This window comes from Adelges cooleyi, unplaced genomic scaffold (genome assembly GCF_023614345.1).
Source record: "Adelges cooleyi isolate 19-005CV unplaced genomic scaffold, UGA_ACOO_1.1 ACOO_flye_CR_arks_rails_tigmint_CR_PRNA_376, whole genome shotgun sequence".
Taxonomy (NCBI): domain Eukaryota; kingdom Metazoa; phylum Arthropoda; class Insecta; order Hemiptera; family Adelgidae; genus Adelges; species Adelges cooleyi.
In genome coordinates this window covers 14,300,627-14,411,057 of record NW_026096053.1, presented here as the reverse complement: position 1 = coordinate 14,411,057, position 110,431 = coordinate 14,300,627, and the positions used below count along the sequence as shown (strand labels likewise).

At 31.9% G+C, this 110,431-nt stretch overlaps 8 protein-coding genes across 12 annotated transcripts; 4 read left to right on the top strand and 4 right to left on the bottom strand.

The window, feature by feature from the left end:
* Nucleotides 1-1,254: 1,254 nt before the first annotated feature.
* Nucleotides 1,255-3,074, bottom strand: LOC126840494 (poly(A) RNA polymerase, mitochondrial). The gene has a single exon (XM_050576272.1). It carries the CDS (start codon nucleotides 2,944-2,946, stop codon nucleotides 1,270-1,272), a length of 1,677 nt encoding a protein of 558 aa, XP_050432229.1. The 5' UTR covers nucleotides 2,947-3,074; the 3' UTR covers nucleotides 1,255-1,269.
* A 697-nt stretch (nucleotides 3,075-3,771) lies between these two features.
* LOC126840916 (programmed cell death 6-interacting protein) lies at nucleotides 3,772-9,907 on the top strand. The gene is made up of 16 exons (XM_050576930.1): nucleotides 3,772-4,198; nucleotides 4,290-4,414; nucleotides 4,489-4,616; nucleotides 5,036-5,189; nucleotides 5,639-5,763; nucleotides 5,828-5,929; nucleotides 6,000-6,219; nucleotides 6,882-7,005; nucleotides 7,088-7,265; nucleotides 7,326-7,487; nucleotides 7,542-7,697; nucleotides 7,764-7,979; nucleotides 8,075-8,221; nucleotides 8,343-8,478; nucleotides 8,772-8,957; nucleotides 9,688-9,907. Exons 1-16 carry the CDS (start codon nucleotides 3,984-3,986, stop codon nucleotides 9,783-9,785), a joined length of 2,472 nt encoding a protein of 823 aa, XP_050432887.1. The 5' UTR covers nucleotides 3,772-3,983; the 3' UTR covers nucleotides 9,786-9,907.
* A 2,552-nt stretch (nucleotides 9,908-12,459) lies between these two features.
* On the top strand, nucleotides 12,460-45,326 carry LOC126841073 (FERM, ARHGEF and pleckstrin domain-containing protein 1-like). The gene is made up of 23 exons (XM_050577322.1): nucleotides 12,460-12,729; nucleotides 29,815-30,200; nucleotides 30,809-30,910; nucleotides 30,990-31,212; nucleotides 31,280-31,403; nucleotides 31,474-31,561; nucleotides 31,626-31,781; nucleotides 31,862-32,022; nucleotides 32,126-32,200; nucleotides 32,926-33,014; nucleotides 34,231-34,407; nucleotides 40,810-40,963; nucleotides 41,033-41,129; nucleotides 41,196-41,282; nucleotides 41,349-41,540; nucleotides 41,608-41,794; nucleotides 42,046-42,155; nucleotides 42,239-42,382; nucleotides 43,332-43,471; nucleotides 43,562-43,701; nucleotides 43,786-43,949; nucleotides 44,019-44,278; nucleotides 44,876-45,326. Exons 2-23 carry the CDS (start codon nucleotides 30,006-30,008, stop codon nucleotides 44,976-44,978), a joined length of 3,168 nt encoding a protein of 1,055 aa, XP_050433279.1. The 5' UTR covers nucleotides 12,460-12,729; nucleotides 29,815-30,005; the 3' UTR covers nucleotides 44,979-45,326.
* Nucleotides 34,414-40,111, top strand: LOC126841072 (uncharacterized). The gene has a single exon (XM_050577321.1). It carries the CDS (start codon nucleotides 34,440-34,442, stop codon nucleotides 38,529-38,531), a length of 4,092 nt encoding a protein of 1,363 aa, XP_050433278.1. The 5' UTR covers nucleotides 34,414-34,439; the 3' UTR covers nucleotides 38,532-40,111.
* A 169-nt stretch (nucleotides 45,327-45,495) lies between the features above and the next one.
* LOC126841074 (uncharacterized) lies at nucleotides 45,496-55,563 on the bottom strand. Its single transcript, XM_050577324.1, has 8 exons — nucleotides 55,262-55,563; nucleotides 50,210-50,329; nucleotides 49,232-49,519; nucleotides 46,903-47,187; nucleotides 46,664-46,765; nucleotides 46,354-46,473; nucleotides 46,181-46,258; nucleotides 45,496-46,113 (listed from the first exon to the last, which is right to left on the bottom strand). The coding sequence occupies exons 2-8, from the start codon at nucleotides 50,318-50,320 to the stop codon at nucleotides 45,919-45,921; spliced, it is 1,179 nt and encodes a 392-aa protein (XP_050433281.1). The 5' UTR covers nucleotides 50,321-50,329; nucleotides 55,262-55,563; the 3' UTR covers nucleotides 45,496-45,918.
* A 13,295-nt stretch (nucleotides 55,564-68,858) lies between these two features.
* On the bottom strand, nucleotides 68,859-76,234 carry LOC126840381 (dynamin-1-like protein). Its single transcript, XM_050576065.1, has 3 exons — nucleotides 76,065-76,234; nucleotides 70,423-71,845; nucleotides 68,859-69,917 (listed from the first exon to the last, which is right to left on the bottom strand). Exons 2-3 carry the CDS (start codon nucleotides 71,809-71,811, stop codon nucleotides 69,327-69,329), a joined length of 1,980 nt encoding a protein of 659 aa, XP_050432022.1. The 5' UTR covers nucleotides 71,812-71,845; nucleotides 76,065-76,234; the 3' UTR covers nucleotides 68,859-69,326.
* Nucleotides 76,235-81,836: 5,602 nt separating this feature from the next.
* Nucleotides 81,837-104,279, bottom strand: LOC126840926 (serine/threonine-protein kinase NIM1-like). 3 transcript variants are annotated; one of them, XM_050576948.1, is made up of 9 exons: nucleotides 104,031-104,279; nucleotides 94,643-94,695; nucleotides 86,459-86,540; nucleotides 86,205-86,357; nucleotides 85,365-85,476; nucleotides 84,988-85,144; nucleotides 83,588-83,693; nucleotides 82,883-83,122; nucleotides 81,837-82,772 (listed from the first exon to the last, which is right to left on the bottom strand). In XM_050576948.1, exons 3-9 carry the CDS (start codon nucleotides 86,511-86,513, stop codon nucleotides 82,390-82,392), a joined length of 1,206 nt encoding a protein of 401 aa, XP_050432905.1. In that variant the 5' UTR covers nucleotides 86,514-86,540; nucleotides 94,643-94,695; nucleotides 104,031-104,279; the 3' UTR covers nucleotides 81,837-82,389. The 3 variants fall into 3 exon arrangements, with proteins under 3 accessions (XP_050432905.1, XP_050432903.1, XP_050432902.1); XM_050576946.1 differs by lacking the exon at nucleotides 94,643-94,695; XM_050576945.1 differs by lacking the exons at nucleotides 94,643-94,695; nucleotides 104,031-104,279 and adding an exon at nucleotides 90,981-91,251.
* Nucleotides 104,280-106,608: 2,329 nt separating this feature from the next.
* LOC126840468 (small integral membrane protein 29-like) lies at nucleotides 106,609-110,054 on the top strand. Of its 3 annotated transcripts, none has more exons than XM_050576226.1 (5): nucleotides 106,609-106,988; nucleotides 107,057-107,200; nucleotides 107,294-107,434; nucleotides 108,084-108,151; nucleotides 108,917-110,054. In XM_050576226.1, exons 2-5 carry the CDS (start codon nucleotides 107,057-107,059, stop codon nucleotides 108,936-108,938), a joined length of 375 nt encoding a protein of 124 aa, XP_050432183.1. In that variant the 5' UTR covers nucleotides 106,609-106,988; the 3' UTR covers nucleotides 108,939-110,054. The 3 variants fall into 3 exon arrangements, with proteins under 3 accessions (XP_050432183.1, XP_050432181.1, XP_050432182.1); XM_050576224.1 differs by having other exon boundaries at nucleotides 106,616-106,988; nucleotides 107,057-107,227; XM_050576225.1 differs by lacking the exon at nucleotides 108,084-108,151 and having other exon boundaries at nucleotides 106,622-106,988; nucleotides 107,057-107,227.
* The last annotated feature ends 377 nt before the right edge of the window (nucleotides 110,055-110,431 follow it).

The window sequence follows — 110,431 nt, the reverse complement described above, 5'->3', positions numbered from 1 at the left end:
TATGTTCGATTTATTTTTATCAATTTTAGACAAAAAAAAAAGTGTATATATGTATTTCTATATCAGTTTTATTTTTGTGCAATTTAACGCAGACATACAATTGATATATTTATATATGAGTATGTATTTATATATACTTTTTAATGCATTTAAAGAAAAAATAATTAAATTTAGATGAATGGTCGAACATTATGTAATTACTACGGCAATATATTATAATTGATTGTCTCTCTTTATTGATAAGTTAAAAGACTGTCCGTTTATAAAACAAAATTACACAATATCATATATGTATCAAAAACATATTTTACATTATTTTTCATTGTCAAAAATATGATTCAACAATTCTTTGTGTAATTTAATGTTTAGTGTAAATGTAAACGGATAAATGATCTTTATAAATCTTGCATTGATAATAAATTATATGAATGTAGTAATGTTTTTAAGCAGTGATTTTATAAATCTATTTTTTATTTTGATGTATTTTGCAGAAATAAAACAATAAATAAAAATAACATTACTACAAATTTGGAGGTTTGATGTTACTTTTGGTTTTTATTTGATGCTATAGACATACTTTTGGTACAGCAAATGGCTGTACTATTTTGTAGTGAGTCCTATCAAAAAATTTGGGGCACTATTCAAATAAAAGTTAAAAAGACTATTTAAAAAATAAAATTTGTGTGATATTTTAGTGATAGTTTAAATAAAATATTATACATATATTTTTATGAAATAACAAATTTTATACTGTCAAGTAGAGATGTAGTAAAAAAAATGTTTGAAACTAAGAATAATAAATAATTTATTTGAATGTATTTCAAATAACTACTTAATCATTACAAAATGTGGGAAAATTCTCACCAAGACTAGACAAAAGTTTTCTATTTTACAAATCAGGAATCTAATAGATTAACAGCTGTACTTAAATTGAACAGAAATAATCGTAATTACAACACTTCATGCCTAGCATCTAAAATATGCAAACCATTGCATATTTTTGTTTTTATCTTAAACGTTACAAACAATTGCATTTTGTACTTATAAGAGAACTTTTGTTTATAATATAAATTTCCAAGTTTACTCTTAAATGTATATAGTATTAGTTAAATGTTTTTTTTTATCTGGTCAGTTTAGTTACCACAACAAATACCAAGTTCACAATAAGGTATAAGTTTTAATTAATAATTAAAACATAAATCAGTTCATATTTTTGTAAATACAAAATTTATTTAACAAAATTAAATTACAAAGGTAAAATATACAAGTTTATATTTTTCTTTCTTTTGAGTTTTTTAACTGTGTATTCAGTCTCTTATTATGTTCGTCTTCTACAAATAAGTCTTTGACGGTTACTAATCTATTGGATGTATTTGTCTGGTATTCGTAATTAAAAATATTTTGTTTTTTTATATTCTTACTAATTTCAATACTTTTGAAAATGTCGAATAATTGCAACGTATTTTGGCTATGTATACTAGAATCGATCACCCATGCTGCATTTCTCAGTTCTATTCTAAACCTTTCTAATTCTTCAGGACTTACGTTTTTGCTTACATTAAAATGTACTTCGAGTGGATTAACAATATACAAAGCACTATATTCAGGTTTTGCTACAACGGTTCCAAAGTTTAATGATATAGCATTGGTATTAAAGTCATACGCTGCAAAATACTCGAAGAACCCCAGTAAAAGTTGTTCTAATGATTTACTGTTGGTTTGTTTGTGACTGTACTTTGTTATATCTCTAAGAAAAGTACAATTTACTCCATCGTCTGTGATATGAACGTCGTTGCTTCCAGCTAGCTTAACTAAAGTCTGAATAGGCGGAATAATATTTTCCTGTTGTAGATAAAATAAAACCAACAACGTTAAAGAAAAATTTGTAATCCATCGACCAGGGGTATCGTTTGTTATATTAACTTGTTGAGCCCACATTTTTATAGTAAAGACCAAAGGTCTGACCCTGTAGTCAAAGCATCCGAATATGTATAAAAGTTCTGACATACGTACAGCAGTTTCATTGGACACAGTCAGATCACATTCCACACCGACAAAGTCTTGCGAGTATTTAACGATCGGTACTTTAGCTTGAGAAATTCGTTTAACTTTTGAACATCCAGGTAAAAATAATTGCAACAAATCTCCTAACAGCTCAATGTGTCGCTGTGTTTGTGTACGGCTGTTGTTGGACATACATTTACCATGGTATATTAAACGACTAGATTTATTGATATTTGTTTTATCATTTGTTAAAACTAGATCGATATCTGATCCAATTTTACCAAAACTGTTGACAGAAGATCCAAACGGCAACACTTTTGATAAAGGAAATATTCCTTTGAGAGCATTTTCAATTTGTATCGCTGTCAGAAATCGTAATCTTGAGCCGATGTCATTTAACTGGATACTTTCTAATAATAACATCATCTGACTAGATAATGATTCAACTTTATTAAACTGAATTGTTTTAATATTTGGCTCGATCATAATTTCGTTAACTTTAAATGGCTGAACCATATCATTGTTCATTATTAATTTGGTTTTCTTACTAGAACTGGAACGAAACCAAAGAAAAGGTGACCTAACGGCAATCACATTTGAATCTTCTATGTGTGCACTATCATTGAGTAGTGCATCGACAGCGGTTTGGTCTTCAAATTCGGTTAGTACAAAATGATTGGTACCAGCAAGTTGGTAGTGGAACATATTTTTGATTCCACCGAACTCTGAACAATATTTATACAAATCCGAACACGAATTTTCAGAGCATACTTGAACTAAGACACTCCGCTTGGACTGCAACCGTCGTTTTTGCATCAATTGGTCGTAAACAATAAACTCTTGTTTGCAAGAATGATTGGATTTGTATCGAAGTACATGATATTTTAGGATATACTTTAAGTGTATGTTATAAACGCATCGAAGCGAATACATAGAATTCATAATTTAATTTTGATATACTTTGAATTCCTTTTTTTTTATTACATTATTAACTCCAAAAACTGGAGATCGGATTCGTTCCAGCGGAGGGAGACGTGTGGTCGGTGTGGAGTGGACTACAGAAAAGCTGAAAGATAAAATTAATGACGATAACTAGTGATAATAAGCAATAATAATAATAATATATCAGTTGATAAGCATTACTATTTTCTGATTATAAATATTGATAACTATTATCAAATAAGTGATAAGCGACTTGTGCAGTTCATCCTTTTTTGTGTTTAAAAATAAAAATACTAATTGTTTGAAATTTGTATATTTATACATTTGTATTACAATTTTCATAAGTACTAAGTACTACATGGCACAACCTGATTATAGAATTTTATTTTAACTTATGTTTTAAATATTGGTCAATAATAGGTATTTATTTCTAAAAACCAAAAAAAAATTTAAGATACCAAAAACACTAAAATACTAGGAGACCTGACGTTATCAGTTTGAATTCCGCCCACTGATAACTACTAGTCATAGATATTGGTAATTTATGCAATTTGGTAAGTGGTAGCCACAGATATGGATAATTTCTATATCTGTGGTGGCAAACCACTTAAAATACCAATTTTTGTTTAATTGGAATCATTCCATAGTTGAGTCATTATATATTTTTAATAAACTGTTAAATTGACCATATCTCATTTTATAATATATAAAACCTATGTTATAAATTATTTCTACAATTGTAGAAATAATTTATACCGATATGTATTATTCAGTAGTAGGGCAACACTGAAATATAAAATTGATAACAGCTTTACATTAGTTATTACACGAATAAGACAATTAACAAGTCTTGAGTCGAGAGGCGGTTATGTGAATAATACATTTGTGACTCATTCGTGTTTCGTTTATACATATGATATTTACCAAATTGTCATTTTAGGAAAATTTAAAATTGTTTGTTATTTGTGTTATCTTTATTAAGTATCTAATTTTTGGTGTCGCCAGATTACTTATTTTAAGTTCTTTTCGAAGACAACATGTCAACCAATACATATATGTTAGCCGTTCCAGTGAAACGTGCATCCGATGTTAATATAGTCAAACCTTTAAAAAATTTAATATCTTCTCATTATAATTCATCTGACAACCCTGAAGATTATACAGAAGCGATAAATGAATTGAGTAAACTTCGTAGTCAAGCTCTATGGAAAGTGTTGGATAAATACGACAATTCTCTTGAACTGATTTACAGGTACATAAGAGCTACTGTTGACTAATGTTTTATTTAGTTGTAAATAATTCCAGTTAACCCATTTTATAAACTTAAATTAATATTTGTTTAGCTATTATGATCAAATATCCGCTTTGGAAGCTAAAGTTCCACCTTCAGAAGTACAGATTCCATTTAAATGGAAAGATGCTTTCAATAAAATGACATCTTTCTTTGCTAATGGAAAAGTTAATCTAAGTATGTTTGTTCGTTTTCTTGTACTAATACTTTAATAAAAAAACCTTTTTAAAATTGTTTTATCATGTTTTCAGCTATGAGTTCTATTGCATATGAAAGGATTTGTGTGTTATTTAACATAGCTGCTCAACAAAGTGCTATTGCAGCTACTCAAAACTTTGAAAATGATGAAGGATTAAAGCTTGCTGCCAAATATCTCCAGGTACAATATTGTTTAATAATTTATAGTATCACAATAGATTAAGTAAGATATAGATCGACAACTATAGTAGATGGAGACTTCATTTATGGATTTCATAAAAGTTTTAGTATGATAAAATTTAGAAATATGAGTTTCTGATTGTTTCATTGCCATTGTCTAATTATTATCCATTTTTGATTAATATAATACATGTATTGTACACTGCAGTTTAATACACAGGCGTATGGCGTAACATTTAATACATTATGATAGTCTACTAAACTATTAAGTACATTTGGTATATTTTTATGTATGTACCAGGTGTTATATTTTCTAGGAGGTCAATTTTCAATATAAATCATTATTCAGTGAATCAATTAATAACTAATAAAATTAATAAGAAGTATGGTCAATATATAACTTAAATTTTTTTTTTTTAGCAAAGTGCTGGAATATTTAATTGTCTCAAAACAACAGTTATGAGCGTTATTCAACAAGACCCAACTCCTGATTTAAATCCAGATATGTTGGCCATGTTATCTGCTCTTATGTTGGCTCAGGCGCAAGAAATGTTCATACTTAAGGCAAATATAGGTATTCTTAATGTTTTATTCGTAATCAACATTTTTATTTTATCAATAAAACTATATGTAATTTTATATTAAAAATATTTTTACAAAATAATAATGCATTGTGCATTGTTATTGTTGGTTAATTCCATCTATTTTTATAATTATATTAAAAAAATAAAATCAACATTATAACTTACAAGATGAGGTCATATCATTGGGGATATCACTGAATTCAAAGATGAAAAACTTCAAAATATTTTTATATATTAAATAACTCAATTGAGTTACTTTTCTCTATTATAAACACCTTGTTGACAAACCGGGGTTTTATTTTAACTTAAGGTTAACTTGTCACAGTTTAATATAATTTGGTGACATCAAAGATATGGTCACTCCGTGTTGTGATATTTATTTCATACAACTGAATTGATAATTTATTTAAATAAATATTTTGGTTCTATTTACTAATAGATAAAATGAAAGACCAATCAATTGCCAAACTTTGTTCGCAATGTGAAGATTATTATGCAGAAGCTGTAAAATTAATGGATAAGGAACCAGTTTTGGAGTCGTTAGATAAAGAATGGACTTGCAGTGTTAGTGATATTTACAGCAATTATTTGTTGTTTTATTATAAGAATTTAATAATTCTAATTTTAGGTATTAGCAAAGCAAGCAATCTTTCATGGGTTAGCCCAATACCATCAGTCCATGGTGTGCAAAGGAAATAAATCTGTTGGTGAACAAATAGCAAGACTTAACGTACATATTAATATTTTATTAAACAAAATAATAATTTCCTTACAGTTACAATTGGTCTTTTTTTATTTAGGAAGCAATAACTTATTTAAAACTCGGGCAGAGTCGTTGTGGTCGTTCAATTTACCAAGGGCAATATAATAAAGCTCAACAAGAATTGATAGAAGCGAAAAAAGATAATGACTTCATTTATCATGAACGTATACCAGATGTGAAAAATTTAGAGCCTATTGCAAAAATTGCTATTGCCAAATCTATACCGGTTCCGGCAAAGTTATCTTCAAAGTTTAAAGGTAATTGCTTTATTTTGATGCACATAATAAAGTAATGGTTGTACAAGAATGAAAAAAAAAAATTATAAAACAAACTGAATATATTAGTTGTTTAATAAAAAATATATTCTTTTTATGGATAAGAACGAAAAAAAAGAGTTAATAAAACCAACATTAAAAAAAAACAAATATTTGTGATACTAGCTAATGCTTCCTTCTCTTTACTCTAACACAGCTCCTACTAAAATGTTCAAAACTGCATAGTATAATAAAATAATACAACTTCTAATATATTATAAGAATTATTAATATCTCAGCTACAAATTAATACTGTTTGTATTGATTTTCACTAGAACAATAGTTATTTCATTTGTTATATCTTTGTGGAACACCTGTATATAAATATACGATGGTCCTTTAATGGTTTTTTTTTTTTTAATTTAACAATAGCTATCTATCAATCCGCTTCAAATGTTAAAAAATATTTCCCTAATTTTTTCAGATTTTTATTCTAACCCTTTAATTGCTCTATTTGTACGTCAAATTCATAATTATATAGAAAAATATACAATTTTACACAAGTTACCAAATTAAGCTTGCTGCCAGTATAATGACTATAACCTGATGCAAAGAAAATACTTAATAATAAAAAATGCTCATAATACTTGCTTTTTATATTTTAGATTTGTTTGAAGACTTAGTGCCAATTTCTGTACAACAAGCACTTAGCACTTATGATGTGAGGAAAACTGAATTGGTAAATACTGAAATTGGAAAATTAAGAGAAGCCACACAAATTCTTAATGGGTAAACATTAATAAAATCCCTAAAATGTATGTTTAATTATTTAGCTTTGTAAACAGTTTTTTTTTCCTTCAAATTTGTTCAGGTGCCTTGCATCACTTAATTTACCAGCCGCATTAGAAGACGTAAAAGGTGTAGGAATACCACAATCGTTGATAGATAAGTCGAACAGCGTAAGAATGAATGGTGGTGTTCAAAAACTCGAATCAATGATCAGAGAATTGCCTGAGTTACTGAAACGAAATGAAGAAATAATTGTTGAAGTAATTTTTACACATTTTTTTTATCATATTTAAATTTTTATATAAAAAAAAATGTATTAGTCTGAACGGATGTTAAATGAAGAACAAGATTCTGATGACCAACTTCAAGCTCAATTTAAAGAAAAATGGAACCGAACAAAATCAAGCGCCCTTACTCAAGTTTTTAGATTAAATATTGCCAAATATCGTGAAATAGTTAAAAATGCTACAGCTGCTGATAAGGTACAGTGTTGAGTGTTTTGTGCAGAGTAGTAAATAATTATTGTTCTTTTTTAGATGATACATGAGAAATTTGATACTCATAAAAGAGCCATATATTTATTATCTGAAGGTCAAGAATCAATTCAAAATGTTTTACCAGCTTCTTCTAACTCTGGAGTAAACTTTGCCAATTCTACTGCTGCTGATAAATTAAGACATCTTATGGAAGAAGTAAAAAATGTTTATAAAATGAAATGACGCGAGAATTTGTTGTAAAATGTTTTTAACTTTTTTTAGGTGGAAGTCATGAAAAACGAAAGAGATGTAATTGAAACAGAGTTAAAATGTGCAACGGCTGACATGAAATCAAAATTTTTGAATGCATTAGCTGAAGAAGGGACTATAAATGAAGGAAATCTTTCAACAGAGAGTTTGGATCAATCTTATGGACATTTACAAGTGCAAGTTCGCAATAGTCTTGGTAGGCAAGAACAACTTTTATCACATATACAGGTAAATATGATTTTTTTTTTTATAATTTCCCAAGTTTTATAATTTTATGTTTTATAACTTTTATATACTATTATTTGTATGATAAATATTTTTAGGTGGTGAATTCAGAATTTTGCAAAGAGAAAAACAGTGGTGGCCAGAGAGAGGCTCTCTTTAAAGATTTAGCTGCTGGATATGATGTTTTTGTTGATTTACAAAACAATTTAATGGAAGGAACTAAATTTTATAATGATTTAACGGAGGTAATTTGTACACAACATTAAAAAATTGACACATAAAAACCTTTTATTAATCTTACTTTCAATAAACTATACAAGTGCGATATATTTAAGTCATATAATTAAAAAATAATTGTGGTTTTAGATTTTAATAACAGCCCAAAATAAAATATCCGACTTTTGTTTTGCACGAAAAGCAGAAAAAGAGGAACTACTTAAAAGTATTACTAAAAATTTGAGTCAAGAGAAACCAGTAACTGTGCCAAAACCAAGTCAACCTCGTAAGCTTAGTTTTGTATATAAGATTTTTCATTTGTTTTAGATTTTTCACATATTTTTATATTATTATTCACATTTTTCATATTGATAGATTGATCATTATTTTGGTTTTATTTATTTGGTAAATAACTCGATCATTTTTTATATGAGCAAATTATCATTTAATTCAAGTATTTCAGTGTAATTAATGGATCGAGTTCGCCACTGAATTTATGTTTTTAAAATGATCCAAAATATCTAAGAAAAATATATTATTTGTGTATTAAAATGATTTCCATGATATTTTGTTTTATAGATCAGGCAGATACGGCTCATATAAACACAGGCATAGCGATGGGTGGCCAACTACCTTATCCGGTTCAGCCACAAGGTATGCCATTACCGTATACACTTCCGAGGACGGGTCCATATCCTGGATATATGCCACCACCAATGCCAACAGCATACAACCCTTATGCAACACTCCATTATCCACAACAAGGTATGATGAAAAAATATTTATTTAAGCATATAAACAAATTATTTTTAAACTGTTGTGTTATGTTTTTTGTTTGACATATAATACTAAGTTTTTACACTTTATTTCAAGACAATTTTACATGAATTTCAAATCAAAATATGTGGTCTGGATCAAGTTATGTTGAATGCTCTCTTATAAATAGTGCCTTGTAGAGGGAGACCACTACATTTTAAAAACAACTTGACGGATTTCAATGAAATTTATACAGCATATTTTCTAGGCATCAAAAACAAGTGTATAATCTAGTTTTTTTATGTATTACAAATTAAGTAAAATGGCGGCCTTTGAAAGTTTATGTGTATATTTCAAGGAAAAATTCTTTTTTTATTTTTAATAATCAAAAAAAAATTAATCAAAATAAACAATTTTCTACTAGTTTTTCATGACTAAAATATGCTGTGTGAGTTTCATTAAATCCGTCAAGTGGTTTTTAAAATACAGCGGTCACTATCTATGAAAACATAGTTTTGAGGAAAATGCGTATACAATTTCATACTTGAAATTAAACATAAAATAAATACGATTACTTCAAGAAAAAACAAGCAATATTTTTGATAAATCTGAGTATCCCAACCACTTAATATTTAGTAGTACAGTAATTAAGATTAATTATTTTATCAGGTTATTTGATTATATTCATTAGGTTATGTTAACCACTAAATAAGTTTATAATTTATTATTTACTTTTTAGGTTATCAGAACTATACTCAAGGCCAACAACCACAATATCCTCAATATCCGCCACAATATCCACCACCAAATCCACAACAGCCTCCAGCACAATGGTGATATTGTTGTTTATTACTTAAATGTAATACAAGGAATGTTTATTGAACATAAAACTATAATTATTTTATCCATATTTATTATTATTAGAAATTATTGTTATCGGGCATAAATAAGTTATGATATCTATTGTATTTTTTGTATTATATAGAACAACCCAATTTTTTTACTATTTAATCAAATATTGTAGTTTTAATTTTTTTTTTTTAATTGTATCTACAAAAATATTATCGTTGAGATTTAGTAAATTTATGCATTGCAGATTTTCATGTAATTTTATAAAAATTATTATTTAAAAAAAAAAATTTATCTTTTTTTTATTTGTTAGAATAAAACAAAATTTTGATATATAACAGGCTATTTCCTTTTTTAACACCTAGATAGATATTTTATTTCATTCAACAATTTAATGATTAACTTGTGTTTTTGATGCTTAAAAAACTTCCTTTACTTAGTTTTTTTCAAAATGAGAAAACTTCATTAACATATGTGTTATTAGGACACTTACACAATGGTGCTGTCCGAAATTGAATATTATACTTATTTTTCAAGATATATGCATAAAATTCATTTTTTTTAACAAATTGTTATTTTTTTAAATTTAAGAGTTTTAGGAAACTAAGAACTTGCTTAGCGTGTTTATTTATCGAGTTATTACATATTAGTTATAATAAATAAAAATTGACTAAAAATTACTCGAGCGGTATGCCTTTTGTATTGAGAAGCATTTCTTTGGGAGTTGGAGCTACTCTTATAGCGGTTAACGGTGTAGTCGTAGTGTTTGCCATCTTTTAAAAACCTAACACTCTCCACTCTCTGGGGAACAATAGCTTATTCATATTAAATAGAAATTTATGTGGAATTTCATACCTAGGTAAATATGAAGTGATAAACGCGGTCGATTGTCAGTAATGATTTTCACAACTATGGTCGACTGCTTAGAGTTGAATGGCTTTTATCTTGGTCAATAACATTTGAAGTGTAATAAATATGTACGCGCGTTGAAAGTTACGGTACTAAACGGAAATGTTGTCTGGGTGCCAAAAATCTGGAGTAAGCGGTATTTTAAGCTTGGAAACTGGTCATAATATACCTACATACATTATCTCATATGTACTAAAATCATCATCAACATAGTGGCTGAGCGTTTAAAAATTAAACGTAACGCCTAATAAAAAATACACTATAGGGTTTAATACGCTAGAACTATAATTATAGTTAATCGAATAAAAACCAACCAAGACACGTATTTACTGAAAATTTATTAGGCAAAGTAGTGTAATAAAAATACACCCACTCAACGGTAGATGCCAAGATCTCCAAAAAAATAAACGCTTGATCTAATTAAAATTGTTTTCCACTTTTCTCTTGAACGCCTCCTCTCATAGCAGCATTACCAGGAAACAAGTAATGGAAATTGTAAACGAAAACGATACTTAAAAATTAGGTGTCCCCATTTGTTGTTGAGCATCATGTAAACAACTAGAATATTAATGATTCTTGTTGACTTTTGAAAAAACAATCGACGTTGCACTGAAGAAAAGAACTAATTATATTTTAAGTAGTAAATAATGACGGTGCATGTATTTTAGCAGATATGTAATGTTTATTATAAAAATGCAACAGATTGCCATGAAAGTTTTAACCTAACTAGTGTTTTTAATAATTATTATTACCAAATATACCGTCAGTAAATTAATAAATAGTAATATTTTTTAAAATGTGCGTAATAAAATGTCTATCATTAGCCTGGATTTTTTTTTACATAAGAGAATAAGAGAATCGTAATAAAATCTGAAAGCAGTAGTACAGCTATTATTAATCATCATTATAGATCATTAGCCCAAAACACTTCTGGCAAAATTGTTGGTACCTGGTGGCCAAACCTTACCAAATGTTAGCTAAATAAAGGAATCTCGTATTGTTATTTCATTACACAGTAAGTGTAGTCTGTATTAATATTTTTATACTCATATTAGGGAATAAAATATTAGTATAGAAGAGAATAAATTCTAAATAGTTTTTCAATGCTAATTAAAATTAGCTTGTGATGCAATTAAATAAAAATGTTAACCATCCAGTGCCGTATTTAGGAATTTGTCACCCCGGGGCAACAAAAAAAAAAAAAAAACGCCCTATTATAATATAATACAAATTTAAATGTGCAATGTAAAAAAATTTAGCCGCCCCCTCATAATCAGCCGCCCGGGGCAACAGCCCCTGTTGCCCCCCCCCCCCTAAGTACGGCCCTGTAACCATCCCCTCCACCCATAATCGCTGCGGCCATAAAGATTTCGGTTATTTACATCGTGGTGTGGCCAAAGACGTTCAATCTGATATTTAAATACAAACTTTATAGAGGAGCATTCGACACGTGTGTTTGTGTGGGGGGAATGAGGATTTCGTTTACCGCACGGTTCGTTGAAATATTAAATGGTGACGTCACGGTCGGTGGACGACCGGGCGTACCTTGTGGCGCGAAACGATCGTTGGCCGTCACCGAGTTGCGCCGCGTTCTACCGCATTACACATACACGTACACACACACACACACACACACACACACACACGCGTATCTTACTATATACCATCGCCACCGCCGAGCACCGAACCGTCGAAGAGGTAGGTATACCCCCGTACCAACAGCACTGGTCGACGGATGGCAGACTGGCGGGGCGACGGGCTCGCTACAGTGTACGCGGGCAAGGCAGGCAGGCCAGGCACACCGTTGTTGTCATTCTGAGCATTTGTTTGCTGCTCCTGGTGGGCGTGCGTGCGTCCGTTCGTTCGTCGTTTAACCCGCGATGTGTACGCGCGAATTAATCATCCGTCGTTTCAATTATCAACTGTCGTGAAGTGGCCATCACGCAGGCCGTCGTCTTGCAACATCACCGCCGCTGAGTCGATAACCGCCGGCCGCAGTTGTTTACGACCCGTCTTTTTAAAGGTAAGCGCCGCTCTGTGTAATAATACAACAATTAATACTGATAACGTTCCAAATTCCAATAGCAACGGCCAACGACGTTCACTTCCGTTCTCGAGTCGAAACTCAAACGATCGTGTTTGAGGTTTGTATGTACTCGAAACGCCGCGTATGCGTCCCTGTTGGTCGAAAACCACCGTCTTCGGCGTCGAAGCCTCGTCGCGCGTTCTTTCACGACGTTGTCGCTATAATGTCTTGTATGCGCTGTGACTGTATTATATAAGTCATAATACTAAAAATTTCAACATGCAGATTGCCGTTTGTTTATTGTTGTTTTTGTCGCCAACTCCAAATCGTAGCGCTACGGATAGGTATTATGCCTAGACGAAGGGTCGTCACAAAAACCTTGCAAGTCTGTTATCAATCCCCCGCGGTTGTAGGTCAAATCCAAGTATTTATGTTTCGATGAGTAGCTCTCAAATTTCTGAATTTTGGGTAAACAACCAAGTGAGGATTATTTCTTGCTGTAGTAAACGGTGCTGTGTGTATTAATTTTACGTAGGACAAACAACAATCGGCACAACTGTTGTTTAAATGCTTTTGGGATTGCCCTTTAGATACAAAATAATTTACGTCATGCTTGTGTATTTTCTATGTTTTTCTGCTGTTTAGAAAATTTAGTAAACTATTGTGTTATTCAGACTATAATTGTTTACATTTAATGAAATATATTATATCCTATACATTATTATATATGACTCAAATCAAATAATAATGAGAGTTTTTTTTTTATTTCATATATTTATTATTATTTTTCTTCAATTTTATTGTTTATTCAGCAGCGATTGCTATCGCTCATCTTTGATTTTTTATTATTTGTGCTACTGTTTCTTAAACAGTTCTGTGTATTCATCATTATAAAGTAACTTGTTTACAATATAAAAACCAATTGGCGAGTTAAGTTATGTACTAGTAAAATTATTATCATTTATATATGGTTCACTTCATTTGTATTTTGTGTAGGTGGTTTTAAATGCTTTAAAATGCTTAAATATTTATTTTGATTTATAACCACTGCATGTTTTCAGTTTTGGCATTTTGTTGATTGCATTGGTTTTGAATTTTTGATGTTTAATAGTCCCATTGTTATTAACCAGAATGGAATATCTAATTGAAAACTTAATTTTCTATATACATATTTCATGAAACCATTTTTTAAGGAAAGCAGCCTTGATAATTTTGTCCTAATCATTTTTTTTTCTATAATTTAACTTTTAATTAAATGTTTAACCCCACTGACCCAAATCTCTATAATCACTTAATTCTGTCCGTTATTTTCGATAACAGATTATTATTTACATTTATTCATCTTACCAGATTACTTTAATACATATTATATGAATTTTTTTTCTCATCATAGTAAATTAAATTATACAAACATATTTGTATTTACTTATTCCTTGTGAGATCCGTTAATTTAATGTGTACAATTTGCTTTTATATTTATATTAAAGCTAAGTTAACAAATAACATAATATGGATGTATTTGATTTAATCTGGGATAACATATTTATGAATCATGTCCATGTTTAGAATGATAAATATATTCCTAGTTGAAAAACATTAATATGTGAGTGTGTGACAATCATACTAATTTATAATAAATATTTATAATGTTTGTCCAAGTGTACTCTTAGCTTTTCTTTGTTTAATATGTTTCTTATAACTTCTCATTCCCCTCTTAATATTTCTAACTATAATAATCGTGTGTACTTTAAAAGCAAGGTTTTTATTTTAAACTTATTTGAATAACAAATGTATCATTTTATACCCACAAAAAATTATTTTATATAAAAATGTCAATATTATTTAATTAATCAAACAAATAGTAGTATGATAATTATAAATTATAGGTGAGCAATTCTTGTACAGTTTACTTTATAAAAAGGTCATTGCTTTCAAAAAAAAAACCGGCCACCCAATGTGGAGCACAACTTTACCAATGCCTAATTGTTTTTAATCAAATTTAGTCTATTCTGACTGTTTATAGTTAAGTAAATTAAATTATAAGCATAACACACGCAAGTGTAATATAAAGTTATCCTCTTTAGTTAATATTGACCGATGAGGGTCTTATATTTAGGTACACATATCTTGATTCTTAATCATAATAAAGAAGATGTAGATAATTATTTACAGAGACATGACTGTTGACACTTCATTGTTCTTCTGTACACAAATGCATTGAACTGAAGCCTCGTCCACACTAGCAAACCTATTACCAAACTGCAAAAAAAAAAATGTCAAGGCGTTAAACTTTATGTCGGTATTATGACAAATATTTGATGAGTACTTCGCTGCAAAATTTGTGTTGGAGTTTAGGGTTCGGCTCCCTATTGTTCATGATTCCCTAAAATCCCTAAATAAATTTGTAATTAATAAAATATATTTAGTAACATTACAAAACTTTCAAATAAATTAATTTTCAAATTATGATTAAAAAAGCTCAAATTTACATTATAGTATTAGACATAGATAGATAGTATGTTCAGTATTTGCCCCTGGATTCACAAACTTTTATTATAAATTAGTAATTACTTACCAATTATTCGGTACAAACTATTGAATTTTACTCAGTAACTCAGCTTAATTCATATTTGAACTAGATTCTACATGTATTTATGTTTTTATTAAGACACTTATTGGATAAATTTTAAATTCTGTTTTTTTTTTTAATTTGTGCAGTAGTATTCCTAGCTAGAATATTAGACTTTAGGAAAACTAAGTCCTTAGTAATTGTTGCTACAATACAGGTATAATTTTTTTAGTTGAAAAATACAAATCACTTCTATTCAGTTACCTTTATAGAATTATACTATAAAAAATAATAGTTGGCGGTTATAATTGCAATTTTTTTTACTATGAATTTGTTTGCAGTCAATTTTAGTCCATTTAAGGCCGTCACTGTCTTCTCCTTTGAAAAAGTTACCTAACGTATTCGCTTATTCTGAGATTGTTGTTAGTCAATAGCTGGAGAGGAAGAAGGCGCCTCTTCACTAGATAATTTTTACACTCATAAATGAGTGTTGGACCAGTGAATTGAATGCACAATAAAGATAGTTAAGGGGCCTGCATGAGATCTGATATTGTGAGTAAAATTATGCTTTATGGGATAAACCGAGTGCCCGTAACCGAGTATCGAACCGGCAACAGTGAGCGCTCAACACACTGTTGCCTTACCTACTCAGTCACTCCTCCTCACAAATTGTACCTATTGGTAATACAAATAATAATGCTAAAAATAAGTTGACATGATTTCAATAAAAACATTTCTCATATTTATTAGTTTGGGTCTATGCAATTTTTGCGACCAGAACCCTTATTTTAAATATTTTATATCAATGTGTGTGACTCATTGTTGTTTTTTCAGCTTTATCTTATAACAATGCTATAATTATTACAAGTTAAGCTATTTTTAAATTTTAAAAGTTTAACTGGTACAAACTGTTTTTAGAGGTGTCAATCTTAATCTTAGAAGTTATTGAATTTGCTACCATACACAGCGAAGCATAAAGGCGTGTCTTGAAAAAACACAGGCTTTGCACATTTAGGTAGGGAGTCATAAAAAATCCATAGGTGTAACTCTGGTTTTGTCCACACATAAAAAAAATGATGTAGGAATTAAAAATAAATTCTAGTAATATTTTTAATGGTTTACGAGTTTTTTACTTATTAGATATTATCATACTATATATTTTTACACATTGAGTATTTATTAATTATAACATATTTGACAACGTCAGGTGAAGTAACCTTCGCATGTAGTGACTTTCCATATTTTTATTTATGTAGTGTACTTGTTATTGAAAATTATAACGTTTTCTAATTAAAATTCGTTACATGCGTTCGACGTTCGTATTGCATTGTTTTAAATATTTCATATTTTAAATCGCTTGGTTCACTATGCATTCTAAACACTAAAATTTGAATTTATAATAAAGTAGATTTGGGTCTATTGAGTCTACATTTACAGTGTTATCGCGATATAGTTTAAACAAAGAATAGATAAAAGCAGAAGGGTAAAAGCATATTGAAGACCTATTTAGTGTTTCGTGTTACATCTATACACAACTAAAAACATTAATGTATAGATATAACATTATAAGGGTGTAGCCTTAAGAAGATGGCCGCTCATTATATAAGAAAATATAATAAATCAAGATATCACTTATAACTGCAATGATAAGGTCCTAATTCCCACAAAGATGGTGGAAAGTGGCAACTTCAATTTTCTCTATTGGCGGCATGTACAGTTGTTTACAGTGGTTATAACAAATTTTAAGTTAATTTGATAGCACAGAATCACAGATATAATATAATATGTATTATTTTTTACACACATAATATATCCCACAAAAATGGCCGACGTCGACTTCCATTCTTATCATTTGTTAGCAATCTAGTGTAATACGTATACGTATATCTGTGGTTCTAAAGTAATGACTAAAAAATGTATAATTAAGTAAAATTGTTTTTACCATTTTAAATTTATTGAGAAAACAATATTGTTAAATGATACCGTTATAAATATAGCGGTAATATAATAACAAAAACTGTATGTTTGGAGAATAATAACATTTCACTAAAAATGTCTTATCACACGCATTCACCGTACTGTACTGATTGCGCGGTTCCGAGAACCTAACCTGTACAAAACACATATTTGATTGTTGTTATTCTAACATAATAATTTAAATTCATTATGTTATGTTGTACTTGTTATCGATACAAGTTTATGGGCTAAAGATTGCCTATATATATAGGCAATTAAAACATTGCACTTAAAACATTTTTTCATTTAATTTTTAATTTTTTCGGTTAGACATATTTTTAACCACAAAGTAAAACGTTTTTTTAATAAATAAAAAAAAAAATTAAAGTATGCAATATTTATTTATTAATAAATTATAAAAAATATAATTAACTCCTCTTTTTGAAAAATAAAACAAATTATACAAACAGAATACTCGTAGGTAACTGACAACTTTTTTTTATTTTTATCTGACTAAAAAATATCAATTTTTGCTATATTAAAAAAAATATATCTTATATCAACGTCATCGTATTGATAAATTTAGACAAAGTAACTAAACAAAAGGCATTATATGTTGCAAATAACGAAAATATTAAAAACTATGCATTAATATAAAAAAACCTTGAAATTAAAATTTGTAGCTTATATAGGTATTTTTCAGACCATTTAATAAAAACAATGCATGAACTTCCGGCCCTAGTAGCTAACGACATAGCTTCTGTATTGATTGTTTGGCTATATAGTGCATTTGATGTGGTAGAAAAGGGAGGATATAGAAATTTGTATTATTGAGCGTATTATATTTTTTAATGGAAAACCGTGGAAATCAAGCGGAAATTGGTTAACCCACAGATTATAAAAGAAAAAAATTAATTCCCCTATAAAAACACTTTACAACAGCATCATCTCGTTCGATTGAGACAAAATACATTTTTTCTCTATGTCTCCGTTCGTATTTAATGTAATATGTTGTACATTTAACAGCGTTTTTTTCTCTGCATTTGTGAACAAAATCGAGTATATTATATTTTGTATAATTAAATTTTTTGTGTGTATGTGAGAAAATAAAAAAAGTCCTTTACAAAGGTTGCTAAATAGTAGTTTTCATAGAACATGACTTTTCGCATATTGAATGAAATTATTACCCTTATTGATTTACATAATAATACATGAGTTTTTTTAATACCATTGATTTTAAATAACCGAAGGCAATGTACATTCCTTTCGCTAGGGAATATGTTTATGATTAATAAAAAACTAAAAATACTAATTATTTTCTAAAAGGATGACCCATTAATACATAGGTCAGTCAGGAAACATATCAATTAACCGTTTAGGTATTTTTTTTATCACATACAATTAGCTCAACATTTTTTAAACTTAATTTTGATTTATATTTGAATGTTAAAATTAAAAAAAACAGAGATACTTCGACGACCTACATCAAACGACTAGATCCGTGTGAAAAAATCTCCGGATAATTAAAAAAAAATTAAATTAAATTAAATTTTTTTATGGTCGTAGTCAAGAACCTACTTTATATTTAACTTTTAGTAGAAATTTGCTACTACGGTATTTGAATAATTTGACTCGCGCATGAAAACACGTTTTACACTGACCGAATAGCCTCAACAGCTAATTAGTAACCTTAATGACCTTAATGAATGCTCGTATATATTATTATTAAACCGTGCAGAAGGGTCTTAATACTATTTAGTCTTATAAAATAAATAGTCGAAAAAAAATGTCTAGCCTAATTCTTTTATGGTAATTAGATGTATGACGCTTGGTGTGCTAGGTTTACTTTTGTACAGGGAAAATGGGTGTTGACGTAGTTTCCTTAATAAACGTAATGTCCTTGAGATAAATATTTTATCGCTTTAAAGTTATAAGTGTTTATATAGTATTTTATTATCTTTAATGACTTGAAATAAGTATACCCTGGTTGAACGGTCGAAAAAAAGCTTTAATGAGGATGAAATACTTGCAGGCGTTTTGAGAAAATCGCTGTTTCGAGTGCGTTGTGAAATGCATGTCAAGGGATTTTAGTCGGTATACTTTTAACGATTACCTTGCAATGGTTTAAATCACCTCAAGTGATTAACATTCTACACGAACGTGTATCAAATCGAATTGTGTGTGTGTTTTTAGCAAACTTTAATGACATAATTTAATAAAAAAAACGTTATTGTAAAGCCAAGAGTTTTGCTTGGCTAAGCGCGTTTTAAAATTCTATTACCAACGTAAGCATCATAGTCGGTACCGATAAGTAGTCGTTGATTTTTTTTGTAGTCATCTTAAAATGGCTATTGAGGGAGAATGAGAGCTTCAAACGTTTATCGAGTACCTCTCCTTGGCCGCGATAAAATTAAACGAGTTTCCGTGTATTTTATTACTGCCAGGCGTACCAGCTACGGATCGTGAGCGACAAGTATTTTTTTTTAATTTTAATTTTGCTCTTACGATGTACATTTACACGTTTTGGCTGTACATATAGGAAATCCGTCGCGCTAGAAGGTTAATGTTGTCGACACACGTGTTAGGAATACTACCGATAAATATGAAATAGACGGTGCTCTTAAATTTTCTGTTATATTTCTGTCTCTCGACGTATTTTAATTAGGGGAAATCTAACATTATAAAAATGCAGTTCTAGCGTGCTCCCTTGTATAACGTCTCAACGATTTATTCATCGTTCGATAATATTTTATTTAATTCTCGTTTAAAACCCGCAGACATTATATTTTTTCAAAATACAACAACTTAAAATATGTCTATTGTTTCGCGTGGAAATATTGCAGTAATGCGGTTACTCACAATACCTAATGAAATCGTTCGTTTGAATATTCCACTTGTTGGATAATATCATAGTATCGCGGCATGTCTAGGCAATCAGTTAATCCAATAATAATGCAACATATAATCGATGTGGCAGTCGACTCAAAATGCACACATCGAGAATAATAGCCTTGTCGTATCGAAAAATCTCTGCTCTTGGCTTCGCTAGACAGCGGTCGGTGTCTTATTCTTGGATGACTTTCCTCGCTTTTCTCCACTGAACTTGTCAGCGTTGATTAGCTTAAATTTATTTGTATATCATTTTATAAATAATATAAAAAACATTTGAACGATAAGGATTTAGGGAAAATGTTTATTTTGGAAATGGAATTTGCACAGTAGTACTATATTTTTCAGCTATGTTATCTATGTTCATCTATGTTATCTAAACTAACTTCAATATAATACATAATATATAAAAGATATCTATGTATAGACAAAAACGCTGAACACTAACTAACTAACTTTTGGAGCACCTCCTACGGAACTATTTAAAACATACCCTGCATGTGAGTTCACTGCAGGTCTGTTAAGATAAAAAGAATGTTCTTAATTTTTTTATCTCGATTATTTTGGTTATTATCGTATGCCATTATCTTTGGCCATCAAAATAATATATACTCAATCAGTTTCTTATGTAAAATAATCTCAGCTTTCTGAAAAAAAAAACATTTTTTTCGACAAATAAGAAAGTCATTAAATTTGAGTTTATAATCTAAAAAGTTAATTTTTTCGTGTTGCCTAAAATTTGAGAATTTTTATAATTCTTTTTCGGAAAGCTGAGAAAATTTAACATAAAATGTGTACATTTCAAAATGGTTTCTTGATAAAACCGCTTAGAAAAATTAAAAGGGGTCTAAATAATAGAAAAAAACTGGATAAAAGGATCATAGAGATCAAAATAGTTGAAATAGATATGTGTAAAAATAAGATGATTTTCCGTTTTTTCGACTTTTCTATTTCCATTTTATTTAAAGCTCTATGTACTTACTTTCATACACATTGGTGTTCACTTAATAGTTTTTATAATTTTTCTTTAACTCTAAATTTTACCTTATTGTCACGCGTTACAATTGAGACAACATCACTGCCTAAAAAAACCCATCCAACCTGCTCAAACAATGCCCTCAATGCCTCCATTCATTACTTTATTTAAAATCATAAAACATCTGTACCATTATCCACTGTTAATGGATTGAACTGTAAATATGAGATTGAAGAATTCAACAAATATATCATCCAGTGTCTTATGTGTTACATTCTTTGCTGTATTATACCATATCGATTATCATGTTTCTAATAATATATTAGACACATTCTGTGTAAAGGTCGTATTTGCACAATAACTATACAATAGTTGTTTGTTAACGTACACAACTTCGGCCGCGGCTGTCAATTGAACTATTTACCGGTGTACAATACATTTTAGTTTGTATTTTAATTTTTTTACCTTGCGTGTTCAGGCTACATGTCTTAATTTTTTATGCTTGTTAGCGGGTTTGTTTTTTTTTATTGGGTCTATTTGCAAAGTAGCTACCTGTTGACATAACGCATGATTGTATTATATTTTAATAATTACCGCAATCACCTATTATAGAATTTTTTTTCAAATGAATATTTGACCCATTCAATTTTTTACAGCTCGTTTTCGGCCGGGACGGTTGTTTGTCTTGACGTAACGATTGTCTTGCCACCGTAATACGATTATATTGTTACATATACTAATGTATAGAATCGTTAGAACAAGCGGTTATAATATAGTTGTTGCGGCTGCGCAAACATACGGCGTAGTTCGATTCGTCTAACCGTTAGACTTTTGACTTTTCTGGGTGTTTTTTTATACTTTCCCGGTAACGGCCGAATTATACCTGTCAGTGGGCGTCCAAATGTTTTGGATATAGAGAGGGGAAATGCCGGTTGTACTCGAGTACTTTATATGACCGGTGTGTGGGTCTACTGCATCGGGCGCGTGTGGGCTGACGAACATATTATTATATTAGTTTAATAATAATAGATATAACAGCTGCGTTTACTGCTTTTTTCTCCAATATCGTTATATAATCGATTAGTAATTATGACCATATGGGATGCCGGATATATGTCGGTCGGTCGTATGCTTTGAAAAAGTTCATTTGAAACCCATAAAATTCATCTACAACTTTTATCTACCTACTAAAATATCGCCGTTGTGTACCACAAAGTGTCGGTGCGGTTCCGTTTTGTACGTAAGTCACTGTCTGCATTTTATCCGATACTATGTGTGTATTAAATATTATTATTATACTTAAATGCTTGGTACATTAATTATACTACGTTTATAATGATAATAGTATGACTGACTGCGTTAAACGATTTCACCGATGTAGTAGATGTTCCGTTTCCTCTGGACCTCCAGGTCGGATGGCATGTGTATACGATTTGTATGATTGCGCTATAGTGACTAGAGGAACACACATACCGACTATTATAATATGTCCTTTCCGCGCCACAAAACAACGGGACACATTCTTCGGCTTGTAATCACACACACACACACACTTATTAGGTATATAACATTATATTTATGTTGTGTATACGTTGTTTGTTGGGTTGTGCCGGTTGTGACTGAGGGTATTGGCTGTGGTCCCCTCTGCTCGACGAGGACAACTACCGGCATAAACCGCCACCACCTCGGCCCACCCCTCCATCGAGCCCGAGAAGAATTAACTGAGCATGTGCGTTGACTACAGGCGACGGGACGAAAACGGTCATGACCGATGATGTTCGGATGATGATGATGGTGATGGACTGTACTATATTATTCTTTTACTCGGTCGAGTACGTACAAGTATATATACACACACACACACACACACACACACATACACTGGACGTTCCCTTTTACGGGCAATATCCATTTACCGTGGTGTGCCATACCAGATGTCCGGAGGACGAACAGTAGAAGTAAGGGGCGGTCGAAAGAAGGGGAAATAAAAAATTACACACAAACCGAATGGAATTCCACACCCAAATCTGGAATATATAGAATTTTCCCTGTGGCGTGTTTAGTATTCGTATTGGCATGCCGGATTTTGTCCTAATAAAGGCTAATAACCGCAGGTCGCCTCTGCTAAGAAGCGGTTACATGTTTTCTATAATTCGCGGCAGGTGCTGCGGATCAAGGATTTTTAATCGGAAAAAGGCTATGCTCTAATGGAGGCTGTCTACAGTAGTCCTTTGGGTCAAAAAGGGTCAAACTCAATTTTAAACCGATACGAATAGGAATACTTATTGACTATTGTACCTATGCATTTTTGTTAGAAAAATTATAAAAAATTATAACTTTATTTATTAAAACAGCAAACTCTATCATGCGACTTTATTAAAGTCTTTACGAAAGCGCTAAGTTTTGAGATTTAGTTTTTCTTGACTTGCGGGAGGGGTGTGATTTTATTATAAATAATTTACGGTGAAGAACTGTTTGTATGTTAAAACTATGTGAACCATATACGTATGAAAAATATTTATTGTATTGTTTACTGGTATGTCTTATGGTATGTTAAAAAAGATTTATAAGGACTGTTCCTATTGCCTACTTAAAATCCGCCACTGGTTGGTGCTGATGTAGTACACACCTATGTTTATTTTATGTAGAGTAATAATTTACGCTTCAATAACATTTTTTTTATCATTATAATTTCTATTACATTATTTTCCAATATTTAATGCATCATTATGAAATAACTAATAAGGAAAGACATCGCTCTCGCACCCGTCATACCGATGGGTGATTTGTGATAATTACATTTTTCCTCTTCGAAAAATCAACGGCGTGTAAATATGTTATTGTTTTGTATTTTCCTATTATTGTTGTTATTTTAATGGCAAAGGAAACGTCTAAACGCGCCCGTCCGGCAGTTAATTAAGTTCATCGACCAACACCGTTTGTAATACATGTTTGATAGCGTTTCGACAATATTAATATAATAATATTATTATAATAGTTTAGAATCGATTTTGACGTCGGTGCGGCAATGCGTATTATCACTGGACTCATGTGTGTATTGATCGTTTATTTTTCCACAAACCGTTTGAGCTTAAGCATGTTGTTACTCTATCCTTAATTGAGCACAAATGGTGTTCAGCATGGATTTTTGTTATGTTGGTACGGTACGACCTAGTTGTTACGATTCTAACGAATATATACATTAATTATAATTTAAATAATAATGGTAATAATGACTTGATAACAATAGAGAATGATTTTACCTATTGTTTCCAAAAATACTTTCCCACATATGATGACTCCCTGGATTTTTTTGTTGTTGTTAGGGTGGGGGTTGTAAAAGGAGTTTTGATTGTCTCAAACCTGCGTACCTTATTTGTGTTAATGGCAATTATAAAATCTTTTTTATTATAAGTTAACGTAATCCGACTAATTCGTGTAACTCAATCTGAAGGTACTAGTTGCAATTGTTCGACTTTACCGGAAAATTGAATACACACTACGCGGTTTCTTATTATGTTTAGGAAATCACAATTTTCCTCCGCAACCGCAAGGCAATTATTACTGCTGGTTGGACGCACTATTAGGACATTCGCTACCTTTTGGGACAGTCGTACCTTAACTTATTACTATTAAAAAAACGTGACCAAACCAAATTCTTCGGGATCAATGCCGTGCGTTTACCTCAGGTGTAGCATACCTCTGCTGCAGCTGCCCACGCCGGTAACGTTGGAATCTATTTCTGCTCGTACCATAGTCGTTTACGACGACCACGTGGGACTGTTGTTCTTCTTAAAAACGTTATTCGTATGTTTAAACGTGCCTTTTTTTTTTTCTATAGATTTATCATTGTTTAATGCGATTAGGTTAAACACATACGCCGCGGCGGCTCCGACGATAATAATTATACGACACACTCGTTGTTTGTTCGGTGTAAATCGCATTAGCCAACAACCGCCGCATGAATACGACTCGGAGCACACCTAAGCAAACAATTTTTAATTTTTTTAATTGTTATCAAGGATCGCTTTCGAGGATTATTGGTGTTTAACCAGTAGCGGTAACAATAAAAAAAAAACGCTCCAGCCCATGACGGCAACGACAACACGTGTGTTGAGTAGGTATGTGTGTAGTGATACAATAATCGTTGTCGTTAAACTCGTTTATTATTATTATTTTTTTTTTTTTACACACATTCCGCGACTCGCCGCGGAAATAGGTTCGAACGTTACCGAGAATTTTTTTTCTCGTTGTCGGAGGCTAATGAAATAAAATAATAAATCGTATAAGCCGTTGATAAAGTCTCTCGCCAGACGATCGATTTGAAAGCAGCGGGGTCACAGATTCCGCCGACAACACCTGACCTTTTTATTTCCCGTAAAAAAAAAATCCATCAAAACTTGGGATTCGAAATTTGGAATATTACTTTTTATTATTGAAATAATAATAGCTGCTCTATTTTATCAATTTACATAACCGGTTTAATCGATAGATTCAGAGCGCTCTACAATATTGGATACCTACACGAAGAATAAAATAATCATTGTCATCATCGGAATCTGAGAACCTTTGTTATGCGATAAACGGTTTTTTATTCATGGTTCATAAGTCAATTGTAGTGTCATCAGGACATTATTTAGTTGTACAATTTGTATTTAAATTATCCCGTCATGTTAGGTCTATTCACAAGTTGTAGGTTGTGTCATTATTAGTAGAATTAAAATAATTTAAAAACTCATTTGGTGCTCGTATTATACAAAACAACTAGTGCCTAGTGTCCAGTGGACATGAATTTCGCGGCTTCTGTGTACTGCAAAAATATTTTTTCCTCCGTGACAGCTCTTTGTAGGCGAATCTGTGTTTTTATTGGAAACTCGTTACAACGACAACATTTTTTTCGAAAAACCCGGTTGTCTGAACACTTACAGTCGGTAGTTAAAAAATAATATATTTTACATTTTGCGCGCTGTAAAAACACTGATACATGTCAGGGATAGGTTAGGTCTTTCAGCAAGAAATGTTTTAAATTGGCATATTTGCACAAGCAGATTTTTACGACCGGAGTTATTGTTATGTAGTGTATTGAATATTATATTGATGTATATTAAGGTAAGGAAAGGCGAGTTAAATTCCGACAGCATCATTGGTTTATCGTTTCAACGACGACGAAAGCAATTATTACAAGCACCGTCGTCTCTCAGTTTGGCTGGCTTTGTAGTATTTCTGTTTTGTGCTCTCAAGAACATAAACAACGTTCTCGAGAGATACTTTCGTTAAGTAAACTCTATTACACCGAGTCGTCTTTATCTTTATACTAGACGCTTAAGCCATCGTTTTGTCAGAGGGTTAGGATTTTAAAATATATTTTTTGTCGTCAGATCTATCCTTTCTTGCGCGTAAAACAAAATAAAAACGTTCCGTCCCGTCTGTCAACTTGAACACATTTTTTTATTACTAGTAGTTATTTTTAGTGGTGTTTATTATTATTATTTTTTTTGAAACAAACTTCACGAGCTATCTTTCTGTATGAGTAATAAAAAAACTAAATTGTGTCGATTTGTAACTAAGCCAAGTGAATAAACGAAGCAGCACCGCACGTGCGTCTTGTCGACTTCAACAAAAGATATCAAATCGGTCTGTGTACTTGAAGGGTTTCCGTTGTTGGGAATATGGTAAATTATAAATCGATAAATTAATCAAAATGATTACATTCCAATGGCGATGGTCAGAAAATAAAATGTATAGGTTTAATTTTTGTGACAGTGTTTTTTTTTTTTTGCGCTTTGGTAGGTGTTGTTTTTATTTTGTAAATTAACAAATGAAGTTGTGATACGCACAGCGGTCGAGTTTATCTGTCCTCATCCAATTATTTGCCGGCAGGCTTTTAAGCCTGTCGGTTAGATCTTTTATCGAGGTAAATCCGTGATAATAATTAATGCTGTACAAATATTAAACGGCCATATATTATGTGTAAAAAAAAGACAAATTCTGCTTCGCGATAAGATTATAATAGTAAATATACTATAATAATTCAAATCACGCGTGAACTAATTGCGTTTGTTTATTTATAAATATGATAAAATCATAAATTATTCGCTTGAACACACGCAAGGACGTTGACATTATATATTATAATTTTTCACACTCGTTATTTACGTAATTCGATAAGTTTTACAAGACTGAGCAAAAAAAAATCCATTGTAATCGGGTCGATTGCGGGGCTGATGACATAATTGAACGGTGTGTGTGTATAAATTAATAGTGGTCGTTGTGCCGCAATACGCCACAGCCGTCGCCGCCGATGTAACACGGAAGACGTACATAATAATGAATATGCAAAGCCGTTTTGAGTTTAGCTTGTACTCGCATTACACTTGTATCGCACACACACACACACACACACGACATGTATAAATTGAAGAAACATTAATTTAGACAATTTAGCGTCGTTGCATAGCGGTCCATTGAGTGTGTTCGCCGCCGCTCCCTCCACCGACTTGTGTGAGACCTTTTCTATTTAATATCTTAAGACACGAACAGGACGACGGTGGCGTCTGCTCGTTTAAGATCACCGCCTAGCTGCGTGCTCCGTATATTTGTACTCATATACAATACAGAAAGTTCAACCGCGTTATTGCCAGTCAATTTTATTTTATCGATCAATAAAGTATAATTAAAAAATAGTATTTTCCAAATAACCGTGGTATTCAAGGGCCACCTTTAGAAGATTTTGTATATATTTTTTTGGATTGCTTAATCTAGAAAATATTTTATTTAAAAATCTGAGGCAATCAAATGAAATTGCCAGTTTTTTTTAATTTTAATAGTTAAATAATAAATTGTTTTTTTGTAAAGTATTCACGCCGTTATGAATATTTAACAATGAACCAAAACTATTTTATAATCAACAATTAATTAATAGGTAACACCTATTTGACCAGTCACCAGATACACATATACCTATTACTTTTAGTATCTAAATTTTCCGGAGAGTAACAAGAATTTGCAAGCATTTCTGCGTCAAAAATGACGTTAATATTATGCAATTAAAAATTCATTTTTTATTTTAAAAATATTCTAGTGAAAACATTGTTACTTTAATAAAACAATACTTAATTATAAATAATAGAAATAAAATTTAAAAAAAGTTTTCAAAAATAATTGCCAACTTTCTTTTTTTACCTATTGATGTTTTATTTTAAATTATACAGATAAGCGGTGCTATGTTAATACGGACGATCGGATGGTAAAATATCGCGAGGTTATCCCGCTTGAAATTGGATGCTGTTCTGGTATATTGCACCGCTTATCTGTACATTTTAAAATCAATTGTCTTTTTGATTATTGTACTCCATGCTACGAGAGAACGCACCCCTCTCGGGCATCTAAAATCCAAATGACTGCTCACGCTCCGCTTTCTTGAGGGCCAATTTCTCCCACCGTGCGAAACCGTACATACAACTGTCAATGTCCACTGAAACCCGAAGCGCTACGACGGCGTGGCGACCGAGCACGGCGTGTTTTGGTGGGAGCCGCTTGAGCAGTTTCTGCAGTTTTGCTCAATGCGCTTCGGCTTTGGCATCTGGATGCGTTCTCTCGTGGTACGAAGCGTAGGTAGGTTATTAGTGTTAATATGTCTTTACCTGTGATGCCAATTTGCATAGGTATTAGGTAGTCATTTAGTTACCAGATAGCAAAACACTTCAGTCAATGAAACGTATTACAATTAGAGACACAGCTTAAATGAAATTTTATTCGTTCCATTTAATAAGTGGTTGCAACAGTTGTTTAATCAAAATGGGTATTTTTTCAGTTAGCATAAAAATTGAAACCAAAAAATAAACACTAATGAATTTTTTTAACCCAATAATATCCTATATAGGTTTATTGGGTTTAAGTTTACCCAAAAACCCCTTAACAGTCAAGGATTTGTATAAAACCGGGGTTTTGACGAATCGATTTTTTCATAGATTAAAATGTTATGTTATCATACTTTAACACATACATATTGGCTGGATTATGTGGTTATTGATTATCTTATTTTTATTTAACAACAATTTTAACAATGATAAAAATACGAGTTTTATTTTTATTTAGATTTTAAATAGTTAAAAAAAAAAATAAGTATGGACGTTTGATAATATGATACCTCTAATGGAGTTTAAAAAACTGTTATTAGATGCAAAGTTTTTGACCGGTAGGGACCCTTGTACCCACTCACACACAACTCATTTTGTATACTCGGCGCATTTTCTCTCTCTCTTCTGTTACACAATAATAGTAATATTATTATGTTTTTTTCGTTGACTAAATTAAAAAAACTGAGATAGTAATTTTATTTAAGCACGTTGTAAATTATCTTATGTCGCCAGAGTGCTTACTCCTATAAAATAACATTGCGACATTTAAATAATTCTCCGCCCGCGACCTGTCTTTTTGAAAAGTCCTTTATTTAAAAATAGAAACACATAAATAAATTATAATTTCATTTAAGTAGCGAAGAGAATGTGTAAGGATCGTTGACCGCCGGCGCGTTCATTCCTACCGAAGCGATTTTATATCCGGTCCACACATCCTTGGCCGAAAGTACTGAAATATTAAGACTCCCTAATTTATGTATATAATAATAGTAACAACTTGGGAGTTAAAAACATTATTTATAACAACATTTGTTTTCTTGTTCGTGTTACAGATGGAATGTCAAAGGCATCACGACGGTAAAAACGATTCTGTGGATCGCACCGAGCTAATGGAAATCGTCCATAGGAAAACATGATTTTCGTCGTCCGTTTTATAGTAGAAAATATATTTTTATGTTTCTCGAGTTATTTTAATTTTTGTTACTTGTAAAAAAAAAAAGAATCAAACTTAATACTAGTAAAAATGTCTCCGGTGGAAAAAGACCAAACGCTCACGTCGAGCTCGTTGGGAAGTTCCATGAATAAAATACCACATTCGCAATCCACACCCGGCGTATCCGGTTCGAAGACTCCACCGGCGACGCCTCGAAGAGGCGGGAAAATGCTCAACGTGCGCATACAAATGCTCGACGATTCTGTCACCCTCTTCCAAGTGCAGGTTTGCGTTTAAGGACTATAATTTTAACAATAAATATGTTTTTTTTTTGGCTGGAGGTAAAACAATAATTTGTCTACACGAAACCATAGACCTACAGAGAAATGCATTATGGACTGGTAGTAGAGTGAGAGAATCTAGGGTCGACATTGTTAGAAAAATGTAGAGACAAAGTGTATCGATACATCTTGGATAGAGAATCTATTTTTCTTGAGAATCTCATAGGTGAAAAAGTTAAATAAATCAAGGAATAATACTCTAACATTATCAACACAGTTTAATGAAATACTGGCGAATCTGTGGTTATTATCTTTGACGAGGTATGATAATGAAGTTACACATTTGAACCAATTTTTATTTTTAGTTTCGGTACATTGTTTATTATTGTGTTACAAATAACTAATATTATTACCTATTACTTATATTTTATACTGAAACACCCTGTATAATTGTTTCTCTAATAAGATTCTTAACTTTTCTCTATCTTTTTATAACAATGATACTCGGATCTCTCTGTCTGTCTCTACTATCAGTTTATAGATGTGTGATTTTAACTACTAAATCATTTTTTTTTTCCATATTTTTACATCCTGTTAATTCGTTGTTTTCAGTCCAAAGCTGACGGGTCGGTGCTATTTGAACAAGTTTGCAAGCAGTTGAATCTCCTTGAAGCAGATTACTTTGGTCTGGAATATCAAGAAGGTTCAACTAAAGTAAGCGCATTGCATAAATCATTTAATTGTATTTGTTTTTATTATTAAATGTCCGTTGTTAATTTCTTTCTGTTTACAGCATTGGCTTGACTTGGAAAAACCTTTAAACAAACAAATAGGACTGTCGCTGGTGGAACCCTTGATGAGGTTTTGCGTCAAGTTCTACACGCCTGACCCTGCTCAATTGGAAGAGGAGTACACCAGATATTTGTTTTGCTTACAAGTGAAACGAGACTTGTCTCACGGGCACATGCAATGTAACGATAATACGGCCGCTCTAATGGCATCTTATATAGTGCAAGGTACAGAAACGGTTTGTTGTATTATATAATTATGTTTATCTATATTCAGTCATTTTTTTTTTTTTAGCTGAATGTGGTGATTATTCTGCGGACGATTATCCAGACCACACTTACTTATCATCACACAAGTTTGTTCCTCATCAAGATAGAGAAATGGAAATTAGAATAATGGAAAGTCATAAAAGACATATGTAAGTCATGTTTGTCTATTGGTTCAATGTTTAATGTTATAATGATAAATTATTTAATATTCTTTTTAAGAGGACAATCTCCAGCAGAAGCAGATTTGAATTTATTAGAAACTGCTCGTAGATGTGAACTTTACGGTGTCAAAATGCATCCTGCAAAGGTTATTGTTTTTATTAAATATTAATGAAGACCAATCAGTTTTAAAATAAGTATGACGATTTCAGGATCCCGAAGGCGTGCCTTTAAATCTTTCAGTTGCTCATATGGGCGTCCTAGTGTTTCAAAATTATACAAAAATTAACACGTTTTCTTGGGCGAAAATTAGAAAATTAAGCTTTAAGAGGAAAAAATTTCTCATTAAATTGCATCCTGAAGGATATGTAAGTCTTTCGTTTCATAACTTTAGGTTATATTGTATGTAAACGGTAATTGTATTTCTCTTTTGTATGTAAAATAACAGGGCTACTTCAAGGACATTGTTGAATTCATTTTCGAAACAAGAAATGACTGTAAAAGTTTTTGGAAGAAATGTGTTGAAAATCATGGATTCTTCAGATGTTTCACCGTCAAACGTTTGCCTCGGCAAAGAACCAAAGTACTCAGTAGGGGGTCTTCATTTAGGTAAATATTTTTTGTTAAATAAAAAATAAACAAATTTTGTTTTTAAAAAATTTTATTATTATTTAATTTAAAAAAAACGAATTTGAATTCTTTATCCTAATAGATACAGTGGTAAAACTCAAAAACAAATGGTAGAATTTGTGAGGGAAAACTTTGTTAAGCGTCAAACATTCCAAAGGTCAGTTTATATGTATTTGTTAAGAAAAATTACATTTGTTATTGTATTTAAACATATATTTGAAAAACACTCATTAAACTTAATTATTAAATTATTTTTTATTTTGTAGTAAGCGACACAAACATTCAAGATTAGCTTGGTTGTGTTTTATTTATAGCATGCAATGCAATTTAGTGATTGGGAATGGAGTTTTGTTTTTACACTTTGTTTTTTTTTTTCAATGAAAGTGGCTCCAAAAACACATCAGAAACAAAACGTTATGTAGTTAACTAAAAAAAAAAAACCGAGACTTGATTAAATTGTTTGAGCTTATTTTGATTAGTTTTATTTTTTACACTTAAAATTAGTTTGGTGAATTAACATTTCATTATATAGCCGAATAAAAAATGTACTGCTATTCTTTAAACTAATGTTTAAACCGTTTTTACTGTAATAATGTATTAATTATCAAAAGCCTTCTTAATAAAAGTTAGACAGCTACTTATTTTCTCTCACTAACTCTCCGAAATAAGTTTTTTTCTGTTGTAATAATTTTTTTTTTACAACCAATTTAAATTTCCATTTAACCTATTACACGTATACTGAAATACTAATAATTATGTAAGTAACATAATGTAGGTTTATTTTTTTAAAAGTTTCTGATGATGTAGAGTTGGGTAGTAAAGGGGTCACTTTCATTGAAAAAATAGTGTTTTTCTACACCTTTGCCCTGTTTCTGCCAACAGGTCTCAATCATTTCGGCATACTGGATTGTCACATTCTACTATATCCAATGTTGGTTCCAGTATTTCAGCACATCCTTTATTACCCCTCGGTATGTTTTTGCTATTTAAATTTTTAGTTAAAGAACTAAAGTACTTAATTTATATAATAAGTATAATAATTTCTACTTGGTTGGAGCCACTTTATAATATGTCGATAACCTCATTACAACTAAACTACAATTAAGACTTACATGAATTGAAATATTAACTTACATCATTTTCAGATTCATGTCTTTGTTAATGTGCTGACGTTTCAACTGGTGACTTTCGCTCTGAGTATGGACTCTGCAATGGGTCAGAAACGTCAGCACATAATTAAATACATAAATACATCCGAAAATTATCAAGTTCATATATGTATGTATGTATTATTATACAATATACATATGTATTATTGATGCTTTTTTCCCCTATCAATTTTTATGGATATCATATTACTGTGTATTTTATACAATTATTTTGAGTATTTTATCTAAAGTGGGCAGTGGCAATCTAATTTTTACAGCAAACGTATACTATTGTAGTGAAAGTAATTTTGTGATATTATATTTTGACGTAAATTATTGTAGGTACATTTTTCATATGCCTTAACTTTAAAAATAAAACAAATGTTTCATTAAAAATCTAAAATGCACATCAGACGTGATATTGAAACATTTATGTTTTTATACATTCTACAATTGCTTAAAAAAAAATATATATCTATATATATTTATGTAACGCTTCATATTATTTTCCTGTATTATTTATTTCGTATGAAAAATGTGTACAATAAATATATTGACTCATTGGTAATTAATTAATTAAATTTAACTTGTAACGTTTAAGCATGGCTTCCAATGTATATTTTACGTTTTAAATTGTTTAAATGTTGGTTACTTAAAAGAAAAAAATGTCTAAATTATAACCTAAACAATTCACGCCGTTATCTTTGTAATTTAGAGACTCCCTAATAATGTACTTCGAGATGATGCCACACCAATTTATTAAAGATTTAAAGAATAGGCATTTTTCGCAAAATCTTATTTTAGAGCTATAAACAAATGTCACACTGTCACAGTCACTTTTAAAGGAGGAATAACACCATGTTGAAGCCAAGCTAATATTTGGTATTTACCCAAAAATATGGGGTTGAGCCGCTTAGTAGTAATATTTGAAATCCAAAAGTACTGTTTTGCTTAAAATGTTTTTGTGTGGTGTCCTCTCGACTTAAAATAAAAAATTGTTCCTTACATTTTTGTACATCGTTTATTTTTTAATTTTTAGCAAATTCGGAAGCCACGAGCCTAGTGGATTCTCCGAGTCCGAACGCAGTCCGTCGCCAGGTGGCGCCTGGGGAGGTGTCGAGTGCTCAAGCTGTACATCCGACGACAGTGACGACGACCACTTCGGACATCACCTCCATCACTTCGTCCCAGCGGTCGTACAGCGTCAACGATCCAGGTCAGAGGCATTCCACCGTAAACAACATTATTATGTACCCAAACGTCGTTTGCACTAGACCGTGCCATCGCATTAACGTGATGAGGTCGACCACGTGTTACGACAGCGAATACGATACCGATAAGTCTTACACGTCTTCGAAATTTTCCGAACCCTATAGGGACATTAGGTGCCAGTCTAGTCAGACCGATTTAATACTCATCGATAGACCCTACCCCTCTCTCCTCAGCTGGCAGCGGAGCTCGAGTTGCAAAGAGTTTAACAGCTCTCCCAGGTCCGGTTCGGGGGGCACGCCTCCCGTCGACAACGAGGAGGTGATGAATTATTCTTTCGACAAGAACAGTCCTTTAGATCACCATCGTATCACGAAAATTTTTTCTAGTAGTTACCCCGGTACCACTTCCAGCTTGTCCACCGAGAGCGGTAGCGACCGTAAACTCGAGAAGGCCGGCAGCGTCCGCAGAGCGGTCGATCCGGCAGACGATCTGTACCAGGACGACGTGAGCCAAGACTCGTACGAGTTGTTGGAAAAAGAGGAAGTGTTCGACGTGAACGCCAGTGACGATGACAAAGACGACAACGACAACGACGAAATATTCTACGCCGACATCGATTTCAAAGAGGAGCACATGCAGGAGATTGAAAAGCGATTGGGTTACTTGGAGCCCAAGTACAGGGATATGGAGTTCAACAAGTTCAACGAAATTTGTAAAAAAGAAATGGCTTCCCGCAGCAAAGAGCAGATATTCATCGACAGCCCGATGCGTTTCATCGCGTTCGAAAACAAAACCGACACCGTCGTCACCGGTCACGTGCCCGTCGAACGTACGAAAAGCGACTCTTACATGAGCGCCCCCAAGCCCAAGCCACATAGACTGCTCCATCAGAAGTCTATAGACCTGACGCCCATGGACTCGTATGAACCGACAGCGGCGGCTAAGTTCGATCTGGACATTCCTTATACCCTTCACAAGCGCCAGACGCCCGACACATTGTCTCCAAACGAGGTCAAGTGGTCGACTGTCGTTTGCGGATCCGACCATTACTCGCAGGACTCTGGCCTTTCGTTATCCACTCAGTCGACCAGCAACGTGAGTGTCGAGAACGACAGTCCGATCGATTTGAACAAGCTGCTGCTCAACAAGCACCATGACGACGTGGTGACCACTTCAAAGAGTACCGAACTCATTCAAATGGCGTACAAGTCGTCGTCGTTCAACGAGTCGGACGTATGTGCGGCGAGACGGGCGGCGGCGGCCGACAAGCCGCATAAACTCAAGTCTTGTCACAGTGCTGATAGCGTGCCGACGAACAGGTCCAAGCGGATATACTATCAACCGCTCAGCGCGGACAACGCCCGTCATAGGAAAAAAGTGGACGTGATCAAAATCGAGCCGACCGCCGTCGTCGGCGGCTCGGCAAATAGCAAAGAATTAATAATTATCGAGTACAGCAGTGACGGTAAGAGTAAGAAATTGAAAAAGGACGGGTCGGGCGGAAGTGCGGAAAACAAAAGTTTCGCATCGAGTTCCGGGGTTTCGCCCGAAAAACAAGTCGCTGCTAAACCGGTGACGGCCAATGTTTTCAAGTCGTCTGCCGTCAAAGTGAAGATCGCTTCGGCTTTGGCGTTGAACAGCGGCGTTGGCTGCGTCCACGTGGTGCCCAATGCTATGAACGAACCAACAATTATGGACGTAGACGCATTGACCGATATCGTGTCCAAGTCTGTGCAGAGTTTTCCCGAGCCGACTTGCTCCGTACCGGTTGAGGGCGTCGCCGAACCCGGAACAGGCGTCAAGGACGAGGAACAAGTAGTTCCTGATGGCCGGGCCAAAAGCGTTGACAAAAGCCCAGGGTCGAACTTGAAAACCGCGCTGCTCGATTTGGTGTCTACGGACCGAACGTCGGAAACGCGGCAAGAACCCGCTCCAGAATCGTCCAACAAGGATGCCAAGATCAATCGGTTCAAATCGCTGGCGTCGAAAATAGCCGCTTTCGACGCGTTCACAGATAACATTAAAATCGCGGACAAGTCGACTGCCGAATTGCCTAGGAAAAAATTACCGGAAAAAATGCAATTATCTAATAAGCGCGTGAAATCGCCTGTCCTTTTTGCCAGGTTAGGCCTATCCGAGAGTTCGGCTTTCCCGAATAGCTCAGGACAAGGTCATTCACAGCGGCGTGCCGTTTCTCTGGACTCGCCGGTCGTGTCTTTGCACCAGTTGCCGTTGGTCACGTCCTTCTCCAGCAAAGACGATACGGTAGACGACCCCGAGGACGGTGTCGGGCCGGAGGAGAAACCGATAAGATGGTGGGACGACCACGTCAACGAGACAGTCGTTCGGTGTATGGCCGACATGGTCGAAATCACCGTGGCCGACATGTCAGAAGAGAAGAGGGACAGCGTGACGTCGCTGTCGCCGAATATGACGCCGGAGAGGCGTCGGTCCAGCACGCGACAGGAACGTTTGGACTCGTTCAAAAAGTTGAAGAACTTTGAAATGGAAGTATGGGAATCGAACGATCTGAATGCGGCCGTTGCCATCGATTTCGAGCATAAAGACTTTGAAGATGAAACGTTTGCCGAACCGCAGGTGGAAGTGGAAGTCGCGGAATCTTCAAGACAATCGGACGGCAAAACCGACATCAAAGGGTTTACCGACGATGAGTCGGCTTCTGTGGACGAATCCGCCGACAGTAGCGCGGAGATACCGTTCAAGGAACTCAATTCTGTGAGTTCGGACGAAGCAAAACGCTCGGCTCAGAACAACGAGCAAAACACGGTTTCGGAACATGTCGAAGAACAACATTCGCCGATAAAACCAGTCGAAGAACCGCCGTACGACGTACCTTGTTCGTCGCCCGAAGCGCTCGCCAAACCCTCTGTCGATAAGCCCGCTGAAGAACGGCGAGACAGCGCAGCGCGTTTGCCGCCTCCCGAAGCGCTCGCCGAAAACATAAATCATGCCGAACTGATTAATAAATTGGGCTGTATCGAGATTCCGTCCAAACAGGACTCAAAACGCAATAGACTATCGGTGGAGAGTTCGGGCAGTTCAAGCCTAGACGATCCGCCGCACATGGACGACACGAGCGGCAATATGGCGGACGACGAAGACGTGACGTCCAGTCCACTACCTCCGACGCCGGACGCCAGTTATACCGGCATGTATCTTATCGGATACGGCATTTACGGCTTGTCGAGAACGTTGTCGAGGATCAGCGAGCAGAGTACGTCGGAGCGTTCCGAAGTGGACGACGAGCTCTCGACCAAACACTCGACTCAGTCGGCGTCTTTTGACGATTCGATTCTATCTAGTGATTATTGTCAACCCAGTCTGTGTTCCGACGCCATGGACAGTCTGCCGGACTTGCCTCCGTTGCCTGAAGAGTATGCCTTTGAAATACCGCCGCCCGCGGTTGATGACGTCGACTGGCCGTCGCCCAAAAGTGAAGAACGCACGCCGGTCGGGCCACAGCTGGGACGGTTTGAAGACGACGAAGACGATGACGCCAAAACCATACACAACGAAGACGATGACGATCGCGAAGGAGCGATGACCGGTGAAGAGGGTGAGGAGGAGGAGGAGGAGGAGGAGGTAGCTCCTCGGCGGCCGCATTCCACCAACAAGCCCAGGCTGTCGCTAGGTGACGACACGTCGGCCGGTGTGTCCACCTCGGAGTTTTCCAGCAACGCCACCATAGTGTACCACTACGACAACGTGTGTCCGCCGCCGGAATTCCTGTCCAAGGCTGAACACTCGGACGAGTACGATTCTCCGTTCACCGATGACTCCGACGAGTCCAAGTCTTACCACCGGCCGTCGGGGCACTTGTTCGAGTTGCCCAGGTCCACCGGCGTCCCGGCCCGGCCCAAGGGCCGCCTGTCGCACGGCCCGTCGTCGTTGGATGCCAACACCGGGACGCCGAAAACCAAGAATACCGCACGGGCCCGGTGTCATTCCTATTATTCGCTGCCCCGCAGTCCACCCAGTGACGGGTCGTCGTCGTCCACCCAAGACTCGCCTAACGTGCCTAACACCATACCCAGGGCCTCTAGACGGAGACGTTACACTCACACGCTTAAGAGAAAAGCCAAAATCATACAAATCACCAAAGTCTAAAATTGTCTGTCGAGGAGAGAGAGAGAGAGAAAGGGAGGGACTCCCCTCCCAAAACGCTTAGCAATGTCTCGTTAAGTACTTCCAGCCGAATAAAAATGTTGTTTGTGCAAATAAATAATAACAATACAAATTATTAAATTAGTAACAATATTGAGAAGTTGGTTAAACTAAAACCATCCAAACCCAAAAAATAATCTGTGTTTAGTCCAAAAAACAAAAACGGGTACAGGTAGAAGTGCATAACAAATGCATATATAGGATTCGACAGATTAATCTGGAATGTATATGATCACCATTTCTGCCTAAAACGGTGGGGTTGAAATAAACACAAATGTGTTGATGTATTTCTATAACATACAAGTGAAAATGTTTTTCTGATGTAAATATTTTCATTAATACAATCGATGACGTGTCTCAATACTAATTAATGATTATGGTAATATTTTGTAATTAAAAAAAAAAAAAAAATCGCATCCAATAAAAACCTAGTAGTCGGTCTTTTTCTTGTTTAAGCCCAGCAAATGTTTGGTATTCGCCGAAAAACATGGGGTTTTATTGGATGTAATACCCCAAAAAAAAAAAAGAACTTATTGGTCGGGGTAAATGGCAAGTCTTAACGTTATTCCAAAATACTATCTAGTATTTATAGTAGTGTCGTCTCGACGTTGGTTTTGTTCGTTGTCGTAACACGATTTTCTATTTGTATACGGGCACACTCTTACCAAAATGATAAAAAAATATTTATACATATATTCGCTATTATATAATAATAGACTGATATGATAGTAACGTTGGTGTACCCCCTCCCCCCCCTGCCTGCCCCCCAGCGAAAACTGAAACAAACTAGTAATGTTAAGTATCATTAGCGGTGATAAATAGGTAGTTTTTTTAATATTGACTATAATAATGTTTAAATTGATTAAAAAAGTAAAGCCGCGTACGTAAAGAGAGAGAGATATGAAAACATTTTTTTATTATTCGTTGAAAGTCTTTTTCTCTTTCCAAAACTTCGGGTTGTTGTTACGTTTTTTAAACAAATTTTTTAAATAGTAGCTGTTTATTCAATTTAATAATAATAATATAATAAAGTGTATTGTCTTCCTGTTAATGTACTACTATGTTAAAAAAAATAAAATATAAATAACGTCTTTCAACTGATAACACTAATGTTTTTTTTAAGTAATAGGAAGTGTTGAGAACCAAAAGAAGACATAATCATTATGAATTAATTTTTGGTATTTTCGGAAAAACGAGTAGAAAAAAAAATTGATATTTTTTCCTTTTGTTTAATAAAAGTTACTCGCTCTTTTGGTGGTTCTCATCAATTATTAATTATCGATAACACAATTGTTTTCAACAAACACAATATTATTACAATATTGTGATTCGATTGTAACACCAAAACGGTGTGTCACTTGATTTTATTATTATTTTTTGTCAATTATTATTCAATAGGAATTTGTTTACCTCCCCAAAAAAAAAAAGTTGAAAATTTCTTTGTACGTTTTAATGTGTTTATTTTTTAGGATACATTTTTTATAAATTCTATTGGTTTTGATTTGAACTATAAAATGTCATCATTAAATGTATACATATTATATTATGTTTTTTTTTTTTATTCGACTAGGGACGGTTACATGTAAACCGTTTTTCTTTTTGTACGACTTTTATTAAATTTATTACTATTATTATTCTAATTATATTTTATCGTTAAAACTATAATGTATAAATAAAAAAGGATTATTATACAAATGAAGTATAAATGTAAAAATAAATTGAATAAAACAATTCACAAATAAATAGGTTTTTTTTTAATGGTTTATTAATAAAATTATTATTCACCAAAACTTATTAATTATCAAACGGGTACTCATTACGGCGGAGCGTATTTAAGTGAGTTTTAAAAATACATTTAATAGTTTTTTTTTTTTTTTTTTGTAGAGTAGGTTCCCTTTGGTTATAGTTTAAATCGTTTGTCAAAACCATACCTTTCATCAAACACCGCTTTTCGTTGTTTTTTTTTTTTTTTTAAATTTGATTTGTCGTTCGTTTGTATTTGCGTTCGCATTATCGTTTTGTTGTAAAACAATTATTGTTCATATTTTTATGATTTGCATTTATCACCGACCCGTTCCCGTTTAGTTAATTGTTTAGCACTTATGACTTGTACGAATATATTTTGTTTCAGCATGAATATTATTGTTTATTTTTTTCCCTCATTATTTGAACCGTAGCCAATTTATAAGTGTTATATTAAAGTAAATAATATAAATTCTAGGTGATACGCCGGAAGAAGTGGACTCGCCGTTCAAAAAGATCAACGGTTCAACATCGTGTTTATCAACCACATCCGCCAGAGAAAACGGCTTGACGACGGTGGCATCATCGACGCCGAAGAATCACATGTCCAACGGATCGTTGGGAAACATAAAGTAAGAACGGTGTTAACGTTAACTAATGTCGTATAGTCCGTGTATTAATTCCGAGTTATTAATTTGTAGCTCTGACATTTACAACAATATTACCACAATTATCAACACGACCAAAGACGATACATCGCCGAAGCACGTGGAAGTCAACACCGACACCAAACGTAAAGTAAGCATCGGGAGTTTTTTTCATCGTTACGAGGTGTGTTAATTATTCGATGTTTTGGATTTTCAGCGGCCAACAGACAGGGCCTATTTTATCACCAAAGAAATTTTAATGACTGAGCGCACTTATAGAAAAGATTTAGAAGTGATCAATTTTGTAAGTTTTGTGCAATGGATTCATGTTTTTCAGTTTTTATTACCATTTGTTTGATCATGTTTATAGTGGTTACGCGATGAGATGAGTAAAGAAGACGACGAAATGGGACCGGTCGAAGCCGTGAATATGTTGTTGCATTTGATTGATCCAATTTATGATGCACACTCCGCTTTTTTGAAAGATATAGAAATGAGATTAAACAGTTGGGAACCGCCGTGCATCGCCGACGTTTTGTTACAACATTTTAGCCACTTAGATGTAAGTTTATGACGATTGCCTAATCGTGTGGTCAATGTGCTATATTTAATTGTCTGTATTTCCTAAGTTGTATGACCATTACTTGGACGAACATTTGAATGTTCTCGAAAAAATTGACCACACCTATCGTACCAACAAGAAATTTGAAGCATTTTACAAAGACTTTGAAATGGAAAAAGTCTGTTACTTGCCGTTGTCTGCGTTTGTACTAAAACCCCTTCAAAGACTGCTTCATTATTCGCATTTATTAGAAAGTGAGTAATACGAAAATCATTTAAATTGGGCATTATTCGATATATTTTTATTTGAATGATAATTATTAATTTAAAATAAAAATCATTCGTGGTTATTTTTATTTGCGAATAATGTGATTCTTGAATAAAAAAAATAAAAATGACATGAAAAATAATTAAAATTTTTTATAATTAAACTTGTTTGTGAATAAAACTCCCATTTAAGATCTTAAGTGTTCTAGAGACTTAAATTGCTCATTTATGATACACAGAATTAATAAGGCATTACAGCCCTTCGCATCTCGACTACAACAATTGTCTCGAAGCTCGGATTAAATTGTTGAAAGTGACCAAGAGATTGCCGAGCGCCCTTAGGAAATCTGTAAGCTAATAAAATGTTATAAAAATTATTTTTACTTATTACGATTATTAACTGTTGTATTTCCAATTTTTTTTTCCCTGAAGGAGAACTTTGTGCAGTTGTGCGAACTGGAAAGAGACATGATCGGAATCGATACGTTACACGATCCGGGACGAGAGTTTGTACGACAAGGGTGTTTGACCAAGTTTTCTCAGAGAAAAGGTTACCAACAGCGCATGTTTTTTCTGGCAAGTTGAAGCATGTTTTAAAAATATTGTATTTTTATTTTTTTTTTAGCAGCACCGTCTGTGCGGCGGCGCGCTATCCGTACATAATAATCGTTTTGTGGAGGGTCACTATATAAAGAAATCATAATCATTGTAACATTTTTTTATTATACAATAATATATTATACACACTTAATGAACTTATATTTAATTAATAGTAAATTTCTTTAACATTCCTCTTAACCTTATACAGTCTTGAAATAATGTGCAATAAATACACTTTTTTTTTTTTTTTTGACACAATACAAAATTGTATAATTACGCAGACAAGTCAAGTATTGTTGTGAAACTGATGAATTTTTAAAATGTTTTAATGCTTTTATAGTACTGTCCAATAGTAGACCTAATAGATATCTTTTGATGGTTTGTAATTTTGATTAATTTTATTTGTAGAGGCTAAAAACAATATATCGTCATATTTGCGGCTTTTTATTTGTTAATGATGATTTTAAGAGCTTTTTGAGAGTTTCAAGCTTAACAGACACGTTAACTACACGTTTACAGACAAAATTGATAGATTATTAGAAAACGTTTATAGAAATATTTAAGCGATTGTTATGATTTTAGTTATTATTATTTTTTTTTTGTATTAGTTAATATGTGTGAAATACTTGGGAGAGGAATTTTTGATGAGATTTTAAACTATTTTTTGTATTATTTATTTTTATACTGTTTCAATTTGATAAGTTAAAAAAAAAAAAAAAATTAATAGTTTTCAGGTGAATAATAGACACGGGTTTATTTTGTATTTACATGTCCATGTTTGTGCTTTTCGATTACATCATACTCTTGTTTGCCGCACAGGCTTTCCATACAGCTTTATTTTTAACTAGCTTAAAAAAAAAAAAAAAACGAAAAAAATGTGTTCAGCTTTAACACTAGTGTTGCGCTTTTGTGCATGCCATTATAGATGTCTGATATGTTGTTTTACACGGCAAGGGTCGGCCACATGTTCCGCGTCCACGGCCAGATATCCCTCAACGACCTCGTTGTTGAAGAACGAACTGACAATCCGACCCAATATTCTTTTTCCATCTATTCAAATAACAGGTACGACCGTTGTCGGATATATTTAGTATTACAATTTAAAAATTGTGTTAAAGAGTTCAATGTTTTTAATTTACATCTTGTTTTTTTTAGAGTTATCACCATTGCGGCAAACAGCCAAGAAGAAAAAGACAAATGGCTGGAAGACATCGCCGACAGTGTACAATCATACAAAGGGGAACGTACGACGCACATCGAACCGCCGAGCATTTATTTGAGTTTGAAGTCTTGTAGTAAGAATTTTTATTGATTTCCCCCCCCCCGCCCATCTATTTTAAAACTACAGGTTGTTAAATTATGAATTTTATGTTTTGCAGGTTCGTCCGACGATATGATGAGCAACAACGGTGACTGTAACGGAGTGCTATCCGAATTAAATAACAAAACTCCTGGCGGCGTGCAAAGAAACAACACAACCGTTCATGTGTGCTGGCATCGAAACACCAGTATCGGGATGGCCGACCATCTTAAAGCGATCGAAGTAAGTGCGCAGATAGATAATTAAATACTGACGACTTGATCTTATGTTTGTTTAACATTCACATTACAGAACCAGTTGAGCGGTTTTTTGTTACGTAAATTCAAAAACAGTAACGGCTGGCAAAAGTTGTGGGTTGTGTTTACCAATTTTTGTCTTTTCTTCTACAAATCCTTCCAAGACGACTCACCGTTGGCCAGTTTGCCTTTGCTTGGCTACAGTGTGTCCAAACCCAACGAAAAAGATTCCATTCAGAAGGATTTCGTTTTTAAATTACAATTCAAGAACCATATCTACTTTTTCAGGGCCGAGAGCGAATATACATTTGGAAGGTAACTTTAAGCGCTTTTTGTATTAAAAGATTTAGATTTATGCTGAGAAGGTTAACTATGAAGTGTTTTTTTTTTTAAATTTTTGTGTCTAGACTCAAAATATGTTAAAATATATTCCCTGTCGACCGATGTCCTCGAGTAGCAACACTATTGATCCGAAATTGTATGCGATTAATACTTTGGTACATCCTTCATCCCTTAAACCAAAAACAGTTTTTTGGTTTTCCACCTAACAGATCAGGTCGAATCTAAATTTTTTTGGAACATTTATTCATAAATCGCCTCAAATCTAAATTTTAATAACTTGCCTCTACCCCTTAGGCGAAAGTGTTTTTGTTTTTTAAGAACGATTTAAGACTGAGCCAAAATATATTATACCTATTGGCTATCCTCCCATAAAATAATTATCAAATAACCCAAATATGAATTAATTGTCTATAAAATGATTTATATTTTATTATTTTTAACATCTACAAGGCGTTTTTTTGTTTTTAAAGTGATTTTTATCACTATGGGCTATAATAATATCTGAAGACCTCTGCTTTGAGCTAATTGTGCCGCCGTTTTTAATAAATTTTACTGTCTAATATTTTTCAGGTGGATGGAAGTGATTGGTAGCGCGACACAAAATTCAGGTCGTATGAGACTGTTTAGCCGCAAAGACAGTGATAACAATAACACCGGTTTAATAGTCAAGTGAAAAAATTAAAATCAAAAAAACTGTTTTATTATTGTAATTTTTTTTTTTTTTTTTTATGAATTATAAATCACGAGACATAGCTGTTAAGGACTTCTAGTTAATTTAGTTATCGAAAAACAAGTTTACACGTAACTAATCCATCCGTTTCATTCCTCCCATTATTTTATTATATGTTAATATCGTCTCTCATGATTTTTATCGTATAATCGTTATTTATAATATGTAATTATTTTTACTCTTCACTATTTATTTATTTTACTATCTATTTATAATGTGTAATGTTAGAAATCATTATAAAACGTTTTTAATAGATTTCTTGCGATTTTTGAATAACATAACAACAATAATAAATTAATAATGATATATATATATATATATGTGTATTATGATATAAAATAATTACAATGGCTATGTATTATTGAATTATATAATTATTGAATCCGTGTACTTTAGTTATTTATTGTAATTTTTTTTTTTTTTTTGTATATCACATTCTAATATATAATATGCTTGACATAATAATATTATTACGATACGACAAATTTGTTCTTTTATACTTGTTAAATAAAATTATATTTATTATATATTATAACTGTCTTTTTTCATTTTTTAAATAAGAAAGTTTATTTGGTTTATCGAGGAACACCATAAAGTATAAAATTATATTTTTACATATTAAATAAATAAATAAAATTAAAGTTCAATTGAGAAAAATAAATTACACGTTTCCCTTTTTTCAGGTACAACGTCCTGATATCGAAACGTCACTGTCTGGTGACATCTGTCGTCGCAGTAACGTTTTAATACCAGGACCAATATAAATAAATAAATATTCTGTGTGTTTTAGGTTAAGGACACGATTTTAGGCGAGTACACGCCTATTATCGTTTCGACGGTGGTTGAGCGTTGTCTTCGGAAACGAAGTGCACATAAGACGTTTTCACAACAATGATTCCAGGTCGATGGACTTGTCGCCGTAAATGAAATCAAACACTGTCTGCTCCATGGTGTCGTCTTCTAGGTTCTGAGAACTTCGCATCGATCGGTCCGACGACACTAGGTTATCCTCGTTAAACTCTTCGTTTGTGTACCGGTCGCGAATGTCTTTCATTATGCACGATTCCAATTTTTTGTGCTGAAATTCAACACGGATAAATTGTTATTGTTTTTATAAATTGTATTTTCTGTATTTTGACTATTACTTTGTAACACTTGAAGAAGAACATCGGGCGAACCAGTTCTTTGGCGAATTTGTCTTTTCTCTCGTCCGGAACGCACAGCTAAAGTTTGGCAGAAAAAGTTTGCATTCCATCATTAAACCAGTCACCCCCCCCCCCCCAAAAAGAAAGAAAATGCTAATGTTTCAAATACCAACCGAGAACTGTTTACAGTATTCTATGCCGTCGATCATGTCCTGTTTGAGTTCTTCGGCAATGGGCAGCCGCCGTACCCTCTCGTTCATGTTCTCGTAGTCTGGTTCCATATTGTGATTGAGCTGTAGTACAATTATTTTAGTTAAATACAATCAATTTGCAAAAATTTCAATTCATATAATTTTTGTGTCTTATGCGTGGACCAGGCAGGCTGGGGGGACTACTTGCACGAAGTAATTCCAATATTCGTTTACATCTCTTGAGCTTAATTTTTTTTTTTTTTTAATTGTCAACATTGTGTGTACTACTCACGTATCCGAGTTCTTGCATGACGCACGTGACGTTTCTTATCTTGCCGGACATTTTTGTCGTCAACGAGTCCAGTTGGTTGCGCACGTCGAATCCTCCGACTCTCTGTGGACAACGAGAAATTGTCAGCAACACAATTTTAAAGCAACAACAACACTCAGGGTAGGTAAGTCGGACGAGTTATTCTATTTTCCCGTGGTTCACGACACACACGCGCACTCATGTCGTTGTCGGTTACTTACCGAAGTCCGGTGCGTGGGAAAGTACGGTTGATAGTAGGGCTGGTACATCTGACCGCTGGCCATTGTCGGCGGCATCATCGGGTAAGCCCCGGGATACACTTGCTGGGGAGCCGGCGATATCCGTGGGAGGTACATGTCGTTGGTGTTGGCCATGGACGGGTTCGGGGGATAGAACAGCGAGTTGGGCATGTAAGACTGCTGTTGGTCCATCAACGAACTCCAAGGTTTGATGTGCTGCTGGGCCGACTGTTGTTGTTGTTGTTGTTGCGGCTGTGCCGATTGTTGCTGAAAAGCGAAAGACAAACATTTATGTAAGCGTGTTGTAATACATGACGTTAAGTACACAGCACGAGTTGTAAATGGAAGTTCAAAGTTGTAACTTCAAAATGGACCTCGACGTTTTGGAGATTTGATCATTTTAGTCTCTATTAGAGTCGTACGTTCTGGTCAAAATTCTACTAGAAGTTATACAAAGCTAATAAATTATTAAAGTATTCGTATTTTGCAGATTGTTATAAAAAATGTACAAAAAATAAGGTTAACCTTTTATATAGTCTGCTCTTAAAATAGGAAAAATCGTATTTACAATAAATATACTATAGATAGTTTAGAATTATATATTTTCAATATTTTCTTATCAACGATGTTCATTAGCTTTTTTTCAATATTCTAGGACATAAAATATATTATTTATTATAGGAATAATAAATAATTATTGGAATATTATAAAAAAACTGTTTTTTACGGACGAAACAAAACTAAATTGGCTTTTGCCTACCTAGCGAAGGAGCGATCGATCGACAACATGGGACCCTGGTACGAGCCGTGCGGAATCGCTGAGGTACCACACACTCTGTATACGGAAGTGGCTTTCCGGTGGAGGGGTAGAGTGACATGCGCAGGTGGCCGTTACAAAGGTAAGACACTTCAGAAGGGAATATCTGCCCGCAATGCACTTTGCCTTGTCGCGGTGGTGTTTGTTCATGTTGTTGTCTTTTGGTTTTTTTTAAATGTTTTTAATAAATTAACGTGACAACTGGACAAGTATACACAACAGTCATTGGTTATAATTGCCGAGGATCACTTAAAAACAGTATTAAATTAAGGAAATTACACTTAGTCTAGACCAATTAAAAAAAATATATATATATTAGGTCAACTTAATCTAAAAAAACAGTTATTCACGGTAGTTAAAATAAATAATTATTTTTTATATAATTTTATGAATGATTAAGAAAAGTTGTAGGCGCAATGTTTTTCTGGTGGAAGATAAATTTGCGTTAAAAAAATATTTTTTATTTGGCTATTATTTATCGTTTTATTAATGATCTTATGAATTTGAACTAATGTTTGTGCTGTCGTCGGGTTTTGTTTGTATAATGAAATATAATTTAAATGTGAATAGTATTAGTAAACCCATGTGGAATAATGTAACATTTTTAAAGATTTTCGTGGATGACAATGAAAAAAGAAACATTGTAAAATCGAAAACGAACTCGATTAGATTAGCTTGTAGGTCACCTGAAATTCGCATGATGATTTTTACATACCGCAGCGACGGTAATTTTCCGCTTATGACTCGGCAGGCCGTTTTTTATTTCGGCTAAACCGATTTGGCCGACCTAAAGAAAATAATATAGCGCAATCTGTCGTCGTGTAACACAAATATAATGTACGCACATAATATAAAAACCGACAACCGAAAATGCGAAAAAAAACTAAGGCGCGGACCGAGTTTAGAACGCCAATTATTATCTTAATATGTGAGGCGGTTCCCCTTTTGACGGTTATATAAGTACATTATAATATAACGTCTTGGTATGAAAAATGGTCATTTGTAATTAAATTACCCGTGTTGGCCCGGCGGAATTAATAAAACGTTAATCCCGAGACCAACGACAATCGCATCAAGTACTCATTAAGGTCATTAAACAATAAGAAAAAAAAAAAATGTAATGATACCTAATCGTGTGATTTTCAATTGTAGATTTCGACCAACAGACGCGCTTACGGTTAGGCAGGCGGTCGTTAGAAATGAAATATTATTATTATTATTATCTATTCCTTGAAACGTTTTTGTAATTGCTGACTTTTTGTACTGCGATGATTACGGTATAATTTGTGGACAGAACAGAGGACTTGGTTGACCGAGCTCGTTTGCTAGGGACAAAACGGGGGGGGGGGGAAATCGATACACTTGAGTTTTCCAGACAACATTCCATTGTAATCATCTAAGAAACACAAAATATAGGACAACCGAGTCACCGAGTTTGGCGATACAAACTGCGGCTACCTAATTCGACTTGACTTGAATTTGCGCCGTGCTTACCATGTGTTTGTTGTATCCGGCCAAAATGACTTGTTGAAGTTTGGTCAGGTCGAGGCCAGGTTGGTTTTTGCCAAACGAGTCTTCCTGGTGGGCCGGTGGTTTGGTGGTCTGGTGCTGGTGTAGGCCGCTGAAATCGTGCAAGTTGCCCTGGCCCATGGACGTCTTGAGCGATGCCAAATTCGGCGTGGGCACACTCATGGGCATGTTGCCGTTGCACTTGGCCGTGGCCACTTTCATCTCTTTCCGCACTTCCTTCACCACTTCCGGACCGAAACACGTCTCGTACACCTAAAGCGGAAGAACGATTGTGAAATTGCCTTTACAACGAAAGCTACGCAGAGCCAGCTCAAAGAGATGTGTCGATCGACAGTTACACATTTCCTAAATGATATTTAATTATAATAAAAAAACGGGTTAACGTTTTGGAATTAATTTCACACAGTCGGCTTTGTAAGTTGCCGGCTACTCCATTGGGGATATAAAAAATTGAATACACTAAGTTATAATTTAGAATACAGCGTTTTGAGTAGAAATACTAGTATTTAGCCGAGCAGTCGGTGCATTGATGAAAACTAAGAGATTACTACAAGACGCGCAAGATCAACCTCGTTGGCGTCGCTAATAACGTGATTTTTAAAGATGTCATATCATAAAAAAAACTATAAGTGATCGGTCATTTATATTGGATTTTTTGCACCGTTTCGATAAACGGTAATGGGTTAAATTTTGTATTTTTTTAATAATAGAACCCCAAGCGGGTCATATTGTTATCTGTCGGCAAAGTGGCCACTTAATGACGTTGGAAAACATTATTAATCTGCAAAATTGACACGCCGGTGTGAAATGATTTTTATTAGTCCCACTACACTACGGTTTCACACTACAATACCGAATACACGGGTACGCAGTTAAATTGAAATCGGACAATAATAAAAGCAATCGGTCTGTTCGCGTTATTGATGATGTTCTATACCGTACCTTCATCATGGCGTATTTTTTTATGAACTTGTCGTCGCCGGATGTGAATGCCAGATTACCGTTGACGCGAAGAGCGCTAATGAGCGCAACAATCCGGAAAATATTATTCATTGCGGTGTGCTAAACAACAAAAGGGTAAAAAAAAAAAGTTACACGATTATATTATTATGAAAAAAAAAAAAAACAGTGGCAACGAATCGTTCGTCTAACGAATAGCTTTAATAAGCAGCTGTCGGTGTACGCGACGACTACGCGTATCACTGAACTCGTCAAAAGTTAAGTGATTAATTTAACATTTTTTATTTTATATAATTCTGAAAATTTTAAAACGCTCGGCGTGAGTAATTTTTTTTTCTCGACAATTTGGTTATGCCCTTAATAATGTCGATTTTCGAGAAAAAAAAACAAAACAAAACACTCGCGCCATTTTATAGTTTTGACGGGCTCAATTACTATAAAGTTAGTTAATAGCACATAATATAACAGCTCGACAACGACCATACTAATTTATTAGTTTGAAATATTATCATTTTATTCGTGTTGTCTTTGTTTTTTTAAAATTATCGGTGCAAAATATTGAAAACGTTTGTTCACCCGACAAGCACTCGTTGCCACGTTGCTGAGACCCTGGTACGAGGTTCAGCCGCAAGTGACATAACCTAAACGGCGCCGCTGTGGTACTAGGTCAGGGTTGGGGTCCGACTAAGGTGGTCTGGGTCTGGGTCTGGGTCTAGTTCGAGGACAATATGTGGCATTGATCGGCAGCAAGGTTTTTATTCGTACACAGCTACTGGCCAAATCGGACTGATGAGAATCAAAAACATACAAGATCATACTACAGTAGAGCAAAACGAGGTATTTATTCTTAAAAAAAAATTAAAAAATTCTTGAAGCTAGGTGGTTCCGTACCTATTACTTTATTTTTAGTACGGGTCGAAAACAGCTTTAGATGAAGCTTTAACAATTAATTGTTTTTATTTGTAAATTAGTAGTGTAGCATATTATCATTGACGAATAATGTATGGCCACACTAAACTCGGTTATGAAAAAATGATTTATTTCTATTGGTTCTCGTTAGTTGAAAACATTTTTTAAAAATTATTTTAAATAAAAAAAAAAACATATTTAAACTAATAACAACAATTTTATGAAAAGTAATATTATCTATACGAATATTAGTTTTTATGACATTCTGGAAAAAATATCTATGAAACATTAAAGTACATGTACAAATAAAACCGCTACGTTAAATTCTAGAAAAACCTTATTAAAAAAGAAGCAAAAATTCGTTTTCTTTTTACAGACATTTCGGCAGAACTTAAATTGACTTTATTATTTTATTAATGTTTTAACAGTTTCAATTTTTGCTCGACTATTTTTTGATTCTATAGTGGATACAAACAAGTTTTGGTTAGATGTTAGTAGAGTAAACGTATGAATTCGGTCGAGCCAAATACATCACAAGAGGACAATATATTATAATCTAGTCCGCACGGTAGTCTAATGGGGTAATAATAATAATAATAATAATGATATTGGTATTGATTCGCCTTGATCCAACATTTCCTTTTGTACAGCCGATTTAATGGTTCGCGTATAATAAATATTACAATTTCGTGTGTCTAATATGGAACTCGAAAAAAAAAAAACAAGTACATAAAAAGAAAAATGGAAATATCGAACGTTTACCTATTTTTTTTTTCTTTTTACTTTTACTGTGATGTATACAAATGCGGTTTGCAGACATGCGATATTTATCTGCCAATCTAGTTACGTGTATAGTGTAACTGTACGGTTGTGTATTTTTTTTTTTTTATTATCATTTTTTTTTTTTTCATTGTTGTAAACAAATATATCGCGCGTTTTTTTTGATATGGCCGCTACTAATGTACCTATTTAACGTTTGACAGAAAAAAATTAACCAAAGTGTGACATATTTAATTCCAGTTTTTTATTTATTTTATTTGTCTTATTGGTTTCCAAAAAAGAAGGCTCGTGGGACTACTTTTTCACCAACAATGAAGTAATGAAAAGAAAATAATGTGGTGTGTGTACACTGTACAATTTTTTTCCGGTCAAATGCGTTTTATATTTTTGACATTGTCATCAACCCACACTATACAAATTCAATACTATTTGACCGTGTAATCGTAGTACTTAATTACGTGATCGAAGGGGTCAGTGGACAAAGGTGTTAATTGACATTTTTTTCGAAAAAATGTTATAGTGTAATAAAAACGTTATAGAGCGTCCCCATACCGATATTTTTCCTATTTTCAGTTATTTCACATATTATATTGAATATCAAAAGAGTCCCCATAGCCTCTTATGTTCCATAGCTAATATTTAGAAGCAAATTAGAATTGATAAGTTTGCTTACACGCGGTTCACATGTGAACGATATTATTCATTTTCGATGCTGTTAGCGGTGTGTATATTGTGTTAGACTTCATGACCTGATTACTTTACCATTTTTTTTATCTATCGTTACAATTACTTGAGAATAAAAAATAAAACAAATTTAATACGTAACGTTTGTTTCGGGGCCACGTGTGCAAAATGTGAAATAACGGCACAAAAACATGCTCGGGTTGAAAAAAAAACGGTTTTTTTTTTCGCAAAACATTATATTATCATACATTAATGAATACAGGCAATAAACAAGTGTAACACATCATCCGGGTTTAATGCATTATAATAATATTACGCGTGTGGTTAAATCGAACCCGTTACATAAACAGTTCATTTTTATTAGTACATAAAATATAATATACAGTACAGTATAATATGTATTAGTACAATGAACGTTTTTATTATATTTACATACTTACATGCAGATATATTTGTACACATTATTATGTACTTTTTGGCTTCTATACTGATTGTTAGATATGCTTGAGTAGTTCCTTTTTTTTTTTAATCCACTTATTCGAGTTGGACATGCATTTCACATAGGTAGGTACATAGGTATGTGTGTAATAGAGATTTGTAATGTAATGATTTTGTTGTATTAATATTATCCCGATCAAGTTCCTTCGGGTGACAGTGGAAATAATTACAATTCGGTTCAATGTATAGCCGTGTTGTGTAATGAAAATCATATTTTGTTTCAAGTGTGGTGGGAGTTGTTTTGCTCTATTTTGTTATTCGGTAAAATTTAAATTAACTTAACGTGTATTATAATATATATCTACCTACTACTATTTTAGCAGACCGGTGTCTAATTTGGACAGGCCGTTAAATATAACGGAACGAAGAGTCACACGTTATTTTTACATAGCCAGCAGTATTTGCTTTATAAGCGCTACCTGTTAGATAATTTTTAATTGGTCTTAAACGGTACCGAAGAAAAAAAAACAAACAATAGCTGTGAACATTAATTATATACAACTGATTAGCGGGTCTACCGGTCCACGACGGCTTTATACCTACCCATGTTTGCTCGGTATAGGCACGTTCGTTTTTCTCACTACACGGTCACCACATCCATTCAATTCATTGGTGGAGCAGAAACATTCGAGTGGGCATCTTAAAATAACGGAAATGAATCAGGAACTCGGTCAAACTTGAGGTTGAAAAAAAAAAAATGCATTGTTTTTGAATACCATAAACGTGTACCCATACTCGTGTCGGTTAAGTACCGATTCTTCTACTTGTGTTCTATTGACAACATACACATAGCACGACCCAATTCAATCTATAGTTGAGTTTTCTTTTCCACATAGGTAAGCCTAAACGAAATGGATCTTTCAATGGGTTTTGTATGCCTCCATTGAACTGTTACTCGTGTAAAAGCAATGTTATTACGGTACACGCTACACCTCCTAATAGGGATTTTGGTAGGTCTTTACTAGTCCCCTGTACCATTGCCGATTGTGATGTACTATAAGTAGATACATTGATGTACGACATTGAACAATTATCGCGTTTATATATGTTATTTAGCTACCAGTTTGTGACTATACAAACCAACTGTGCCGAGTAAAATCTACTACTTTATATGCATTCATTATCATAATGTTAATAGAACAATTATTGAACGAATTGTATTCATATTCAAGTACGTATCGAGACGTATTTATAGCATCTCAAATTTAATTGTTACACAAGCTCTCAGTTGTTCAGCGGCTAATACTTAACTAAGTTCTATGTCAATTTCCTGAAAGTTTTGCGTATAACTTCACACGAGGCTTCTAAAAAACGTTTTCCTGGAATTGGGTAAATTTGTTTTGTGTCGATGGATAGGTACACTTAAAGCCTTTAGCGTATGATCGTTTAGTAACCATAGATGGCATTACAATAGTTCTAATAACAAATGTGGTATTATGGGTCCATTGACTCATAATAGTATATTTAAGAATAGTGATAAAAGTTACCCAAACATTAATCTAACTTTGATTTTTCTGAAAAAAAAACAGTGCCTAATAACATTATATTCAAAACACTATAGTGTTACAGCTACAGTTTCGTCGTTCAATTAATCACGCATGCATAGAGCAATACAAATCCAATAATTTTACAATTTAAATGAAATTATCTAGAAATATAATTGGAGCAGAAAACATAAACGTTTAGTCCTTCGAGCATCAAATTGAATACCGGACTTGCCGAATCTGTATGAACCGTTAAGTTAATTAACATATCGCGTGACAATTATAACTTTTTATATATAGTTGTCCTAAAAAACCTCAGTTTAACTAGATTTAGCTAAAATAAATTATTTTAAAACCTATTATTTTTTTTTTTTTCATTTAATGGTGTTCGTAATTTCCATCTCGTTAAATACCGCCCAATTACTGTTTAATTGAGTGTCTAATATTATTAAAATATTGTTTAAGTTTTAGAAAATGTCGTTAGGTGTTTTAAAAAATCACACGCTCTAAATAACGTTTATTCGGTTTAAATATCATAAACGTTCAGAGATTTTCAAAGGGTCATTGTCCACATTACCCGAGTCGCGAAAAATTATTTTTATTATTTTTTTTAATATGATTAATAAACTCGGTACACGACAATGTTTTAACCGTAGTATGTAGAGTATTAAAACGTTACCTTGTAAATATTGAGATGTAGCTATTTGTTTCGGCTTGGCTGATCTTATTTGTCGTTTATGGCACAACGCACCCGGCGATTGTATGCAAACGCTGCCCAACGGATATTGGGCGCAAGGTTTTTTTTTTTTTTGTGAAAAATAATTTTAAAAAACTAGGTTTGTGCAGAATAATACGTAGTAGTACTCGCGGATGCTTTATAATAAAGTAATATAATAATAAATAGTACACTCGATTGGGAGACTGCTATCACAATTGTGCTGCACCGGGTCAGTAACACCACTATAAACGACTAACAAGGTACTAACCGTCGCAGCGACGCGGTCCGGCAGATGCGGGCGTTGTTATCCTTTCGCATTTCTTCTACGCAAATAACAAGACCTCGTGAGAGGGGGAGGACACCCCACTGTTTCGGCAGTGCGTGTACTTCTCCTCCCCAAGGGCAAGTGTGTAACCTAGGTAACCTCTAATTTGAATTCTATGTGAAACTCATAAGATCATTTTAAATAGTTAAAAGATCTTAATTCGAGTGGTGACGATCAAGACGAGATTACGAGTGATTTTTACAAAAGACCAAAATAAAAATCGTATTCATTTATAGACGACGTTCAGTAGTTTCTTTCAATACACCTTCGAAAACTTAGGAAAATTGCAAAAAAAAATGTCAACTTTTCAAAACGGTACGAGTGTAATTGCGCTGTAGTAACTTTTGCAGACGCTTTCACTATTCCGGTTGAAATAGCCGACATGGTTTTTTTTTTATTATCATTATATTATGTTTCATAGAAAACGATAATTTTTCCAGACACTTTTGTACATTTTCCTGCAATAATTAACCGATGAAATGACGATGATGATGATGATGATAATAGCATCGGAGCGAACGGCCGGAGTGTCATTACCCATTTTTGTATGTACAATACATAATACACATGCTGTACTAGACAGCTATACCTATATGTAAGTACGAAAAAAGAGGCATTACCGTATTCATATGTAGGCTACGCTAGATATGAGATATACCTACGTGTATTGTTAATGAGTATTTATTTATTACTTCAATTTTTTCCGCGCTTCTCTGTGTTCCTTTTTATTCTCTTTCGTGTTTTTTTTCCCCTCGTCGGCCAGTCGAGTTTAATGAGCGAAACAGAATTGCATATCGTGATCTCATATAATAACGCCAGATTTGATATTATATTATAAATGGTGTTGGCCAAGCGGCAGGCAACGGCCGTGCACGATACCCATCTGATAAAGTGGAAAAAATGAACTTGAGCCACTGCGTTCCGGGCCTATTAAGATTCAATTTGAAACTTCTAGGTTAATTGAAATTCCGATTTTTGCACTATATACGCGCTTTTTAAAATATCAACAGAGCATATTATATATATATATATTCGTAGATTTATTTCCGGTACTGAGAAAGCAATTCGGGTGTTGGGACGTGAATTAAAGTTCACAGAAAACGAGTGCATTTTTTTGTTAGGTAATTTGAATTCATGTACTGTATTAAAATAGTTATGTACCCTTATGGTTCCAACCACTTCACAAATGCAATTTATATACTACAAATTACACAACTGACCAACTATAAGTATTTATGTTACCAAAATTAAGAATTCGTAATTAGAAAAAATGTTTTTTTTATTTTAAATACAATCGAAAAGTATTTGAAATAAGTGTTGGGAAAAATCGGTATTTTTTAAAATCCAACATTATTTGTAAATTTAGATTTTGATTCTAATTTCCGGGTTTTAATTTAATCGCATTCTAAAATTCAGCTCTACAAAAAATTGTCTTTGGATTCAAGTATAACTATAAAGTTGAACACATATATATTGTAATACATAACTGTCTTTAATACTATAAATACATTTAACACGTTAACGATACGTGATCCATAACCATTTATAGCTATTGTTAAACATTATGTGGGTTATATGTTTTGCGTTGGACTTCAAGTAAGTGGGCGATGAAAATAATTGTCTTTTTAATTTATCACGAAACTTAGTCGTGTTCAAACAATAAAAAGTTAATCATGAAAGCGTACAGACTTTTGGTAAGGCGATGGTGTATGAAGTATAATGGTATGTGATGTGATGTATTTTATTTATTATCTAATTATCATCATGCATAAAATATGTCCTATACATATTGTAGGTGCTTATTGCTTTAGTGCTTGAAATAATGTATGCAGGGTAATGAAAAGTTGGAAAGTACATAGTTGGAGTTTATATTCGAAATGTTTGTGTTCTCCTCTTATTATAGAACTAAAAGAGAGCTTGTTGTACTTTAAATTGGCGGAAGAAATAAAATAAAAATAAAGTTTGGCTGATAATATTTGTAACAACGTTTATATAACATACAAACTAAAAAGAAAAATTATTCTGAAGCTGTGTGTAATATATAGACTTTATTTCTCGTTATAGTTTATCAGTTTTTCGCCAAAAGTCAAATTTTTATTTTTAGTACAATTTTTGTTTTTATTTTAATACAATTATATAATACTATAGTAATTAGTATCATGTTTATAAGTGTATAAAAATATGGTTGGCGTTAAGGTATTTATTTTCAACCACATAACATGTTAATTTGTATACACCACCATTAGAATAGTCACGCTCGAATATCAACACAATATAAAAAAATTGCAATTTGTAGGTACATAAAAAATGTTAAAAATTCCAACTATTTTTGGCAAAAAAATTAAATTTAGTCTTAGTTCACAAATCACCGGTAAAATAACGGAAATGACAAAAAACAGTATTTACTTTATGACGGAGGAGATGTAAATTATAAATTAGTTTCTAGCATTCTTGGAAAAACTACTTTAACTGTATAATGATTATTAGCTAATAATTTCTTAGAAATAATAGTTTTTGTTCTTTTTTTGTCAATTATATTTAAATAATTTAGCTTACTAGAATTACGGGGTTTACTCTATTCCGGGATTTTCAGTATTTTAAAATTTTTGGACATGATGGGGTTAAAACCCTAGTGGTGTAAGTCACATTAATCTTAGTTTAAAAGGCTTAATAAAAACTTTTGCATTGTGCTAGTAGTATATATAAACTTATATTGTGCTACCATTTGATGGTAGAATTTATGAGTTACGGCTTGGTTCACTTTGCCTTTCGATGAATTAACTTCTTGATATGTGCTTACAATACTTAACTTTTACGAAAAATGTGACTTACACAACTATATTGTTTTAACCCTCCCGTATCATAAAATTACAGTTATATTCATAACTAAATATTTAAATACTATGTTTAACATTTATTCGAATACTTGTCAAGTCTGGGTATTTTTTGGGTGTTTTATAGGAAAATTTAATACATTTTTTTCGGTATGAAAAGCGTGTAAAAAACCAAAATCGGGTAATCTAAACATTAAATTTAATCGATGCCCGACTTTGGTATACTATAATAGTATGGTAGTTTTTATACTGTACATCATAGGTTTAGTGTAGGTAGTTATGTGGAATATTTGAATTATAATATCAGGTATCTGAAATTCAGGTTACGCCGGCGTATGAAATTACCTTAATGGCTATACTCTAAAAACGTTTTCGTTTTGAAAAATTAATGATATTTTTAAATTCTATGAAGCGTTAAGTGTCATCTAGTAATATTTTGCACGTAGCAGATAGCTACTTGAGTAGACCAAAAAATATATATATTATACATAATTTGTTTTGTATACTGTAAAAATACATTCTTTTTAGAAAAATACTTACACACTCGACTTTCCAACTATTATTATAAAAAAAAACAAACCATTAAATCTCGATCGCGAAATTCGTACTAATAAACGGAAATAAATATAGGTAGGTAATGTGTTTTGTTATAGAAATTAGCGCATCTCGTTTACTTAATAACAATGTGTAAATAATTATTGCTATTTTTTAGTATAGACATTTCAGACGCGGTTAATGTGTTTAGCCTAATTGTCACTTCTTACAAAATATAAATTCATCCTATCCGGCATAAAGATTATGAAAATCGTCAAGACTATAGACTTACTATAGATTATCAAAATCATTGTTATTCGTTTGTCTGTCGTTGTACTGTGGATGATGATGATAATATTATAGTTATTTTGTATAAAATCCGCTTTTTTTGTATAACTGTATCCTTTTATGATTAATGCTCTTTACGGTCGCGCTTCCGACTTGTGTAATATTAATTTTATTGTTGTCCAGTCATCACTATATATACCATAACGGTATAGCATAGGTACAGGAAATTAAAACAAATTATAAACAGTTTTCATTTTTTCGTCATCGTTCGGTTTAGTTATTTAAGTTTGAAACGGTGGATCAAGTCTTTCGGCGAACTAGATTTTAATCTAGTGTGATGACAGATTATTATTATATTTTTTTTTTGTTAGGTACAACAATATTGTTTTCAGCCTTAATGATATTTATTACAAAAATGTTGTTTTGTAGTTTAGGGCGAATACTGAAGAATATCACCTTCTTAAATTCGTTTCTCTCGATAAATGCCGCCCTCCACGTTCCAACGTCTTTGACTACAATATGCTATTATTGATGTTTCCCCCTGTTCGTCTTTAGTGTTTAAGATCAACAGAACTTGATATTTGTAGAGGAGTGACATATAAAAAAAAAAAATCATGTAATTGTGAGTGTAAAATTGAATTTTGGTCCGTACCATTGTGTGTTTTTAACAGCCGTCGTACACGGATCATAATATTAAATACCGTAGAATTATTATAGGTACAAAAAAAAAAAAAACAATACTTGCACATATAACCACGACGACAATGGGTACCCGTCTTCGCGGTCATACACACAGAGCCGCAGAACCCGCGATTCGGTGATTTACAGCTACCATGAGTACTGTCTACTGTTTACTACTGTAATATAATACATAGATACGTGCAGTATGGATCAAACAGAAAAAATAATGGAACAAATGAGTCTTTTTTAAGATATTACCATCGTTTAATATTTAGCATAAAAAAACAGTAGGTATAGTTTAAACCGAGTGCAGTACAACAAATTAGAACAGTATGAAATGTCACGATGGAGGTTATAAAAATTAAAAGCAATAACAATCTTGTGTACATAGAAACCTTTGAGTTGTAATTAGATAGTGTATAACATAAAGCCGACCAAGTAGAACCCCGTGATAGTACAGAGTAAGAGAAGACGTGGCTATCAATATTTCAACGTTTCTACAAGGTAACTTACAAAACATTAATAATAATTGTGGTGAACTTTAGTGTTTAGGCGGGCCAAAATCGGTAGGTGCCAAATACCGTTGCTCTCGTGGCCATATATCTACACCATATTACGCGGCGACGGTGTTTTATAATTGATGGGTAACGTGTAAAATATAAAATATATATCTAATGAGACGACAACGCGACAATAAGATCATGTTACGGTTTGCATAATTGGAAACAATTGCGGTCGGTGGGATTTCTACCAAAAAAATCCGCTATTCAGCGTAGCTACGGAAAAATGCGGTTAAAACTTTTCGACACTATGTGAGACGCGGTCATGAGAAAATCTCAAAAGTATCATTAAAATATAATACCGTTGGAGCGCCGCGGTTTCTTTACCAGAACACTGAAACCGTAGAAAACTAGTATCATGAAAAAAAAAAGCAATGTTCATGACTCATGAGTCATGTGAGAAGTTTTGTACGCTGAAGCAATATGAGAAAAACGAGAAGATAAATATTGAAATCTGTAAAAAGGAAAAAGGAAAAAGACTTAGACTTGGAATGCGACGAAAAAAAAATGCTGTTAACCATAAATAAACATTTGAAAACAATAAATCCAATGATTGGGAAAGGATCATAAAACAAGACGTGTTTGAATTTAGAGATACACAAACACCGAGACAACACTATATTGTAATTTAGATAAAACGGTTGGAAAATGATTAACACGTTGTAACCAAACTGAAGAAATCCAACAAACTTATATGTATTCGGCGTAAAATAAAATGACCTGATATGTATAGTGTGTAGAAGAGGAGGCAAAAAGTACATGAAACCATGTATTTTACCGTTTGCTGATTGACACCTAATATTTTTAAGCTTGCGATTTTTTTAATAATACACATTTTTGTATGTAATCGACTATATTTGGGCTATTTGAGTGTACGCGGACAATGTTAATTAGATAAATATAATATCATATTATAATAGTGCATAGAAGATTGCCGGCTAACTGATCTGACAATGGCTGCAGATAATTAACTGTGTAATTTCCAAATAGACTGTTGAAAATGTAAACTAAATGGCTTTAAACAAGACTAGAAACGCATACAAAGTATGACATGAAGAAGCATTGTGTTTAATTTGTAACGACTCGTTAAGTACAATGTCATAACGCGTAAAATCGTCAGTTAAACGGTGTATAACAGTATAAACGGCTACTGAAATTCAACGCTAAACGTGTGTCGTGTCGCAGCCTTTCTGTGATGGGCGCTATTTTTTTAAGATTGTTATCATATTAATATTAATAATAATAATAATAATAGGTAAACAGCGCAAAGACGGTCGACGCGTTGAGTTGTCCTATATCGATAACACATTGTTGGTGATTTCAGTACAGGTGTAGGTAACGTTTTGATTAAAGGCTGTATTCTGTAATTTAGTAGTTTTATATTTTTAGTTAACCCTGCACACACACACACACACACACACATTGTAAATCCAATACCTTCTCAGGTCTCGGCGCCGAAGCTTTCTCCAAAATGTTCGCTTTTATTTAACCGAATTGCTTTAAATTGCATCGTGGCCCGAGAAAAAAGCAATTTCGACGTGAACACTTAGCGTGGGATGAAGCGGATTAGTTGGAAACGATTATTAACTCCCGCGGTTACCTCGCCTAGTCACACAGCATTGAAGTCTATAAATTCAATTGTACAGTACAGTCTTCAATTATTTAGAATATAGTGCTGCTAATCGCGCATGATCTGAACCTTTAGACTTTCCCTCGGCCATTTCGTTTGCGAGCGATCGTTGATCAATGCGGTTTCGGATGGTCGATCGTTTAATATGGTCGTACGTGCTCTGCCGGCATATGCAACGATATATTTGCCAGAATATAATAATAATATTACAGTGTGTATCGATGGTAAATGTCCTGTGTGTGATCTCTGACCGTGTCGGCGAAACACAATGACACACGTGTGAAACGCACAAGTCATCACAAGAACGGTCATTATCGTCGCCCAAAAGTACTATATAATCCGGCGACCTGGATTCGCACTCTTTTTGCGCGCAAACCCATTTCCGACGGTCAATTTTCTTGTCTCGCTTTCTTTAAAAAAAAAAAAAAAAACACGGTATAGCACTAGCTATATCCGTGTACAGAATAGCGGGTATTATTTTATCACCAACAGCTTTTTCACGGTCGGATCTGCTCGGTCGGACGGTCGACCTTTTGTATTTTCGCCCAATTATTGTACTTGACAATATTGTATTATTAACCTAACCTCGACAGTTCGGTGACTTCGGTAGTAGCGGTAGTATTACTCGGTCGAAATGAGATTTACAATATCCACAATGCATACACTATTGTATCCGGGTAATAGGTATAACCGCTAGGATCAGAGGTGTTTTTTTTTTTTTTTTAATTATCATTCGACGATTTTAGCCGTTCCGGAATCGTATCGTCTGAGCGAGCGTGAAAAAAAAAAGAACTTTATCGCTGTGAGAACAAATGCAAACCGTCAGTTGAATAATTGTTTTTCTCATTCGGTTTTTGAAACCGCTATTATATTATGTAAAACCTAATCGCGATTAGGAACATTTCTGCGCAATTAATTTAATTTGTACATTTAAAAAAAAAGTAAACTCTTTGTAGTACAACATGATACAACGACGGCAACTTGTGCATGGCTGGAAAGAAAAGAGTTTATTCTTAATCCCAGACGGCTAAAGATCACATCACAATCCATTCGAATTACACGAAATATTAATATTTTTTTTTGTTATATTTTTTCCATAACCGTTTCGACGACGTCTTGTTCGATTTTCAAAAGGACAAGTTCATAAACGTTGTCATAATAAGAAGAGAGCAATGCATAATAATGATTGTATCTTAAATAATAAATTTCATTAGGGCACTGAACACGTTTAAAAATAATATATATTATATGTTATGTTATAGGTATCATCGAGTTAATACGATATTACCGAGAACTCGTTAATTAAAATTTAAAATAGCTAAATCAGTAACCGCAGATTAGTAAAACATGTATTTTGTATAAGCTTAACATGATTTTTATAATAATATTAAATCATCGCATTTCACAAGAAAACGACCTAACCTATGTAAATGTAAATTTGTATTATATACCTATTTTTAAAAACAAGATTGAGAAATATGTAACATAATATGTTTTAATTTCCCATATTATCTGTAAAATGTCTAATATGTTTGATAGATACATTAGGTACATATTGATACTTCCATAAATAGATGTAATGTAATATTATTTTTATCTTCTATAGTTTAAAAATCCACTACCTAATATATAACATATTACTATGTCTTAAGTTAATTTTAGGATAGGTAAACAATTAAATGTAAATATTATTAGTCGTGCATTTATGATGGCAGCGTTGAGGCCTTCAAGGCCTGTCAAACTACACGATGATGATGATACCAATGTTTTAAAAAAACTAAAATTGTAGTTAGAAAATTGTTTTAGTTTGTTTTATTTTACAAAATAATTTATAATTTTAAAATACTTCTACCTTTTTGGTACTTTTCCAAACATCTATCATCTTGCGAAGTTAACGATGATAACGGGCATATTTTATTATTAATTTAATTTAATTAACGTTGACTGGTCGATAAACAGTTTTAAATAATTAAATTACTTTGATATTAAAAATAATCGTAAAACGTGTTTATAGAAAAGCCTGTAGGTCAAAGCGAAATGGTCATAGAAAAAAAAAATGTTGACACCGTTATAAAGAAAAGAGCTTTAACTAGGTTCTATAGTCGGGGTTTTTTAGACAACTTCAATTTTATCTTGAATACAAGCACAGAGCACTTAAAAAAGTTTAAAAAAATGTCTGAATTAAAATATAAAATGTGAATGTTGGGATAATAATACAATTCAAAACTATGATACATGATACATGGATGTAATAATCAATTTAATAAAATGTTTTCAAAGAGAAGCCCTGAAATCAAAATTTGTTTTTTGAAAAAATGAGTGGAAAACATTCACCTTGTATAATATACAATATATTTTCTTACGGCTATATTATAGAAATAATGTGGACGTATTTTCAATTGTATTGACAATATTAGTGAAATAAAAAAAATATGGTATTAAAAAAAAAAAAAAAATCATTCAGTTCCGCATCACATTCTTTACGCGTTCATTTATTGAAAAACCCCAATGCGATTTTTTCATACTGCAAATTATTACGGATGAGGATAATGAACTCTTTTAAAAAATATGATTCAGTACTGTAATGGTTATTAACAAGAAAAATAATTTTTAGCCTAAACAAAGACACTACATATTATATTGTTTTATTTTTGTCACTTATCGTATTGATCTACAAATGATTTTTAATCAATTATTGCCGGAGCCCTCTTTAATTGTTATTTTTGAAATACATTTGGTACATTTTTTGTAAGTAAATTTTTGCCAGTAATCTTTTTTTCTATTACAATAATAATTATCATTAGATTATTTTTAAAATAATTTATATTCTTTATTAATTATTTTAAATACTTATTTAATCGACCGTTGTGTAACTTTGTGGCGAATAAAATAAAATGTATGATTCATTAGCAAAGTAACTTAGACTTTAATTTTTATAGAGCTACATTTTTTTTTTTTGTATTTAAATAGACGTATTATTATTTTTTAGTTCCCATAAAACTACCTAATTATGCTATCATTATAATTTTATAGTAAAATAGTTTATTTTTAAAGTCAAGCCGTTATATTAGAGTGTTTAAAATTTAATTTTCTCGAGTATACAATCATTTAAAAAATCCGTTTTATAGTTAAGCCGTCAATCTAACATGTTTCCAGTTTTAAAATCCCGTTAGACAGATTCATCAATTATTTTGGCTTTTCTCTCATTAAGGATTCTTTGAATAAAATATTATTATGCACTTCATAGGTGTTAAATTCAGTCCAAAATCACTGTTGGTTTCAGTCATTAGAAATAATGCAATACCAAATAATAAATGTATTTTAAACACTGAGTTTAGCCTAAAAAAACATTATTGTAAAACTTATGCCTTTCGGATAATATATTATTACATTTTTTTTTTTAATAAATAAATTGTGGAAAAAAATATTTTCATTGTTCGTTTTAGTATTTGTTATTTTCGAAAAAAAAGTCAAAATACATTTTTAAGGATTGAAAAAGTTTAATAAAATGTCAAATCTTCAACAATAAATTAAAGCAGTTTTGTTTAAAGGGAAAAAATACATAAATCTTTTTATATAAAAACGTGAGTGTTGTTTGTGAAGTTATTCAGGACTCCGTTACTATTTAGCGATTTATCTTTATCTTAAGTAAATAAAAACACATTGAATAAGGTAAGGCGGTTTTTGTTACTTGACTGTAGACTTACAAAGTAGATAATCGTGGTCGGTACAGGTTGTAGGTGTAATTCTATTAACTCGGTGTTTATTGGAACGAGACGTTAGGATTTTTAATATTATCTTACATTTTTTTTTATGTTAAAATCAGTGGACAGTCGACTGTACGATGTACCAACTATTACTTTTTCCTGGTACTCGAACGGACTTAACAATGTACATTTTTGTATTAATTTGCATGTAAAACGTTTTTTATTGAGAATATATTAATAGTACACAATATTTAAATATGTAATACTATAGCCAACATATTATAAAATGTAATATTACTCTTGTGTACTTCAATAGTGCAAACAATATAAATGTAATATAAACTGACTGTACTTCTATTAAAGTCGGAGAGCCGATTAGCTCTCAACTTGTCAATTTATTATTGTCAATCGACTTGATATTTTGGTTTTAACATTTTTTTTAAATTTGATTTTTAAAATTTCAACTTTATTTAACTATTTTTTCCGAGTGTGATTTAAGGGTTTTTAGGTATTTTCCTGTGGAAAACGCACAGGGAAGCATCTAGCACACCATTACTTAGAAATTGACCACATCCGAACGACTAACATGATTTTAACCGCAAACTGTCTTTTGAGTTTCTGTCACAATCGCCATTTTTTCTAACACTATTTGATACAGTTTGACTTATTATCCGCCTGTTGTTTAGGAAACAACTCGATCTATATAAAGTAATGGTCAAATTTTAAATGGTAACAGAAGAAATAATATGAGAAAGGAGAGTTTATAGGTCTCTTATTTTAGTTATTACTTTATCAAGATGATTGTGTAGATTGCATTTTTTAAAAATAAAAATACAATGTTCTTCTTGACCATAATATAAATGTTGAAATTTAAATTTGTACAGTTGCGTGTAAATCTCGTTAAAAAATACATTTTTTTTTTTTTAACAAGCGTTTAACTATGTTTAATCGTTTAACTCTTAAATGGGAGCTGTAGGTATAAAGTGTCAAGTGGTAATAATTAACCTTTCGTGCTTGTAATACTATACTGTATTTTACATGTAAGTCGTGTACATAGAATCGGATGTTAAATCCTTTCATAAATCGTTTTATAATATTTTTTCTACTAAAATTTTAACTACCTATCCTAATTCTTAAATTTCTTTCAGCGTCAGAACAAAGAACATTTGTCTTTTAATATACGTCAAGACTTTTGTCGTTAAAAAATATACTACAAAAATTGTTAGGAAAGGACTTAACATCCGAATCGAGTTGAAGGAATTTTTTTTAACAACATATATATAATTATGTATACATGTTGCTAGGTAATCAACATTGCTCAATGCTCATAAAAACAAGTGTGAAATATGAATTTTAATTTGCTCTTCTGTATAATATATTATGAAAACCACAAAAAAATGTTTTGGTTAAATAATTATAAGTAATATTATACACTATTAGTGTAATTAGTGTTATAATTACTGTTTTCTCACACGCGGACCTAAGTACGGATGTACCTAATAACAATTACAATATACCTACGTGCTTTAGTGTTACATTATATATATATATACAGTGGAGTGTGGGCAGTGCTTATTGTTGCCGGAAATCCGGAAATACATTTGTAATTTACACGTGCACAGACGGCAACGAGAGTCAGTCGAATCTATCTTTGTTATTATCTTTTTTTTTTTTGAAAGACAATTATGCACTCTCACGTGATTTCTTCGATTTCCTCGTTTGACCTACTCTATAGTATGCACTTAGCTCGTGAATACAATAAAAGCTATTTTGTAAGTCTATGTTAATATTTTTTAATATTCTATTATCGAACGTACATGTACCTGACAATAATTTGTGTATGTGCTCGACAATGAGTTTCTAATTCGTTCCAAGTTCTAAGTTTCTTTCAAAACACAAATAATTATAACAGTTAGTTATGTATCGGTAATGCAATATCATTGTGTTGTGATAACTGTATTGCTGCTAAACTATTTTGAAATATAATCTGAAGTCAACATTTTTTTACCTATTGAAAGAAAGTTTAAAACATGAACGTTAACACAATACTTCTTAGTTTTTACAAAAGTTGATATTGTTTAATAATATGTAGGCAAGTGCATAAAACAATTTAGATATTGGAAATACACTGGCACAAAAATAGCCGATACCATTGCCTTCACGTTTTATCATAAGTTATCATTCTAGTTTCAAATTAGTATTTATCTACGATTGCGGCTTTTATTCTAGATTCAAAAGTTTTAGAACGATAAAGCAATAATTAAAAAAAAAATGAGTTAAGGATAATTTATAAAAACGATGTTTTACATTACTGCCATTATAGAAAATTATCTATACTTTAATCAATCTGTTAAAAATTACTTTTGAACTTGGTATTTGGGATAAAAAAAAATTGTGTACATAAAACAATTTAGATATTTTTCAAATACATTTAAAACAAAAACATAGTAATTAATAACAATTACAAGTATATCTCATGTCATGACATAGATGTGATGAATATAACAAAATACTGTAACATTTTACAATAAACTTATTAAACATATTATCAAAAATTTTAATGAGAAAAAACAATCAACATTGATTAGATTTACTTTTTAGAAATAAGAGCTCTGGTCTACATTGGATTATTATAATAATTAATGCCGAAAAAAAATATTTGTAGACTCTTGGTATTTAAAACTTAAACTACATTTAGAAAACATTTTTAAATACCATCCAAACCTTTCATTGAAAAAGTATTCTAAATACTAGTAATATATTAAAACTTATTTACAGAAAAACTTAACAAAATTATCTAAACTACGTAAAAAAATGGATGGTAATTTAGTGAAAAATAATTATATTAAACATTACAAAGAACTCGAAATTAGAATACTTTCATGGAAGTAATTATTAAAAAAAATACCATTAGTTATTATATAAAAAAACAACAATCTTAAGTCTCAACTTCACAAACAAAATATAACATTTTTACTTTAAATGCACATTTTTGTAAAAATTCCAATATTAGTTACAATAGTTGAACATTAGTAGTACATTAGTTGAATATCCACCATTACTTTCAATGCACTTTTAACTGCGTTTAATTTTTTCATAGCCAATTCTCTATCTTCAATTACACTTTCTTCTCCTTTAAGTATTTCGGCAAACTTGTTTTCGATCAAATACTTTTCAAATACGTTATCGATCATATACTTATCGAAGTTCAGTAATATACCATCCAAACACTTCATTGAAAAGTATTCTAAATACTAGTAATATATCAAAACTCATTTACTGAAAAACTTTACAAAATATCTAAACAACATAAAAAAATGAGTGGTAATTTAGTGAAAAATAATTACATTATTTTTTAAAAAATACCATTATAAACTTAATTATATTAAAAAAAAAAACAATCTTAACTCTCAACTCCACAAACAAAATATAATATTTTTACTTTAAATGCACTATTTTGTACAATATTACATTAGTTGAATGTCCACCATTACTTTCAATGCACTTTTAACTGCATTTAATTTTTTCATAGCCAATTCTCTGTCTTCAATTACACCCTCTTCTTCTATAAGTATTTCGGCAAACTTGTTTTCGATCAAATACTTTTCAAATACGTGAACGATCATATACTTATCGAAGTTCAGTAATATATTATCAACCATCTTGTGTTGTATTCTCTTCGGCACAAAGTCTCTGACATTTCTTCTTATAAAATCGAAATAGCATTGTGTTAGATTTTGATGTAGTTTGACCTGTTTTGATGTTTCTAATGATTGGTCTAAGTCATTAATCCCTGACAACATTTGTAATAATATTTGTTTTTTTTGTTCTTCCTGCTCTTTTTCATTATCTGGATAATACGGTTTATTACAAGAATCTACTTTTACGACTTGTGTAACGTACATATCTTTTACTTTTTCATTTTTCTTTACCAACTGAAATATAAAATCGGGATTAGAAGTGTTTATACATTCTTGTTGTGTATCGATGTATGATTTAATGAATTCTTTTATAGCAATCAAAGTATCCTCTAGCATGTTGTCCAAGACTGAACGGACCTAAAACAAAAGAAAATGTTCTAAAGTTAAAAAACAAACCAATAATTATTGATAGGTACTAATGTTTTCTATATATTTATAAATATTTGATTCAGTTTTTTGGTAGTCTTCCTCCTATACATTAATGATAAAAAAAGATTTATAAAATACTTTTATTTTTTAACAATGAGTTTTATCTCCTAGGAATTAAACTATTATTTTTTAAGGTGAAATGTTATAGCTATTAGGTATGTAAGAGAGTTACTGATTTACATCATTTAACCATTATTTTTAAACTATTTTAAAGAAGTAATAAAAGTGATTCTTAAAATGCTTGAGTACTAATTTTACAAGTTTATTTGTACAAATTATTAGAATTCAAAGTTAAAGGAATATATTTTTTTTTATCAAACATTAACAATTTATAACCTTGCGAAAATTAATTATGGACAAATTACTGAGCTTAACAATGTTTGATGGTCTTAAAATAATTGTATATATTTTTATTTTAATGTAAAATACTTACGTCGTAGTTTAATATAGGAAATCTTGCTAGTTGATCTAATATACTTTTATCAATTGTGTCAAATATTTTCAACATTTCTCCACTGACAAGATCAACAATGTTTAATGACGGTTCAATTAGATATTGCAATTGACGGCTGATCATATTCTGCAACGCTTTTTCATTAACAAAAGAGCTTTTTTGGGTTCCAGCCGCGTTTAACAGAATATTGCTGATTTTTGATTCTGGCAAGTCAATTAATGGATCAATATCATCTACGACCTTCAAGTAATTTTTATTAATGATGCTGGAAATTTTGGCGCCACCTGTAATTTCGTTTTCCGAAATATCCTTTCGGTTACCGTTAATAGTATCACAATAAGATTTATTTATGTCTTTCAATATCCCAAGGATAAAAGACGCATTGCTGTCCGGTGTTTTTAATTTCATCAGTTCAGCTTCCAGCGTGGTCTTCATATTTTCTAGTTCTTTTTTCAAAACCGGATATGTTTCTTTAATGTGCATGATTAATATCTGTTGCAAAGTGTTCGCTAAAGCCGAGTTACCGTGTTTTTTGTAAATATCTGGATAATTTTCTTTTAAAAATTGTTTTTCAGACTTAATCGTTTCTTTTAACGGCTTGTTGTCGTTTATATCTTTTTGGCTTCTATTTACGACGCCTATGATACCTAGTTTGACGGGAATCTTGCGACCACACAGTAGTTCAGCTGCGTCCTGTAATGTGCCTTTGTCTATGAGGTCCAATTTTGTAACAACAGCTATTGTTCTTTGGCCATTTGGATCCATTTTTCTAGCTATTTTTAAGCTTTCGCTAGTAGACGGGTCAGTGTTAGCTGTGACAACTGCTAGAATTATGGAATTGGGTTTTTCCACATAGTGAGTAATGAGGGCTTGTATCTGCTCATCGATATCTTCAGGCTGATCGCCCACGGGAACTTTGGTAATACCCGGTAAGTCTACAAACGTGAGATCGAATAAATCCGTATAGACTTTTAATATTATTTGGTCATGTGTGATTCCTTTGTTGGAACCTGCCAGTTGATCTGTCCTTATTTCAATTTCTTTCCGTACTAAGTCAAAATCGTAAAATATTTCTTTCGGCTTATGATGGAATACTGCCCACTGATTTAGATTTTCAATTTTTGTTCTATTTCTTATGTCCGTACGCTGTTTGTCTGTATACTTGATCATTTGAAGCACCAATGGCGCTCGAGTGACTATGCCAGTTCCTCGTGGTAAGAACGATTGTCCAACAAGACTCTCCAAAACTGAACTTTTACCGGAACTTTGTGTTCCGACAACAACGATTTGTGGTAAATTAATGTCATGTTGACCAATTACCGAAAAGACTTCCTGAAGCTTATTGATGACTTGAATCAACGAATTCATTTTTCAGCTTACGATGTAGATTATAATACGAGACCTGTAAAAATTACAATACAAAGTTATTTTACTTACATAATTATGATAATAAATATGATTTATATATTATTTAAATAAGTAAAGTTTTTTTTTGTTTTATATTTTAACATCTTCTCTATGGGGGTTAAAAGGCCGATTTTTTATTTTTGTTTTAAAAAAATATTTATAACCATTTTAACCATAGTGTTTTTTAATACATCTAGCTACTTTTTTAACCTCTAAATCAAAAATCGGCCTTTTAGCCCCCACAGAAAAAATAGTAAGCTTTGCAAAAAACAAAAAAACTTGATATCTGTCCAATAAATACGCCAGAAAATGACTGCTACGAAAGTCATTTGTTATCAAACTTCCGTCATCAAATCAATCAAATCGTTTTAAAAGTATTATAATTAGAAAAATGTAATATGTGTTCGCCTTGAAATAGGTAGACATATGATAAATGGAAAAATGGCATGACCTAATAAAATTGGAACAATTTCTGTCAAATATTGCCTATCCTTTGCCCCTTAATAAACAACGCTTTCCGTTCCCCTTATACGGTCTGTTTTAAGGAGTTTTGTAAAGGCAATATTAAAGAAAAACATTTTCATGTCTCGTTGAAGTACCGAATAAATGTTGAGTAGTGGTGGAATTATAGATAATGATATAGTATATTAAGAAGCAGTAACAAGCTAGTACATTAAAACATCAAGTTTCTGGCTAATATTGTAGTGTTTAATATCTGGCTTAAACAATTCATAGAGAATTTGGGCCCTTAAACTATTATGAATTTATCATTTAGCTCTAATTTGAACGTTGAACGTACAACATATCGCTTATTCCTATCACTTACCCTTATCTCATACCCCCTATCTCCTACCCCTATCTCCCACCCCATATCTCCCACCTCATATCTCCTACCCCCTGTAACGCTTTTGTAAAGAACGCTTTTTTGGTAACACTTTTTTCGGTTATGTGCCAGAGCTAAGACATGAAAATGTCAAAAAAGAGGCTTTAATGCATATCAATCATAATTATTTAGGTTAACTTAATTTTATGCCGGAATGTCTACCAAAAAATAATAATTAAAAATAAATAGAAATTGCATGTCTTATATTTAGCAACAACAACACCCTTAAAATACATTTACATTATTTTATGGCGTAACATTTTTTCTGCTTCTGATATTATTATTATAAAAATCATAGTCGGCACAAATGCATAATATTAAAAAAGTAACACATATCAGAAGTTAGTAGGTACGTGGGCGTGTCGGACGTTGATAGAATATGTTATCCTACACGTTGCGATGTACCAATTTTTTTTTTGCAACCTTCCTGTGTACGATTAGATAAAACATACTTTTTAAAACTCTCTTTTTTTTTAATTAAAAAAAAAATGTTGCCTTTCAATTTTTTTTCGACAGAACTTAAAAAACGTATTCTCACTAGCATTTATTGAATATTATTATAAAAAGTTTCTTTAAACTATAAGAACATTTTGTTAATTTAAAAAGAAATGATAATATTTTTAATTTCTAATGATACTTGAATTAATGTAGGTTGGGCTATCTCAATCGGTCATCAAACAAGTTTATAAAATTTGATCAAAACATTTTAAATTGGTTGAGATTCTAGAAAACGGTTTTATCTTTGATTTTTTTTGTAAATAAACAGTAAAGCATAATGTTATGATTGGTAAATATTAAATAAGCAAGTAAAAAGTTTATAGAGTAAATATGTAAACCGGCTGTTATATTATTTATCTTGATTTAACTACATTTGTTTTATAGTTTGAAAGTCTATAGTATGCTACTATAGACTTTCAAAAAAAAAAAAACAAAATAATAAATCAAACTATTTGTTTTTTACTTTTATTTGGTATACCAATTTGTCAAAAAGAGGCATTCGTTTAGCAGATGGCCTACAAGAAAAATGGTGCCCAACATTTTTTTAACAGTGTCCTACTACACTTACTAAGCGTTAAAAATTAATATATAAAAAATATTATTTATTTTAGGTCATTAAAACATTTGTGTAATTTTTCTTAATATTATAATTTCACATTTAATAACTTATTACAATTTACTACAATAAACTTGTCTAATGTCTACTAAAAATAATAAAAATTTGTTATTTTTTTTTTTTGTCCTATAGTCTATACCATGCTCATAGGCGGAATTTGGGGAGGGGGGCTTGAGGTGTATTAGCACCCTCTAAAATTGTTCGTGTTTATGTATTAAAAACTCTGCTTTTAAAAATGTGTAATAAAAAAAAACTTTTTTGTAGAGTTGATAACAGTATTTATTATTTTTTATTTCCTGTTTTATCTTCTACGGAACCCGATTATACCACAAAAAAACCAGAAGTGAAACTTTAAAAAAAAAATACACAGGTAAGCCGACGAAAAGGTCGACTGTCATATTTTATATTTCTTTTTGCAACAGGGAGCCAAACTAACTGAATATAGACAATTGAATTCTCCTATGTTTCACATGATTAGGCCACACTGACTTCAAGGAGAATAAAAACTTGGCTAAGGGTATCGATGGGGCAGGAAAGATTAACAGACTTGGCCATACTTTACATTGGAAATTATTTAACAACATCAATAAATAGAAACGCAGTTATTAATCATTTTGCTAAATCTGAAAGGCGTATACCACTTCAATAAAATAAGAAACACCTGGAAAACATTTCTTTTTATCTTACAGTTCTTTATTTGTATTACTCATACCTACTTTAAAATTAAAAAATTAAATTAAAACTTGAGTGTTAAATATTAAATTAATATAAAACATCCTTGCTAAAAAAAACATTAACTTCAAATAAAAATAAAAATTGAAATACCTAAAAAATGCAGAGCTTTCAGCTTAAGCACCCCCAGTTATTTGATTGAAATTGCGCCTATGACCATACTTCAATCAAATGACAATACAACGTATCTGGAGTTACACCATATATTATTCGAACAATTTTTATTTTAAATACTGGCCTTATGCATTCAATTACTGCATAGCACATCTATACCGGTTTACTTATCGGTTACAGGCCGATAAGAAAGCAGTAAATATATACAATAAAACGACTCTCATTGATAATTATATTAATTATTTATTTGTATACCTAATATTAAAAAAACCCCAGGTAGGTTACATATTGAACCAGAGAGAGTGTCGGTAGGTCACTTGAAGGGTACAGGGGAAGAAGGGTAGTAGTCCATGTATGAACATTTTAGAGTATAGCGAAAACGAAGTTTGTGAATTCCTCTACCTCTTGCATTAGAACAAAAAAAATCACATTAAGTGCTATTCTACTGAAAAATGTATTTATTTAGACAATCTATTGACATAAAATAAAAAAAATTAATGGCATGTCTTGATAAAAAAAGTATTTGGATAAAAAAATTTCATAAATGGACCACCCTTCTTCCCCTGTGCCCTTCACTTGCTAAACGAGTGGATGTTAAGAGCATATGCTTATCATATGAGTTAACTCAAATATTTTTGGTATTTAATTTTGATGTTTGTAATTAGTTATACTCTATCACATTATACATATGACATTAGTAATACTAAATATAGTTATAAAGCTTATAGATAACTATAAAAGACAATAAAAAAATGTACAACATTTTAATAAAATTAATTTGTTTAACCATTGTATAATTCAATGAAGTAAACAATACGTTTTTAATGTTAATTGAATTGCAATTTGTAACAGAAATCTCAAATCACACTCGCTAATGATCGAATTTTCTGAACGCACTCTCTCACAACACTCCAGCATGTGATTGCCCAGTATTGTCTAAATAAAACCAATTAAAAATAGACCATCTCCAAGACACTAAATGTCAAGATATGTGTACAGAGTTACAAAAGATTAACTCGGCATATAATTATTTAAATAAATGATACCAAATAAATAAAGGTGCGTTTAAATTATTAAATTTATTAAGACGATTTTTTAGAATTAGTGAAAACTGAAATTTAGAATTAATGTAGTTTATTTACACATCATCATTAATAGGATTAATAGTATTTACAAAGGAAAAAATATTTTATCCAAAATCTACAAAATTATTTTATAAAATACGTATATTTATAAGTACCGATGCAATTTTTCATTCACTAGGCAAATACTTAAACGACAAAATAATAATGGTAAATCGCAATCACCACCAAAAATTATAAAAATAAATGGTTTTAGTGTTACAAAAAGTAGGTATTTAAATACACTTACGTCTATCTGATCCTATACGCTATATAGTTTCAAAAACTTCAAATCAGCTTGTATGGAAATAAAATTTGCTACGCCAATATTCTAACTTGTGAACAGAACGCACACATACAACGAATAACCACTTGTCTTGGATGACAACATTTATTAAAATTCAAACGGCTTCCATTCAATCATGTTGTGCATTAAGGTTAGTGTAATAAATGGCGGGGATTGGCAACTATATTTTATAGCCTATAGGACGTGCGCCACTGGTATACAACATTGCGCCTTCATTCATATTGTCATCATTGTCATTTGTCTTTATGTAATAATTATACTGTCTTAATAATAATATATTTATTAAATGTCATATTATGCAATAGAATAATTGATCGAAAAACATTTTTTATTATTACTCTACTAAATGACCGATTTTTGTCTACTTTACATTTTAAACCTAATGATTTTTAAATTGAAACAATTGAGTATTGCCATTTTTTTTTTTTACATTTAAATATTTCAAATTTCTTTAACTTTCTATCAAACAATATTTATTGTATTTATTACACAACATATACATAGTATACTTAATAATTGAATGTAAGTCTGAATATCCGATAATTGGTTACTTCATAAACCAAATATTTTCTATTGTGATTTTGTGGAATGTGTTTTTATTTATATCATACACATTTACCGGTGTAAAGAATATTTGCTAAAAAATGACAGGTGTAATAATCTTAATAAATAAACTTGGTGCAGTACACAGGCCCTTTTTTTACCCGAAACACAGATATATATTTCAGAAACTTTTCACTAAAAGAAAAAATAAGTGATATTACATTTTTACAAAGTAGTTTCGCAGTCAAGTTTGTGTATAATTTGTTTGCTCACATCGTTGTTTTTCAAAAACTTTGAAACTTAAACCTAATTAACACTCAACACGCCAACTAGGTACGGCAATAGAAAATTATAAACAAAATGATACACATGAAATATTTCAAACATTAACTGTTTATACGCACATTTTAATCTTATTAAAAGCAACACAATTATTTTTCATTAACTCGATAAACCAAATATTCTTCAGAATAAATGATAACAACATTTTAGTTGCATTATAACCCAAATGATTTTAATAACAAATTCGTATCTATATACTAATTACCAATCATACAATAGATATGTATATTACTAATTAGGTCTGTTCATTGTATAATTAATTATTTGTGTTGTAAGTTAGAAAATCTCCGAATCGTAAGCCATGTATACATTTTCTCATATAAGCAATACAAATAGTAGTAGTACTTAAATTTTTTAATTAAAAAAATATATTTTTGAGATAACATAGGTATTTTATAATTGGAAGACATCAATAAAGAATACAATTATTTCTTTATTAAAAACAGATTAAATTTTTTATCATAATATTCGATTAGATAATATATGATTAAGTAATAAATAAAAAGTTAATAATATACTTCTATGAAAAATTATAAATCTGAAATGTAGATTTTAGTTGGTATATAGTATTGCTATTATACTGCTATAATATTACTTCAGTCCAATACTTTTTATGCTTTACTTCCTTTATAAGGACAATGTTATGAACTCCGATAAAAAAAACGTTATTAACAATATCTTATTCAAACATTTTTTTTTTCTCGTTGAATATTTTTCGACAACACATACTTCCAATTTATATACATCACCAATGACCATTATTATTAGTTAAATTAAATATTGTACTTTATGTGAGGTGAAAAGAGAAAAGGGACCTCTTGTCGCAAAAAGAAAATTTTGAGTCATTCCAAATCCTGATAATTTTGAGACAAGAATCGTTCTCCTATCTTGAAAATTGGCCGAGTTATATTTGTTTTAATTAATTTTCGGGAAATGGGTTTTTTGAGAAAAAACTCTTTATACTTTTTGATATGCTGCCAACGTTTTATTTTACATTTATATTTAATAATAATTTAATGTTTTACATTAATTGGTAGCCAATGTGTGTTCGTTATTTGTAGCACCTACATAAGTCCAGTCGAATTATTAACACATTCTAAGTGTAGATTTAATTTTAGTGGTCAAAACGGGCATTTGTAATAATATTATGATGCTGAGAGAAAATAACCTAAAGCAGTTTAAAGCAAAGCAATAGATAAACAATCACTTTTGTAAAAAAATGTATTAGTCCACTACGTTGTACTTCAATAGATGCTAAAATAATATAATGGCGTTCACTTATTATGCCTGGAAACTTGAATACACCAACTACACTAATGAAAAATTACAAACGGTTTGTCTCTCATAAAATATTTAAAACGCAAAATGGCTAGCACAACTACAAATCTCAGCACATTTTTACTTTGCTGATAAAGCATTAACGATATGTGTCCACAATAATTATATTATGTATGGTTAATAATACAAAAAAAAAAAAAAACTATTATTTATAATTAAAAAAAAAAATGGAAAAAATGGTACACAGGCATTTCATGTTTTTCCACTCACTTAAGCATTTGTTCGAATGCATTGTTTTTCTAAATAACATACGAGGCACGTCCACAAAGTAAAGATACAAGCCCCCCCCCCCACGGCCGTAAGAAATATTTTTTCGCTATGTCGGCTACATTGTCGTGCAGCTTAACTTCTCCCCTTCGAAATAAGACCAAAATGATTTAAGTACGTTGAAAACTTTGGTCACAGGGATTTTTCTCGTGAAATATTTCCTACGGCCGTGGGGGGGCTTGTATCTTTACTTTCTGGACGTGCCTCGTAATATTCAAATGAAAAACTATTCGAATATATATTTTTTAAATTAAATAATCTTTATAACGAATTATATGAAATATATATATATATTTACCCCAAATTACACACTTAAGTTATTTGAAAAATTAAAAGAATATTTATTCAAATAAAACAAATAGGTATTTAAATAATAATAACGATCAATGACAATTTTTGTTTGTTGTATGTACAACACTATTAATTTATTAAGAGATTTTTTTTTTATATTTATTTCTTCGATTACCCGTTAAAATTTTTCAAGCGTTTCAACTTTTAGTCACAACAAGTACTTTTGGTGTATGTACATAAATTATTAATAATTTATAGATTGGTTATAATACGACAAAACAAAAAAAAATCCTAACCACATCGGTTTTAAATTTGCAGATCACTTCATCATTAGTCAAATATTTTATAGCCTGATTAACGAATTCTTAAGTAAGTATTTTTAAAGCCCATACTCATATATTTAGAGTAACGTTACACAAAAAAAAAGTGCTATACATTTTTTAAAAAATGTTTAATATAAAAACGACGATAAAAAACCAAATACATATACCAGAAATGTTTAAGGCCCTGAAAAAAATAGATAGGCAACTTAACCTACACAAAAATCCCCAAAGTAACTTTGTAACAAGATTTTTCAGATATTCGATTTTTTTTGGGGATTTTTTTCAAGGCAGAAATCCAATTGCAACCTACTTAGAAATATCTCCAAAATATTCACTGTGGACAGATTAGAATTCAATGGCTTTTTGTTTTTATATTATATGCCAATCTATAAAAAAAAATACGACAGTGGGGCCTCTTTACAGTTTGGCGAGAATACGAAAAAGTCACTAATATATTTAGTTTTTACTAGCTGTAAAAAGAAACCGAACTTTGAAAGTGCGTAATAGAAAAATTTTACCTTTAACACAAAAAAACTTGGTAAATATTTCATCAGATGTTACTTTTTTTATTTTATTTTTGTGGCTTTCTGATGTCTCATGGTTGTTTTTTAAAAATTGTTTCAAAAGTGTAAGCCGTGGTACTTATGCAAACGAATAAATTATTAGTAAGAATATTTTTCGTTTTATTATAGTGTATATAGTGTAGCTATGTGTTATTGTGTATAATAAAAAGGTATTTTGCACACCTGATTATTGAAAAATCAAGGAATGATCATCAATAATAATAATTATTGTTGTTGTATAGTTTTCTTGGTTTTTTCATAACGCCTTGAAAGAGTATAATATTTTGTATACTTATGTTTACACTTTACATACTATAATACCAATGTATGCTCGTCTAAATTTACTATGAACGACACTGGAAAACATAAAATAGTCAACGCTTTAAATTATTATCAGCTAGTTGATCTTTTTGCTTATATCCTACAAAATACTTAATACTATTCCTGAAACAAAGATGACAATATAAATATTTTTTGAATGTATTTTTATTGAAAAATACAAACACATAGGTAAACGTATGTGTAAATTCGACTAATTGTAACATTAGATTTATCTGATGTGACGAAAAGAAACAAACAACAAATAATAACTAAAAGTGTTAAACAAAAGTATAGTTTTATTTAAAAAACAGTTTTTTTCTTGTAAATAACATAATACACAATATGTTTTCATAGAGCATAGGTGTTCATAAAAAAATGAACTGAAAAAAAATCCATGTCGGATAATGTTCTTTTAAGGTAGTCGACAAAAAGATTAACTCGTCGAATACTATTTTCGATATTGACATTTTCGGCACTGTATTTCTGCAAGGAAAAAAAACTTGTAGCCCTCTTTTGGGCTTCGTTTTTCACTGTACTCACTGTCAGACTGTTATTTTTTACAACATTAGATAACACTAAAATGTGTATATATTTTTTCCCCAGAACTCTATAAACGTTTAAAACTTAAGTGATAACGTGCATATTTAATTGACTTTTTAAATAATGAAATACCTTCTCGCTTTGCATCGAAGCTAAAATTTGCTGTCTTTTTTGACGGATGGTTAACCAATTTTAGATAAATACATGAAAAAACCGTTCTCAGCATTGCGATTAAACTATAATGGATATTTTGAAATTCCGTTCTCTCGAGAGCGGTAAAAAATGGCTGATGAAAATGTTTTATTCAAATTACTACTCCATTGGTCAGGTCTATACGATTTTTCAACGGCTATGTTATTATTTGGTCTTATTTTGTTGTTGTAATTCTCTACTACTTTTGTTAACGGGAAAATATAAACAGGGCGTTCGAACATTATTATTAAATTTTAATGAATTACAAAACCACACTGTCTTGTATTCGTTCGGACCAATGTGTAATCAGTTATATTGTGGTGTTGGATGGAAATACAATTTTGACGAATCGACCATGATAATAATAATATATAATATTTTTTATAAAAATGTATACCACGATGAAGTTAGCAATCATATATTTGTCAATTAAAAACCATAGACAATAAAAGATAATAGAGAAAGCGAGGCGTTTGTGTATGTTATGTTGCCTAGGGTGTATGTATAAGGCGCTATAACGTCGCGCACGAATTATTATAATGTAATAATTCCAATAATCGTTTCATCGATTATATATTTTGTACACGTGTGTCGTTCATTGTGATGAACTCCCCTATGTTTTTCGATTTATTAAATTATTTTTGTTTTAAATGGGGGTCAACATTTTAATTTCCGATCAGTAGTTTATATTACTGCTCAAAAATGACAAATTTCTACAGGTTTTTGTCACTACAGTGGCAGCAAAGATAACTCTTGATAAATCTTGTCAAAAATTAATATTCATAAATATTTCAATATATTTTGAGACAACATTTATAATTGGAAGTACTCAACATAGAATACAATTATTTCATTAGTAATAAAACAGATTAAAATATATTTAAACAGACAATTAAACTGATGTAAACAAAATTTCTTATATTTATTTACCTTCCGAAAAAAAATGTGAGCAAGTAAATTTTGATTTCTATTAAGATCTCATAAATGGCCCTTTTTTTTGGGGGGGGGGTTGCGCTTCAATAAAAAAAAAAAAATCAAGTTACGCTTAATACTCGCTTGTAAAACCCAAGCTCTATTTATAACTTCATAAAAAGTTTAACATTTACAGTCACGCACGAAAAAAAAAAATCACAAGGCTTAAAAATAAACATAACAGTTACACAATAATAGTTTGGTAATATTTAGAAAACAGCTATAATAACAACAGAGCTAGAGAAACATTGTAGGTACACTGTAATAATAACAGGCGAGTTTGAGATAGCTTTCGATAAATCTAATGAGTATATTAACGCTTACACAATTACATAACATATATATATATATAGTTAACACGTACGATATAAAAACGATTTAGGGCTTTCGTAAAACAGTGACACCCGTAAGTGAGAAGATGTGGTTCGCAGGACCTTATCATGCGGTAGGGCCCGGCGGCATTGGTTATTTTATTGTACAAGAAATCCGTTTCACTCGCTCGATCCTTGGAAACCGGAAACACGGTGGTGATGATGATGCGCCGTTCCCGAGGGAACGTCCGTGTCTCGCCTTTGCCTACGTTATGGCGCACAATCTGGATTTGGTCTTCTTCAACGGTTTGGCAACGGGCGCGGCCGGTGTTTGCACCATGAGCCGGCGCTGCTGCAACAGCCTGTGCACGGCTATCCTGTAGGTGGCCACGACGTTGCTCCTGGATCCCCTGGGACCGTGTTCGTCCAGCATGGCCTTGCCGATGCCCAGCGCTTCCAGGGCCCGCCTGGCGTTCAGCTCGGTGTCGGTGGCTTCCGAGCAATCCGCCGTCGGGTAGGCGCACCAGTGGCCGTACACCGAATTGTTGTTGAACCGGTTCTGGTACGCCGACGCTTCCTTCAGCCATTCGGACTTGAGCACTTGGTCGACCTTGATGCGGCCGTCCGACGACGTGTTAAGCATAGATTCTGAAATATGCAACGGGCGAGGACTGTAGCAGTTTTAATGTTAACAATGACAAACGTCAGCAGCAGCAGCAATGTGCATTCTTTATCGGCATTGTGCATCGTGTGCTTACCTATGAGCAATCGTAATGGCTGCGACATCCACGCGGGGGTGGTCATTCTTCCCGCCAATATGGACTGCCGGAGGCTGGCCATGTTGTCCCCTAGGAATGGCATTGTAGCTGTAGTCATAAAATACAACAGTACTCCTAACGACCACACGTCTACCGGACGACCCACATAACGTTGGTCTAGGAACAATTCTGGTGCCGCGTAAGGCGGAGATCCACAAAACGTCTCCAATTTCTCATCGCCTGAAATAATTAGGCAATGTTTAGTTTTGGATTTTGTCAATTTTTTTTTAAGCACTCGAAAGACTATTTTAAACGAGACTTTCGTCGTGCGGTTGTACAGTTTATTATAATAATAATAATAAAGCGTCGGCGAACACTCGTGTGTGTAACCTAACATGAATTAATGAGGATGTCCGGCTTTAACACAACCGTTGTCCGACGCAATTAATCGTCATTTACATGTTAATATTCCTCAATGAAAACCGTCAAAAATTAAATAGTGTTTAAGAAAAAAAAAAATAGTTGTTTGTTTGATATTTTAAAATATACAAATAAAATATATTATCAAGGAAGAGCACGAATTCTCTCATCCGGCGGACTGTTAAAATATTAAAATTAAAAAAACTCATTTGCAGTTTATACACATACTCGAAGACTGTGATAAAATTAATATGGAAAAAACGCATTTAAAGTTTATATACATACTCGAAACGGTGATACTAAAACCGAAGTCTCCTAGTTTTGCGACGCCTCTGGAACTCAAAAACACATTTTCCGCTTTAATGTCTCGGTGGACGATACTCCGATCATGCTGTAAAAAGAAAAGGCGGAAAGTTAGTTTACAAGTAAATACTTTTTAATTATTCCAATGAATTATTCATAGTATATTCAAATACATAATATTTATTCGAACTATTGGTCTACTATTGTTGGCTTGACAATTGTTCAAATAATTTGTAAGCTAATATATTAAAAACCATTTTTAATCCTTAAAAAAAAATATAAACAAATGTATAAAGAAAATACAGTGAAAAAAAAATTGTACTATGATAAATGTTGTAAAATAAAATGTTAACATAATATAATTGTAAAATAATGGTTTGTCTGTTGTCATTCGAATTTCTTTATAAAGAACACATAAAGACGCTGGAGTGTTATGTATAAATATTTAAATAAAACGAAATGGAAGAGATATCGGTTGAAGTGGAGAAGTGGAATAATTGTAAAGCCGCCTAAGGGTTGAATACACAAGAGAGAGAAATTCGAACTATTTGAAGTCTTTGAGTTTTATTCATTTATTTTTTTATAAACGTCTTTTAGTTCAAAGCAATATTTTTTATTTAAGTACAAAAAGCATATTGTTGAGAGTATTTTAATTTTGGAAAATTGTCATGTTTTAATAGTATGAAATATCAAGCATTATTATTTACTCATAAATTATTATTTTTTGATACATGAAAAAAAATCACTTATGTTACTGATAAATAATTCTTTAAAATACAAATTTGATTAGTAATTTATTTTTATCGACTTTTATACTCTGCAACAATAATATTACATTGATAATTACAACGTTCGTGAATTACGAGGTAACCGATTTCATTTTTATAATTAATCTATCAATTTATAATCGATACTTTTAAATGTATAAATAAATTCTGTGGCATTTGGACAAAAGGGGGATTAGTTAACATTGTACATATTTTTTTCTTGTCTAAACTATAGTAGGTATAGTTCACTAGCCTTTAACCTATATTTTCACTAGTGATAAACCTTGACTTAAACGCAAATACATACATATATAAGAAGACAACTAGAACTAGCCTACTCGGAATCCGTACTGAAATTTAGAAAACGGTAAATTTACTTGAAACCTAAATGGAAAATACTTGATTTTCGCGTCTTGTTCTATTACTTTTTCGCAAGCACCACAAAATTGTTAATAAATGATACTTTATACATTTTTTTTTGAAGTATATTTATTACTTATGTACGAATGATCAAAGTATTCATACGTAGACAGTGTTCATACGTTTTCATCGCCCAGCTAGGTTTGGGAGAAGTGTAATTGGCTTTAATATTATTGACAATAATATTGTGCTCACCAAGTGTTTTACGGCCAGGACGAGCTGAGCAAAAATCGTTTTGGCCTCTGATTCGTGCATTCTTCCCTCGGAGATCAGTCTTTTGAACAACTCTCCGGCGGCCGCGTGTTCCATGACCAAATAGTACTTGGTGTACGTTTCGATCACTTCGAACAATCTATAATTTTAACGGTTTCCTTATATCATAGCAGCCACATACAAAACGTCAATTTCACGTCTTAATGCGCGTTATTATGTAATTATTACAACAATAATAAAGAGAAAAAAAAAATAACCGCATATTCCGTCCATTGTGTGTGTATGGCGCATTCGCGCAGTGTGACAATAATACTAATAATAATAATAATAACAAAAAAAAACATTATATATCATTTTACCGAATAACATTTTGATGGTGGATTGATTCCATAACGGAGATTTCGCGGGATAACATTTTCTTCGCTTTCGCCGTCAATTTGGTTTTGTCCAGGATTTTTACCGCCACTCGTTCTGAAAAAAAAAAAAAACACATACCTTATCTGTATCACAATACTTTTCTAAAATGAATGTATCTACTATTTAAATTAATAAAAACCGCGTGCATGTATGACTACGATATTATCATGATTGCTCGAACGGTTTTTAAAATATCGATTCGTTCATTTTTTTTTACACGCCATTTTCATTTCCCAAGTGTCAATTTTTTTTTTTGTTTTATTTTCAAGCCATTGCAAACCGGCTATATAATATGTATGAAACATAGTGTACGATAAAAACTATATCCTAAAGTTAAAAAAAAAAAAAAAATAGTAGTTTGCCTCTTGGCAAATAGCCGCACGCGCTGCGCGAGCCCTTAAATTTATATCGACATTGCCGTCTCGTGATATCGTTTACCTTACCCTAACCCGCCGCCTGGGCAGCAATATTATTAGCCTTCACTTTTACTGCAGTATACAGCACGCAATTATCTTTGCAATAATATCATTGCAGAAGCGTATAATGCGCGATAATAATATAGCAATCGATTGAACTGTCTACCCCCCCCCCGTTTACAACGTCAAAGTGTTTCATTTGATCCTTTTAATCGACTAAGGTCACGTGTCACGGTTATAGGAGTACTTAAACACCGACGGTATATGAAACTGAAGACATGAAACCGATTTTAAGGATGCTAAGCAAGCCAAACCCGAATATCGCTCCAACACGGTCAAACGTCGAGGTGGGCAATATCGACATACCTTTGGTCAACTCGTGGTATCCGGTTTTCACTTGCGAGAAATTGCCTTTGCCGAGTTCGCCGCTCAGCTTGTACAGGCCTATTCTCTTGCCCACCGCCATGTCCGACTGCCATTTCCGGTCGTTCTCCAAGTGGTCGATCGCTCTCCGGTAGGCTGTACGAGGAAAAATAAATAACCGATAAATAGTTAGTAGCTGGCATTTCAAACCGACCGCTGCTATAACTTGCGCTCGTCCGGATGAGAATTCAACAAACCTGTGATCTTTGTCGGCGACGCCTTTTCGTCGGCGACAGATTCGTGCAAGGTCATCGCTGCTGCAACATGGTCGTTTGAACTCTGAGGAAAAAAAATCAATAAACAAATACGTAGGTAAAATATTGGAAAATCTATTCTATCGACGTGTTGCCTACCTAACAACCCCGGTGCTCGATAAGCAAGTGTGTGTGTGACGAGAATTTCTCGCGTTTCCTCTAATAAAACGTGTGTTATTATCTAAACAGGACGTACCGATTACAATAACGTCTTGGTTAAAAAAAATAAATAAATATAAAGACGTACACGATACTCTTATTGGAATTGCGTTATTTCACACACGAGACATGTACGGGCCGCATAAATCTTAACGCGGCTTTATCGATTGTGTACCGGTCGCGCACGGTTGTCAAAATAAGCTTCTGCGCTCTACTTGGGTGTTATTAAGATGGAAAAGTGGATAAACAAAACGAATTTATCCTTTACTTTTTTTACAACGTATAATACACGGTTAAGTTCGGTTACAATTTGTTTTCTAATGCACTCTAAATCTACGACACAAAATTTAAAACTTATGATGAACAATGAACTTGGTAAAATTGTAGTCCGGAACAAAGGCCATAAGAAAGTTTATCAACATGTAAACAAGTTAGGTACCATTGTTGAAAACAATTTTTGACAGAATTATACAAATATTTTAATAAAACAAAAAATAATAAGTGTAATAATAATAATTTATATCCCTAGCAACCATCTTCGTACATATTATACGGCATAAAACAATTTAAAAAAAAAAATAACTACTATGGCTATAACAATAAGGGTGTTGTTTGACGTTGGACAAATTATAATCTGATATTATAATGATCGATCTTAATTCGTGTACAATAATTGTAATACGAGTTTTATTTAAAATATACATTAAAAAGATTATCTTTGTTTTAGCAATTAAAACTCGAATTCTGTAATTAATATGAAGACGTTGTTTTTTAGTACTAATAATAATGATAAAAGTCAGATTGTCAAAAATTATTATCAAATTCAAGTAGGCATGTTCGACGAAAAATTGACAAACATAACATAATACTTAATATATATTTTGTATTATCATACTTGCGACTCGAACCCGAAAATACAACTCACGCGATAAGATTGTCGAGGTAAGACGATATCGACTCGAGTGTACCTATTTTTTATTTTTTTTTTTAATATTTCTACAAGAAAACCGCGGTCGACCGGTATACTTGGAAATATGCACCACCACGTTGATGTATTTCAATGAATATTTTATGGAACGAAATACACCGACAAGTTTACATCAACGGACACGCAACGCTATTAGACAACCGTAAATATCACACACACACACATATACTAAGGTCTAGCAGTTGTTGTGTATACCGTTATTTTATGAACTTTGGAATTTAGGTCTTGGCCGAGAGGGTTAGGTATAACTTATAGCCACAAACTTGGAATAGAAAATTATTATCAAATGCAATGATGTACGCGTTGAATAAAACCGATAAATAGGGTACGAATGGTTGTAGCTAAAACGAGAACGTCGAGATGGTGGTCGTGACCTAGGTTGGTCAGAACTATAGGAATAAGTGAGAAAAAATGATTTTTGGGAATCGCGCCAAAAGCAGCTAAAATGGTCGAGTACAGTGCAGAAAGTTGTGAGTAAAGTGAAACAGTAAAAACGGTGCGAGAGATTAGTGTAGAAATATTTAAAGGTTTAGATGTGTAGAGTGAATAAAGAAACAATGGCAAATGCCCATTGGCGTTTGATAAGCCGAAGGAGAAAAACAACAGTAAAGAGCATATGGATGAAGTAAATGGTTTTCTTGTCATTTTACCCGAGTGGTGCAGAAACTTTATTAGTGTAACCTAACCTAACCTAACCGTTTTGTTTTGTATTAAAGCTTCGATGTTTTTAACATTTATTTAATAAAAAATGATTGAATCAAGGTTAAAAAAAAATTCACGTTGTATTTTAATGTTGTTTTTAAGCGTCATAAAAATGTTAAGATTTTATTACCATTACACAGTGACAGAACAGAATTATACCTAGTGAGTAGGCGCTATAGTCGTTTAGTTAAAAAAAAAAAGAGCTACCAATAAAGACTCCTCGTCAATGTGTACTCAAGATTACCTGTGTAGAATGTATTTTAAAATTCAAAAAAATGTTTATTTCATTATTATAATGTATTCAAATGCTGCTTTTGTATTTTAATATAAGGTACTCTAATTATACTTCTTTTTTTTTAAGTTTTGAGGTGCCTCGAGACTGTTGAACTTTCAAAAATAGTTTATATGTCTTTTTTAAGAGGGCGTCGCACCGGTGATTTACAGTGGTAAAAACATGTTTTAGCAGACTGAAAATAACTCGCTTAATTTTGGTTTTAGTGTAAAAGCACCCGTTAAAAAAAAAAAAAATAATTTTTTGAAAAGTTACAGTCATTTAAAAATGTTAAAATAGTCGTTATTTCTAAACGATGTATTGAGCGTTATACTTGGAATAATGAAAAAAAAACGCACCGTCTTGCCCTCCGGAATATTATTCTCTTTTAATTTTATAATGGGCGCTTTTACTCTAAAACCAAAATTATGCGAGTTATTTTCAGTCTTCTTAAACATGTAGAGATGAAAAAACATTTTTTAATCGCTGAAAAATAAATTAACTACCAAAATAGAGTCCTAGTTATTGAACTAATAATTACACATCACAGTTTAACCTTTAAATTAAGATTTTGTGAAAAATTGCCTATACTTTACACCCTAAAAATAGGCGGTGCGACGCCCTCTTAACTTATTATTTTTTTGTAGATTTTGTAAAAAATTTAATTATTCACAATGAAGGCACCTCTTAGATCGTAATGCAACCTGTTCAAGAAGCGAACATTTTTAATCCTCCCTAGTGGACATTGATAGTAATTTTTTTTAGATATAAATACAAGTTACTTCTTAAATTTATCAACATCAACATTTGGATGTATATATTAGATACGTGCTGCACGTATCTAATTTACTAACGTAATGCGCATCACTTTTTAAAAGTAACAATAAATTGATGTTGTAATATTATTTTTTTATCAACGTATCAATTTATAATTGATAATAATATATAATATTTCCATCTCTGCAAATAAAGCTGCTATTTTAGAAAAAAAAACGATTAAATCAGTTATTCAAACGATACAGCGTAGGTAAGCGTGATTTTTTTCAAACTCTTATATTATTATAATATATTTAAAATAACAACAACAACAACGCAACATTAATTTCAAAAAATATATAATATAATATAATACGGGGATACTCTTTGTTAATATTTTTCCTGAACAAATCTTATCGTGGGGTTCTCCGTTCGGCGTTCGGTATATTAATTCTATTCGCACGCACGCAATAATTAACCTTGTAATAACTATATAGTGCGATTATGCACAGTAAATTTAACACATGAAAAGGCTATGATTATGTATACATATAGTGCAATCAACTGCACATCTAACAGCCATAACAATTATTGTAAAACGTTACATTAAATGTTATTTACAATAAATCTAACCTAACCACCTACAGAGGGAGCTTTGCCCTCGTACATTTTTTATGGCTTAGAAATTAAATGTTGACTTTTATTGCTTTATCTCATTAAATAGTACTAATGAAAACAATAATAATAATAATACAAGCGTGTAAAAATTTTCTTAGTAGTCTTAGTCAGTTCATTTCTTTATCGGTTGTACGTAGGTATTGGTTTTCTTGAAATGTCGTAATTGTTTATTATGCCGCAGGTAGATAAAACGATTATTCTTTCTCCCCTCTCCACCCCCCCCCCCCTTTCGTTTTTATACTCAATAGATTAAATAAAGTCTATTTTAGACTAACGAAATAATAATACGTACAAGTTCGCGTTATTAATAGATAATCAGTCGTGGATGATAAAAATTCGGTATTGCGCTTCGCTTGCATTTTGTAAAGCGCAAACTAAAAAATCAAAACTTACCTATAAGGCGCAAAGAGTGCGTCAAATCCCCAATTTATTAAGGACTAAGTATAAGTTATTGTTTTATAAATCTTAACGCGAAGCTAAAATTTGTAAACTCATGTATCAACATAGCAAAGAGTAATATTTTTTGCTCAACTTTCATAACTTATACAGGGTTTATTCACCTACATAATATTATGTAGGTACACACTAAAGTATCACGAGTTTATCTCGTTATATTTGCCCTTTTTAACAACACAAAGTTCTATATTTAATCGAAATTTTTTTAAAAAATTCGTTTTCTACAGTAACATTATCGAAAAAAACCTATGTAAAAACGTAGGCAAACTTATTTACAATAATTTATAACAACTTTATTCGCAATGTTATGTACCTATGTAAATATGCGCTAAAACAAACTTCTCGGTTGTTTTTTGGTGTGGCGCCCTTTCAAAATGGGCGCACCTGTTGATGTGGTTGCACAACGAGAAACTTGATGTATTATATTATTCGATTGTATTTCCCAATGTACTCACCCTAGGTTTTCTCCAAAATAATTTTGGCATCGTCTTGTGCGCGTTCGCAATAATAACGGGAAAGCGAGTATGAGAAAAATTTAATTAAATTACACTAAATACACTAGGTCATCCGTAAAACGTCTTTACGGTACACTGACTGATGATGATGACAATATTGTTATTATTGTTTTTCATAGCGGTTTACGGTAAATGAAATTTTTTTAATAAATATAACAATAACCGTTCTGAGCCGCCTCACAAACACTGTGTGTGGATCGGTCGGTTTGTATACAAGTATATGTGTGTGTGTGTGTGCTATAATCGACAACGTGTACGACGTGGTGTACTTTGAACATTGGGCGAAAAGAACACAGAGGAGGGAAAAAAAAGAAGACCATTAAGCATCAGATTTTGATCGATAGCCAATGGTTAGTTTACTTTACATAACGCAGGTGTACTTTGAGTCCTGTCTTATCTGCAAGCGATGTAGGCAAACCGGGCGATAGCACCGTCCGGCCTTTATTTGAGTTTTTTCTTTTGATCAGTCGGTCGCCAACACAAAGTAAAAAAAAAAAACCTTCAAAACGGTCCAGTCCGGCATTGGAGTTGCTGCAAATCAACAGCAAACCCGGTTAGGTGCTATTACAAATATTATATTGATATTATGATTCTTGTCTAATTTTTGTGTTTGTGTGGACTACTGTTGTTTGTTTGTTTTTTTTTTATCGCAAAAGTGACATTAATTTTTTTTTTCGACAAATAGTAATGTTAAATTATAATTATCAATAATTACTTTTAAGTTATCATAATAATATGTACGACAATATTGATTTATTGACGCATCTAAAGGTCAAACGTATATATTTTTGTTAACATTTATTTAGCGACGAATCATTGCAATTTTGACCTACGAAAACTGTTTATTTTTGTTTTAGTGTACACCTAAAAATCAAGTACAATTTTATTTTTATTTGATCAAATGTCTAAATAATTTTTATTTAAACAATTTAATAAAATAGCAGGTTACTTGATAAAAGTCATATGAGTATGACGTATTAAAAAAAAATGCTAAATAGACGTTTATTAATACTATATATTTGATATTGAATTTAAATTAATTAATTCATTATTTCGAATAAAATTCGAATAAAAATAGTTCCTTGGTTTTAATCAACCTCATAATACGTTCACATGGAAATAATATAATCTTCGGCTATATGACTAATTTCTACAATCGTATCGAACAAATCTGGTTAGTCAATTCATTTTTTTTTATTTATGCTACTAAACTGTCGAACTGTTTGTCGTTGTATAGTTAAGGTATTGATTATATTGTGTTATTTCTGAGAATAGCTGCCCTTATAACGTCATTAGAGTTTCAACTTTCGGTAAAATAATATTTATTAATTGAAAGAGAAGTACACGGTAAGGTATATTTTATCCAATTCCCCAAGCGAACGGCAACTGAAACAACACTGAGGAAGAAAAACTTTTTTGACGCTTTGAAACAATGCTTGAGTTATAATACACCTACTGGTGGTAAACTTTGTTTATTCCTGACCGATGTTCGCTTTAACGTGACGGCCCACTGAACGAAACGTGGGCATTTTGGTAGTTATCCAATTTGTGACAAACGTGTTTATAAATAAATGAAAAAAAGAAATAATGCACAAAACGTACTATACTGTATTCTCTTAAGCCACACAATCACACCGGTCGGTCTCTCTCAGAGAATCGACCTCGCTCTTTTCTGGACACCGACGGAGTGTCTTGTCTATTTAAAAATTAAAAATTCGCAAGAACAACTGCCAATACAATATATTATTATTATAACGGTTCGTAACACCCATCAAATTCCATACAATATATATATATATATACATATAAATTTATTTACTGCGCACGTGGCAATTAGAAGCATTAAGAAAACGCTTTAATTTAATGGTAGGTACTCCGCTGAAAAACTTCTAAAATGAAAATGATTGAACGACATTTTGTAGATAACGTCATAACCTTTTTATCAAAATATTTTCTAGAAAAAAAAAATTATCACTTAAAAAAAAATAATAAAAACCTTTTTTAATTTTCAAGTATTCAACTAAATAATGACTAATATATTGTAAAAAGATCACGTCTCTTTAAAATTGCATTAGGTTTTAATTTAAAATTAATTTCAAAATGTTTTATAACGAAGTTATAGTCTTAGTATTAGTTCACTTGAGACTTAAAATGTTTAGCTACCTACATTATACACATAAGCTTAATTTTGGAGGGAGCTTGGGTGTGCTTAGGTCGCCTCATTTTAATATAAGCATCCCTTCTTTACAATTGTATGTGTTTCAGATTTTGTTGTAAAAGCGGGGGGCTTTGCAATGTTTAGGTTAGAAAAATAGTTAAAAACGTAGCCAAGAGCGCTGTGATGATCTGATAAAAATTTAATTGCCAATAAAGAATCCGCGTGACAACACAAAAAAATATACATACTTGGTTTAGGCTTTTAATTAAATATTTTAAAACAAATTGAATGTACAGTAGTCAATACTCTTAATAATCCTTAATAAATAGGTGGTATAACTTCCTGTTAATATGTTTAAAATGTTGAGATATGTCATACGGGATTGACTCTATAATATATCGGTTCAAAAATGTATAACGTCTTAAACATTTTAAGTTATAATCATGTTTATAACAGCGCTTATTGTTATGCGATTTTATTAGTGACCCTTATATATACATAGACCATTATTATCCCCAAGGACCTGGCCATCATGTTATACGATCATGTCTACATGTATTTATTCTTATGCATATTCCTTGTAACGTTTATTACCTTACGACGGGGAAGCAGTTAGGCATTATTATAAAAAATAACAGGACCGTGTGCAAAAAAAAAAAATTATAACAACAACAGCCTATTTCCTAGCAGCTTTATTATATTCTCATATAGTTGTAAACTGTGGTACATGTAGTAAGCTTACAATCCCTGCCAGAGCCTCCGCCGTCGCTATTCCTACTATATTGTTGTACAAGGACGGGCAAAATTCTCGTCAATAAAAAAAAAGGATTTACTTATTTATGCAGCTCATCCACACGTGATTAATATATTGCTTGAACTATTATACAACTCCTTAAAGTGCATGCTGTTAGGAAATTAGCAGTGAAGTAGTAAAATATTTCTATATTAAAATACATGCTCAAATAACTAAAATAATATCCCAAAAATAAATAAAAAATTTAATTATAATGTTTTAAAAAACAATATAATATAGCAAAAAAAAAAGGGCTACTTTCTAGGGCTCTTTATGAAATAATGCAGCACCATTGGTCGGTTTAACGGAGCTAGTCCCACCCCTGCTAGAAACCACTTGATTAAGTAATTAAACTGGTTTTTTTTTTGAAAGGGCAACCGTCACAAATATAATGTTCAATTTTTACCACCACAACTGACCTATAAAAGTACTTATCACATTTCAAATTTTAACCCTGTTTTTAATTATATAGTTTGGATTCACTTTTGGTTAACATTTCTCGGGTAAATTTATTTGGTTTTTGACCGACAAACAATTGAACCTCATCACGCCTAAGTAGCAACATATTTTGATAAGCCGTTTGTGGAGGTAAATTTTGTTTTGTTTGACGAAAGTAATAAATAATCTGATGTAGATAATAATAATAATTACGTTTTACTCCACGTCGGTTATCATGGTTTGCCTGTGACGTACTCGTCTATGACCTTTAACAATACAAAAAATACTATTAATTACCGTTTAAACATATAATATACATATATATATATATATATATATATATACAACGTATTACAGTTTTCGCGTGGCGCCACTTAAAACTTGTTTACTTTTTACACCTGGCCGATGACGTTTGACATAGAAAAACATTATTGTGTATAAACATTATAATATAAATAATGTTGCGATGAAGTTTACAAGCACTCTCGCCTACACCACACACACACCCAAGTTTTTGGAAGCTTTGGGGAATTATTAGGGAAATAGCATAAGTAATGTTTTACTTAATCTTCTTATTTTTTTTTCTTTCCGATTATCTAGTTTCGAAGACCCGAGACGTGACGTTTAATCGGAAATGGCGCAAAGACAATATACAGATATATAATAGAAAAATATCTATCATTATAATAACATAAACTTATACAATGTACACACCGTGAAAATGTGTTTAACGCGTCAAACGGCGTTGTCAATATTACACAATAGATCTAAAATCGAATGGAAAATAACAATAATGTGAGACGGAAAAACACAATATCGTCGAATAATGTATAATGTATAATATTTAATTATTTTATTGTTATTAGATAGATACACCACCGCGTTCGGTTCGTAGACCCTCGTCACTCTTGTGATGTACCATATGGTGTATAACATATAAATACATAATAATATATAATATAGGTACCTACATTGTATTATTATTACCCATCTATTTTATTGTTGGATCGAATTTTCATCTGCAGCGCACGTCCAACCATTTGTACTTCTATATCAATGTGTGTTATACAGTATATATAAAATTATAATGGGACGACGTTATATAGATCACATTATAGAAGGATCGACGATCCATTGTTATCGCGTAACTCCCAGTTGTAATATTTACAATGTATGTATATACATATTTATGGCATGTAGTATTTTTAGAAATGTTATGAGAAACGTACTACGAAACACAATAATATTTTCTCGTATTCCTTCGTTGAATTAAAATAAGAAAAAGTTTAAAAATATTTAAATAAACGAAAATTGCCCGTCTCCGATAATTAATTTTACTTTGTGGCTTAAGTTGTTTTGACGCTATGCGCCTCACTTTGGTGATGTGTGAAATAATATGCATTAATCATAATCATCCACCGCAGCGTTTAACTGCCATGAAAATGCTTGATATGAAAAAAATAATAATATTAAAAATGTGTTGTTTTAAAATTTTGTTTATTTTTATACCATATTGTTGACAAAAAAATTCAGTGAAAAATAATTCAAGGCATATTGCTTTTTGTTATCATTGAATATGTTTTTTGTTAGGGGCAAAAACAACTCAAGGAATTATTTAAAAGAATGTATAGCGCTATATAATATCATAATAATGCTATAATATCATCAAATGGTTAATATCGTTTTAATTCGTATTAATTATTTTTAATATTATCACTTAACCAATTCACCCCGTTGTTGTTGTTCATTTGTTATTCATATGAAAATGGATAATATTATTTACTAATTCGTTATGGTTATTAATATTATGATTATTTCTCGTTCTTCGTTTATTGATTAGGCACGTTTTTGGTATAATATTTCATTATAACTATAATATTAAAACCAGTGAAAAAAATAATTAGATAAGAGAAAATGTTTAAATATTAATAACAAATATAAAGGCAATACTAACATAATAGTGCGTTTTAGCGTATTTAATAAAAATAATAATAATTTTCATATGTGTTACTGAAATTCTAAGTACAATAATTTTGTGTTTGAATTACACAACAGAACATTTAGTCCAAACTAGTTTTATTACTATTTATTCATTTTTTAAGTATGATAAAAAATGTGTATTCAAATGTCATATGCATTATGTATGTAAATATAAATTGACAAAAAATATAGAAATATGTTATAAATATTATGTTTAACATCAAATATTTAAGATATCTAATGTGACGCTAAAAAAAATGTAAGTTTAATTGCTTTTACTGATAAGAAATGATTAGGATCATTACTGATAAGATATAAACCATAAGGGATTAGTGATAAGAGGGACTCGTATGATAACATGACGTAAGTATTTTTACTGAACCATAAAACATTGATTTTGTTGAGTTTTAAGTTTTAGCTCATATTTTAATTATTTTTATAAACGGCCAGTGTAATTTTAGAAATAAAATTAGATTTGTCGAAGTGTAATACTACCAGATAGCCAGATTTTTGGCAAAACTACTTTTTAAATTAATAAATTAATTTAAAATATGAAAACAATATTATAAACCCACGGACAACGTTTGCATAATATTATTCGTTTATATATATTTATCTACTCGCGATTGTGTATTCTGAAGCGTGCTTGTTTGTCTGTAAAATCGGTCCGTCGCAAATTGAACCAATGAAAATAAATTGGCCCTGATGGCCGAATGTTATTGTACGCAAAACACGGCGTGTATATAGTACCTTTTAACAATAGTAATGGTATTAATCTGAAACGATTTAAATAAATATAATACCGAGAGAATTACTGTAACTGCAGTTTGCCGGGCGACGGTTTTTGCACATTAATTGTAATAATAATATTTATTAAATAACGTGGTCTGGTAAAATTTCTTTTTGAGACCAATAAATTGTCGGTATTATAGCGAATCCTTGTTTTTCCCTGCAAATTAAATTTCCCAAGTCATTTACGACTTTCATAATAGAAATCCCCCGTCATCGTTATTACCGTGTTATAGTCGATTTTCTTTTCCTACTGTAGGCAAAGCGATTGGATAACGATATAATATTGAAAAAACGCTTTTAATTGACAAAGATTTGGAAAAATGTTTAAAACACTTTTGCGTACATTTTGGCAAGGACAACTAAATAATATTTGACCGGTTGACACAAAACGAATTGACCCATCTGATGTATATTTATCGACACGGGCAAAAACATGGTAATTCGATGAATATGTATTATGTGTGTACGAAATCCGAATGCAACTAATTTATTAAATTTTTTATCAGGCGGCAAACGCTATTTCGCTTGTGTTCAATAAGACCGCGGTTGTGTTCACCCAAACAAACGGGTAAAAAAAAAAAAATGATGCCACATTAAACCAACACTGCATTTATCTAATCATTGAAAAAACACAATATTATATACAGCGGTAATATAATCTGTCGTTTTTATTTTTCTTCTACAGTCAACGAAAAAAAAAAATCGTACAGTTCAAACAAACGACCTTTGATTTCGTGTATTCTTTAATAAATTAAAATATAGTATGTATAATATTAATTTTACACGTCATAAACACCGTCATTTAAAAAAAAAAATTTTTTTTTATACAATTTCGAATTTACTCATGGTGCCGTTTCGATGGCATTTATTATCGAGTAAGTTAATTTATCGCATTTATGGTTGGAATATTAATTCAAAAACAATAGGTAAAATCTTAACTCATTTCGTTATTTGCTAAAAAAAAAAAATATACATATATAACTCGACCTTATTGTATTAATTTGAATCCTATTTAATTTAGAAGTTATTAATCCGAATCAAAAAAAAAATACATAGATTAAAATGAGTTGAAACCTCATTTTTGGACAATTCTGTCTTAACTCGTTTAAAACCGAGCACAGATTAATAATTATTGTACTATACTAAAAAACTTCACATTCAATTTGAAACAAAATCGCAAAAAATAAACATTTCCCGATAAATCCGAATTCGGCCCGTTTTCAAGCAATATAATAATTCTCATTTCCAGTTCATTGGCTTCGGCTACCGACGGGATTGGCTATTATCATAACTGCGGTTAAACTGTCGGTATATTAATAACCGTTTTCGGTCGAATGACTGCTCAATAATAGGTATCTAAACGTAATCTTGATCGTAATTCATTTTACCATTAGACATAGTTAATTCTCGAGTAATATCATTATTGTTATTACTTTGTCGAAGACAAATGACATCGCAGAAGCTCCATATGGCAGTGAACAATCATCGACACACATGTGATCGTCCCCAGATGTGACCATACAAATCTTTTACATTTTGCATTTCAAAAAACCAAACCCTAGCAAAATGTTCTGTTGTCCGGCAAGGGATTTTTTCTTATTTTGTTATAGTCGTTTGCTGCGAGTGGGAATAAAACGTTGACGTGCTTGAGTACCATTAAGCCTTGCGTAAAATGCACAAGAAAAATAGTTATTATCGCAATGTTAGAACCGCACTATCTTTTGTTTTCATTCCTTTGGACACAAACAGTACTACTTAGGGGTGATTAATGCAATGCAAATGGATAATTATCTACCTCCGCCGTACAGCACCCTAGGCAATGTACATATATTGTAATAGTATATGTTCTTTTGTCATTTTCTTTTGGTAGATACTATATCGTTTGTGCGTAACGCGAGTCACAATATGACATGAAGTACTTTCACGCTCGCAATAGCTGCAAACACGTGTTACGAATATTGTATTCATTGTAGCAGTAAAGTAAAGTAAAAATATATATAAATGTATAGACAGAAATCGCAGTAGTAGTTTGTGAATTGTCCTCGACTTTCTTATACTCCCACCTACCAGTATAAATATACGTTGATTAAAACACATAGCGGAAGAGAAAAATAAAAGATTAAAAAAAAAGAATATCGCCTCAACTCATTTAGCTCTATTTGGTTTTAGACCAATTTTATACGCTAAACTTGACTAACACGCACAGCAGTTGTTGTTAAGCTAGCACACGATTTAAGTTTAAGATACTCAATCGTAATGGACAATTCGGACCTGATGAAAATCAAATTGAGAATTTGTTCGTTTGGGGCAAAATATATTTCCCAAAATCGCCCAAGTTGTGTGTTGGATATTACAATAAATTATTCTGTGCGCAAGCACGTGCGAACGCGGTTACCGTAGCGACGACAAATAATTCTGTAAAGTCACGTCACGCGACCTATAGGTTTAGGGTGAAGAAGTGATAATATAACATGGGCAATTTTTCTCAGAAACTCAGTGTGACACGGTAGTTTTTTAAAAATCCAATGAACCGTGTCAAATAATCGCAGCCGATAATAATATTTGTATTTTTACTGACGAAATTCTAAAAAAAAAAAAAATACTAAATGGAAAATTATCTCCTTTATTGTCATAATAATATGACGTTTTTTTTAATTCTAAATATTTTTTTATTTTGTTATTATTAATATCATATAAGCCAGCACTCATAACTGAGCGGTGAAAAAAAAAACGCTTCCTTGCGAATCTGTAGATGATAAAAATTATTACACATCAGTATAATATCGCTGCATAGCCATTATATGTAGCTATAATATTAATTATAGGGACGCACTAAATTTTTCGACTCTAAGCCCAAAAACTACTGCCTGAAAAAAAAAGTATGACTTGCCTACTTAAGTTACCGTACCCGAGGTTAATTTTCAGGGACGTTCCCGGAATAACGTTCCCCTGTCCATTATCGTTTTTGAAATTAAGAGATTTTAAACTATATTGGACACAACAAGTTAATTAAAATACATGAATTTAAATAGGTCGATAACTGTAAAAGTGATTATAATCACAACTTGCGGTATCTTATCACACTTTATTATGGGTAAGGTGCCATTTGGAAACTTATTTTAGGTACAATAGGAAGAGTAGTGGTCCAGCTCATACACCAGTCATTACACAAACTATAGGCATAGGCGCGTCATGTTCGGGCAGTTGTAAGTACCGAAGTCGGTCGAATAACGTTATTGTTGAGGTGATGATGTCAATGATGACTACGTAGAGCACAGAAACGGCTACACCGGCTATGTAATGTCCGGTGTAGCCGACCGGGATCGATATTTCAATGCTGCGGTGGATATTATAATATTATTACAGTCATAGGCGGGTCATAGTGCGCTGTATAGGTATTATGTCCGCTGTGTAAGTTCTTTCGGCACGAAGGTCCATCGAAGTGGTGGTTGGTGGCGGTGGTGGTGGTGGTGGTGGTCGTCATCGTCGACGATGGTTATCATCCGGAACGAGCGGCAGCTATGCCTTTGTCGCTGCCTTTGAAAAGACCGAAGAAGAGGTGTGGGAACGGGGCAAGACATTAACCTCTCCTTCGTGTTCGTGTTTGTCCCGGTTCCGGATGGCCCTGGACGGTAAATGCCGGGACTAACAACGGTAACGTGTACCTACCCGCTGAACGCGACCCGGATGAGACGATAATAATTATATATGCGCCTGTTTTATGGGTAATTTATGACATTCAATAGGATAGGATAATAGTACTAGTTATTGTCCAACAATAAGAGAAAAAAAATCAACCCTTGAGAAATGGTCAACATTGGTGTTTTATACACCGTACACAGGTGCAATAGCTAGAACTGCTAGATAGATATCCGGTACCACTAGCGGTGTGATTGTAACCAATGGGACAAAAATATGTAAATGCCGTTATTTTTATAAAATAAATTACAAAAATTGCATTCAAATTTGCACTGTTGTACACAATTATTTTACAGTACACAAATCATTAAATCGGTCAGCCTTTAATTATTGGTTAATGTAAAATATATGGTTAACACACAAAGAAAAGTCATTGTATTTTTATGTACAAAAAAAAAAAATACAATAATTCCAAAAAGAAATCTTTCTTCGTCGATCTTAACTTTAAAAAAAAGTTTTTAACTTCTATACTTTAAATACGGCTATTCTATCCTTACCTACTCTCTTTTTATAAGTTTCTCGCATGTACGAATTTCAGTGTTTTTGCACTCATTTTTTTTCTCTGTTTACTGTGTTTTTACCAAACATTTACACACTGTTGCACTAGAGTTTTAAAATGTAATTTATTTTACCTCGTTTGCTGATAACGCGACGTCTTGTCTTGCGATACAAATTATCGTTAAAACTTTTAATACTTATTACTTTTGTTTAAAGTACTAAATCTAAGGGGGTTGCGGGTATTTTTCTTTTTTTTTTTCGGTGGGGGTTAATGAAATGTAATAAAATCCAGCCGAGTAAAAGAGAAATAAAACAAAAGAGGATTCCGAAAGATAAGATTACTTTTTGAAAACTATATTTATTTTAAAAGTGCCCCCAAGTCAGCATTATACAAGTATGAACCGTCCTGGTGCTGAAACCACACTACCGATAAAATTGAAGATTTCCAAAAAAATAACACAATTTAGTGTATGAATAATGTATAAAATATTATACACACACTGTAAATACTTTACATAAGCGCTCGTTTGTTAGATAAAAAGTTTTCTTAAGTTGCATTTATTCAGAGTGCTACAGTTCAAATGTATTCACAACAATGCATCATCCGCTGTACTATCATCCATCATCTGTGTTTGACGAAAAACATGTTTTACCCATTAGTGATAGTAGCGCATTATTGTGCCTACTTATATATAAACCCAAGTAGTATTGGGGACATTGGGTATTTAATACTTAGGGTTTTGACTTTTCACGCTGGCGTGTAGACCGCACCAATTAATATGTACATTACTAATATTTTCTCTGCGTTCAATTTCAATTGCATGTTAATAACCATTAAACGCCATAAACCCCCCGAACAGCCCCTTTAAATGTTTCGCGTGATTTGACTAATTATTATTATACAGGTACGACTATTTTATGCGCTTAAATAATTAAGAGAACATTTCTTTTAAATCGTTTAATAAACGTTGTTTGTTCAACAATAGCTGTGTACCTACTTGGACGTTAATATTATGCAATAAAAAAAAAAAAAAAATAACAATATTGTCACGAAGTAATTGATATTATAGGTTACATTTAAAAACCCGTTTGAATGTTAAAAGTTATGATTGATCGATTGAATAATACTATTATCGATTACTGCGTTATAAGAACTACACAAGTCGTCGTTGACAAGTTCACAGACCGTTATTGTGAACTACTCAGCTCGCGATCACTGTTTTTCCCTGTAAAACGGTGCGCTTCTTTGACGGTCATTAAAATGTGTATTTTTACACTGGATAGTAAAATAAAAAAAATATCTAAAAAACACACCATCTTAAAACCTGACCGGAGCCTTTCTCAAGGTAGGTGAAAAAAACATCAAGTGTGTTTAAGCTCATTAAAGTAAAAACGATTAATCACGTTTGCTTTTTGTGTAAAAATCGTTGCTGTATCTTGTCCTTGTCGTTCTGTATCTAACTATCTTGTGTATTTAAATTATTTTTTTCTAGCTCCAACGCGCCACTGAGAAGTGTAATGGTTTTACAATAGGGATTAAAACGTAGCCACCGATCGCATACAACGGTAATGATCGTTTTTTCCAATAATCTTTCGATGTGACCAAAACATAGGGTCGGATTAAGTTCACCCATTCTCGCTTAACGAATGCACGCTTTGGACGCTACACCATAAAAAAAAATGGATTTATTATTATGCATGCAGCCACCAGTGTTTTTCAGTTTATACATTTTTATTATCAACAGCTAATAAAATACAATCGTTCGTTGCATGTGTCTCTGTTGAAACGAGCACCCGGTAAACCAAAAGGGTGCCTAAGAAAATTATCCTTCTCCCCCCCCCCGACCCTGTCAAGGACACAGATTATTGCAAAATTAAAAAAAAAAAAAGGGTTGAACATAAAAAACGAAACATTACTCAATCGAGCAAAAACTCATCGTCGTCGTAGTACGCAATCGATTGCCATTTTAAATAAATGTCTACACGAAATATTTTGTTGGCGTTGGACACGTTGTAAAAATAAAATAAAAAACAACAGAATTGCGCGCACAACAGCTTATTTACATTATTGCCTTTGGCATGACAATAGTATAAACACAAAGTTCAAATTATCGAGTTTTCCATTAATATGTTATTATAGTAGGTATACCGTTAACGCGTCTTAATGCCGTGTAAATATTGTGTCCTACGCACTCACCCTCGCATTGCTTTTTTAGCGCCTAAAAATTAAAGTCTACCCACACGTTACATTACTTATTTATAAAAAAAAAAAAATACCTAGAACATCCTACATAATATATAACTACACTGTTTTTTTTTTTTGTTTTTAAGAATTTTTTACTGTTTTCAACGATAATTACTTAAACATAATTAAAAGGGCGAGTGGATAATGGTGTAAGAGACAGTTTTTTCTTTTTTTTTGTAAAACAGTTTTAGAAACAAAAGGTGTCGTTCGGGCATGTGTTACACAATTATTTAGCAAAAAAATATCATAGTATAACAATCAAAACCGAAAAATGTCAAGCGTTCAGTCTGCGCTAACGTCTAACACACACACACACCTTTATCCACTCACCCCTTCGATTTTGGTATTACAAAATACAATTATTGTACTATGCTTGGTTTTTCTTACTATTGTTACGGTACGGTAACGGCGTCGAACCCGTGCCCCGGTGGTGACCGCGAAATGTCTTGGAAATCAGAATTATCAAAAAAAAAAAAGTAAACGTTATCAAAATATATTCGCAAGACGTCGTTCTATTGTTTTTTTTTTTGGTTTTTTTAATAATAATAAACAAAACGGAATTCGCATACACGTCGTACCACCTGTCACATGGGTGTATAACAAGGCGAGTGCTCTGCGGTTGACGGCGGCCGGACGTTTAAAACTGGCGCTCACGAGTGGTAGACCGGCAGAGCAACGATACACATATGGGAAACGCATTGCAACGTTGACCCACGAGGAGAGTAGGGTAATGGGGGGAGAAGAGGGGGACCGCGACCGCGCGTTTTGTAGGTATAACAATGTATGTGTGTATAATATTGTGATGATAACCGCACGTTTTTTGCTCGTGTATTCTGACTTCTGACTTGGTCTAAAAAAAAAAAAAAAAAATTACTTACCCCCCCCCCGCCAACCCTACCCCCTACAACGGATACCGGCCCATTCGATTGAGAAATCCTTTAAAATTTCACGTCCACAACTTGAGCGGGTGTGTGTACTTGCTCGAGCATTTTTCTTAATTTTCCGATGGATAAACTCCAACTTGAAGTTTAAAAACTATAGTCAAATTTTTTTCGTAAAAAAGATTCAGCCGAAATATGAAAAATTTCAAATTGAAAAAAATGTCATTAGTTTTCGAGTTGGAATTTTTTTGAAAAATTATCAATTTGTAATGCCTACTATTGTACAACTAATTTTCTTTTTAAATATATTCTATATTTGTTCTACGTGTATAAACAACTTTATTCAAATATAAATATGGACTGCTCACCAAGCGAGTTGCCAATTGGACACAGTTTTACTATTCAGTACATTGTATACAGTTTTCTTTTTTATAAAATACATATTGATAAATTTGAAGGGTAAAATCAAACTGAAACAAACGAAAATTACAATCTTAAGTATGCTATGAGCTTGTGTAAAGATTAATTTATCGAGTAATATAATTTATAATATTATAAATTATTTCAAGTTTTTTTTCCGGAATAGCAGGAAACCGGGTGAAATCGTACAGATTATTCATCACACGATGTAATGTAATAAATAATATAATATGTTAGTTCCTAGTATTTTTTTAAAATTTAATCTTATACCAACATCACAATGCCAATACGGTTGTGCATTAACAAAATATAATAGCTTATTGCAAAATCAAACGCTCAAAACACAGCATTATATGTTTAATTAAAAACAAAAAACTCATGTCCAATATGATGAAAACTAACCTATCCAACGACTTACGACATTCGTGTGTGATCGAAGAGCAATAAATCTTTTTTAATTATTAGTCCTGCGAAACACATTTATTTAATTGAAATTAGTCATTTGTTTTTGTTTCTCTAGACGATTTGTATTCTGTAGGCCTCAAGTGTTTGGTTCAAGGGCACAATATGCTAATTTTTTTCAAATCCACAACAATTAATTTCCAGTCAGACGAGTAAATCAAGAACGAACAAGGATGAAAATAAAAAACAATATTTGTGTATATTTGTTTAACCTCTGTCCGCCTTGAGTAGTTTAAGTATGTAAATATATTGCTTATAATCGGCAAAATATTTATTAAGTGGTATATATTTAGGAATTGCCATATATTATATATATATACATATTATATTGACAAAAAAGTCGTTTTTTTAACTACTTTTTACTTATTTTTTTTAGCTCATATTTTGATCAGACAACGGTATCTCTTACCTAATATATGGCGAGATAAACTAAAAAAAAGGTTCGATGCAAAGTATTTATTTTTTCTTCTTACATATATTTTTTTAATTTTTACCATTTTATCAACCCCTCAGATAAACACAGCCCGTAAATACTAAGTGCTCAAAAACATCAGACATTTAATTTTATGCCAATGTATACTAAATGTGTTAATAAAAAAAGTGGTTTGTTTTATGTTTTCCCTCTCCTGAACAATAATTACAATGACATACAACCTTTATTCGTTCTCATGCTGGTTTGCACAAAACTTAATTGGTTCCATAAACCATGATTGGACCAACAGTTACAATACTCTTTTTAATAGTTTATAGAAACAAACAATTAAAGACAAACACTTTAATTACTTGCAGAATGTTTAGATATGTACATGACAAGATATATTTGTATCACTATATTATGTGTCACTAATATGCTGAAAAAAATATGCCAATATTATAATTAAAAATTACTCAAAATAAGAACGACTACCTAATTAGAATATATGTATATATATATATATTTTTTTATTTTATTTATATAATTACTTAAAACTTGGTTGAAATGCATTTAAAAAGTTTTTGAAATAAGAATTTTTACAAAATATATTTTTAAAACAAAATAATATGTATTTTCCAAGTTAAACGGATGTTATAACGCCATCTAGGTAGGTTTTGTTGTTCTAAACGACCAAAACAGTGGTTACATCATTATGTAGTGTTATCATAATATTATTATTGGTATATTCGGCTCTTTGTACACTATTGATATTATTGTGCATTATTATGATAAAAACCAAGATAGGCCTGAAATTATTGAACTGTTTAATCGAATAAATTACAATATACCTATTGATGTAACAATCAACTTTTTTTTCCTTACCATTGTTATGTACATCGCAGTACGTTTGGACTTGGACCTTTAAAAATTTTAAGTGTAGTTTAGTTTTACAATTTTAATAATGTAGCTTTACCATTTGTTAATTGTATACCAAAAATATTATTGCATCTTTTTGAAAACATTTTTATCTTGTTTTGTATTTATAATAAAGGCTTCTTAATAATAGCTTCTTATTTGATGTGTTTCTTATATGGGCTCTAGTGAAATGCCACACTACGTTCTCGCTCGAATGGGTCATCGGTTTGCGTAATTTCATCACCGTACAATGTATATTATTATATGTTAGCGCTAAACAAGTATTAGGATTTGAAGTCAATGTGTTCCATTTGCTTTAGATGGTGCATCATGACATGATTCAGCATGTCGCCAACTTGACAGATGCACATAACGTAAGATCTACAGTTCCGACGGCTATAAAATCATCCGCCATTCCGCATCCGCCCATGCCGTTCAATCTTCTGACTGTGATAATCATCGTAGTAATATTTTTTCTAGTCTTTCTCGTTGTGAGTGTGACAAAAACTCTTATTTTTGTATGATTTTAAATCATCAACATTTACTTGTGCTTTTAGGTGTTAATCGCTATCCAAAGGAAAAGGAGACTCGATCGGTTGAGACATTCATTGATCCCTTTCTATTCGTTCGACGCCAACGAAGAAGAAGATTGGGATTCAGATTTATTAAACAATGAAAACGGCAGTCCGACAATTCGAGTGAGTAGCTTTTTCGTTTTAATATCGGTAAAAATACCAAATAGTTAGTTTATGATGTAATAATATGTTGTCGGCCTGATACTTAAAAGTCGTAAATTAGTCACCACAATTTTTGACAAATAAGAGAAAAATAAAACTTGTTAATTTTTAAAAAGGCATTACTGCGATTCCTAAAATTGTATCCTCGATGAAATTGTTGTAACTGCTATTAATTAGGCCGACGGTGTGTATGTACGTTGCACATAATACCTTTGTTAATATTAATTATTGTTGTTTTGTTAATTATTTATTTAGCGTTTTATGTTATATTGAACGTATTTAATACAAATACAGTTTAAGTATTGGAAAAAAAAATTAAATATTTATTGATAGAAGTTTTAGCATTAGAGGTTTAGTATAATGTTAGTCGTTACAATCATGAAGGTACATGAAAATGTTTCCAGTCACTTTTTTTTTTTAGAACCTTTAAATTAGCATTTCAGTGATTAACATATTATAATTTGTAGTGTTTATATTTACTTCTGTAATTTATCAACTGTTAAGTACAATATCCAACTATCTGAATTAATATCCAATTTAAACATAATATGGGAAAATCATTTTTTTCTTTCATATTGTATAATGCTTTTTTTGGATATCTTTTTGGCAGCATGGTCAGACGTTTAGACACCAGGGCAGTTTCCACAGCTGGCATGAGAGGTTTAGTCCAGTTCAAAGGTTATAACTGTATCTTAAAATTAATTTACAAAAGAATGCTTGTAGTTATATTTATAGTTATTCTTTTATAGTCCACATTGGTAGCGTTAAATTATTTTTATCATTTTAATTCAAATACAAAAACGGCATTAGTTTTTTTTTTATATATTTTTATTCCCGTCTACAATTATGTTTGATTATAATATTCTCATGTACACCTTTTTTTTTGTAACATTAACAAACACCGTTACATTGTACCAGAACTTGTAATGAATAATAACATCCGTAAAGAGATTTCTCCATACGTCTTTCGTCTTAAGATAAAACTTGAACTTTGAACATAATAATGATATTGTAATAATATTATTTAGAAAATATTTTACTGTCAAAATACCTACAGAGCCATCCTGGACATCTTTTATTTAAATAACAAATAAATCATTTGGAGATAATGAGTATTGACTCATTATCTCATTAAAGACACTTTATTAAGGGTGTCAAACTATACTTATGTGAAAAAAGTTTGTATTTACTGTATCAAATAAATGTTTACTTAAAATAAGGGTCCGCTCCTGCATAAAACTGAAAGATTTTATTTGTACTAGTATGGAATATAACGTCTTTGTATTTTTTTAACGCTATTAGATTTGTATTTTTTGCTTTTGTATGTAATTGAGCTGTATTGTATTTTTGAATTTTTTTATTTAACTAATTTATAGTTTTGCTAAGTTTACCGACTTAGTTAAAATTATTATTGTTAATAACGAGTCGATGATTATTTTTCAGAGCTATGGATCGGTCGAACTGAACATGATGTACTCAGATTCGGAGAAGAATAAAAAATCCGGTTTCTTATAATTATTATTGAACACCTCCGTCGTTAAATAGTCACTTGAGATAATGTATTATTTTTTACGAGTTTCTAACAAAAAAGCTTAGTACATGATGTATATGTTTGCGGTCAATGTTGATAGTTGGTCATTTTCATATTGACTAACTGAAATATAGATGATGAATGTGTTGAGTAGGCAACAATCGTATTGCTTATGAATTACATAGAATAAATGTTAATAAATGTCGGCCGAGTGGATTATCAATGTTGACGATAATAAAATACACATTATTATTACAAAAATTAATACCAAATGAAATGGCGATGAATTGTAAAACACACACACGTCTCATTTTGCACCTTGACAATGATAATAATAATAATAATAATGTTATAGCGATGCTTTTTTGTTTTATTTTATTTATATATATATATATATATATAATGTTACGTCTTGTTATTATTAGTTATACATTGAAGTAAAATATACAAATAAGTATATGTATACATAAGTTTAAACAATTTTTTAAAAAAAATTTATACTAAATCGCATGCTTGATTGCTCAATCAATTTTTTTTTTTTCAATTTTGAAAGATAATTTAAATGTTAAACAATTTTGTTTTGTGTTTGATATGAGAGCAATCAACCAAACATCCAATATTTGCATCACACAGCACTTGATATTTTTTTTTTTGCAACAATTTTTACTTGTTGATACAAATATGATCCATTATATTTGTATTAAAGCTTTTGTGGTCAGTACCATAAAAAATTTGTACGTACACATGCTTTGTGTACATAATAATAATAATAATAACTGTTCCTTGTGTTGATTATTAATTTACTTATAGTACTTATACTAGCGTTAAGTCACTAAAAACGTAGGTATCAGTAACTTAATTATAAGTACTTAATGACAATTGTGATGATAAAGTACTCGTCTACTTAACGTAATAATAGTCGTAAATGTTAATAGACTGAATTGTTTGTATTGTTCACTTGTTTGTTGTAGGAGTTCAAGAATCTTTTGCTGTATTTTTAAATTTTTTTATTTTATATGTTAATAAAATAGCTATTTTATGATTTGCTTACGTTTGTTGTATGTTATTTAATAAATAATAATATTATAACCACGATTGAACTACATATAAAAGTACAAAATATTGTTTCTTTGGTACTAATTATATTATTATTTATAGTTAAATAAATAGTTGTATAAGTATTAATTATTATACAACTATTTTTTATAATAATAAAATACGTATTCGAATACTCGGAATCCCCACTAACATGAGATGTCCAAAATTAACACAGTCCGATCCTTTGCTCCTTACTTGTTTTCCTTATTTAGAATATCAGTGTGTGTGTGTGTGTAGTAATATATTTTCAAATAAACCAAAAGGTTTTAGTCAGTCTTTTTTTTCCTGATCTTGACCAAATACATATTTTTACGGCCAAGTAAATATTA

What these genes read in the sequence shown, in the direction of transcription:
- LOC126840926 (XM_050576945.1), bottom strand. Translation starts at nt 91,010, where the DNA reads ATGCCAAAATTATTTTGGAGAAAACCTAGG. An exon ending in CACCATCAAAATGTTATTCG is followed by an intron (nt 85,145 to 85,364) that starts GTAAAATGATAT and finishes TTAAAATTATAG; the next exon opens with ATTGTTCGAAGTGATCGAAA. An exon ending in TTTTAGTATCACCGTTTCGA is followed by an intron (nt 83,123 to 83,587) that starts GTATGTATATAA and finishes TAATTATTTCAG; the next exon opens with GCGATGAGAAATTGGAGACG.
- LOC126840494 (XM_050576272.1), bottom strand. Translation starts at nt 2,946, where the DNA reads ATGAATTCTATGTATTCGCTTCGATGCGTTTATAACATACACTTAAAG.
- LOC126840468 (XM_050576224.1), top strand. Translation starts at nt 107,057, where the DNA reads ATGGTGCATCATGACATGATTCAGCATGTCGCCAACTTGACAGATGCA. An exon ending in TTTTTCTAGTCTTTCTCGTT is followed by an intron (nt 107,228 to 107,293) that starts GTGAGTGTGACA and finishes TTGTGCTTTTAG; the next exon opens with GTGTTAATCGCTATCCAAAG. An exon ending in AGGTTTAGTCCAGTTCAAAG is followed by an intron (nt 108,152 to 108,916) that starts GTTATAACTGTA and finishes ATTATTTTTCAG; the next exon opens with AGCTATGGATCGGTCGAACT.
- LOC126840381 (XM_050576065.1), bottom strand. Translation starts at nt 71,811, where the DNA reads ATGAATTCGTTGATTCAAGTCATCAATAAGCTTCAGGAAGTCTTTTCG. An exon ending in TTCCTATATTAAACTACGAC is followed by an intron (nt 69,918 to 70,422) that starts GTAAGTATTTTA and finishes CTTTTGTTTTAG; the next exon opens with GTCCGTTCAGTCTTGGACAA.
- LOC126841072 (XM_050577321.1), top strand. Translation starts at nt 34,440, where the DNA reads ATGTACCCAAACGTCGTTTGCACTAGACCGTGCCATCGCATTAACGTG.
- LOC126841073 (XM_050577322.1), top strand. Translation starts at nt 30,006, where the DNA reads ATGTCTCCGGTGGAAAAAGACCAAACGCTCACGTCGAGCTCGTTGGGA. An exon ending in TCAAAATGCATCCTGCAAAG is followed by an intron (nt 31,562 to 31,625) that starts GTTATTGTTTTT and finishes TGACGATTTCAG; the next exon opens with GATCCCGAAGGCGTGCCTTT. An exon ending in AATTGCATCCTGAAGGATAT is followed by an intron (nt 31,782 to 31,861) that starts GTAAGTCTTTCG and finishes GTAAAATAACAG; the next exon opens with GGCTACTTCAAGGACATTGT.
- LOC126840916 (XM_050576930.1), top strand. Translation starts at nt 3,984, where the DNA reads ATGTCAACCAATACATATATGTTAGCCGTTCCAGTGAAACGTGCATCC. An exon ending in ATGAAGAAATAATTGTTGAA is followed by an intron (nt 7,266 to 7,325) that starts GTAATTTTTACA and finishes AAAATGTATTAG; the next exon opens with TCTGAACGGATGTTAAATGA. An exon ending in ATGCTACAGCTGCTGATAAG is followed by an intron (nt 7,488 to 7,541) that starts GTACAGTGTTGA and finishes GTTCTTTTTTAG; the next exon opens with ATGATACATGAGAAATTTGA.
- LOC126841074 (XM_050577324.1), bottom strand. Translation starts at nt 50,320, where the DNA reads ATGAATAATATTTTCCGGATTGTTGCGCTCATTAGCGCTCTTCGCGTC. An exon ending in TTCCCACGCACCGGACTTCG is followed by an intron (nt 46,766 to 46,902) that starts GTAAGTAACCGA and finishes CGTTGTCCACAG; the next exon opens with AGAGTCGGAGGATTCGACGT. An exon ending in AATACTGTAAACAGTTCTCG is followed by an intron (nt 46,259 to 46,353) that starts GTTGGTATTTGA and finishes GCCAAACTTTAG; the next exon opens with CTGTGCGTTCCGGACGAGAG.